The sequence below is a fragment of the Acomys minous genome (assembly GCF_964271855.1).
Source record: "Acomys minous genome assembly, chromosome: 2".
In the NCBI taxonomy this organism is placed as follows: Eukaryota; Metazoa; Chordata; class Mammalia; order Rodentia; family Muridae; genus Acomys; species Acomys minous.
The window spans coordinates 78,485,696-78,612,794 of record NC_140484.1 but is presented as its reverse complement, the minus strand read 5'-3'; the positions used below and the strand labels follow the sequence as shown (position 1 = coordinate 78,612,794).

The 127,099-nt window shown below is 39.0% G+C and overlaps 2 protein-coding genes across 9 annotated transcripts in view; both read left to right on the top strand.

Annotated features, from left to right (window-relative positions):
• The first annotated feature begins 13,945 nt into the window (after positions 1 to 13,945).
• On the top strand, positions 13,946 to 113,579 carry LOC311592594 (phospholipid-transporting ATPase ABCA3-like). Of its 4 annotated transcripts, XM_084773198.1 has the most exons (30): positions 13,946 to 14,058; positions 16,717 to 16,969; positions 19,895 to 20,022; positions 26,039 to 26,180; positions 37,234 to 37,493; positions 39,444 to 39,560; positions 40,627 to 40,744; positions 44,947 to 45,120; positions 49,634 to 49,815; positions 52,577 to 52,711; positions 56,568 to 56,685; positions 62,368 to 62,522; positions 64,836 to 64,991; positions 65,341 to 65,551; positions 67,314 to 67,464; positions 74,038 to 74,136; positions 75,661 to 75,832; positions 76,876 to 77,173; positions 83,154 to 83,400; positions 83,542 to 83,746; positions 88,362 to 88,581; positions 89,046 to 89,210; positions 91,378 to 91,565; positions 92,581 to 92,706; positions 92,924 to 93,118; positions 96,240 to 96,427; positions 96,772 to 96,942; positions 97,308 to 97,498; positions 112,726 to 112,799; positions 113,293 to 113,579. In XM_084773198.1, exons 1-30 carry the CDS (start codon positions 13,999 to 14,001, stop codon positions 113,416 to 113,418), a joined length of 5,025 nt encoding a protein of 1,674 aa, XP_084629324.1. In that variant the 5' UTR covers positions 13,946 to 13,998; the 3' UTR covers positions 113,419 to 113,579. The 4 variants fall into 4 exon arrangements, with proteins under 4 accessions (XP_084629324.1, XP_084629326.1, XP_084629325.1 ...); XM_084773200.1 differs by lacking the exon at positions 112,726 to 112,799 and having other exon boundaries at positions 113,293 to 113,432; XM_084773199.1 differs by lacking the exons at positions 112,726 to 112,799; positions 113,293 to 113,579 and adding an exon at positions 112,317 to 112,692.
• Positions 113,580 to 125,608: 12,029 nt separating this feature from the next.
• LOC311592596 (uncharacterized protein) overlaps positions 125,609 to 127,099 on the top strand; it is an 82,174-nt gene continuing 80,683 nt past the window's right edge. For 3 of the 5 annotated variants that reach the window (XM_084773208.1, XM_084773207.1, XM_084773206.1), the window contains exon 1: positions 125,609 to 125,941. In XM_084773208.1, the coding sequence (XP_084629334.1) occupies positions 125,697 to 125,941 (245 nt within the window). In that variant the 5' untranslated portion in view covers positions 125,609 to 125,696. Of the gene's footprint in view, positions 125,942 to 126,165; positions 126,251 to 127,099 lie in introns of those variants that run through there. The other 2 variants (XM_084773210.1, XM_084773209.1) reach the window with 2 other exon arrangements.

The window sequence follows — 127,099 nt, the reverse complement described above, 5'->3', positions numbered from 1 at the left end:
CCCAGTGAGCTTGTGGGCTCTTTTTAAAGTCTTTTAGGTCCTAAGGTGGGAGGCGGGGTAGGTAATCATTACCATGTTGGGATCACCACTCAGACAGGATGGCAAGCCCTCTTGAGTGTGGTGAACTCAAAGGCTCTTTTTATAAACACTTAAATTCCAAAGGGGGTTAAGTAATCATTTAAACTAGAAAGCCTGGGCAAACTGAGTAAACACAGGAGCTACTCTGGCTGGGTCATGAGTTCATTATGAGGCAGCAGATTTCCAGACTGGCAGTATATCTTTCTTAACCAATTATACCAGCAGTAGAAAAACATTTTTAAATTTTTCTTTCTCTGGCCCGGTCATGGCTGTCTCTGGTTGGATGCTCACTCTTGGCAGCATTTCCAGTGACTGCTGAATCCACCTCTGAAGAATGGAGGCCCAGGCCTGCTCTGAACTACCAGAAACTGAAGCCTGTTGCTAGACTTATTTAACCAGGCCTCTCAGTGCCACCAGATTTGCAGCTGAGTATGGATAAGAAAAGCATAAACCTGGAACAAATCAAATTTGCCACAAACATGAACATAGATACATAGATACACACACATACATACACATATACACACACATACACACACACACACACACCTTATTCCCTGATATGTCTAACTTACATCAATGTCAAAGTTTGATATTACTATTTCCGAAATTCCAAACTATGGTCTTCTACTTCAATGATTAAAAAAAAAAATATGAAGCACATGGACATGTGGGAAGAGTAATGAATAAGAAAGTAAAATATAAATGGAGTGAGACCAAGATTTTCTCCTGATCTTTGTCTAGGAAGTTGGTACCCTGTAGGAGTGCATGTTACATCTTATCGTGTCTCTGCGATTCATGAGCAGATGGCAGGATGATTCTTGGTAGAGCTGCAACTAATCTACAATGCTGTTGTGTATTAGGATAGTGTCTTCAGTTTTCAGGCTTTACTTGGAATTTTTCAGCTATAAAATAATATGCAAGGCCAGTGGGGATCACTCAGTGAGTAAAGGCACATGCTGTCAAGCTTGACAACCTGAGTTTGGTCCAGGAACTAACTCCACATTCATGTGACATGCCCCTACCCCAAATAAATAAAATGTAATTAAAAACGGTTTTAATTATATACAGAAGACACTTTTATATAAAGGAGAATTTGATTTTTATGAAGCTCCAGGACCATGAACATTCTTTGTAGCTTTTCCTTCTGTTACCTAGGTATGTGTACCTTAATACAAGTCAGCAGAAAGGTATGCCTTATTTCCACAACAATGTTCATTGCTGTTCTGTTTATTGAGTAGAAAAAGCTATGCTTCTAATTTGGGCTTACAACAGCATACATACATACATACATACATACATACATACATACATACATACGGTATAGATCGAGCAATAAAAACGCCTTCATGAGGAAATAGAAGGTGTGAACATCACAGCACTCTGATAGGAACTTAGACATACATATGATAGACATTCAACAAATAACAGTAGGATGTACGTGCTTCTCAAGTACACTTGGAACATGGAATTCCTGAATCTTGGGTCTTAAGATAAGCCACAGTAGCAGTGGTTGGTGATTTGTTTCAATGGTAAAGAATTCGTGCAGCAAGCACCTAGGTTTGTTTCCCAGCGCTAAAAAGTAAAGACAAAACAAATCTCAACTTAAAAATACTGAAACTACCCAACATCTACCCCATGTATGACCTGCTGGAACACATGACGGGGCTGGACCTGCAGATTCTAAGATTAAGAATCTCCCTGACACACAGCAGCAACGGGATATCCGATAACAGTCCCAGGGAGAATCCCATAATGATAGTGTAGGCCTCTAACCAGACCTATGACTTGTAGCAATTAACATTTGAAATAAATGTATGTGGACAAAAGGCTATACTGCATGATACACTACAGCTTCTGTGACAAGATTTTTTGTCTGTTTTATTTTACTGGGGGGAAAGTTTGGTGCATGACATGTAAATCATAGACATTCAATAAAAGTAAAAATAAATAAATAAATAAAATACTGGAACTGCGTTGGTGAGATGCCTCAGCAGTTAGGAACACTGGCTGCTCTTCCAGAGTTCCTGAGTTCAATTCCCAGCATCATAGTGGATTTTGACCATCTCTAAAGGGATCTGATGCCCTCTTCTGGCAGGCAGTTGTACATGCAGACATAGCACTCAAAAACAAAAAAAAAACACCTCAAGTCTTACCAAGTGCCTTATCTACCCAAGATGTTTAATAAAACTAGAAATCAATAACAGATGAAATAGTAGAAAATTCACAAGTATTTGGAAGTAAGATGCTACTAATTATGAATATTAAAAAAAGAAAAGAAAACAAGTTACAAAATGTCTTCAGAAATGAAATAAGATCACAACATACCAAACATTAAAAAGCAAAAGAGCCAAGAAAAGTGAACCGCTATCAGGACTTCTAAAACACAGAAATATTTTCAAATCAAGAATAAGCTGCATGCCTAACAAGCCAGGAAGTATAAAAATAGGAGGCGTATACTCTATACAAAAAGAAAAACACAAGAATTAACAACCAAAAAAAATCAGTGAAAATTTAGTTATTTGAAAACAGACACTGACAAATCTATATATAGATTAAGAAAAACTGAAAACCTTACATTGCTTCAGTCAAAATGACAGCGGAGACATTACCACATAATTTTTTTTTAATGTATTATAAAAGACTTAGACCCTCCCACGCCACAAGCACCGTCTTTGGCTTCTCTGGCTCTGCCCCGCCTCCGCACTTCCGGTCAGCCTTGGCTCCTGTCCAGGTGCGGCTGCGCAGAGCGGTTGACACGCTGGTGTGGAGAGGAAGTGTAGCTCAGAGTAGACACGAGCTGCCCCGCCCCTCAGCGGAAGAAGCAGGGCCTTGGAGGCCGTTGTGAGGCTTGGCTGGTGAGTGTCAGGGACAGGGACCTCCCCCCCACACACACACCCCCACACATACACCCCGCTTCCTAAACTCCCTGCCTGCCAACTCAAAACGCGGTTTGAACTCCACTGAGGTCTGGGCTGAAGTTTACTGAGGAAGAGCTCAGGCTTTGGAAGAGCGCTTTGACCTTGGTAGCGCCTGCCATTTCCTAGTTAAGGAGCTTGCAATGGTACCTGAGCCACAGCTCAGAATCTGAGGTTACAGAGGTGAAAGGTAAAAGGCAAAAGGGCAGGATGCTCCACCTCCCCGTGGGTAGGACTACACAGAGACCAGAGTCATTCAACCTTAAGAAATTTGATGAGCATAGCTTAGTTTGGGTCAGTTTTTGAAAAGGAGAAAGAAAATATTCTGTTAGAAAAACAAAAACTACTGGTTCTTTCATAATTTCGCACCTTGTAGTTTTAAAAAAAAAATGCTCCTCCGCATTTTCCACAAGAGCCAGAACACTTTAACTATCCTGTGGCATACGTTGTGCCCTTCGCTCGAATTCTCACCACTGTCTCTTCTCCGCCCTGTGAAATCTGGTTCTGGGTCTTGATTGAATGCTGACAGTTAATGAACTCACCCACAGCTGAAGTCACTAACCAGTTTTTCTTTTTCTGAACTTTTGAGATAACTTTGGTCACCCGTTGTCAGTTTTATTTTGTGTCTTAGATACTGTCTTAGCAGGTGCCATTTTGCTTCAGAAAATTGAATATGAAAAACAGTATTTTTATTAGATTTCTTTTAAACTAATACATAAAAATTATACATGTTAAATATCATGTTATGTTTTGATGTTATATACACACATATATAACCTGCATATATAAACAATATGTAAATAATATATAAAAAAATATAAGTATATAAATATAAAAAATAAATGTATAAATAATATGTGTTTATATACAGGTCTACCTTATTTTTTAAGGTGAGATTTTTCAAAATTCCTTTCTCTAGCCCTTCGAAATATTCAGTGCATTGTAGTTGTCTCTGGTATCCTATTCTGTAATATAATACCAAAAATTCTATCTGATATAGCTCAATACCCACTAGTCAATAATCCCCACCCACCCCCATTCCACAGCTCTGCCTCTATTTTCTGTCTCTGGTAACCACCTCAGCATCATTGAAATACACTTTTTTCTTTTTTACTACATACAAGAGAACCGAAAGTGCTTATCTTTCTATGTGTGCCTTATTTTTCACTTAACACAACATCTAGTTCCATCTATGTTGTTGCAAGTGACATGATTATCTTTTTTGGGTTATGGGCCTGGTATTGTTCAGAGATTCATCAGCTTATTAATACATTTCTAACAAATAAGAGGCTTTTTATTTAGATACTGGAATCAAGACTGTAGCTGAGAGCACTCTGAAGCTGCAGCAGGTAGCCATATCAGCTCCTGGTTTATAAAGACAAAATGATAATATGTATTCTGCCTATGTGTAGGCAGGGCTTATTTTAACATGTCTTGTAGTAGTTAGTCCTACTCATCTTTTGAGCAGACTAAGCAAGCTTAATTGCAAAATCAGCAATAGTTAGCTTTAAGAGTTAGTATCTTGTAAGAACAGCAAGTTTTGTTAGATCATTCAAATTTTCCATTTGTTTGTTTATTTATTTAATCATTTCACAGCCTGATCCCAGGCACCTCCTTCTTTTTCTCCCAGTACCATCCTCATGCCCCACCCCCTATTCCCTCCTCTCCCTCGCAAAGGAGGGGAGGACCCTCATGGGTAATAACCTACCCTGGCATCTCAAATTGCAGCAGGACTAAGTATATCCCTTCCCACTAAGGCCTGACAAAGCAACCCATCTCAGAGAAAGGGATCCCAAGGCAAGCACCAGAGACAGAGACTAGCCCTACTTCAATTGTTAGGGGACCCACATGTTGACCAAGCTGCACTTCTGTTACATATGTGTAGGGGATCTAGGTCCCATCCATGCATGCTCTTTGGTTGGTGTTTCAGTCACTGTGAGCCCCCATGGACCCAGGTTAGTTTACTCTGTAGGTCTTCTTGTGTTATTGTTAACCCCTCTGGCTCCCTCTGTCCTTCCTCCTACTCTTCCACTCCCCAAGTTCAGCCTATTGTTTGGCTGAGGGTCTCTGCATCTGTTTTTATCTGCTGCTGGATGAATCCTCTCAGAAAATAGTTATGCTAGGCTCACGTATGCAAGCATAGTAGAGTATCACTAATAGTGACAAGGGTTGGCTCTTTCCCATGGTATGGATCTCAAGTTGGGCCAGTCGTTGGTTTGCCATTATTTCAGTCTCTGTTCCTTATCCCTATACTACTTGTAGGCAATACAAGTTTTGGGTGGGAGGTTTCATGTACGGATTGGCATCCCCTCCCCTCCACTGGAAGTCCCACCTGGCTACAGCAGGTGACCATTTCAGGCTCCTTAACCCCACTGCTAGGAGTCTCAGCTAGGGTCACCCCCATAGACTCCTGTGAGCCTCCCCTGTCCCAGAGATACCCCCCTTCTGTTTCTGTTCTCTCTCCTGATCCTCCTCACCCCCACCCACGTCTCCCTTCACCTTATCCCCACCTCTGTTACCCTCCCCACCCCTTTTCCCATCCAGTTCCCTTCTTCCATCTACTTCAGATTTTATTTCCTCTTCTGGGTGAGATTCAAGCATCCTCCATTGTACCCTCCTTGGCTTCTTTGGGTCTGTGGATTGTAACACGACTATCCTGTACTTTATGGCTTATAAGTAAGTACATACCGTGTATATCTTTCTGAACCTGAGTTACTTCACTCAGGATGATCTTTTCTAGTTCCATCCATTTGCCTGCAAATCGCATGTCTTTGTTTTTAATAGTTTGGTAGCATTCCATTGTGTAAATGCCCATTGTCTTTATCCATTCTGAGGTTGAGGGACATCTAGGTTGTTTCGAGATTCTGGCTATTATGAATAAAGCTAACTATGAACATATTTAAGCAAGTTTCCTAATGTTATGATAGAGTATCTTTTGCGTATATGGCTAGGAGTGGTATAGCTAGGCTTTGAGGTACATGTATTCCCAATTTTCTGAGAAACCTTCAGATTAATATCCACAGTGGTTATATAAGTTTATACTCCCACCAGCAATGGAGGAGTGTGTCCCCTTGCTTCATATCCTTGCCAACATGTGCTGTCACTTGAGATTTTTCTCTTAGCCCTCTGACTGGTATAAGATGGAATTGCAGAGTCATTTTGATTTGCATTTCCCTAATGACTCAAGATATTGAACATTTCTTTAAGTGCTTCTCAGCCATTTCAGATTCCTCTGTTGAGAATTCTCTGTTTAGCTCTGTACCCCATTTTTTTTTCTGTACCCCATTTTTAATTGGGCTATTTGAGTTGTTGGTGTCTAATTTCTTGAATTCTTTATATATTTTGGAGATTAGCCCTCTATTGGATGTAGGGTTGGTGAAGCTCTTTTCTCATTCTGTAGGCTGCTGTCTTTGCCTTGCAGAAGCTTTTCAGTTTCATGAAGTCCCATATATTAATTGTTGATCTTAGTGCCTGGGCTATTGGTATTCTGTTAAGAAAATTGTCTCCTGTACCAGTGAGTTCAAAGCTATTCCCCACTTTCTCTTCTATTAGATTTAATGTATCCAGTTTTATATTGAGGTCTTTAATCTACTTGGAATTGAGTTTTGTGCAGAGTGTCAAATATGGATCTATTTGTATGCTTCTACATATAGACATCCAGTTAGACCAGCACCATTTGTTAAAGATGCTGTCTTTTTTCCATTGTATGGTTTTGGCTCCTTTGTCAAAAATCAAGTATCCATATCTGTGAGGGCTCATTTCTAGGTGTTCAATTTGATTTCACTGATTGACCTGCCTGTTTTTTATGCCAGTACCACTCTTGTACATAGGAGGGCTACCTGTTTTTTTAGTTAATTTTGTGTCCAGCTACTTTGCTGAAGGTGTTTATCAACTGTAGGAGTTCTCTAGTAGAATTTTGGGGCTCATTTATGTATATTATCATATCACATGCAAATAGTGATACTTTGACTTCTTCCTTTCCAATTTCTATCCTCTTGATCTTCTTTAGTTGTCATATTGCTCCAGCTAGAACTTCAAGAACTATATTGAATAAATACGGAGATACTGGGAAGTCTGTCTTGTCTTTGATTTTGGTGGGATTGCTTTGAGTTTCTCTCCATTTAATTTGATATGGGCTATTGGCTTGCTGAATATTAACTTTATTGTGTTTAGGTATGTGTCTTGTACCCCTGATATCTCTAAGACTTTTAACATGAAAGAGTGTTGGATTTTGTCAAAGGCTTTTTCTAAATCGAATGCGATGATTGTGTGGTTTTTTTTTCTTTCAGTTTGTTTTTATGGTGGATTACATTGATGGATTTTCATATGTTGAACCATCCCTGCATCCCTAGGGGAAGCCTACTTGATCATGGTAGATGATGTTTTTGATGTGTTCTTGGATTTGATATGCGAGTATTTTATTGAGTATTTTTGTATCAGTGTTCATAAGGAAAATTGGTCTGAAGTTCTCTTTTCTTGTTGACTCTTTGTATGGTTAGGTATCAGTGTGTCAGGGTTACTGTGGCATCATAAAATGAGTTTGGCAACATTCTTTCTGTTTCTATTTTGTGGAATAGTTTGAGGAATATTGGTATTAGCTCTTCTTTGAAAGTTTGGTAGAATTCTGCGCTAGAACCATCTGGCCTAGGGCTTTTCTTCCTTCCTTCCTTCCTTCCTTCCTTCCTTTCTTTTTTTTTTCTTTTGGTTGGGAGATTTTTAATGCCTGCTTTTATTTCCTTAGGGGTTATAGGTCTATTTAAATATTTTAAGCATTGGTAACTAGTATCTATTAAAAAAAAAAAAAGTCAGCCATTTCATTTAGATTTTCCAATTTTGTGGAGTACAGGTTTTTGAAGTAATACATAATGATTCTTTGGATTTTCTCAATGTCTATTGTTATGACCCCCTTTTCATTTCTTATTTTATTAATTTGGATACTCCCTCTCTGCCTTTTGGTTAGTTTGGATAAGGGCTTATCTACCTTGTTGATTTTCTCAAAGAATCAGATCTTGGTTTTGTTGATTATTTACATTGTTCTCTTTGTTTCTAATATATTGATTTCAGCTCTGAGTTTGGTTGTTTACTGTCATGTACTCCTCATGGATGTGTTTGTTTCTTTTTGTTCTAGCACTTTCTGGTGTGCTTTTAAATTGCTAGCATGAGATCTCTCCAATTTCTTAATGAAGGTACTTAGTGCTATGAACTTTCCTCTTAGTACTGCTATTGTGTCCCATAAGTTTGGATATGTTGTGCCTTCATTTTCATTGAATTTTACAAAGTCTTTCATTTCTTTTTTTATTTTGTCTCTGACCCAGATGTCACTGAATAGAGAGTTATTCAGTGTCCATGACTTTGTAGCCTTTCTGTTGTTGCTGTTGTTGTTTAAGTCCAGCTTTAATCCATGGTGGTCTGATAAAATAAAAGGTGTTAGTTCAATGTTCTTGTATATATTGAGGCTTGCTGTATGACCAAGTATATGACAAATTTTGGAGAATGTTCCATGAGATTCTGAGAAAAAGCTATATTATTTTATGCTTGGATGGAATGTTCTATCCCTTTGATTCATAACATTGGTTAATTTCATTATTTCTCTGTTTAGTTTCTGTCTTGATGACCTGGCCATTGGTGAGAAAAGGGTGTTGAAGTCTCCTACTATTAATGTGTGTGTGTATATACACACACACACATACATACATACACACACACACTCATTTTATCACCTAATGGGAAAAACTTACAGATGTTAAAATTTTGTTTTATTATTTAGTGATAGTACAGAGAGGCCATAATATAATTTAAACAGTAATAACATTTTAAGCCACGCATGGATGTTCATACTTTTAATCCCAGTAGAATGGGCAAATCTTTGAGTTCAGGGCCACCCTGGTTTGCACAGTGATTTCCAGGATAGCAAGGCTTATGTAGAAAGGCCCTGTCTCAGGGCGGAGAAAAAGCACTGTAGTTATATCACCTGGGGTTGGGCAATCCATGGTCACTTGTATTTTGACTAGTTATGGATGTCTGTAACAGTGTCAGTTGTTGAACACACAGATACAAGGAGAAGATCTCCAACCATAAACTCAGGCCAGGTCGAAGCATGCTTTATTGTGCTCACAGGAGTGAGTCCAGTATCTGTTATTCCCAAGGCAGGGTTTAGGAGAGCAACCCTAATATAGTTTCTAAAACTCTTTTTATAGCTCAAAGGAGCAAAAGGTGTGATGGGTGGAAGGACTTTACACACAAGTATTGTTATAGAAGGAGAACCAGGCAGTGAAGAAAATCTTCTGGAACATGTGTTACAAGACCTTTTTTTTTTTTTGGCCATGGGGTGGGCGCAACCCAATTCCAAGTAAACAGAAACTTAAATAGTAGACTATAGTATCCAAATGACTTCTGATTACAAAAATGGAGTTGGGCTGATTTCTCATCTATGTGCTCTAAAAAGAAGTCTCTTTGATAAGGTATGAGAGCTATACTTAATCTGTTAGTAAAAATATCTAGAATAGTTAGAAATTATATGACTTAGGAAAATGGCCATAGTAGCTTCTCTACCAGGGTCTGTGTCTGCCCAGCTATAGGTAGCTGGCTAGATTTGCAGTATTACATATGAATTACATACAGCTCAGGAAAAATTATAGAAGAAAGGGCAAAAGTCAGAGTTTCAGTGTTGCAGGATGTTTGATCCCATTGTAAACCCTGAGATTGTGAACTAAAATCCTGTCTTTTGTTTGGTGTGGTTTAGCCCTAAACACACCCAATCCAAGAACTTTCTGTTTACTGTAAACATGTGATTGTGGTGTGGCTCAGCCCTAGCACACACCTTTAATCCAAGATCTTTCTGTACACAGGATTTAATAAAGATAACTCTAGGTCAAAGAGAAACAAGAAACCAGCTGACAGGGATTAAGTAGAAGGGAGGGACTTTGAGAGAGGGTATTTAAGACAGCTGGAGAAGAAGAAAGAGCTCTTGAGCTCTTTGGCTCTGAGGATTTTGCCTTTTCTCTTCCTGGGCTAGCAAGCTTTTGGCCTTGGGCTTTTGCTTTTAGTTTTTGGGCCTTTTTCTTCTGGGGCATGAGCTGAGTAAGGTGGTCAACTCGGTGTTTCTCTGCCTCTCTGAGCTAACAGGCTTTTACCCCAGCATCTGGTTCCTTAGTCTTCATTGATAAAATTGAAGAGTTGGGGTTTTCATTGTTTATAACAACAGGATTCCTGTACTTAGATAATATCTTCTCTACATGACAGGAAAGCTGCACCCATAAAACATGAACAATATGGTTGCCCAAAGAAGACCTGCACAACACCACCAATTGACATAGGAGATATTTCCCAAGACCACAACAATAGATCAAGAGCTACATGCAATCAGTGGCTACTGAGAGAGAGAATTTGTTTTCTTCTAGGATGAGCATCCTGAAAAGTTAACTAATTCTAAGTGGTCAGCTCTAAACACAGATACATATGAGCAATACTAAGTAGACTCAGTAAGTTATATATAAGTGTAGCTATCAGTGGCATACAGAGAAAATACTGAACTAGACCACTCCATGGGTAGAAAGAAAAATTTATTGGGGATTAAGTTCCCAAAGCTATCTCTCAGGGCAAAGAGAAGAGCAAAACTGGCCAGAAAGCAAGCAGATTTTATGACAGGCAGCAGGACAGGAATCTGAGCTGATATAGGCTGTCCATATTGACCTGGAACAGATGCCCTTGCCTGAGCCAATTGGCTTCTGCGGGAAGGCTAAGGGGTGGGAGGGGGGATTCCTGAAGGATTAATATCTCCACTTTAGGAGATCTGCTTTTATTATAAAAAGAAATGGGACAATCTTTCTGTTTACCTGTCCAAAGTTCTATTTAGGACAATGTTGTTGAAATACCATTGTGTTGTTTCCTTTAGATCTTTGAGTCTATTTGAGAAAGTTGATAAGAAGCCTTTTCTCAAGTTTAGTATCCATGTCCTTGTAGTCCCAGGCCCATTGTAACCAAATAGCACAATCTGAGTGATGACAACAAAAGCCAACTCTTTACACTGCTGGAGACTGGAAGCTTCTTTGGGGATTGGTCACTTTCCTACAATCAAGTGTATGTGTGATGTTTAACCCATAGATCGTGGGATAGGCTTCCCACCTATGAGTGGGGCCTGGATAAAAAATAATTTCAAGGCCTCTTATTTATCTTTTAAAATAATAATTCTTGAGAACTTATACATGTGTAAAATGAAATACCATACTTACTCCCTATTTTCCCTTTCCAACTCCTGTATCCTCCAACATAATTCCACTAAGTCAGGTTGCTCATATATTCATGGATATGAAGCCACCCACCAAAGCATGAGACACTACCAGTGGCCACATTCTCAAAAACAAAGATTCTCCACCCAACCCGCCAGCAGCTATCGACTGTCAGCACCTCCTTAGTAAAGGGTAGGTCCTGAGAGCACCTCCCCAGTCTGCCAAAATTTTAGCTGGCTTGCTCTTATACAGGTAACCACAGCTGCTGTGAATTCATGATGGGCTAGCGATGTCATGTCCAGAAGACAGTATGTCACAGTCCTGCTTGCCAAGCTCTGGTTCCTACAGCCTTTCCCCTTCCTCTTTTTCAGTGTTCCCTAAGTCTTGTCAGGAAGCTATTACCATTGCTTGTGGTTACGCACTGACTACATGGTAAAACCCTATGAAGACACCACATACTTTGGATGCAGAACACAATAAAAATTAATATCAAATTGATCAGGAAACTTCCTTCCTACTGGCTAGTTTTCATATTGCCAGAAGGTGCTATGCAGACTGCTGGGGAGAAAAGACAGTCTGTGATCTAACCCATTGCTAAACCCTGTATGCTACAATGCCAGCCTTCCAGGCAAAATGTGCAGTAGTGGCATAATGTTGGGGGTTACTCCTCTTTCTTTTGATTAGATCTGAAGCCTTGAGAAGGAATTTCATGCCTGGAACTATAATTCTTGTAAGGGTCTGAAAATTGCTGAAGGAAGACCTCAGACTCAAATAGTATATAAAAACAAAAAGTGTTTATTCTCTAGAAACAGCCTGCATGCAGGGGTCAACCATCCATACAAAATGGCAGTGGCCCCTGGAGGGAGCTTATGGGTTCTTTCTTTTAAAGGCTTCTAGTGGAATTCTATCTGTGGCTCCATGACTCTACCTGGGATTGGCCGGTGCCTTTGGAGGGTACTCCAGGAGGCTACACGACTGGAAATGTCCTTTTAGCCATGTCCATATCTTACATTCCCCACTTTGAGTATTTTTCCATCTCAAATCCTTGAGTGGGTTTAAGGACTGATATTGAGATTTTAACACCATGATTTGAACAGCGATCCAATGGAGCTCACTCTGGCCCTTCACCTGGAAAGCTGGGGGGTTATAGGTTCTAGCATAGAACCTGTCATTGTTAATCTTCCTGAATGGTCCTGCCGTCAATTTTCCTTCTAAGTATTTATATCTATGCTTATATGCATAGACCTGAGCAGCTCTCAACCTTAAAGGAGCTTCTTTTCACAGTGGTAGCAGTGTAGCAGAGAGATGCATAATGGGTCAAAGCACTAAGAAGAAAAACTGAGAACTCATCATGAATAGAATGTATTCAGTACTCTGCCTCTCATGGGCACAATCATACTGTTATATTCAGAGACCTGGAGAGGCCTTCATTTCAATCACATTTTCCCAGAACAGAACTAGCATGGAGTCAGATGGGGAAGAAGATGGGGAACCAGGAGGGAGAATGTGTGAGAGACAGTTCAAATGCAGTGACCCAATATTCTTTCCAAGATTTAATCTATTATCTTGAATAAATGTTTCTCCATTTTCTTATGGTCCTAAGTCAATAGTTAGAGACTTTTAATGGGTGTGTTTTTATTTTTATTTTTTTAGACAGGGTGTTATTATGTAGACCTCACTGGCCTAGAACAGATGATGTAGACCAGTCTAGCCTTCCTTCTGCTTGAGTGCTGGGATTAAGTGTGTGCCACTCCTAATGGTGTGTCTTTAAGTTTTCCACAGTTAAATATCTGCTTTGCTGTTAGATGCTGACATTCTCACACAGCCATGCTAAAAGGTTCACCCTAGAGTCAGTTTTTAAGTTGATGTTCCTTAAAATTGACACCATCTGAACTTGAGTGGAGTCTGACTTTATACTCAGTAGCATGATTTATAGTAAATGTGCAATAAATACTATATGGCATTTAAATATGTTTACACATCAATACTTGGTATAGAGTGAACATAATGATTGATACTTTCCATTAATTTGATTTTTTATTGTAGTGATAATTTAATTGTTAAGTTTAATATAGTAAGAGCAGAATGTTTTTAAAAATGTAGATCTTATTAGTGATAGGTTATTTCTGCCAATAAAATAAGTCATTTCAAGTCAGATTAAAAGAAAAAAAGAGGCAGGTTTACTTGGGAACAGGGGAGCAGGGGCTCCTGGGTGAGTTCACTAGCCTCTGGGCACAAGGTGAAGGGAAATGATTTATTCACAGTACACTGGACTTGTACACTAAGGTAGCTGGCACCTTCAGGTCATGGGGGTTGGGACTGCCTGCAGGTATGCCAGGAATGTTAGAAATGTACAGCTGGGCCTTGGAGGCTTTCCTATCTGGGTTGAAGATGGATAAAGGGTTTTACTGGACCATGTAGGGGAAGGAGGCTCCCCGGGAAACTCCAGCTGAACAATTAGTATTATGTCATTTTTACCTAGAAAAGTGAAACAACATCTTACATTTTTCTACTTCTCAGTTTCTTCATTAAATATTAAGAATCTTTATTATATATTAGGAAAATTAATAGAAAAAGTTAAGAACAATACAACTTGCTTTATTTCATATATGTACTCTTATCAGTTTTTGAGGCTGATTAAAGAGAAAGTAGTAAGAGTAAATAATCCATTGTGTATTTCACATTTTAGGTAACTTACATTGTAAGGAAGGAAGGAAGGAAGGAAGGAAGAATACCTTTCATCCCTAGAGTTGAGCACACAGTTTTGTAACAGGATGAATCAGTTGATAGTCAATCAACTAACAGTTCTCCTCTGGAAAAATTTTACATTAAAGGTACGTAAGGGCATCCATAGGAATGTCCATACGAGCTTATGTTAGATTTCAGTCTGTGTATACCTGTACATGCACTTTTTTCCTGTTTTGTTCTGGTTTTTGTGGGGGCGGTGTTTTTTGTTTTTTCAAGACAGGGTTTCTCTGTGTAGCCTTGGCTGTCCTAGACTCACTTTGTAGACCAGGCTGGCCCTCGAACTCACAGCAATCCGCCTGCCTCAGCCTCCTGAGTGCTGGGATTAAAGGCATGCGCCACCACGCCTGGCGCACTTTTGAAAAACACAAAATGATGCATAGATCTTCCATATATATAAAAGCCAATGAACCAATACAAGAGTGGGGAGAAGAGAAGAGGTAGTTAAGATAGTTCAGAAGAATTTCAGAACCTAGACCCCTAGTTTAATAATTAAAAAATAAGGTGTGAGGCAACAGATATTATATGGAGAAGTTTATTAAATGAGCATGGGGAGAGAAGGAAAGGGAGAGGGGTACCCCAGACAAAGACAGAGACAGAGACAGAGACAGAGACAGAAGAAGAGAGAGGAGGAGGGAGAGAAGAGGTGAGAGAGAGAGAGAGAGAGAGAGAGAGAGAGAGAGAGAGAGAGAGAGAGAGAGAGACTGAGAGCTCTCCATGAGGAGGGTTTGGCTTTTTATAATCTTGGGCAGGGCCACGCCCAGGGCAGGTAGGCAGTGACATCACAGGTAGGCAGACTGTGGCAGAATCCTAACACCTAGCACTTAAAAGAAAGCTAAAGAAAAATCCCAGATAAGGCTTTTACTAAGGGCTTCCAGTACAAAGACAAAGGAAGGCAGCACAGGAGTGTCTGCAGTTACTACCTTTAGGTTTTTGTGGAGACTGCTTTTAAGAAAATTAAAATAGAAAAGGCATGTTTATTAAAGTGACAGAAGCTAACCAAGCGGGGAACATTCTTTTCTGGGAATACATGGAGCACTTCTTGGAACTCAAGTACTCTCTCTTTTCCTTCCTTTTATAGTCTGGTGTTTTTACTCATGGTAACTGAGGGAGAGCAATTAGACAGACTTAGATTAAATTAGCCTTGAGTTATCGTTTTGGGCACAACATTTCTCAGTGATTGCCATGTCTACACTCAGTACTGAATAACTCTGACCAAAGATTAAAGTAGCAGAGGAACAAGACATGGTTGTAAAGCAGAGATGCTGAAATGTTTCAGGTCACATCAGATATGTGCAAGGCCAAAAAGTCTGTTTTACCAAAGCAGCCTTCAAGTTATTGCAAATAGCCTAAGCAATTTAATTGTAATCCACATATCAGAAATGTTATCTACAGAAAATCCGGTAGAAAAGAAATGATATGCTCTCCAACTAGGGACCTCTAAAATTAGTGATTTTAAACTCAACCAAGCATAAATTAATCAAGGTAACCTTGTTTAGATTTTCTCTGGTAAGAATTCTATTCCCTTATTTATTCTTAAAATTTGAGGGATTTGGATTTACTAGTGGTCATTCAAGTGGCTGTGTAAAATGCCAGCAGTTGTAGTTGGTCTGATCACAAAAACCTTCTGATCTATAAACATCCTGACCTTGTGTCATAATCTGGTCTTTAATGACAAAACTAGTTAAAAAAAAAAAAAAGAACACATATTGCACTTTTGATGTGTAACAGGCGAAGGGCCCAGGCCTTTTATCATTGCCCTATGGCTTCATTTTCTAAATGAGTGAACCATCACTTAGATTAATTTAGGAGACCTTGAAACAAAAGCTTTATGAATTTAATGATTGCTCTGCCCAGAAAACAATGTATAAACCTTAGTTTCAGTGTTCAAATGAGTAAGTTTATTAAGCATGTAGCAAGCAAAAGTAAAAGAACAAATGGAAAGCAGCAGATAGATAGCAAAATCTCATCAAATTGGATGCTTACAAATTCAGTAGAAATTGGCTGGAGGAAGTTCCATTGAGACAGCCTGCTAGATTATGTAACTGGGAATCCCAGACTAAGCAGTGCTCCCTTGGGTCAGGACTTTAAATAAAAGAACAACTATAAAGCAGCAGACAGACAGTGATGCATCAAATATGGTCCTTACAGCATCTGGCAGACATGACTAGGGAAGCACTGTTTAAGCAGTCATGCTGGAGTGCCGGACAGAGTGCCAGACAGAGTCCATCTCTGCCTGGAGGAGCTCCTGGCTTCTCATTCCCAGCACAGATATATTTATAACATGAGATAAGCAATAGCAACCACAGTTTACTTTCTACTTGTTCTGAAGGCCATGTCTTTAATACTGTTTTGCTATTCTCTTTCTTTTCCATGGCATCAGGGAGTCAACCTTCGTAGGACAAGGAGTGTGGGAGGACATGAGATAAATTCGCTCAAGTATGAAGAAGGGGATCTTCACTCCCATAGTCCACTCTCAACATGTAGAGGCAGCACATAACAGTTTACCAATATAATTTATAATGATGATGCACATTTTTCTATTTATCTATAAGATTATCTGTGAGACTTGAATGCATAGAATACATACCATACTTTTAATGGCTGACAGGTCTTAAGTTCAGGGCCTGAACATACATCTGTCCTTTATCCCATGGAGGTCTAGAGATAAAAATATAAAACTCATTTGCATTGAATGTGTGTGTACTCTTAAGCTAATCAATAATATGTCTCTTTTCCTCTTTTAGAGGAGGCAGATATTTAGTTCAGTATCGGAAGTCTTGGCAGCATTGTTGTTTGTAATAATGATGTTGGTTTTCCGTGCACTTACTGACGTTAATGTTGTTGGACCGTATCGTTTCACTCCTCAACCCGTTGCTTCCATGCCTTCTTTCATCAAAGATGCCAAGGAGTGGGAATTGATTTACATACCTTCTGATATTGATGTGGTAACAAAAATCATTGAGGATGTAAAGAAGAATCTCAACACCACTATAAAAGGTTAGATATTCAAGTTTTTGATAAAATACTGCTACATATATAGAAAATGCTAAATATTAAGGTTAAGGGGGATTCTGTGTCTTACTATTAATATTTGTGATATGATGATGATAAGTAGGTCAATGTGGAATTGGTAGAGAGAGAGAGACAAACAAGTGAGAAAAATAGAGAAGCCAAAAGTAAATCTATTACACTAAGACACTAGAATGACTTTGACAGTGATGCACCAGAGTGGAAGGAAAGAAAAACCTACCCAACAAACAGTACTCTAACAACTGGACACCACTGGACACCACTGGACAAAACAACAAAAATCCATATCCTCTGCAAAATTAACTGAAAATGGGCTGTGTACCTAAATGTGAAATGATGAAGCCTTTAGGAGAGAACATGTGATAAAATCTTTGTAACTTAAAGCTAGTTGAAACATTAGACATGATTCAAAATTCATGATTAATGAGGAAGATGTGAGTTATTTGGACTCTTGTTACATAATGCAGAAAGAAGTGCCTGCTCTTGAAGTTAAAATGGTCGCATTCTGTTTCTTGCAGGTGACTCATTTTCCTACCTTACTGCAATTGCAAAACAGGTCCCTTAACATTTTCTCTTTAGGTTGTAGTCCTGTGGAAGTTGATTTGGGGGCATGGAGTCAGTTGGTTTGTATGTTCACAGTGCTACAGATTAAACCTAGGAGTATTATACATGCTAGAAAAATCCTTCTGCTAGGCTATGTGCTCAGCCATGGAGCTTTCAACTCTATATAAATTGAAAACTACATCAGCAATATTTTTATTAATTTATTCAGATTACATCTCAATTATTATCCCATCACTTGTATCCTCCCGTTCCTCCCTCCCTCCCTCTTTCACCCTATTCCTCTCCCCTAGGCCTTTGACAGAAGGGATCTCCACCCCCACCATATGGTCTAGGTTAGCAGAAGAGGGCAGTAAGCCTCCCAGACAACAATTGAGCCAGGAGAATCAAAGTTACTTTTATAGTTGGGGTACCTCTCCAGTGAGCTTATCTAAAAGATACCAAAAGTGTATCCATGATTTATATGTCTTTATTTTATCTTATTTTTACATATATATTTATGTTATTACACATATATACAATAGATTACCTATAGCAAGAAGAACCACGACACAATCGGGAATTATATAAATGTTACATTCTTGGCATTTTGGCTATTTTTATTTGATGGCCTTGAAGAAGACATCTTTCCTATCTTGGTGTGTCTACATTTCTGAATGTAAATCAATCTCCATCACATATTGTCATTGTCAACTTAAAACACCTTTCTAGACCTAATGGTTTATATGTCTTAATGCCAGATGTAGGGGTGAAAGGAGGTCCTTGACTGGCTACTGGAAAGACTTGAGGGAGAAGTAAAGGCAAGAATTATTAATATTACAAGCCTTAGAATGGGAGGAAGCCACAGGAGGCCAGAAGAGAGGTATTTTAAATGTCCAAATCAGAGTCTGTTAGAGTATCTTGGTGGCCTCACAGAGCACGCATCCTCTGTTCCCCCTCTTAATTTTACTTTGACCAAGGTTGGACCAAAGAGTGATGAACCCAACACCTGTTTTGGAGCATTTGGATCACTGTTGGAGTGGCTTGAATCACAGTGTGATTTCTACTAGATAGGGAAAAAAACTTTAACCATTACTCGATTTTTAGGTTAAAACAATAGTGAGGGTGTTTTCTCAGCTGCTAATCGGCACCACAGCATTGAGTGAAACCAAGTCAGGATGTCCTGACTGGACACCACTTTTTCTTATGGAGAAGAAAATCATTCGTGGTACATAGTTGTCTAAATAACATCTCATAGAGATTTGACTCTAATAACTAGAGAGAGTGATCCCTCAAACTGTTTAAGAAACATACCAAGCTGGGTGTGGCGCTACATGCCTTTAATCACAGCACTTGGGAGGTAGAAGCAGGTGGATTGCTGTGAGTTCAAGGCCAGCTTGGCCTACAAAGTGAGTCCAGGACAGCCAAGGCTACACAGAGAAACCCTGCCTTGGAAAAAAAGAAAGAAAGAAACATGCCAATCATTTCCATTTGGGGTTATACATTTCTGGTGGGTGTTTCAGACTATGCAGGCTGCTAGATTTGACTGGGTTTTTTTTGTTAGCATCAGGCCCAGATGGGGAACATGTCCTTTTGAGCCTTCTAATGTCTGTATTTCTTAAGTTAAGGTAATTTTTAAAAAGAATTCTTGAATTCATTTTCAACATTTCTTTTTCCCTGGTACTAACACAACATGTACATTGGGTGTCTTGTCTGTGAGGCTCTATTCAGCTTTCTTCTGATCTATCACTCTGCAGCTGAGGCTGGACAATTTGCACTGATCCGTCTTTACTAATTGCTTCCTCTGTTACTATCAAACTATTATCCAAAGAGTTTTACTTTCTAAGGTGTAATGTGAAGTGCTATCCACTCCCTATCTTTACTGTCCTTTGAAACAGCTTTATATATTATCAAGAAATATAATGTGCCTCCCAAATATACTATTTGTCTATTTTATGTGTATGAGTCAATGGATTTCCGTGTTCTTGTAGCAGTACAAGCACAGTGGCAATCAACTAAAGTATTATTATCACCTCCAAGAGACTGTACACAGTTTCGGAGTTCCAGGGAATTAGGAAACACTAGAATGCTCTCTGTCCCTGCAGACTGCCTTGTTGGATGTTTATTGTGCTACTACTGGCGCATCTAACGTCAAATAACCTTTTCATAGTTTTATAAAACACCTAAAATATTTTGTATCTGAAGTATCCATTAGTTATTCATGTCAATACTTAAGGAAAGGGCCATAAAATTCATAATATTTTAAATTGATTTCATCTGTACGAAGTATCTCACCTCTCAAACAGAATTATTGGTTGTTTTTACGTAAGCCGAAAGTTTTGTCTCCCATAGTCCGAGGGTTTCCCTCAGAAGCTGAGTTTGAGAAGTATATCCTGTTTGAACATACGTCTCAGAAAGTGCTGGCTGCCATTGTTTTTGACTGTGGCTTTAAAAGCAAAAATGATCCTCTGCCACTTGAGGTAAGAAAAGTTTATTTAGGGTTTTCAAATAAGTACTGCTTCTAGGATTTTTAATGAATATGTTATTATTAGCCCAGTTTTGCAAATGAAGGAAATATCATTCCTGAGAATAAGATAGTAATGTGTAATAAAGCAAGAATATTAATCCACTGGTGAGTGATGTAATGTCTGTGTACCTATACTGACTATGAGGGAGTGTGGTCATAAGGCTTTAATATCAGCTTGACTAGATTTAGAATCACCTAAGCAATCTATGAGGATTTTTCAGAAATGCTCAACTAAGGGAAGAAGAACCTCTCTAAATGTGAGGAACAGTGTCTCCTGGGCTGTGTGATAAAATAAAAGGGGGAGGAGAACTCTAGCAGAGTCCTAGCATTTCCTCTTTGCTGTTTCTTGGCTACAGTGTGAACTACTGTGCTCTGCCATGCCTTTCTTAAGCTTTGGAAAATGAGTCAAAATAAATCTTTATTCCTTGACATTGTTTCTGTCAGGTATTGTGGTCACAGCCACATAAAAAACACAGGAGAGAAGTGTAGACTAGGAGGGAACTGTAATCAGCCAGTGTTTGCTGTATTCCATACAGGGTGGTAAAGATGGATTTTAAGTGAGAGACATTTTTATCAGCAGACAACTGAACTCAGAAATCCTTTCTTTGAATGAAAGGCACACTGTAATTCTTTTCATGAATCTCCTGAAAACTTGAAGACTTAGCTTATCAATTCAGCCTTAGGGTATCAGGGCTGAAGAGGTTGTAGGTATCTACAGAAAGAGGAAAAAACAGTGCCTTGAATTTGGAGTCTAGCAAGTTTTATAGGCATCCCATCCTGGGGTTGTAGAAATATCATCTAGAGATGGAGCCACATCCACTGTTTGTAAGACAGGTGTAATCTTAATATCTGGTCCATGTTTTCATGGCTCCATTCATCTATGCCAGCTTTCTCTCTGTAGCATAAAGCTATATATCTACTGATGTGAATTTAGGCACATGTGCATCAACATACATTGGCTCAAAATATCTTCAGTGTCATGTCAAGTTTCATTATTACTACCTGCCGACTATTCTCAAATCCTTGAATGTAATTTCCAATACTAAAATCCCTGTAGATTTTCTCTAGTGCTGAGTCTATTTGGATAATTTTCTTTCTAAAGTCTTGGTTGTTTATTATTGTGTATGATGTGTGTGAGAGTACAGCCATGGCCACAGCACACATGTGGAGGTCAGGGGACCAACTTTGGAGAATCAGTTCTTTCCTTCCACTGTGGGCCTTGGGACTCAAACTTGGTTCTTCAGGCTTACACACCAAGTGCTTCTACACCCTGAGCTATCTTGACAGCCTTGCTTTCATGGTTTTCTAAACAAATATTATAGTATCTTTGATGATGTAATTTCTAATATAAACTAACTGATAGATACCAATTCTCTTTAGTTTTTGTTTGTTGGTTGGTTTTTTTTCAAGACAGGGTTTTTTGTTTTGGGGTGTGTGTGTGTGTGTGTGTGTGTGTGTGTGTGTGTGTGTGTGTGTCCATCCGTCCATCCCTGGCTGTCCTGGACTTGCTTTGTAGACTAGGCTGGCCTCAAACTCACAGAGATCCATCCATCTGCCTCTGCCTCTGCCTCCCTGAGTGCTGGGATTACAGGTGTATACCACCACATACAGCTTAATTCCCTTTAGATTATTTTTTGGAGAACATCTTTTGTTTATCCATGTGAATATTGTAGCATACCTGTCCAACCTTGGTTAAAATCATGTCATCCTAAGTAAAAGACTGTAGTTTGGACACTTGACATGGTTCCATAGGTTAAAGAAAGCCTGACAAGTTGAGGTTGATCCTTGGAACCCATGACAGAAGGAGACGGCTGGCTCCTGAAAGTTATCTTCTTACTTCCACATGTAGGCCATGCATGTATATACCTGTGTCCTCCCTCTCTCCCTCTCTCTCCCCATCTTATATATACACACAATATATAATGAAAAACAAAACAAAACATGGCCATGTCATATAACTGGCAGATTTTAACACAAGAATATATATCCTAAGTCTAACAGATAGATATGACTATATCGATATATGAGGTAAAATAGTTGAATAAGGTCTTCAAAAGCCTCAGACACACACAGAATATGGCATTTAAAGTTGTTCTCACAATCCTAAATTTCTTTGACAACAAGACAGGTTAACTACTGACAACAGCCAGCCGACCTCAAAGAAGATGATGAATATCAAAGAGCCTCCTTATGGACATGGCTTCAAAAGTGGCAAAAAAAAAAAAAAAAAAAAAAACCACTGGGCAAAATGCCCTCGTTCCACCACTAACAGAATCTGCTTAAAAATGGGCAACTTAGATGCAGGCAGAGTCAACAGCTGCACTCTGCCAAGTCAGGGTAAGCAAGTCCTCAATAGTTCCTGCCCTGCGAACAAGTCTGGCAGAAATACTAGGCCAGAAAGCTGAAGATGAGGCTCCAACGTTATACAGTGTATTGGGGGACTGGTCAGGAGGTAAACTGTCTTAAGTCAATTTGTACATTTTGGAAACTGCTAACCCACACTGCTGATTCACTCAGGAATTTAAGTTTTATTCCTTTTCAAATCTCTGAGGGGCATTGAAGACAAGATAATATAGTTCTATAACCAAGGTTAGCTGGTTAGGGCACAAGATCATTTTAGATCAAGATAAAGAAGTTAAGCTATTAGAGTTGAGATAAGATAGAAATTGAATCTCATTTGGAAATCTAGACCCAACAAGACAGGAAAAATACTTACTTCAAACGAGACGAATGCAGATGGCCAAGTCACTATGAATGTAACATATATAGTATTCAGTATTCTCATGATTGTCACATGGTTCTCCCTGCTGTATGTAGTTTGTTTTACACATGTGTAATAAAATAAAAGTATATATTAAAAAAGAAAAACAGAACAGATTTTAAACTTATAGTGGCTTACATAGGCTCATGTACATATATCACACAAGATTTATACCCACGCAGAAGTGTCTCCATTCTCACATCTTCAATTTTCTACTATTTACCCTAGAAATTCTGTATAGATACCATTTAGTTCTGCTTCTGGGACTTTGGCCAATTTGACTTGTTTAATATGGGGCTGCTCCTGCAAATTTCTATTCAGCTTGTAGTTGTATCCCAGCCCTTTCTGTTCTTTCATAATAACCTGTGCGTATTTCTAGTAGTCAGACAGCTTTCAGGGAACACAGACAGGTCTGTATGTTTTCAACAGGGATTTTAATATAAGAAAATGCTATTTATAATATTTAATTCTAAATTTGAGTCACTCTTAGCTAACAATGTAGAATGTCTAGCATGCTTTTCCATGGGTAAACCAGACCTCTCTTGAGCCCTCATTTCTTAGGCCATCTATATTATAAGTACTCACTCGCTTGTGCATGGAAAAACAAGTATTAGGTGATGCTCTAAGGAAATGCCTTATTTCATACAAACAGAACTCAGTGTCATTCGCTGTCCTAATAGCAATTTTAGTTCATATTAACCATTATTCATTTTCCCCCTCATAGTAACCCCACTATTTGCTTGGTGCAAAATTGTGAGTGCTTGGTATGACCATGTGGCAATCGTGCAATTCTCATTGGAGAATTATTGATTTCCCTGTACCAGTTATTCTTCTAACCTAGAAAAACAAAAGCTTTTCATTGAACAGAGCTTAGGGTTGTAGGGATGGAAAGTGTAAATTGTTCTCCCAGATATTCACTTATAGAGTGATTTCCCTGAGGGCCAGTTCAGCTTCCATGCCTTTGTTCTCATGCCCTCATGTTCTAGCTCTGAGGCACAAGTCTGGGTGAGGTACTGTTAGCTACATGAGCTATATACTACTCACTAGTGTCCATGATTAATATGGGATTCCTCCTAACCTGAGGGATTGGCTGAGAATTTTGTTTTGTTTTCTCAAGGCAGGGGTTCTATGTGTAACCCTGACTGCCCTTGACCTCTCTAGACCAGGCTAGCCTCCAACTCAGAGATCCACCTGTCTCTGCCAGCTGGGATTAAAGGTGTGTGCCACTGCATCCATTACCTGAGACTGGACAGGTCTTTTCAATTTCTCCTCTCAGACTTGCTCACTGAATGTTGGAACAGGACTCATAGGAGAACCCTGTGTCAATTACCTTCTATGATATAAAACAAGCCCCTGTGCCTTGTTCATGAAATTTAGTAATTAGAACCAGTGATGCATGTATACTAGGGAAATGATTAAGTAACAATAAAACTGCATAAAACTATTTAGATACATTTCCTGGGAATTATGCTGAGGAAAAAAATGCCAGTCCTTCAAAAGTAACAGTTGCCTATTCCATTTAAATAAGTTTCCAATTGAAAAGTTTAGTGTGTGTGTATGTGTGTGTGTGTGTGCACGCGCGCGTGCACGCGCATGCATATGATATATACATTTATGTGACATTATATATATAACCAGGATGAAAATGTTGATAGAATTCAGTGAGTGTATTCAGAATTCCTAAGGCATGTATGTCTCTAGGTGTCTATAGGTATGCATGTCTGCCTTGGGTTGCACACAGAATTTTCTTACACATGGAGCGTTCCATGTCCACCACCACAGTGAAGACGGCAGACAGGCCCCTTATCCTCTTCTTATGGCTATCTGAGCTCAGAACACCAGAAGTTTATATTTTTACTGAACAAGTAATGGAATGTTTTAGGTTCAGAATTTGTCATTACATTAACTCATGTTGAAACGTAATGGCTATTGAAACTGTATTAGGAAGGAACTTTTAAGAGGTCATCAGGTCATGAGGGCTCTCCCCTGATGGGAGAAGAATTCAGCACCATTTTGTTTCTTCTATTCTTTGTCTTTCACTCCTAACCATGTGTAGGCTCTGTTTCTTAACAATTAAACTTTATTATACAACCCAACTAGCTTACACAAGAAGGAAAAAAGGTCAAAGGGAAAAAAGAATGAGCCTTCCAGTATCCGTTCCACGGGACAGGTCCTTAGGTGTCTCTGGCCTGCTTGCTGGTCCAGCCTGTTCACTGATCCAAGTGCGCTCAAGCCTGTTCTGAACCTGCTGCTGCTCTCCTCTCCGCCTGCCTGAGTCACGTGTGAAGGGCGGTCTCCTTCTCCCATTGAGGGTCGATTAGAAAAACCATAGTCCAGGTGGAATCCCCAGGTCTGCTTCCTGAATTCCAGGCCCAGGATGGCTCCACTCAGTCTATCACAAGGTATCCATGGGGTGCCCAAGGGTAAAGCCCGCCAAGACTGCTTTCACCTGTGACAAAGCTTACAGTCTTTCCCACAACCATGTGAATCAAAGGATTTCTTTCCTTCCATGGACCATTCTGTAGTCAGAACCAGCAAACCTACTACTGATCCTTGATATTGCCATCTCAGCCTCTACAGCTGTTACAAACTCATCACATTACAGCAGCGCAGAATGGAGATGATAATGTATGTGCTTCTGTTAGCTTTAGATATTTCCTGGTTCTCCATTGGTGTGCCATTTTTTCATTCATCCTACAAGGACTGGATTCAAGTGCCTGTTGTCTATAGCTTTGCAAACATTTATTGCTTAGCTTTTTATTTTGCCAGTATAAATCTTAAAAAGATAGCTTCTCTCTCTGTGGTATAAATTTACATGGCTATTCTGGACTTGATTTGTAGACCAGACTGGCCTCAAACTCACAGAGATCTGCCTGCCTCTGCCTCTGAAGTGTTGGGATTAAAGGCATGAGCTACTATGCCCACTTTCTAAAGTTACATTTTTCTACTGGGATGTAATTTTATTACTAACATTTGCTTTTAATTTTCTTTTTGGTTTTCAACATATATGACTTTTTTTGTTGTTTTTTGTTTTTTTTTATTGAGACAGGTTTTCTCTGTGTAGCCTTAGCTGTCCTGGACTCACTTTGTAGGCAAGGCTGGCCTTGAACTCACAGAGATCCACCTGCATTGGCCTCCCAAATGCTGGGATTAAAAGCCTGCGCCACCACCACCCTTCTCATATATGACCTTTTATTAATACTTCCAGGTAAAATATCACTTGCGTTTTGTTGGTGTACAAAGGACCATCTTCTGGCCAGATAAGATAGGCTGGAAAACAAGACTTCTTTTCCCTAATCAACCTTCTATAAAACCCAGGAACCCAGATTTTCTTGATGGAGGCAGTCCTGGTAAGCAGATCTTTCAGCATGCTTATTTTATCAAAAATGGTCACAAGCTAGTACATGAGTAAACACATACTTACGTTTATATATTTGTAATCATTTAACAAATGAGAAATGTTTATTCTTTGTGGTAATTAAAATTTATATTATAACAATACTACTTTTCAGTCTTTACTCTTGATCAACTTATATATCATTGTATATCCACCTTTAGTTTTCATATCGGTATAAATATATTTTTAATGTTACTTCTACTCAAAAATATTTACTATATATGTGGATATGGCTGGGGTTCGGTGTGGTATTTCAATACCTACAGTGTGCTTGCATCAGATCTTGCTTCTCTTCTACTTCGCATAAGCATAGTTCAATATTTATGTTAATTTTATTTAGTTAAACACAGTACTTAAAAAAAATTTTAAAAAATTTTAAATAAAATAAAATAAAATAAAAAAACACAGTATTTAGTTTGTGTGTGTGTGTATTATTTAACTTAATATCCTCCTGTTACATCCATGATGCTGCAAAGGACATGATTTTGAAATAGTCATTGCAAGACAGTTATTGACAACCATGCTGTTTAAAACAGCTAAAAATTTTAGATTCTTTTTTATTGATGGCCAGACCAAGCTCCTGCCTTTTAGACATCTGTTGGTCCCTAAGATGGGTATGGCATTCTTAAAGACAAAACCATAATTAAACCAGTGCTCAAGAGGGGGTTACTTTAGCAAGAGATTTGTAGCAGCCTAGTAACATCTGATTTCTGTGCAAGATTCAACATAAATTCCAGACATGGCATAATCTGTTTGGACCACAGTCAAAGTCACGGACAGGCTCTGAAGCATTGCCAAGACAGAGAATGTTGATGGTGGGAAGCCTCCAAAATGAGTTGGCAGAGAGAAGGTTGGGACAGGATGCTATTACCTTTGTCATTTCAGTTTAATACTTCTTTATTGCTTATGTAATAATACTTCTGTTCTCTCATCTACTGATGGGTACCTAGGTAGAGTCCATATCTCAGCTACTATGAAGACTAATAATAAATAATAATAAGCCTGGGCATATATCTAAATTCTTGCTATGCTGATGTGTTTCTTTTGAAACATATGTAGAAGCAAAATAACTATATTTGCCCTTTTATTGAAAATAGATTCTTTTGTCACATAATATATAGTGATTAGTTTCCCCTTCCTGTACTCCTAGTTCCTCCCCACTTCACTCCCATTCAATCCACTTCCTTTCTGTCCCTCATTACAAAAGAACAAGCTTCTAAGAGATAACAACAAAATATAACATAATACAAAAATCTTCACATCAAATTTGGACAAGGCAAACCATCAGAAGGAAAAGAGTCCCAGAAGGCACAAGATATACACTCTTTAGCATACTCAGGAATCCCATAAAAATACTTACCTGGAAGCCATAATATATACACAGAGAACCTGGTGCAGACCGTTGTAGACCCTGTACATGGTGGCTCATTCTCTGTGAGTTCATATGAGCCTGGATCATGTTAATTTGGAGGGCCTTATTATCTTGGTGTCCTCCGTCCCCTCTGACTCTTAACACTCTTTCCACCTCTTCCATGGAGTTCCTTGAACCCCAAGAAGGGTTTGATGGAGACATTCCATTTGGAGTTGAGTAGACAAGGTCTCTCCATATAATGTACGCCTGTTGGTCTCTGTATTTGTTCCCATCTGCTGCAGGTAGAAGGTACTCTGATGATGACTGAACGGGGAACTGATCTGTGAGTATAGCAAAATGTCATAAGGAGTCATTTTATCACTATGCTTTCTTTTTAATTTTAGAACAGTAGTATTTGGTTTCACTCTGGGTCTCTGGACTACCTAGTCTCTGGTTATTGGCAATCCAAGCAGTGTTGGGTATAGATTCCATCTCCTGGAGTGGGCCTTAAGTAAATTGAAATATGTGTTGGTTACTTCCACACACTTTGTGCCACCATTACCCTAGCATATCTTGCAAATAGTTCACCATTATAGATCAAATGGTTTATTGATGGCTTAGTGTTTACATATCTTTTTTGGTAGCATGCAGAGTACCTTCCCAGACCAAAGACTATAAAATATAGGGGTGAAGGATCTGTATAGGCACCATATTGACTTCTCCATGTTCAGTGAGTTGTGTAGGTGTGGTCTTTAGTCAAGGGGCTTTGCTGTCAGATGTAAAAAGTAACCTATAGTCTTGGCAACAGCCTGAGTTTGGCAGTTCTTATGGGATCCTTCTGGCCAACAACTCAAACAGATATGACTCAATCTCTGTACTGGAAGTTTAATTTGGTGAAAGGAGATGTCCAGTTGGAACTCTGTCTCTTTATTATTTGATAGTTTCATTTAGAGTTCCTTTATATGCATATATACTTTAGGAAGTTTCTATGGTGTTAGCTTCCTATATTACCCCTCAAAAGGCCCTTAGCTTTATCTGTCTCTCCCCATATTCCTTCCCTCATCCCCATTTTTCTTCCCCTCCTATGCAAGTACCCCATCCCTCCAGAATATATGTATTCTCTTTCCCTTTCTTAATGAAATCTGTCTGTACTCCCATTTTCTTATTTTATACCCAACTTCTGTTGTTCTATGGATTGTAGCTTGCTTATTAATGACTTAACATCTAATATGTCACTTGTTTTTATTGATTTTAGCCATTCTGACAGGTATAAAATGAAATCTCAAAGTAGTTTTGATTTGCATTTCCCTGATCGCTAAGAATATTTAACATTATTTGAAATGTTTCTCAGCCACTTGAGTTTCCTCTCTTAAGAATTCTCTGTTTAACTTAAAGAAATGCTCGACCTCCTTAGTCATCAGAGAAATGCAAATCAAAACGACACTGAGATTCCATCTTACACCCATCAGAATGGCTAAGATCAATAACTCAACTGACACCTCATGCTGGCGAGGGTGTAGAGAAAGAGGAACACTCCTGCATTGCTGGTGGGAATGCAAACTAGTACAACCACTTTGGAAAGCTATCTGGTGCTTTCTCAGAAAAATGGGAATAGGGCTTCCTCAAGACCCAGCTATTCCACTCCTTGGAATATACCCAGAGGATGTACTACTACACAACAGGGACATATGCTCAACCATGTTCATAGCTGCCTTATTCATAATAGCCAGAACTTGGAAACAACCTACATGTCCCTCTATAGAAGAATGGATAAAGAAACTGTGGTACATTTACATTATGGAATACTACTCAGCTATTAAAAACAAGGAATTTCCAAAATTTGTGGACAAATGGATTGAACTAGAAATTGTCATAATGAGTGAGTTCACACAGAAGCAAAAAGAGCTAAATGGTATATACTCACTTATATCGAGACACTAGTCCAAGGTGTACGTCCCCATGAAAAACTGTACCTACCAGAATAGTGGGTAAGAGGGGAGGACATCCTATTGAAACTTTAGGTGTGAGAAGCCTGGGAGAAAGAGGAAATGGAAGGATCCAGTGGGTCCTGGAAAACTACAGATGAGTCTGGGCCCTGGGGCCCTCCGCAAACTGTGGCAACAGCCAAGGAAAAAATAGGCAGTAAAAACCTTGAACCCCTACCCGGACTAGCCAATGGACATTCTCCACTGTTGAGTGGAGAAGGAGATCTAACTTTCACACAAACTCTGGTGCCCCATATTTGAGCATGTCCCTTGGACGGAGATGCCTGGTGGCACTCAGAGGAAAGATAAGAGGTCACCAAGGAGAGACTTGATACCGTATGAGCATATTCAGGGGGAGGAGGTCCCCCTCAGACACAGACTTAGGGGAGGGGAGGGGAGTAGGGGGGAAGTGGGAGGAAGGGAGGAATGGGAGGATACATGGGATGGGCTAACAACTGAGATGTAATATGTATAAATTAATAAAAATGTATTAAAAAAATAAAAATAAAATAAATAAAAAAAACATTAAACGTTAAAAAAAACAAAAAACAAATAAAGCTACTATGAACATTTAAAAAAAAAAGAATTCTCTGTTTAGATCTGTATTCCATTTTTTCATTGGGTTATTTGTTTTCTGGATAACTAGCTTTTTGAGTTCTTTATATATTTTGGATGTTAACCCCCTATTGGATGTGCATTGGGGAAAGTAATTTCCCCTTTTGTAGGTTGTTGCTTTGTCCAAGTGATGATGTGCTTTGCCATGAAGAAGCTTTTAAGTTTTATGAAGTCCCATTTATTCATTGTGCATGTGTTGTACGTGTTCTGTTCAGAAAGTCGTCTATGCCAGAGCATTCAAGGCTGTTCCTCACTTTCTCTTTTATTGGGTTCAGTGGATCTGGTTTTATGTTGTGGTCTTTAAAATCCACTTGAAGTGGAATCTTGTGCATGATGATATGTATGGCTCTGTTTGCACTCTTATACCTACAGCCTTATACATACAGTTAGACCAGCACCATTTGTTGAAGATGCTTTCTTTTTCCCATGTGTGTTTTCCATCTTCTTTATTTAAAAAAAAAGCAAGTGTCAATAGGCATGTGGATTTATGTCTGGATGTTGAACTTGACTTTGTTGATAAACGTGTCAGTTTTTGTGCCAATACCATGGTGTTTTTGTTACTGTAGCTCTGTAAGACTGTAATACTCTGATATAGTTCTTGAAATTAAGGATGGTTATAACTCTAGCAGATCTTTTATCATTCAGGATTGTTTTAGCTATCTTGGATTTTTATGTGTCCATATGAAGCTGAAAATTGTCCTTACGGGATCTGTGATGAATTGTGTTGGAGTTTTGATGGAGATTGTATTGAATATGTAGATTGAATTTGGTAGGATGGCCATTTTTGCTATATTAATTCTACTGACCCATAAGCATGTGAGATCACTTCATCTTTGATACTGTCTTCAATTTCTTTCTTCAAACACTTGAAGTTTTTATCATACAAGTCTTTGATTGGCTTGGCTTGAGTTACCTTTGTATTATTTGAGGCTATTTTGAAAGATGTTTTTTTCCTAATTTTTTTCTCAGTCCACTTGTCATTTGTATATATGATGCATACTGGTTTGTTGTTGTTGTTGTTGTTGTTGTTAATCTTGTATCCAGCCACTTTCATAAAAGTTACCAGCTGTAGGAGCTCCCCAGTAGAATTTTTAGAGTCGTTTCTGTATGTTATCAAATCATCTACAAGTAATGATACTTTGATTTCTTCCTTTCCAGTTTGTATCCCCTCTATCTCCTGTAGCTGTCTTCTTGCTGTCGCTAAAACTTCAAATACTATTTGAACGTCCTGATTTTAGTTGAATTGTTTTGAGTTTCTCTCTATTTAAGTTGACGTTGACCATTGGCTTGCTGTAAATTGTATTTATTATGTTTAAGTATATTCCTTGCATCCCTAATTTCTCTAGGACTTTTATCATGAAGAGGTGTTGGATTTGTCAAAACATTTTCTTTATCTAATGAGATCATCATATGTGGTTTTTTTCTTCAGTTTCTTTATATGGTGGATTACATTTACTGATTTTCATCTATTAGATCATCCCTGCATCTCTGGAATGAAGTCTCCTTGATGATGGCAAATGATCTTTTTGAAGTGTTCTTGGCTTTGTTTTGTAAGAATTTTATCGAGTATTTTTGCATCTATGTTCATAAGGGAAATTGGTCTCTAATTATCTTTCTTTGGTGAGGCTTTATGTGGTTTGGGTATCAAGGTAATGATGGCCTCATAAAATGAATTAGGAAATGTCCCTTTTGTTTCTATTTTGTGAGATAATTTGAGGAGCACTGGTGTTAATACTTTTTTGAAAGTCTGATAGAATTCTGCATGCAAACTGCCTGTCCCTGGCTATAGGTTTTTGGTGATGGTGGTAGTGGTGGTGGTGATGATGGTGGTGATGGTGGTGGTGGTTGTTTTGGGGTTTTGGTTTTGGTTTGGTTTGGTTGTGATACTTTTAATGACTGATTCTATTTCATTAGGGGTTATAGGTCTATTTAAATTACTTATCTGGATGCTGAGTATAGTGTACATGCCTGTAAACCCAGCATTCAGGAGGCAGATCTCTGTGAGTTCAAGGCCAGCCTACTCTACAAAGCAAGTACAGGACAGCCAAGGCTACACAGAGAGACCTTGTTTTGAAAACAAAACAAAAAACAAAAACAAAAAATTACTTATCTGATTTAACTTTGAAAGTTTTACCTGTTGAGAAAATTATCCATTTCTTTTAGATTTCCTAATGTGCTGGACTACAGGCTTTTAAAGTATGTCTTTAAGATTCTCTAGATTTCCTCAGTATCTGTTTTTATGTCCCCCCTTTTTATTGATTTTGATCATTTGTATATTATCTCTTCATCTTGAAGTTACTTTGGATAAGGGTTTATCTTGTTGACTTTCTCAATGAGCCAACTCTTTGTTTTATTAATTTGTTGTATTTTTCTGTTTGTTTCTGTTTTATTGCTTTCAGCCCTGAATTTGATTTTTTTTTATTTTTTTTTATTTATTTTATTTATTTTTTTTTTTTTTTGCCATTTACTCTAGTGTGCTTCCTTTTCAGGTGTGCTGTTAAGCGGCTGATACAGCTCCAATTTTTTCAATTAGTGCTATGAACTTTTCTCTTAGCACTGCTTTTATTTTGAGTGTGCTGTGTATTCATTTGCATTCATTTCTAAAAATTATTTAATTTCTTTCTTTATGTCTTGAACTATTCTTCACTCATTAGAGGGTTATTCGGTTTCCATAAATTTGTAAGCTTTGTGGTTTTTTGTTATTTGTTTGTTTTTCTCTTGTTGTTGAAGTCCAGCTTTACTCCATAGTAGTCTGACAGGATTCTGAGAGTTATAAAATTGAGAGTTACTTTGTGCCCTAGTACAAGGTCAGTTTTGGAGAAAATACCTTGAGGTGCTAAAAAGAACATATATTCTTTTGTATTTTGATGAAATGTTCTGAAAATATGTTAGGTCCATTTGATTTACAATGTTTTTAGCTCCAGTATTTCTTTGTTTAGGTTTTATCTGGATGACCTGTCCATTGATTAGAATAGGGCATTGGAGTTTCTCAGCAGTTTGTGGGGGTCAGCATGTGATTTAAGCCATAGTAATGTTTCTTTTACTGTGTTTGGACCATGGATGTTAAGAATTAAAATGTCATCTTGTGGATTTTTTCCTTTGATGAGCATATAATGTTTTTCTGATCTCTTTTTATTAGTTTTTGGCTTAACGTCTAACTTGTTAGGTATCAAAATGGTAACACAGGCTTGCTTTTTAGGTCCATTTTCTATGAAATATCTTTTTTCAAATTTTTACTCTGAAGCAATGTCTATCCTTATGTTGAGATATGTTTCTGGCATGTAGAGAAGGATGGATCTTGTTTTTACACACATTGTGTTATTCTATGTCTTTTTATTGGGGAATTGAGACCATTGATATTGAAAGATGTCAGCTGAAGAGACTCTAGCCAACCCAAACATGGCAAATATGGCTCTGGCAGACTTTTCCCTTCCCCTTAATTCCCTCTGCCTTGCTAAAAACCATTAGATTGCATTCCTGAAGCTAGACCCCAAGATCTTTTCCCTTATTTGGCCACTTCCTCCTCCTGAGACTGACTACCAATGTCCGACTATCAAAGTATTGAGTCTAGCATTCAAAAGTTCCCTTTGGCTCACCTAATTAACATGCCAAAGTAAAATTAAACACCTCATCCTAACATAGGGTTTCCCTTTTACCTTTATAAACTGCTGTTTGCCTGTGAGCCGCATCTATCTCCTCTATCCAAGGCTGTCCACTGTTCCGCTTGGAACAAATACCCCTTCCCCCTCTCCGTTGCTCCTTCCCCCCCCTCTTTTGTTCTCTTCCCCATCTCCCTCTTTCTGTATCTCCTGTCTTTGTTCCTTGTCTCTTCCCTCTGTCCCTCTGGAGCAAATAAGTTTCCTTTGTGCTGAAATTTTGGTGCGGGCATTCTGAGCCTACTTTGAGGTGCCCTACATCAATGGCCAATAATTATTAATTCTGTTATTTTGGTGGGGGGAGGTGGAGGGGGTTGGAGAGAGAGAGGGAAGGAGGGAGGAGAGACGTGTGTTTGTGTGCAAGCACGCACATGCACATGTACATTTCCCTTCTTTTTGTTTTGCTGACGTGAGATTATTTCCTGTGTTTCCATGGGTGTAGTTCATCTCCTTGGATTGGAGTTTTTCTTCTAGCACCTTCTTTAGAGCTGGGCTTGTAGATAGATATTGTTTAAATTTGACTTTATCATGAATTATCTTATTTTTCTCCATTTATGGTGAATGAAAGTTTTTCTGGGTATAATAGTATGGCCTGGCATCTGTGGTATCTTAAAGTCTGCAACACATCTGTGCAGGCTCTTCTAGATTTTAGGCCCTCCATTGAAAAGTGAGGTGTAATTATAATAGGTCTGCCTTTATATGTTGCTTGTTCTTTTTCCCACTCAGCTTTTAATAGTTTTTCTTTATTCTGTATGTTTACTGTTTAATATTATTATTTGTCAGGGAGACTTTCTTTTCTAGTCCAATCATCTATCTGGTGTTCTGTACATTTCTTGTACTTTTATAGGTATCTTTTTCTTTTTTTATCATTAAATAATCTTTTTTTTCTCCTTTATTAATTTATTCTTGTCACATCTCAATGGTTATCCCATCCCTTTATCCTCCCATTCTTCTCTCCCTCCCATTTCCCCCTTATTCCCCTCCCCTATGACTGTTCCTGAGGGGGATTACCTCCAGCACACAACAAGAAAATTTGCTCAACCATGTTCATAGCAGCCTTATTCATAATAGCCAGAACATGGAAACAGCCTAAGTGTCCATCAGTAGAAGAATGGATAAAGAAACTGTGGTACATATACACTATGGAATACTATTCAGCTATTAAAAACAAGGAATTCCCGAAATTTGTGGATAAATGGATTGAGCTAGAAATGATCATAATGAGTGAGTTAACCCAGAAGCAGAAAGACTCAAATGGTATATACTCACTTATATCTGCATATTAGCCCAAGGGGCATGTCCCACGAAGGCCTTCACTTACCAGGAAACTGAGACAGAGGAGAGGACATTCTAGTGGGACTATAGATGAGAGAATCATGGGAGAATGACAAAGTAGAAGGATCCAGAGGGTCCTAGAAGCCTACAAGTAGAACATTATGATAGGCAGATTTGGGCACAGGGGTCCCGCTCAAACTAAGGCACCAGACAAGGACAATACAGGCAGTAAACCTTAAACCCCTACCCAGATCTAGCCAATGGACAGAACATTCTCCACAGTAGAGTGGGATATTACTTTCTCACATACTCTGGTGCCTCACCTTTGACCATGTCCCCTGGAGGGGGAGACCTGGTGGCACTCAGAGGAAGGACAGCAGGTTACCAAGAAGAGACTTCATACCCTTTTTAAGGACCTGTGTCATCTTTATACAGCTAGTATTCAGGTCTTTTTCTCATGATTCAGCTATGCTGAAATATTCAGGGCCAGCTGTGGTAAGATAGCTGGGCTCTAGTAAATTCTTATTGTCCTAGCCGATTTTGATTGTGTTCTTATGCTGGCATCCAGGCATCTGGATTTAGAGTGTTATAAGTTCAGATGATGATTTTGGGGTTTGTCTTTGTTGTGTAGATGTTTAATTTCTTGGTTTCTTTCTCCTCTCTGGATTTGCAGAGGGTGTGATGGCTGTGTGTTGCCTGTTTTACTAGCCTTCTCAGCTGGTGTGTTTATAGTGAATGCTTGCTGGTGTTGGAGACTAAGATGCAATACTAGATGGGGGTAGGGAGGCCAGGAGTGGATAGTCTGTGGGATCAACAGCAGTTGTGGCCAGTGGTGAAGGGAGGTAGAGTAGTGCAGTGTGTGTAGGGTAGTGCAGTTGTTACTGCGACAGTCTTACAGAGACAGGTAGTGGAGAGAACAATCTAGACACAAGGATCATACCTGGAAAATATTGACTCTCCAGCCCTGAGCAGCTATTGGCCTGTCTATAGCTCTTATATAGGAACGGGTTCCTATGGTATTCCCCATCCACATTGTCATTTCATCTGTATGGTCATCATGCAGGTCTTGTTTAGGCAACTGTATTGTTGAACTGTATTGTTGAAATGTCATGGGTACATCTTCCTGTCATGTCCAGAAGACAAACATCACACTAGGTGTCCAGGTCCTTTGGCTCTTGCCATCTTTCCATACCTTCTCCATTGTTTCCAAAGCCTTGGGAGCGCTCTCTGCACTTTTATCACTGCACTTTTATCTGCACTATTGTGGATCTCTGTAATAGTCTCTATCTACTGCAAAATAAGCCTCTTTGATGAGAGCTATACTAAACAGTGGTTAGATATTATTAGAAATTATATTGGTTTAGGAAAATGTGGTAGTGGGCTCTCCTTTTGGCTCTATAAACTCTCTGGTCATGGATAGTTATTTGCAACTTCTAATTTCTTATTTTTGCATATGCATGTGCAGAATATACCTGCATGTATATATCCACATTCACATGTCTGTGGGTATGGATGTGTGTCCTTGCGGAGCCCTGAGGTTGAATTTTAGTATCTTCCTTGATTGTTCTTTTCCTTATATATTGACATAGGATATCTTGGTGAACTTGTAGCTTGCCAGTTCAATTAGACTAGCTACCAGGGTTAACCATGTCCACCTCCTGGATGCTGGGATTACACGGAAGCTGGCACACCTACCTGTCTTTTTCTTGGGTCCTGGGCATCTCAACTCTGGTCTTCATGCTTGTTAGACAGCACTTTTCTATCATCCTGGTACCCAGTTTCTGAAATCTTTGTTTTGTGGGTTTTGTTTGTTTGTTTGTTTGTTGTCTTTTTGTGGTCTCTGGTTCTGGGATTTCATTTCTTTATATTTTTAAATCATCTTCTCAACATTTAGTTATATTGTCGTTCTTTTTGTAAGTAGAAAATTTAGCAAGCTTGCCAGCTTTACTAATATATTTTAATTTTGAAAATATAAAAATCATATTCAGCCAAAGAAATGTCCTTTTATGTCACATCTAAAGTAGGTTTTGTAGGTTGAAAGCTAAAGATTACTTGCATTTCCTTTTTCATATGTCTGAGTTGCTTCTTAGTCTGTGTTACTTGAATATGAGTTTTCTTACACAGGGTATATCAAGGAAGGATTCCTGGCGGTACAGCATGCCTTGGATAAGAGCATCATGTTGTATCATGAAAGGATTGCTGGGAAGAAGCTGTTTGATAGCACTGACATTCTCATACAGAGATTTCCATATCCAACTCATCCTCAGGATAAATTACTTTGGATTTCCAGTCCTTTCATTCCTTTGATGTTTATCCTCATGTTCTCTTCCATTGTGTTTTCCATCATGCGGTCCATTGTGGTGGAAAAGGAAAAAAGATTAAAGGTAGTATCACTTAGTTTCTGTTAAAAAGTATGTGGATATGTATGTATGTATGTATGCACATATGTATGTATGTATGCACACACACTTGTATGCATGCACATGCACATACAGCCTATGGATATCTTTTGGAAAGTAGGGTACCTCCATGTATGTTTTCAGCATTGCTGAAAATTGTTTAGATTCCAGCAGAGTGCAAGAGACCCAAGTACAGAAGAGTGAGTCCTGATGATACCAACTTCCCAAGCCAGAAAAGCTCCACAGACAAACTAAACAGGAAAGTAACATAGAGGAAAACCTGAAGTCAAGGATGTGGACACAAAAAGATTACTAGATGAACTTGAACTCTTTTATACCTAGAGCAGCAACAAATTTCACATACAACCTAGTTTCAGGATAAATTGACATAAGTCCCAACGCTAGTGGTCCATTAACAACAGTATCCATTTACTTTCACAATGTTCAAGTTTTTAATGACAAAAATCAACAAACAGTAAAAACAATCCAAAGAAACAAATTAACCATCAGTATTAGACATAGGTAAGACACAGGTGTTGGACATAGGGGAAATTTCACAAAGACCCACCCCTAGATGAAAAGTCACATTCAATGAGATGGCTGCTGAGATAGAAAGAATCAGTTTTCCTCCCCAGGAAGAAACCTCCTGCTAGGTCCCATGGGATCTTCCCTAAACACTTTTCATCTGAGCAACAACTGAACAGACACAGTAGGTTGTGTGTGTGTGTGTGTGTGTGTGAGAGAGAGAGAGAGAGAGAGAGAGAGAGAGAGAGAGAGAGGAGGGAGGGAGGGAGGGAGGGGGAGAACAAAGTAGGAGCTGGAGGGGGAAGAAGAAGGGATGAAAATAATGTAAATACAGTACTCATATATGAAATTCTCAAGAAAATTACAAACACCGGTACATAGATGTTGGAAATATCAGACAGAGATTTTAACTGTTAATATTCTAAACATTGTAAACACTGAAATTCTTGGGGTTTTTGCAGGCATTTTTCACATTTATATTTAGTGTATATATCTGCATGTGCCATAGCATATATAGACGTCTACAAGAGTTAGTTCCCTCTACTATGTAGGTTTTAGGGATAAACATTACATAAACATATGTCTGCACACAGATGTGCACACACACACACACACACACACACACACACACACACACACACACGCACACACTGACTCCTTAGAGTCAATTTGCTAAAAAATGAAAAAAAAATCTTGAAAGCAGATATCAGTACGGGAAAAAGTTACACAGATGCTTTTCTCTTAATATGGAAGTAAAGCATTTAGTAGGGGTTATATATCTTAGTGCTTGACAGTTCAATTTAAAGGCCAGTGAGATGGTTCATTAGATAAAAGAGCTTGCTGCATAGGCGTAATGATCTGAGTTCAGTCTTCAGATCCCACAGTGGAAGGAGGTTTCCCATGCCAGCTCTCACTTAGGGCTCTTGTGGAGTTTGTTAGTCTACAGCTTTGGGGAGAATTATCACTCCAAGTAGCATAACTTTATTCAAACTATACACATACACATGTACAGATACATAAACACACACACACACACACACACACACACACACACACACACACACACACACGCACTTACAAGGGTAAGAGGCTAAGAGGAATAAATCATGGAGGTTGTATGGAAAAGCCCATAAAATAAATTTTGAAATACTAATTTGAAATGTTTTTTATTCTTTAAATCCCAAATGTAGTATTGAAAAAGATCTCTAAATTCAGGAAGAAAGGTATTTGAAGGGAAGTACTGACCTTACTTACTGCATAATCTTAATAGGCTTCTAAGCATTGGTTTTTCTCATTCTTAAAGTAGAGATAATATTAACCATTTTATAGCCTTTATAGTAAAAATTCAAAAATAGCACATGTCAGCACCATGACATATATAATGCTTGGTTTATGTTGACTGTCCTACAGGAATACCAGCTCATAATGGGGCTTAGAAATTGGATCATCTGGGCTGGCTATTTCCTCACGTTCTTCCCTTTATATGTCATCATTATCCTTTTGATATGTGTATTGCTGTTTGTCAAGGCAAGTATCCTGTTTCATGCTGTCCAATAGACATATGACTAATTGCATATATAATAATACATTTTAACTAGCTACTATAGTTTTTTAAAAAAAAAAAAACTTAGGGAGAAACAAGTAAAACTCTTTTTGTGGTATCTTTAACTTGACTATTTACAAACTATTTTACCATGTAACCATTATTTAAATGTTTTATTCTTATTTTTATTGTTTTCAAAATCTATTATGTTTTGTGTTACTATACATCCCAATTCTGATGTTGTTTTTATAAGAAATACACAATCTATTTTTGGTAATGCTTTAGTTTTTATTTAAATTTAAAATGTCTTTTTGAACATAACATTGAGTTCCATAGCCGTCCCAGCTGTATTTCAAGTGTTCAGTAAGTACATGTGACAAATGACTATTCCCACAGGCAGATAAGTTTCAATGGGGTGGGTCTACTACATAGTCCAGTAAAAGGCGAGGTTTACAATAGAATACAATGGTTGTTTGGTTGGTTGGTTGTTTTTGACCCTACTAGAAGACTCAGATGCTACTGAGTCTCTCAGTAAGACTTTAACTTCCTGTCTTTTAGCCTCACCTGTAGCAGTTGGTCTCCACATTTTTCTTCTACCCCCCCCCAATAGCTCCCTGGAAATAATTACTCATGAGACTCAATTATTATTTTATATATACGTAGGCCATATAGATATGCTCTTCTCTGACTAGCTCATAACTTAAAATAACCCATTTATACTAACTTACATTCTGCCCCATAACCTGGCCTTAGGCATCATGTGTCCATCCTCTGTCCTCGTCACATCTTGGTGGCAACTCCTGCATGCCTGGTTCTCTCCCAGAATCCCTTCTGCCTGCCAGATGCCCCACCTATTTCCTGCCTCAGCCGTAGGTTTTTTTAAATTGCCAGTTGTTGCACCCATACAATACACAAGAGGTTGCTTCTACATTCACCAGCTGAGTGTGGTGATCTGTTTCACTAGGGACCATACTTTTGTCTCTTTCCTTGTGTTTATGTGACACTAGTTATGGTGTACCTTACCTGATGTCATGATTTATTTTATTGTAGATTGTACAGGAGCCAATCTTGCGCTACAGTGACTGTAGTTTCATCTTTGTCTTTCTTACATGTTATGCCATTGCGTCCATATGCTTTGCCTTCATGCTTAGCACACTCTTCAGTAAAAGTAAGTCTGTGTCTGCAGTTCTTTCTAGGTACCTAGAAGCCCTGCCTTGCATTCTAACACATAAGGTGAATTATACTTGACACAACTTGACAGGAGGTAGAGAGAACATTAAAAAATGAGTGTGATCCAGTGTACATATAAAGAAGATGTAAAGTTGTGACATTAGAATCACACAATGCTTCCTGGAGAAGTTAATTTTTATTGCTACTAAAATCAAATACTTAACATATGACAAGACTCTAATTACTGGTTCTTTGTGAAAACTCACATAATAATTGATGTCATCAACTTACACTAAAATGGTCCAATTAGACATTCTATAAAGATGAACTTAAATGACTCAACAGAAAAGTACAAGAAACAGGTATTAGAAACAGAGAAATCAAACTCCTTATCTTCGTTGGCAAGCTTCAGCTCAGTCTGTCAATAATACGTGGTGTTAATCATCTGAATACAAAATCCTAAGACAGAGTTGGTGGGGTATTACTGTGCCCAAGCTGTTCAGGATGTGATTTTAAAACTCATCATGCCAAGAGCTGGAAAAATCAAAACAAGAGTGAAAAGTTGCATTTGCTGGACACCAACACTGAAGTGAAGAGATCTGATTACTGAAAGTATCCATTTAAGTAGCCATTTTAAATATGTTATCAAGCACTTGTGTATTCTGTGCACACAACTATAGAAAAAGACATTTCAGCCAAGAACAAAAAGTTATGAGAAAGAATCAAAAATATATTATAAATTTGAAAACCACAAAAGCAGAGGAAAACCACTAAAATGGAGATAAAGGGATTAGAGAAGTGAAATTGAGATGGGCAGTAGAATTTACATATTTAAAAATAAAGACAAAATGCAGCAAGGATAAATTGACTATATAAGACCAGAGACAAAATGTGTAATAGAAACACCATTGAAATAGCAGAACAGTGTAACTTTGGAGTCTTCTCAGGAGGAAAACCTAGAGGTACTTGTCAAGATAAGGCCTAGGTGATACCTTCCTGAAGAGGGCTCTAATAACTCAGGAAATAACAAAATTGGATAAACAGGAATTTGTGAAACTAACTAAAATACCTGCACGGCAAAAGCTGCAGAGTAAAGTGAGAATGCAGCCTCAGGGATCGTTTGTCAGGTATTCATCTGAGGAAGGTTAATATCTAGAGTACAGAACTCATAAAAGCAACAAAAAAGGAACTACATTTCTTTTTGCTAGTTTCTGGTTCAATAATTATTCACTGCTTTTCTGAGCCCTCTAAAATGCTCAACTGCTGTTATAATGTTTCAATAGGCTTTTTTTAATTTATTGAAAAAAAACTTTCCTCACATAATATATCCTGATTATGACTTCCCCTCCTGCTCCTCCCATTTCCTCCCCAGTTTCCCTCCCACCTGGATCCACCCCTATCTGGCACTCATTTGAAAACAAACAGGTATCTACGTGGGTGATAATAAAATATGATAAGATAAAAACCTAACTAACACATTGGAATAGGACAAAACAAACAGAAGGGAAAAAACCCAGAGAAGGCAAAAGAAATAAAGACCCACTCCTTTGCTCACTCAGGAAGTCCATAAAAGCACTAAACTGGAAGCCATAATATACATGCAAAGAAACTTTGGGGTAAAAGGATATATATATTCATAAGATAACTTTTTTAAAAAAGGAAGAGACCTGACATGACATGAAAAAAAAAAAAGAACCTCAAAAGATGCCATTGAGTTTGTTTTCTGTTGACCACATACTGTTTGGCATACAACCTACCCGTAAGAATAGTTTGTTTCCCCAATAGACCCCTTTGGAGAAACTAAATCTTCGTTTACAAATGGTTATCAATTGGAGATAGCTTATGGGTTGGGGGTGGAAGCAAGTGTCCACTTCACTTCTCAGCTCTAGAGCTTCATCTGGTGCAGACCTGTGTAGGCCCTGTGCATACTGCCTCAGTCTGTGAGTTTATATGTGTGTCAATCACATTGATTTAGAGGGTCTTGTTTTCTTGGTGTTCTTCATCCCCTATATCTCTCTTACACTCTTTCTGACTCTTCTTATATAGAGTTTCCTGAGCCGTGGTAGGAAGGGGGGGTTGATAGATACATCCTATTTAAGATTGAGTGTTTCAAGGTTTCTCATTCCTTGCAAAATGTCTGGCTGGGGGTCTCTGTATTTGTTCCCATATGCTGCAAGAGAATACTTCTCTGATGACGGCAGAGTTAGACACTGATCTATGAGTATAGCAGAGTGTCATTAATACTCGCTGTTTTGCTACCTTTTTTTTTTAAGAGCAGTAGTATTAGGTTTTACCCAGATCCCTGGGCTATCTAACCTCAGATTCTTGGTCACCCAAACAGTGTCAAGTATGGGTTCCATATCATTGAATGAGTCAAATCAGATAGTGGTTGGTTACTCTCACAAGCTTTGAGGCACTATTGCACTAGCGTATCTTGCAGGCAGGACACTATTGTAGTTCAGAGAGTTCGTAGCTGGGTTATTGTTTATGCTTCTCCTTTGGTAGCCTGCAAAGTACCTTCCTGTACCAAAGACACTAGAATGTAGGTGTGAAGGCTCTATATAGGCACCAGCTTGACTTCTCTTGTTCAATGAGTTGTATAGGTATTGTCTTCAGCCATGGGGCTTTTTTGTGGAGAACAACCTATAGTCCTGGCAACAGCCTGGTTTGTTTGAGGGTTCTCATGGGATCCCTTTGACTAACAACTCAATTAGATGTACCCAATCCTGGTACTAGAAGCTTCATTTGGTGACAAGAGATGTCCAGTTGGGGCTCTGTCTTTCCATTATTTGGTGATTTCATTTAAATCACCTTCACATATGCATATATTTTAGAAAGCATCCACTGAATTACTATCTTTCCTTATATTCCCTCCCTTGTCCCCCTCTTCCTTCTACCTTTCCATCTGATCCTCCCATTCTAGCCCCCCCCATTCATAACTCTCTATTCCATTTCTCTTTCTTAATGACATCTACCTGTACTCCTTACTCCCTTACTCTATAACTAACCTCTGTTCTATTGATTGTAGCTTTCTTATTAATGACTTAACAGCTAACATCCACGTATAAGCAAATACATACTCTTTTGATCTTTTGGGGTCTGAGTTTCTTCACTCAAGATGGTGATGTCTAGTTCCATCCATTTACCTGCAAATTTTTTCTTCTTATTTTTAATGGCTGGGAATACTACTCCATTGTGTAAATTACCACATTTTCTTTATACATTCATCTGTTGAGGGGCATCTAGGTTGTTTCCAATTCCTGCCTATTGTGAATAGAGCAGCAATGAACATGGTTGAGCCAAGTGTCCTTGTGGTAGGATGAAGTGTCCTCTGGGTGTATACCTGGATCTTGAGGCAGATAGATTCCCCTCTTCCTGAGGAGCAGCCACATTGATTTCCATACTGACTCTACAAGTTTCCATTCCCACCAGCAAAGGATGAGTGTTCACCTTACTCCACATCCTCACTAGCATAAGCTCTCACTTGTTTTATTGATCTTGGCCATTTTGACAGGTTTAAGATGTAATCTCAATATAATTTTGATTTGCATTTCCCTGATGACTAAGTATTTGGAACATTAACTTAAGTGTTTCTCAGCCATTTGAGGTTCCTCTTTTGAGAATTCTGTCTAGATCTGTACCCTGATTTTTCATTGGGTTGTTTTCTTGATGCCTGGTTTTTGAGTTCTTTATATATTTCAGAGATTAGCAATTGATTGGCTTGTGAAATTTGTTTTCCATTGTTTAGGCTCCTGCCTTGTCTGATTGATGGTGATGTTAGGAAGATCCTGCACTTTTATTGGGTATTTTTTTACTTTCTTGACTAACACTGGTTTAGTGTTCTAGAAATATTTTGGTGAGAATTTATTTTTCTTTCTTTTTAAATTGTTCTCTCCTATAATACATCTTGAACACAGTTTTCCTTCCTTCCACTCCTCCAGGTTTCCCTACACCTCTCTTTTCCAGATCCACTCCCCTCCACTTCTATTCAGAAAATAGCAGATTTACCATCATAAAACCCCATGCTTGTGGGCTTAACAACATCCAGTATTTAACAATTATATACATGTTCATTTATTCTGTCTTGTTTGATAGATAAGACTGCAAACAGTAATTTTTTGAAAACATAATCTAAGTATTTGCAACTTTGTTAGTTCTCTGTTGTAGTATAAGAAGTCAATTGTGATTTCTTATTTGAAGGTCATGTGGCTGCTTCTGCTGGAAACCTCCTGTTTTTCGCCAGTTTCTTTCCCTATAACTTCATCTCTGAACACTATGAAGGGCTGGCCCTTACTACCAAGGTGGCTTCCTGTCTGAGTGCAAATATTGCATTGGCTCTAGGGATCAATATTTTAATCAAGATGGAACTAGAAGGTGAGTATTGGCATTGCTGAATCAGCTCTTAGCAAACTGGGTATGCAGGAGATGAGAAGGTAATTAAGTGTTATATTTCCCACATTTTGCTTATTATGTAAGTGATTATGTAAAATATGAAAAATATAATGCTCCCACCCCTAGCTGGGAAGCTATTGGCAGCTAATAGGCAGGGGCTGGAAGTCCGTTTTCTTTAGCACTGTGGCCCATGGTAAGTTGCCCATGTTCCAGCTGATGGTGCCCTGCACACATGTATGTGTAGACAACACTAATTGGATTCAAGGGTTATAAAAGGAAAAACAGATATGAAGTTAATAGAGGGATGAGGAAGAAGTCAGGATGACAGCGATGGGAAGAAGCAGTGGATGTGTCCTAAGTGCATGTATGTGTGTGTGAAATTACTGAAGAATGAACAAAAAGTTAAAAGGAAAATCAAAAGCTCAAATTGTTCCATCTTTCCTTCTGTGAAATTACACTGTCAAATAAAATCATTTTAGAGCTTATTATTTTTATTCTCTTATTAAAAAAACTTGAACTTATCCTTATGCAAGGATATGCTTTTATTCTTTTTGTAATTGTTTAGTAATAAATAAAAAATGGGCCACTTCTTTGCCCATGTTTAGATGGCTTGTGGTTCTTGCTGTTATCCATAACAGTTGATCTGTATGTGGTCATATGTGCATATTAATCTGAAAATAATTTCCTATTTGCAAAAGTACTAACAACCTATAACAGGCAAGGAGACAATGCCTCTATCCCAGTTACTTAGATGCTGCAGGATATTTTATCCTATTGTGAATCCCAAGATAGTGAACTGTAAAAACCTGTTTCTAATTGTGGTATGGCTCAGTCTTTGATCCTTGTTTACTGTAAGCAAATGCATGTGGTGTGGCTGAGCCCTAACACACACCCTTAATCCAAGTCCTTTCTGTAAATAGGATGAAATAAAGTTAATCCTAGGTCAAGAGAAGGAACAAACAACCAGATTGTCAGGAAGTGAACATGCGGAAAAAACAGAGAGAGTGAGAGGAAGTCTGGGGATGGATAGAGACACACACAGGAAGTAGAAAGGAGGGACATTGGGTTTAAGGGTATTTAAGACAGTGTGGAGGAGAAGGGGCTTTTTACTTCTGGTACGTGAGCAGAATAGGAAGCTCAGCTGGATGCTTTCTCTGCCTCTCTGAGCTAGTAGGCTTTCACCCCAGCATCTGGCTTCTGAGTTTTCATTGATAAAATTGAACAATTGCAATTTTATATTTAAAACAACACTTAGGGAGTAAAGATGGAACTTGAGCCCAAGAGTTTGAGACCATCCTGAACACAGCAAAACTATAGATTATTTTTTAAATGGCTAAACTATAAAAGTACTGTCTCATAAAGTGTTTATATGGCTTAAATTTGAATTATATTATAACAGCCATCAAACAGATGATCCCACTTATAATATACTGATTTGTAAAAGTCATTTAATATCAATGTCACAAGATTTTTATGATTTGATGCTAGTTTGGGGGGTTGGGTTTTTGTTTGTTTGTTTGTTTGTCGTTTTGGGATTTGATTTTTCTGAGATAAGATTTTACTATTTATCCCTGGCTGGCCTAGAACTTACTATGTAAACCAGACTGGTCTCAAACTCACAAAGATCTTCCTGCCTCTGCCTCCAGTGTTGGGATTAAAGGCTGGAGCCACACACCAGCCACATACTAATTCTTAATGTTTGGTATTGCCCTGTCTTGCTGTTGTTTAGTCATTCAGGTTACGTCGGAATTTCAGGGTCACTTCCATTAAATTCTACAAAAACCATTGTCAGAATTAAGTAAAATTCGTGTTCTAGTCTTCAATTACTGTGAAGAATTAAGAATACTTAATTTCCTCAACTGTGAATAAAAACCTTTTAATTAGTAGCCAATTAGAGGAATGTTATTTACTTATACTTTCATAATTCTTATTTTGCAGGACACATTAAGCCCACATTGTTTTTTCTACATCTCATATTTCCATTGGTTTCTTATGGAAAAGCACAACCTTTTAGTTTTCTAATAACTTATTTTTATCAGGTTTATCAAATTTATGTTGGTTATTGTCTCTTCTCTGTTATAAACTTTATCTTTCAGGAACTCAATTTTATGTGGGACAGGAAGACATCAGCTTACAGAAAGTCTCCTGAGATGTCTGTTTAGACTCCTAGTTTTTTTTTAATTAATTTATTCATATTACATCTTGATTGTTAGCCCTTCCCCTGTTTCCTCCCATTCCTCCCTCCCTCCCACTTCCCCCCTTCTCCCCTCCCCTATGTCTGTGATTGAGGGAGACTTCTTCCCCCTATGTATGCTCTAAGATACGTCCCATGAAAAACCTTACTTACCGAGAAAGTGGGTCAGAGGAGAGGACATCCTATTGAGACTTTAGGCGAGAGTAGCATGGAAGAATGGGGAAATAATAGGACCCACAGGGTCCTGGAAACCTACAAGAAGAACTTTATGACAGGCAGATCTGGGTCCTGGGGTCCTCCTCAAACTAAGGCACCAGCCAAGGAGAAATAGGCAGTAAACTTCGAACCCCTACCAAGACCTAGCCGACGAACACGATATTCTCCACTGTTGAGTGGAGAGTGAGATCTGATTCTCACGTGAACTCTGGTGCCCCTTTTCTGACCATGTCCCCTGGATGGGGAGGCCTGGTGGCACTCAGAAGAAGGATAGCAAGTTACCAAGTAGACTCCTAGTTTTTCTGTGATTTTTGACTTAGGATTTACCTCTCAAAATGAATAAAATTTTGATAATTTTTTGATTCCACAGAATATTTTCTTGTATTGTTTCCTTTTTTGTTTTTGTTTGATTGGGTTTTTTTTAATAACACATTTTTATTGAAAAATAAAATAATTCATATTACATCTCATTTTCTATTCCATCCCATGCATCCTCCCATTCCTTCCTCCCTCCCACTTTCACCTCAATCCCCCTTCCCTATGACTGTGGCTGAGGGGGACCTCCTCCCCCTGAATATGGTGCTAGGGTATCAAGTCTCTTCTTGGTAGTCCGCTATCCTTCCTCCGAGTGCCATTGGGCCTCCCCAACAAAGGGACATGGCCAAATATGGGGCACCAGAGATCCTGTGAGAGTCAGTGCCCAGTCTCCACTTAACTGTGGAGAATGTTCTGTCCCTTGGCTAGATCTGGGTAGGGGTTTGATGATGACTGCACGTCTTGTCCTTGGTTGGTACCTTAGATCAAGCAGAACCCCTGGGCTCAGATCTACCCATCATAATGTTCCTCTTGTAGGTTTCTAGGACCCTCTGGATCCACCTACTTGCCTATCCCCTATATTTTTCTCAACTAGAGTCTCAATAGGATGTCCTCACCTCTATCCCAGTTTCCTGGTAGGTGCAGACTTTCATGGGACATGTCCCTTGGGCTAGTGTCCAGTTATAAGTGAGTATATACCACTTGAGTCTTTCTGCTTCTGGGTTAACTCACTCATTATGATCATTTCTAGTTCAATCCATTTGTCCACAAATTTTGGGAATTTTTTGTTTTTAATAGCTGAGTCGTATTCCATAGTGTAAATGTACCACAGTTTCTTTATCCATTCTTCTACTGAGGGGCACTTAGGCTGTTTCCATGTTCTGGCGATTATGAATAAGGCTGCTATGAACATGGTTGAGCAAATTTTCTTGTTGTGTGCTGGAGCATCTTCTGGGTATATTCCTAGGAGTGGAATACCTGGGTCTTGAGGAAGCCCTATTCCCAGTTTTCTGAGATAGCACCAGATAGATTTCCAAAGTGGCTGTACTAGTTTGCATTCCCACCATCAATGAAGGAGTGTTCCTCTCTCTCCACATCCTCGCCAGCATGTGTTGTCACTTGAATGTTTGATTTTAGCCATTCTGATGGGTGTAAGATGGAATCTCAGAGTTGTCTTGATTTGCATTTCTCTGATGACTAGAGATGTTGTTTCCTTTTCTTTTAAAAGATATAGTGTTCCTGGGTGTTTTCAAGGGGAAAGGGCAAAGTTGAAGAACCAATGAGCCTCCTGAGCTGCTGTTCTTTCTGGATCCTGCCTCCTGAAGCATTCCTTCCCGTTCTGGAGGAGAAAGAGAAAAGCATTTCTTTTCTTCCTTTGGTGACTTTCTTTTGTCCTTCCAGCAGTGCTGTCACTAAGCCAAACTCCCTGTATTCTTCTCCTGGTTGGTAGTCAGGTGCTGTATTTTACACCTGTGGGCATCCTGGTGCTTGTTTCTGTGGGAGGTTAGCTTCAAGGGAAAGTAACAAGATGGATTCGATTAAATCTACTCTTCCCTTGCCCCTGTGCTGTTTTTTGCTTGTTTGTTTTTCAGTTTATCATTCCATTTTAATCATTCCTAATTATTTTTAAAGGTTTTGAAGAAATGGGAGAGAAATGTAACCACATTTTCTGTAGTAATATAGTTAATTGCTAAGGGCTACAGCAGACTCACAGTGCAGAGTGCGGAGTCACAGGTTTCACCCATGCCCAATGTTTCCCTTTTATTTCAGAGGTTGGTGTTAAATGGCATAACCTTTGGACACCAGCCAGTCTTCAGGATAACCTCATCTTTGGCTACATGTTTGGAATGCTTTTGTTTGATGCTTTCTTATACAGCATTGTTACCTGGTATATAGAAATTGTTTTTCCTGGACAGTGTGGTACTCCTCAACCATGGTACTTTTTCCTTATGGTGAGTTTGTTCTTTCTTTCTTTTTTAACTGAAAAATAGAATTTTTTTCATATAACTCATTCGGATTATGGTTTCTCCTCCTTCATCTCTTTGAGTTCTTCCCACCTCCCTTTATGGTAAATTTTAATGCTGCTGTTACTCCAAATGGTCATAGTCCTTGTAAATCTATTTCATAAATGTAATCAAATTAAAAAGCCAAATGTAGATCATCCTACCTATATGCCACCAGTACTGAGACACTATTCATTTCTTGATATGCCATAAAATCTCCTTCATATTAGTTGCATAACCTCGATGGATAAAACACTGAAGCTTTTAAAACTGTAAGCACTATGACTTCTCTGCAGCCAGGTGATATAAACAAACCCTTAGATTAGAGGGTGGGATGGGGAAACAAAGAGAGAGCGCACACCAGGTTAATGTGTGGTGCTTTCTTAAGTTCTAGCCAAAGGAGAACTAAATAACTCCTGTGTCTAAGACTCGCCACTCGGTCTCTTTCAGGTGGCATAGAGAGGGAAAGCACCTGCTTCTTGTCCTTCAGATTTCCTTGTCACAGCCGGGCGGTTGTAGGGAAGACACTGTGACGTGTGTGATGAGCCAGGGCTCCAAGCTCATTTGCCAAAAATTCAGTTCTGTTTTTCTGCCTTGAAAACTACTCTTTAGCAGTTTTTGTTTACATACTGGAGATGAAAATTATTGATAATTTGGCTGTAAAATGTTATACCTGAAAGTATATGACAGATTTGTTTCTCATGTAAACTGAGCCAAGCTGTTTCCTAGCTCTTAGAAATCTTAACATTTTTAGTGTAATACATATGACATTAAATTAACAACTTTAAAATGAAGCCACTAATACTAGCTATACTCTGTACTAATGTACAGTCACAGTGCACATCCTTGACCTCTCTCCTCATAGCTTTTTACTCCAAATAACTAAAACTATGATCAGAGAAGTCATCTCTTTTTTTTTTCTTTTTTGTATTCTAAGCACCTCTAATTTGCTTACTTTTTCTATGAATTTACCCATTCAGGATGTATCATTAAAATACAGTCATAATAACTATTTGTGGATGCTTCTTTAAGTCATTTTTCAGGTTTATGAATGGTGTAGTATGAACTGATATTTACTCAGCCTGTTATATGGCTGTGTAATATTGCATATCTCACTAGAGGACATATTGTTTATGTATCTTGTCTGTTGTAAATAGGGCTTTTTTAAAAGTTCTTTGGAGTATATATTTAGGGGTGGAACTACTAGATCTTATGGCACTTCTGTGTTTAAGGATTTGTAATCTATCAGATCATATTTTTTTTGTCATCTCTCCCAGTAAAGTACTAAGGTTCCATTCCTTCATGCATATGTTTCTTTTATAGAAGTTACCCTCATAGCTTTTATGTGACATTAATTGAATTTCCTAATAACTAAGGTATAATATTAATATGCTTATTGGCCTTTAGATATCTTGGTTATAGAAACATATATCCAGGCCTTATGCCCATTTGGTATTTGTTGTCTACCTTTTTTTATTATCTGATGTACTAAACCCTTCTTTCATATATGATTTGCAAATATTCTCTCCCATTCTCCAAAGTGCCCTTTTGCTGTTCATTATATTCTTTTTTTTAACTTTTTATTAATTCTTTGTAAATCTCACATCATGCTCCCCAATCCTGCTCGTCTCCCGGACCCTCCAGACCAGCCCTCCACCCATGCAACCTCCTCACCGCAAAAGAAAACAAAAATAAAATAAAAACAAAAAACAAAGCACTATAGGAAGAAACTCAGCATGGTGGGACTGGCCAGGAGGCCAGAGACTGCGTGGGCTCCTCCTCCTCCTCCTCCTGCTGCCTGATCTGAGGACCCTCTGCTTTAGGCAGCTGCAGAGAGCCTGCCATCTTGGCTCTGCTTCTCTGGTTCCCTCCCAGCCAGCCTCAGTTGTGCCCCGCGTGCAGGCCTACATTGCAGGCTTGCTCGTGAGATAGGAGACCAAGTTTTCAGTCTTTCCTCATTGAGTATCATTATGTATAGGTTTGGAGGTGTTTCTTTTTTTCATAAAAATTTTTGTTTCTAGATTCTAAGTACTTTTAACATGCATGAATTGAAATGATCCTACAATTAATGTAATACTACATTGATTGATTATAGTATCTGGAACTATCCCTGCAGTACATTTCACCTTGTAGTAGTTGCAGCCAGCAAGCATTGTAGTGAAGATTTTTACGTCTATATGATAAGACCTATAGTACTCTCACTTGTCTTTGTCAGCTTTGGGTGTCAGGATGATACTGATCTCACAGTGAATTAGGAAGTATTCCCTTATGGTTTGGGGGAGAGTTAAATAAAAACTGTTATTGTTTTTCTTACATTCTCATAGGAAAATGTTATTGATCACTGGTTCACTTTGTGATAGATCTATTCAGAAGCCAGTTCTTTTTTTTTTTTACTTGAATGTTTTATTCTATATGTTTGGATCATGCTTTCCTCCTCTTCTGAGACATTGCCCATCCGCCTACCCAGCCGCCCTTTATCACCCTTTCAAAAAATGTTTGTTGTTGTTACTAATATTTTCTGTATATTCATTAATGAAAAAACACACAGTAAAAACTCTTTATCCTGATCCAAGTACTCAATAAAAGATGAACAGCAAAGCCTGGGTAGCGCAGACTTATTTGTTTGGCATGATTTAAACATTTAGAAACAGCAAATTAGAACCAAGTTCTTAGTACTCTTTTGGTAGTGGTCTCTTATCTTATCTGGCAGCGCTCATACTGGCTCGGCAAACCAACAGTTAGAAAGACTACAGACGAGGCCAGGAGCCCCCCCACACTGCATCACTGTTTTGAGACTGAACCTACCAACTTGGTTGCAGGTGTCCAGATCCAGCGTTTGTACAAGGTACTGTTGCAAATCTTCCTACAGGAACCAAAAACTATTTGCTGTCCACTGAGATTGTTTATAATTGGATAACCCGGGGGGGGGGGGAGGAGATGCTTTTAATGGCTTTATTTGCATCATGAGTAGTATGGCTAGATTTTGGTGGGAATTGATATATTTTTGCAAATGTTGTTATTCACTTAACACATTAATTTCATTCTTCTTTGATAGATTTGGCAACATGTGATTGCGATTTTGTAAAACTTGATGTTAATAAATAAAACTGGATGCAATGCTTCATTTAGATGCTGTGAGCAGTGTAACATTACTGGCAGCCTACTTTCCACTTTTCTTAAATCTGAAATAGTCTTTATTTCATCTTCATCTAAAACTGGTTTTTGTCTCTTTTTTTTTTTTTTTTTTGGTTGGTTGGTTGGTTGGTTTTTGGTTTTGGTGTTTGTTTGTTTGTTTGTTTGTTTGTTTTGCGTGTGTGTGTTTTGAGACAGAGTCTCTGTGTATGGCCCTGGCTGTCCAGGAACTCAGTCTATAGACCAGGCAGGCTTTGAACTTACAGAATCCCTCTGCCTTCCTAGTGCTGGGATTAAAGGTGTGTATCCCTCACCCAGAAGAATATTTTCATTGGATATAGAACCTTAGATTAAAGATGTTGCTGTGCTATTGTTCTGAAATTCAGTTTTCCAGATTTAATGTTATAATTAGCACATAAAATCTTTATATCTATTTAGGTGTGCAGTGTGATTGGTGTACATGTGGACTGTGGAAGGGCTTACCACAGTCAGAGATTCAATATCCATACCATCCATGGGTTTTGAGAGTTCATATTAGTGAAAAAATTTTAAATATGCTCTCATCAAATTTCAGATAAAAATGCTATGTTAATAATTCTCATTGTCATGTTGTAACTAGGTCCCCAGATTTATTTATTTTATAACTGAAAGTTGATGCCCTTTAACCAATATATCTCTATTTCCCTCAGTCTTGGTAACCACTGTTCTATTCTCTCCTAATGTAGCATTTTTGGATATTTACATGGAAATGAAACCATTTTATGCTTCTGTGCCTGGCTTTTGTCCATTATAATGTTCTCTGGGGCTCATTCATGAGTTATAAATGGCAGGATTCCTTCTTTTGTGACCAAATATTATTTCAGGCTTTGCCTCACATTGTTATCCTTTTATCTGTTAATACACAGGTATACATACAAATATATATATAATTTATTTTATTTATTATGTATCTGCATGTATGCCTGAATTCCAGAAGAGGGCAACCATGTGGTTGCTGGGAACTGAACTCAGGACCTTTGGAAGAGTAGCTAGTGCTCTTAACCTCTGAGCCATCTCTCCAGTCCAATGGACAGGTCTTTAAATGTCTTGGTCATTGTGAGTGCAGCTTCACTGAACATGGAAGTGTCTTTTCTTAGTCTCAGGAAGAGAGAATCTTAGCATCACATCATCAGCTGTGAGGCTTACTATAGATTTGTGTTATTAGACTAAAAAGATTGTATTCTTGTGTTATTTTGTTATAGGATTAAAAATAATGATAAAATGTAAGTACTTTTTCCACATTTTTAATATGAGAAGTTTTTCTTAATTCTATTTTTCTCTTCTTTTACATGTGTTTGTGCATGGATGTGTGCATGTGCACCTGTGTATAGGTACAGTTTTCATGGAAGCATGTCTCTCAGTCTAAACTGTGGGTCCCCTGTTTTCCTTTTCCAGGCTAGAATTCCAAGCAGGCCACCACACCTACCAGGCATTTCTGTGTATCTAGAATCAGACTCAGGTTTTCTGGCTTATGCAGGAAGTATTTAAGTACTGAGCCATTGCTTTAGCCTTCTATTTTTGTTTTGTTTTTATTTTTGAGACATGATGTTATGTAGCTAGGTTGGCTTTGAACTCAGTATCTTTCTGCCTCCATCTCCTAAATACTGGTATTATTGATGTTGTATCTTTTCATAAACATTATTTTCAGTGAAAAATTCTTCAGTTCTTATTTTGACTCCTACAATATTCTTTTGTTTTGTTTTTTGTTGTTGCTATTTGGTATCTTGTAAGAAATTTGTCACTGATTTTGTACAATTTGATGATTTTTATTAAGTTCAGTTTTCCTTTGTATCTCTTTCTAGGTTTATTAACTCAAAAAAATTATATTTGCAGAAAAGAAAATCCGGATATTTTTGTTTCTGTTAAATATTATTCTTTTGCTTTGGAAGCAATTTAACTTCTGGATAACAGTTTGATTCTTTCATATTTGTTTTCCTTAATCTATAGTTAAGTATTTGTCTTTTTTTATAGTCTATTCAATGCCTGAGAACTTAGTTCTCAGTAAATAGACAGTATTTAAATTATCCATGTAGGGTTTGGGAACATCTCGAGGCTGGCTTTGTCTTTGCTCTCTGGAATGACTATCCTTTGCTCCCTGACACACCTGGCCAAGCTTTTGTTTCATGTGTAAGATTGAAACAGTCCATGAGAAAAAGTTACAGCTATCCACACTTTATTACACCAATTAAGAGTTCAGTAAGCCACCCAGATGACCAAGAACAAGCTCCTGCTTGGGAAAGACTCTTGATGCCACAAAGGAAGACAGGGATTGTAAAATCAGAAAGCTGCAGTCATATCTCACCTGATGCAGGCTTACAAATTTTGATCTTGCAAAATAATAATTAATAATAATCATCATCATTTTCTCCTCCTGCAGAACCAGTCTGTTTTTGTTTTTTGTTCTGTTTTGTTTTTTACCTATCAGGAGTCTTTCTCATCAGGGAAGGAGGATACTATTGATCTTATAAAATGCTTTTCAAGGGAGGAAGTTGGGGGGGTCAAAGGATAAGAACCTTTCTTAAGCTATTTAAACACTACCACATGTATAATTTTCTGTCCATTCTTTTGTTCATAATGTTGATCATAACTGCAATGATTTTTATATGCCTTTATCTTTTGTCTCACAATGACTTGTGAAGGCTTCAGTAAAGCAAGGATTGTGTGTGACTTATGTTAAGGTGTAGGGTTAAATTAAAGTTTCTTTTGTTTGTATATCGATTGAGGTGAAATGGAGGGGGCAGTCACTGAGTTAGAAGGGACAGTTGAATATAGTTTCCAAGGATATATACTGATTTTAAATTTATTGAAGTATAGGTTAATAATATAGATATAATTCCAGTGTTTAGACATGCCAATTTTGAGGTATTTATGAAATGTTTAAATATATTTCTGGTAAATATGTAGAGGTAGATAGATAGGTTTTATTGTAGATAGGAGAATGGGAGGACGAACAGAGGCATCTAGAAGAATCCAAAACAGAGAGAGAATGTAAAGTGAATGTGGCCAACAGACTGGACCTGGCCATGAGAGAATCAGGAGCAGAGCAGAGCAGAGCAGAGAGTGAGAGAAATATAGCGGGGTTATAAGGAGAGTGAATAGCTGGAGGGACACAAGCCTGTGAACTGGAGGAGTTTGGGGTAGGGGGAAGAGGTAAGGAGAACTATTCTAGCATGGACTTTGAAATGTATAACTTGTGCTTGTGATACCAAGGGAGCCTGAAGGCTAGCACGCTCTCTTGTATGCCAACAAGTAGCCATTTGTCCCTTCTGCTTTCTTGGTAGAGGGAAATCAGCTCCACAAGTTCCTGAGAAATGCTGGCGTTTTCTAACTGCCAGCAAGCTTCCTATAGTCCAGGCTGAGTCTGTTTCTGGATATCTGGACTGCCTTTTGGAGTTTGGGGAACTAGAGTTTCCCATGGACCTAGCAACAGCGGCCTCCATTATTGATAGCATGAGTTGGCTGGTATAAGTGTAGAGGATAATGTTTGTCTTTCTAACTGGCATATAACAGACTACTTTTTCATCCCACAGGAATTTAAAAACAAACCTGCAGTACACAACTTGTCATTGAATGCGTATGAGGGGCAGGTCACTGTTCTTCTTGGACACAATGGAGCAGGAAAGACCACAGTCTTGTCTGTTCTTTCAGGTGTGTATTCATTCCATCCAAGGTGAAAGTATTTTCCCAAAACTAAAAAGCAATACACAACAGAATATCATGCTATTTGGACCAAAGTACCCTTACAAGAAATTGAGAATTCAGTAAAAAAAAAGTCACTCCGAACAAACAAAAGGATGAAAAATGTTGTAACAACCCAGAGTGGGGGGTGCAAATGTGCTGTGTCCTGTAAACCCTTCACTGAAGGCAATTTGCTTTTTTTTTTCTGTCCTAATCAGGCTGGCCTCGGACTTACAGTGGTCCACCTGCCTCTGCCTCCCAAATGCTGGGATTAAAGGTGTGTGCCACCGTGCCTGGCTCGCTCAAGGCAATTTAGCTCATAGATTAGAAGATGTAGTAAATTATGGGGAGAGATCTCCCAAGAGGCCATCCAGGACAAACAAAACCTCCATCTCAATTCCTGGACCACCTTACAAAGGCCCTCCTACAATCAAGACCCCAAGACTCTAAATAAGAGACAACTAATTCCTTTTGACCTACTTATCCCAGAGGTTCCCTTACATTAGGGCCAAACTTCAGTATCTAAAGAGGGGACCCTGACTCCACAGGCAGAAGTCTTAGCAGTGGCTTTTAAGGTATACCATGAGAGAGATGACAAAACCCCAGAACAGGTCCAGGCCCCTGCTTCAAATGCAGTCAAGAGGGACATTGGACTGCTGACTGCCCTCTCTCCTTCATGGCATGAGGACATCAAGTCCAGGTTGCCCTCCAGCTGACCTCCTAGGTCTGGCCATGGATGACTGTGGGTACCCAGACTCCCTTGGCCTGACCACTGCCATCTCCAACAAAGAGTCTCATGTAGTCAACACAGTATCAGGGCCACCTATCTTTCTTCTGGGTACCAAAGCCACTTTTTCTGTCCTGATGAAGTTTTGGGGACCCTCATCTCCTGCTCATTCCTCTATTGACAGAGTAGGGGGAGAGCCTTACCAGCCTCAGCAAACCCCACCACTTAGCTGTAATTTTAGGGGTGTTCCACTTACTTCTTCCTAGTGGTACCAACCTGTCTTTCCCATTTGCTGGGAAAGGACCTGGTAGGTATAGTAGGAGCCTTTATTTCTTCTCCCCACATCTTGAACCCCAGGCTCAGCAGCTGTTCCCCTCTTTCTCCTCCAAACCACACAATCTGATACACCTTTTCTTTGACTGGTTTCCCAGTAAAAGTATTGGATACCCAAAACCTGTTTTTAGCCAAACACTGTTTTCCCTTCTTGTCATCTAATCGCAAAGCCATACCAATTCCATCGCACAGGCTCAACACCCACTCTCTCTCCAAAGCGTCAGGGGACTTAAGCCTCTTATCTTTAACATCTTAAGAAAAGACCTTCTGTGCCCCACATCATCTCCCTTTAATTTTCTTTTATTTGTGGTTAAAAAAACAAAACAAAATGATAGAACTTAATGCCTGGTTCAGGATCTCTGGCTTATCAATTCATCAGTGATTCCACTTTGCCCTATAATACTCAACTATCATCATCCCCTTGGAGACCTCTTATTTCCCTGTCCTAGACCTCAAGGATACCTTTGTTTCAATTTCTCTTGACCCTCAGTCACAAAATATCCTTACTTGGACCAACCTAGACACTCACCTTTCTCCCCCACTCACTTGGACCATCCTATCCCAGGGTTCTAGGACAGCTTACACCTATTTGGCCATGCTTTGGTCTCTGAATTACTTTCTTAATCTCTCCTTCAAGCCAAACTTATATAATATATAGATTATCTTCTCCTTTGCAGTCTACCCCTGACAATTTGCCAAGCCAACACTTATACTTTATTAAACTTTATAACTGTCTGGGGATATAGCATCTCACCCTCTAAAGGCCAGCTGTCCACCTCTCAGGTTACTTCAATGGAACTAGCTGTCACTCTAACTCAAAAAACTGTTACCCTTGACAGAAAACACTATTCCTTCTCTCACAGTACCCACCATCAAGAATGAAGCCCATCCTAGGGATAGCTAGGTTTCTGCACTCATGTATCCCTTCTTTGTCTCCTTGTCCCCACCTTATATGAGGCGGCCCTTGGCCCCTCACATGAGCCCCTCCTTGCATCTATTGCTAAGCTTTCTCATAAGCTGCAACAGGCTACCCTCCAGACCCCAGCCCTACGTCTTCCAGACTTAACTTGCCCCTCTCTCCCCATGTCACAGAAAAGGAAGGATGTGCCCATAGGCTCCTGGGTCACCAACCAGGACCTTCTTTTGTGCCCATTACATACTTACCAAAAAAAATTAGACCATACTATCAAAAGATAGGCACCTTGTCTGCATGCTCTGGCCTAAGCCAAACTTCTTGTATGGGAATAAAAAAGTTTAACCTTCATGTCACCTGCTACTTTCTACTCGTTCCACTACCTATCACATCTCCTAAAATGCCAGAGTCTCCAAACACTACTTTCTTCCCAAGTTCTCTCTCTCTCTCCAGGTAGCACTGGTAAAGGATGCCACACTTCCCTTCTAGCCATGCCTACGTCTCAACATTTCAAACTGACTCAAGTTGCTAATGTGAATGTCTTAAGATGTGTATGGATCATTTGTTCCTGGTGGCTTCTGCCAGGCATCATATTTGATTCCAAATTCTAGAGTCCACATCTTTAGCCACTTCTTCCTTACACCTGCTCTAACAATCCATCTCCCCTTGCCTAGTTGCTAAGTGTCTTCTCTCTGGCTCCTGGAGCCTCCTACACTCCCTAAGACCCCAGCACATGGGCAGCTCTTTAGTTACAAAGACACTCGCTCCTCTTTCTCTATTGGAACCTTCCCCTAGGTGCTTCTGTTCAGTGCTCCAGTGTCCATAAGCCCTCTGGAGCCTCTGCAATCCCAGTGTCTGTAAGCCCTCTGGAGCCTCTGCAATCCCAGTGTCTGTAAGCCCTCTGGAGCCTCTGCAATCCCAGCATCCATAAGCCCTTTGGAGCCTCTGCAATCTTGTCCCTTGTGTCTCTCACCTCAATCCTAGAAGTCTCGCAGCCCCTCCATATTCTCTTGGGCTTCTCTCTTGTCTCTCTGCTCCCACTTGGAACTTACAGAAACTCCCTCCTGTAGAATTAATTTTAAGACCCTTTTTCTCTTCCTCCATGGACTCAGTTTTATTAAAGCTTCACTCTGCTACTACAAACAGCTTGGCCTCAGTATAGATGGATGGCTTAAATTGGGTATGCTCGGGTTTTCAGTAGTGGCAACTTCTGTCAGTGCACAAATAGAAAACCCAAATGACTACTTCCCTAGCTATTTAACATCAGTATTCATCAGCGTTCATCCTGGGTCTCCAGCAGGTGGCTCAGACTATTCTGACCCTCATACAGACTTTCTGGCTACCATAGTGCTACAAAATTGGCAAGGATTAGATTAACTGAAAGCAGAGAGAAGTGGTCTTTGTCTTTTTCTCGGGAGAAGTATTGCTTGTATGTTAATCAATAGGTTATAGTAAAAGGCAAGGTCCAACAATCCCAGATGGTTCTCTAAAAATGTAAGAAACTGCTCGCTCTGGCAGTCCCGTGTGGAACTAGACACTGCCCTTCTTAAACCCTCTTCTCCTTTTCTTAATCCTACTAGTCACATGCTGTCATATACGCTTCTTGTTTAGATTTCTTTAACAACGAATCTAAAAGATCTCTAATCAAACTTTTAATCAGTTGTAGTTATGGGATTACCAGCCCCTAGCTATGGAGCCAGAGGCCTGTAACTCCTCCTTATATGCTAACAGTAAAGATCAAGCTTGCCCCAATGACCTTGACACCCCCCATTTAGCCAGAAGTAGTCTCATGATAATGTTGCCCATTTCCCAACTTCTGATTGTTTATCAGGAGTAAACAAAAGGGGAGGGGAATGCAAGCCCCTCAGGCCTTCAGACCTGGACATAGCCTAGATTCCTCTAACAGCTAGCTCAGCTCCATGAGATTTAGGTGGCCAAGCTCTACCCTACAGGAAAAAAAAAGCCCAAGATCAGGCCACAGAATCATACCAGTCCCTGAGCTTGAAATTCCACCTATCCCTGAGCTTGCCCCAAGATCAGGCCACAAAATTTTACCAATCTCAGGCCACCCTGGAAAGTTCTGCCCCCAAAGAAACCCTATATAAAGCCTGTCTCCTGCTCAGTTCTTTACTGCTTCTCACCCAAGTTTAGGCATACACCTAATAAGATTATTTTTATATAACTGTTTGTTCATCAGTTTCTCTCTTTTTTTATTTAAATAATTTATTCAGATTACATCTCAGTTGTTATCTCTACACTTGTTTCTTTCTGTTCCCCCCTCCCTCCCTCTTTCACCCTATTTGCCTCCCCTAGGCTTATGACAGAAGGGGACCTCCTCCCCCGCCATATGATCATAGCGTATCAGGTCTCATACTGGTAACCTGCTTATCCTTCCTCTGAATGCCACTGGGCCTCCCCACCAAGGGGAAATGGTCAAATAGGGGGTACCAGCGTTCATGTCAGAGGCAGTTCCCACTCTCCACACAGCTGTGGAGAATGTGCTGTCCATTTGCTTGATGTGAATAGGGGTTCCAGGTTTACTGCATGCATTGTCCTTGGTTGGTACAGTAGTTTGAGGAGACCCTCCTGGCTCCAGATCCAGCCTTGATGGTCTTCTTGTAGCATTCCAGAACCCTCTGGGTCCTTCTATTTCCCCGTTCTCCCATACTTCTCTCAGCTGGAATCCCAATAGGAAGTCCCAGCATCTGTCCCAATACCCCGCTGAATGAAGACTTTCAGAGGACATCCCTGTTTGACTCAGTTTCTCTCTTAACATAGCTATCACACAAATAATTGAGACTTTATTATTTTTGTTTAATAATAAGCTTCATAATACAATAACTGAGCAGCTATTCTATTCTTAACTCTCTAAGTTAATTAGGCTTCTTCCCAGTGATACTTACACTTTTTAGCTTTCCTGCTCCAGTTCTCTCTCTAACATCTCTTGAGCCTCTCCCATGGCTGAATCCGCTTCCTCCACCCCTAGATGGCAGGAAGTCCAGCCCTAGTCTACCCCCTACTCAGTGATTGGCTGTAAGATACTTTATTGGCATATCAGATGACAGTTGGGTAGCACTGTTCACACAACATTGAGACAGGTTCTCAGAACAAGGATTGCACCCAGATATGGGGGTATAGAAATCAGCATTTGAATTACATAATAAACTTATGCCTGTAACCACCCTCTTGGGTCTTATCCAATAAATCTCTTGTGTGAGATTTGTTGTACTGTGTGATACTGTGTTATTCCTTGGTTCCCATCTACTAGGACAGCTTTCCCTCCAGAGCTGTAACACTTCCACCAAATCTATAACAGTTTCCCTTCAGATCTGTAACACTTGTATTGGGGAAATTTTTTCCCTCAGTATGTAACACTTATAGTATTTTACAAATGCAGTAACTGTCTGATTGCAATGTTATATTAGACTACAACAACTAATCTGAATGTTTTCATAATAAACACCCGTTATAAAAAAGTTAGTATATAAACAAATAATAAAGAAAACTTAAGAATGATTAATTCTGTCACCCTAAAGGTAATTTCTGGTGTTTTCTTTATTTCCCTGTAAGTAATAGTACCAATTCTTTTAATACTCAACAAGTGTAGTAGGTGCTTGTAACTATATTACTTATTATACATGAAAGTTTACCTTATTCCATGTCTTCTACATAATTCTAGGTCGTTTTCTTGCTACCAGAGGAGAGGCCTATATTAATGGATATAATATTTTAGATAACATGATTGAAATTAGAAAGAACTTGGGCTTCTGCCCTCAACATGACATGTTGTTTGATGACTTGACACTGTCCGAACACCTTTTTTTCTACTGTATGGTGAGTCAGAAGCATGTCTTAGAAAATTACGTAGTAAATTTTTCTAAGTAAAATTTTCTTTCTTCTTTAATGTACAGATCTATTAACTGTAATACTTTAAATAATTTATTTAACTGTTGTGAAAAAATTATGCCTATCATATTGCCTGATGTTAATATAGATACACATTAAACAATGCAGAAATCAAGTTAAGCATGCCTAACTCTAATCCAGAATCTCTTCCTGCATTCTAGAGTACTTCTTCTTGCCAGGTGTCAACATAGTGTCCTGCAATACTTGATCCAAGGTCTCCTGACAGTGTAGTTTACCAAAAGTCTGGGGCTGCCAAGCTTCTGGCTCAGCAAGAGTTTGGTTTGGTTTGGTTTGGTTTTTAATGGCTACAGTTATGTCAGTATTCAGAGTTGTTTTATTATCATTTCAGTCTCTCCCATGTATATAGTATCTTCTGGTCTATTATACACTGGGAAGTGGGCTAATCACAGGGTTTTTTAAAAAGTATTTTACAGCCTGCTCACAGCCCCCTCCCTCCTCTCCTCATGGTCCCAGCATCACAGCCCCCTCCCTCCTCTCCTCATGGTCCCAGCATCACAGCCCTCTCCCCTTGCCCCATCCCCTGTCTTCAGAGAAGGGGAGCCGCCCCATGGGTACCAACCCACCCTGGTACAACAAGTGGCAGCAGGACTAGGTACATCCTCTCCCACGGAGGCCAGAAAAAGCAGTCCAGCTATGCGAAAAGGATCCAAAGGCAGGCAACAGAGTCAGAGATAGCCCCAGCTCTAACTGTAAGTGGGTTGGTGTCCCCCACCCTCCACTGGCAGTCCTGCCTGGCTACAGGAGGTGGCTTCTTCAGACGCCATATTCTCCTTTTGGTAGAAGTCTCAGCTAGACTCACCCCCATAGACTCCCAGAAGCCTCTGCTACCCTAGAAATGCCCCCCAATAATTTTCATTCTCTCTCCCAGCCTTCCCCCTCCCCATTCCTGATCCCTATCCTTGTTCCCCTCCCCACCTCGCTTCCACCCAAATCCCTCCATCCAGCCACTTCAGATATCTCTCTTATTTCCCCTTCTGAGTGAGATTCAAGCGTTCTTCCTTGAGTGCCCTCCTTGTTACTTGGCATCTTTGGGTCTGTGGGCTGTAGCCTGGTTATCCTGTACTTTATGGCTAATATCCACTTACAAGTGAGTATAGATCCTATCTTCCCCCAAACCCCCGTCTCCCACGCCTACCCCACCCCATCTCTGTTTTTTTTTTTCAAGACAGGGTTTCTCTGTGTAGCCCTGGCTGTCCTGGACCCACTTTGTAGACCAGGCTGCCCTCAAACTCACAGTGATCTGCCTGCCTCTGCCTCCCGAGTGCTGGGATTAAAGGCTCCATGTGTGTCTCTAATCACAGTTTTTAATGCTGCTTTCCTGTGTTAGGATTAGATCCACATACAAAAATGATGGAATGAATACACAACTTATTAAACATCCTGTACAACATCATTTTCCTGCTTCTGTTCTCTCTCTGTGCTACTTCCTGCATTTCCCAGATTCTTTCCTCATTTGTTCAGAAGAATTATCACCTTCCATGGCTATGCTACATCTAGCCTGCAGACAGACAAAGAGTAGGGTGTGAGCCTTCCCTCTGGAGCCCACAGTGCTAGAGAGCTCTGGGAAAGTTCCCCTCTCAAGAGTTTGGCTCCGGCAGATTTCTTATTTATTCCTGCCACTGTCCTCACCAGGAGAATTCCATGATTAGTGTGCAAAAGAAATAGAAAAACACTTGGTCCCTTGGCTCTCTGGTTTTCTTTTCCATTCAAATCAAACTGAAAAGTTTCTCTTGACTGTCAGTCTGGATTAGGGAGCTCTCTTCCAAGCTTTGGACTGCTCGGAGCTCATGCTAAAGGATGTGTAAGTGGTCAATGCACATTGTCTCAGTGACACTCCAGATCCTGGAACCCTTCAGTTCAGCTGCTGACTTTACTTTCCCAGTGTATATATTTCCACGTATGTGGGTTTTTCATCTGCTTGTTAATGGGCCACAGATATCTTTATAAAGTCTAAGTATAAAAGAAAACAAAGTTCTGGTGATTAAATCCAGAGCCTTGCACATACTCTGCTACCAACTTATATCACTTGTCTCTGAATTGTTTAACTATCTCTTACATGTAAGGGAAAATATACAAGAAAGAAGACACTTTTATTGATGTAACATGTCTCTCGGGCTACATCTGCAGTACACTTTTGCATATGTATAATGTCTAATGGTCCTTGATTCTCTCTGACAATAAAATTGAATGCATAATATAAATTCTGGCTTCTCTTTCCAGGTAAAAGGAATACCTCAAAACATAAACTGTGTGGAAATTGAGCGCATGCTGTCTATGTTTAATCTGCAAGAAAATTACCATACATTATCAAGCTCAGTGAGTGGAGGAGTGAGGCGTAAACTCTCCATCATTATAGCACTTATAGGGGACTCCAAGGTATTCAAACAGCAAAGAAAGGGCAACAGTGTGGACACAGAATGGGAGGTGAGGCAGGGGTTCCGTATGAGTTCTGCCCGCTGTCTGGAAAACTCAGCTCTCTAAAACCTGCACATTGATATGAATCTGAAAGGAACGTGACAGTGTAAACAGAAGAGAGTCATTTGCATTTTTATCACATCTGGTGTAAAATAATGTTTGGGGCTATTACTATTTTCTTAGGTTCACATCTACTTTGTCATTCTGTGCCTTACCTCCAGTGTTCTCCTTTCAAACGGTAAATAAGCCCATGAGTAGCCAGCCTAGTATTAATTATCAGTGATTATAGAATTGTTCTTCTGGCTCTTAGGTGGTGATACTTGACGAACCAACATCTGGCATGGACCCAATGTCAAGAAGGACCACCTGGGATATACTTCAGCATTATAAACACAATCGGACCATTTTACTAACAACCCACTACATGGATGAAGCTGACATCCTGGGTGACCGCATTGCCATCATGGTCAGGGGGACCTTGCACTGCTGTGGCACTTCAGTATTCCTGAAACAAATATATGGTCTCGGTCCATTTGATCAATTCCTAGGATACTGATAACTTAATAATATTCTTCTAACATTATCTTTATTATATTTTGGTGATATGCCCAAAAGTTTCTCTATTCTACAATTTTGGCTTCAATTATTATAATTTTAATTTTTTTTAGTTCTGAGATTTTCATACGTGTTTTAATCATGGTTCTTTGCATTCTTAAACAAAGTGGCTGCCCCAGTTTGTACTTACTGACAGTCTTTGTCTCTAGAATATAATTCTGCATCCAGATGATTATTTGGTTGATTGAAATGACTGACTTGTTCGTTCATTCATTCATTCATTCATTCATTCAGAGAAGAGGAATGAGGTGTCCCTTACTTTAGTTTCTTTGTTACCAGCCAGTGTCAAATTCCCATCCAGACGAATCTGAAATGTGACCGGCGATAAAAATGTAATGCAGAATAAGTGAGTCAGATAAGTGAAGGCTGGAGACGTGGCTTGGTTGTTAGGAACATATGGTACTCTTACAGAGGACCTACGTTCAATTTGCATCACTACATGGTAGCTCATAATCATCTGTAATTCCAGTTCTAAGGAATCATTTGCCCTCTAGTAGCTTCCACAGGAACTAGGCGTGCATGTGGTACATAGACATACATGTGGGCAAAATGCTCATATGCATAAAATTAGGTTATGTAGGTAAAATAAAACAATTCTTTGATAATTATATCTATCTGTAATAAGTGATAAAATTGGTATCTTAAGCAGTGAATTATTGTGGGTTAAAATTATAGCAGAAATTTTAATTAGAGGCCATGTAATGTAATACGTGGTAGTAGGATTCTAAAATTAGAGTATAGAAAAATAAGTAGAAATAATTAAAGGTTAACTAACATACATTTACTCAGGATTTGAGTCCACTCGACTCAGTTGCTCATCTCCTTTGTACTGGTTACCATGTTCTGTCCCTTATGTGTTAGATTCAAAACAGTAGCCCCACTTCATAGAACATAATCTTTTTAGAATTTTAAATATTATATTGTTATCATGTTCTCATACATATAATTAGATTATTTTATTTTGTGTGTAAAGGTGTATTTGCCTGCATGTGTGTATGTGACCACATGCATCCCTGGTACTGACAGAGGTCAGGGCATTGGATTCCCTGGAGCTCATTATGGGTGGATGTGAACCACCATATGTGTGTGAAGAACTAAACCTAGGTCCTCTGCAAGAGCAACAAATGATGGTAACTGCTGAGCCATCCCTTAAGTTGCCTGCAACCCCAGATATATATTTTAAATAATCTAATGTCAATTTTGATACCAATTTCATTTTTCAAAGTTTATGATTACCTTACAGATTGAAACACCCCACAGAAAATACATTTTTATCTGTAGTATTCACTAGTGTATCCTTGGGGCTTAGATTAGTATGTGGTGCATAATGTATAACAACAGTGAATAAATTATTAGTAAGATTTCTATTTCAAAAATAAGTAGCCCAGTAATGGGGCCCTTGCTTTGTATATCAGCTATGTTTTGGTTATATACTCTAAATAATTATAGTTCACTAGGGACTGTATTGAAATTCTAAAAGTAGCTCATATTTATTGAGAATCTTATAATGGCATTTGAAAGCTTTTTCATTACTAAAAGTCTTATGGTATACCATATCTTCTTCCTCATGGGAGTAGATAACCTGAGCCATGAAGAGCAAAATTGGTCTTAAGGGTATTTTAAAAAGACGTAGAAAGATTCTTCAGCTGTTCATCTGGTTTATTTCAGGTGCTGGATATCACATAGTCCTGGAGAAGGAACCATATTGTGATATTGACAATATCTTTGCAATCATTCAGCATCATGTTCCAGGTGCTATGTTGGAAAATGATATGGGAAATGAATTATCATTTATCCTACCCAAGACATATGTATCGAGGTATGGATTGCCATAATTCTAGATGGTTTATTTGGAGGTTACCAGAAACATGTTTTCATTTTCTATGCTTAGTAACTTTAGTGAGTAATGCATTTGTAGTAAGTAAACCAAGTTTCTTTTTATAGCTTCCATTTGCAAAGTAGACTTAGGAAGCTCAAAGCTCAGTATTTCTGTTACTAAACAGAGGATTGCCTAGTAATTTCAAGTTCACTCAAGGCTTATTTGATCCTTTATCTTTCAAGTTTTCCAACCTAATGGTCATAGCTTTTTAATGTTAGTGATGGGCAGGAATGGCGCTGTGTTTTCAGTATACAAACAGATGAAGAGAAGTGGGGCCAAGAGAAATATTAAGATGGTAAGAGTAAAACACAGATTGAGTGGCAATTCTTAGAGAAGCTACAATACATCTGTCTGACCTATCCAAATAAATTATTGAAGGGAGACACCAAGATATTTCAGTGTAATTTCCATCCCAGCTAAGAGAAATGGATACTAAGTGTGTCCATTATTCATGTTCAGGGACTGTACAAGATTTGTGTTCCTGCCAAAGTTACTGCAGCTCAGATATCCATCTGTGATTAATAATGACCCCCATAAACTCATGTATTTGAACACTTCATCCCAAGTTTGTAGAACTGTTTGGAAGGGTTTGTCCCTGGGAATACGCTTTAAGGTTTCAAAAGCCCTTGCCATTCCTAGTTCTCTCTCCCTCTCTCTCCCTCTCTCTCCCTCTCTGTCCCTCTTTCCCTTCCTCATTCCCTCCCTCTCTCCATTTCTCCCTATTCCTCCCTCCCTCCTGCTTGTGAATCAAATATAAGCTCTCAGCTCTAGCACCCTGCTCACGTGCCTGCTACCGTGTTCCCTACTGTGGTGATCATGGACTCATCTTCTAAAACTACAAGCAAACCTCCAATAGACGGTTTCTTCTAAAAGCTGCTTTGGCCATGTATTTCTTCATAGCAACAGGAAAGCAGATAATACAGAAGTTGGTACCAAGACATAAACTATAGTTGTAACAGGCCTCATCATACTGTGTGTTTGTGTTATATACTATATATATATTGTGTGTATGTATAATATATGTGTATGCACTATATAGTGTATCTATGTATGTGTGTATGTATATATGTGTATATATGTATATATATGTTTATATGTGTGTGTGTATATATACATATGTGTGTGTGTGAGGAATGTGGAAAAATTGGTACTGTGAACCAGAAAAGCAGTTTGCACAGTAATTGGGCCATAGCGGGCCATACTAGTAAGAAACTGGAAGACAGTAGTGCTGAGAGCAATGTGGACTAGGGAGGCCCAGCTCCAGCCCAAAGGGCTTCAAAGGGAAACAGTAATAACAATTGGGTTAGAGGCAGTCTTGTGATATTTTTGCAAAGAATGTGGCTTCTTTCTACCCTTGTCCTGGGAATATGCTGAGGCTAAATTGAAGCATTTGGTACTAATTTCATTGGCAGAGGAAATTTCATAACTGCCTAATATTGACTCTGTTATATGATTATTAGTTACCACTCTTGTACCTATCTACAATGAAAAAGAACAAGCAGGGCAATGGAAATTACAAAATATACAGTTTGAGGAGAAAATATTACCAGAAAATTTAATGTTCAGCCTTGGTTTATGCTGGAAGCAATGAGGAAAAATGGAATAAATGGAGTGGTACCTCAGACTGAAACCACACCTACCTAATCCTGCAGCTTGTGAAAAGGCCTAAGGAATTAAATATACAATAGTAAAAAGCAACAAGAAATCAAAGTCTATGCAAATGTAATTCAAGGAAGGTCCAAGTTCTAGCCCAAGCAGGCAACAGAACTTGGCAGCATTGGCCATGTGGTTCTGGCTTTAGAGCCATGCAGGATATAGCAGTAAAGGGGTTGTAAGATCTTCCTCCATGGTTAAGGAAAACCACTGATGCCCTGTATGTGGCAGGAGAGTCCTACATGGAGTCCATAGAGGCCATTGTCTGATGCTATGAAAGTGACGCCTGGATTGCATTGAACAACCCAATATGTTGGAGATGCCAGAACCATGTGACATATGCCAAGGAGAGCTGCAGACAGAGAGTGGAGTTAGCCCAAAAGATAGTTAGTATCTAAGATATATATATAGAGAGAGAAGTGTCCAGCATCTTTAGCCACCAAGGAAATATAAATTAAAACTACTTTGAGATTTCATCTTACACCAGTCAATATGGACAAGATCAATAAAACAAATCCTGTCAGGAATGGGAGGAAAGGGAGCACTCATCTATTGCTGGTGCAAATGCCAACTTATACAGGCACTGTGGAAATCATTGTGGTAGTTCTTTAGAAAGTTGTGACTGGATCTACCTCCGGATCCAGCTGTACCACTCTTAGGCATATACTCAAAGGTCTCTCCATTCTACTAAACTTGCTTGTTTATGTTCATTGCTGCTGTATTCATAATAGCCAGAATTGGAAACTGATGAATGGATAATTAAAATATAGCACAATTTCACAATGTAATGTTATTTAGCTGTTAAAAAAAAAATCTGAAATTTTCAGGTAAACGGGAAGAGCTCCAGAAAAAATCATGCTGAGTCAGAAAACCTAGACAGTCCCTAAAAGACAAATATTGCACATTTTCCTTATATGTCATGTTAAAAGCACACACACATACACACACACACACACACACACACACACACACACACACACACACGATGATACTTTTTTCAAAGAGAAACAGGTGGAATGGATCTGCAAGAAGGTGCGGTTGGGAGGAGTGGAGGGAGGGAAAGTGCAGTTGGGATGTATTGAATGAGAGACACATTTAAAATATTAAAATAAATAATTAAGTCTCGCAACCAAAAAAGCTCAGGATCAGATGGTTATAGAGCAGGATTCTACTAGACTTTCAAAGAAGAATTAATGCCAAAACTCCTCAAATTATTTCACAAAATAGAAACAGAAGGAACATTGCCCAATTTGTTGCCAAGGCCACAGTTATCCTAATAGATACCCAAACCACATAAAAACCTAACAAAGAAAAATAATTACAGACATTTCCCTTATGAACATAGATGCAAAATTCTTCAACAAAATAATTGCAAAAATAATCCTAGAATGAACTAGAAAGATCAACCAATGTCAAGTAACTTCCATCCTCAGAGACTCAGGGATGGTTCAAGATAGGTAAATCAATAAAAGTAACCCAACATATAAACAGACTGAAAGGCAAAAAGTACATGATCATTTTTTCAGAAGCTGAAAATACCTATGGCAAAATTCAACATGATAAAAGTATGTGATAAAAGAGCAAATAGGAACATGAGGAACAGACCTCAACAAATGAAAACTTACAGCAAGTTCACAACCAATATTAACCCAAATGGAGAAAAACCCAAAGCATATCCACTAAACTCAGGAACAAGACCAGAATATCTCCTCTTTTCCATCTATTGAATATAAGACTTAAAGACTTAGATAGAACAATAAAGAACTGATAGAAAAAATAGAAATAAGAAGGGAAGCAATCAAAGTATCCTAATTTGCAGATGATAAATTTCTACAGCTGATAAATAATTTAAGCTAAGTATCAGGATATAAAATTAATATACAAAAGCCAGTAGCCATTCTTTATGCAAATGAGAGGCTGAAAAAGAAATAAGGGAAATAGCACAATCGCTTTAAAAGATATATTAGAATAACTTCAAGCAAGTGATATAGGTTTGTATAATAAAAAAAAAAAACTTTAAGAAACTAAAGAAAGGAATTGAAGAAGACACTAAAAGATGGAAAGATCTCTCATTCTCATGGACCAGTAGAATTAATAAATGTGAAAATGGCCATTCTACTAAAAGCAATCTCCAGAAAAAAACATATCAATATTATTCATAAAAGCTGAAAAATAATCTTAAACTTCATATGGAAACACAAAAAAAAAACAGATTAGCTAACATAATCTTGATTAATTCAAGTATCAACACTCCAATTTTCAGTTGTACTATATAGCTGTAATAATTAAAAACAGCATGACATTGACATAAAAACAGACAAATTGACTAATGGAATAGAACTGAAGATATTGGCATAATGCCTCAAACCTATGGACATCTGATGCCTTGCAAAGCAGCAGAAATACATACTGGAGAAAAGATAACATCTTCAACAAATGATTCTGGTCAAAGTGGATAGATGCATGTAAAAGAATGAAAATGAATCCATATCTAAAACCCTGAACAAAACCCTACTCCACATGGATCAGAGCCCTCAAAACAAGACATCCTGAATCTGGCAGAAAAAAATGCAGAATACATTTTAATTCATCAACACAGGAAAGGGCTTTCTGATCAGAAACCCCAGTGGTGTAGGCAGTAAGAACAACAATTAATAAATGGAACTTTGTGAAGCTAAAGGGCATCTGTACAGCAAATGACACCATCAGAGGAAGCCTATAGAATGGTTATATATATATACCAGTCACTATCTAGTATATACAAAACAATAGCAAAATAGTCCTGATTATGGCTATTAAAAATAAGGTATAGAACTAAACAGAGTTCTCAAAAGATGAAACACAAATAGAAATGCTCAAAATTCTTAGCCATAGCGAAATGAAAACTAGAACTACTTTGAAATTTCATCACCACAGTCAGAAAGGTCAATGTGAATAAGCCAAATGACTGCATATACTAGCACGGTTATGGGGAAAGGGGAACACATACCCATTGCTTGCAAGAGTGAAAATGGCTACAGCCACTATGGAAATTAGTGTGGAGGATTCTCAAAAATCTGAAAATAGATCTACCACAAGATCCAACTGTGCCACTCTTTGACATATAACCAAAGGACTCTACATATTACTGCAGAGACATTTGCTCATCTATGTTCATTGCTACTTTATTCTTAATAGCCAGAAATTGGGAACAACCTAGATGTCCATCAGCTAATGAATAGATAGTGAAAAATGTGGTACGTTTACACAATGGAATTATTCAGCTGTTAATAAACTTATGAAATTCTGTGTAAATGGGTGGAGTTAGAAACAATCATCCCAAAAGACATAACTCAGTCCCAGAAATACAAGCATTGCATGTTTGCTCTTATTAGTGGATGTTAACTTTTAAGCTTTTGATACGTAGGTTTTATTTAGAATACCCATGGAAGCTAGGTAGCTAGTAAGGGGCCAGAGGAGAGGAGGGCATCTTTCAAGGAAGTGGAAATACAATATAGAATAGCAAAGGGATGAAGGGGAAACCAGAATAGGATTAAATGGGGAAGGACATGGGAAGACAGAATAAAGAGGGATTATAGAAAAGGGAAAACAACACTAAAAGTCTTTAGAAAACCTCTGTGGAAACCATCTACCACAGACACCTGAAATTTACATGTGTATTAAAGAAATTTAAATGGAATTACCATGTGATAGGGGAGACAATGTTCCAATAGTGGTGCAAATGTTACAGGAGCGACCAACCACTTTTTTATTGGTTTAAGGTCCGTTGTATGAAATGGAACCAATACCTGATACTCCTGAAGTGGCCAAAAACATATGACTAGATAGGTCATAGGCCCCAAGGGGAAGCCTACTACTATTATTTTGCTAAGTAAAAATAGTAGTAAAAATGCTTCCTAAAAACATATGGGGGCTATACCAATATATCAGTGCCTCACTCAGCCTTCAACAGAAGAACTTCTTGCAGTAGATGGTAAGTAACCCAGAGCCACAACTGGACAAGACAGAGAGTGAGAGACTTGAAGTACTCAACCCTAAATGAGATGTCTTCACCAAAGCTTCCCCTCAAGGATCAGGGATCTATTCAGAAGAGGGAGTGGAAAGATCTTAAGAACCAGAGGTGTTGGATGATCCCAAGGAAACATACACAAAAGGGCTGATTTACATATGAACTCACAGAGACTATGGCAGCATGCATAAGACCTGCCCAAGTTCAAGCCAGACAAAATCCCAAATAAAATGGGCACAAAAATCCTACTCCTAACCAAGAAGCTATTTGCAATTGGTAGCTGTTGGGAGAGGGAACTCAGCTTTCTACAATGATGTTACATTGAGTATATCAACTACACTTCAGGACAAGCCCCATGTTCAGTAGTTGGCCAACACAAGACTGACTCCATGTTTTTGTGTGTTTTCTGTTTTATTTGCTTGCTTGTTTGGCTTGGCATTTTTTTCTTGGAGGGGGTTCTTTTTTTGCTTTTAAAAAATATACATTTATGTAAAAAAGAGTGTGAAATTGGGTATGTGGGCAGGTGGGAGGATCTAGGAAGAGTTGAAGAAGAAAAAAATATGATCAAAAATACTGTAAGAAAAAACTAAGTAAATAAAAAAGGATTTCTTTGTTTGCAATGCTAAAGCCTTGTGCATGCTAGGAAAGCACTTTTCCATTGAGCTCCATTCCCAGTCCTAAGAATTTTAAAAAGGGAAAAAAATAATAGGAAAGAATACAGTTAAAAACACTCAATGGAGAACATTGAAGTGCTTACAATTTTTAATCATTTACTGAAAAATAAAATGAACAAAAATATATCATTTAACTAGACCCACCATCAACTCTTTCTTCTTCATTCTCCTTTGTAGATTTGAAGCTTTGTTTACTGAATTAGAATTAAAACAGAAAGCACTGGGCATTGCCAACTTTGGAGCATCAATCACTACAATGGAAGAGGTTTTCCTTAAGTGAGTTATAATCACCTGAAAAAACTTTCTACCCCAAAACTCTTATGTTAATTTAAAAACAAATCTCATTCTTTTGCAGCTGAAATAAAGTGTCATTAAGTTTGCAGATATGCTATTTCATAGTAATATATTTCCATGAATATTCAGCTGAGATGTAAAGATGTTGAACTTCAGCCTTAATGCACGTCTTTTCTTTTTTTTACTTTTTTTTTTCTGAATTTCATGAGTGAGTACATTACTTACATCATTTTCAACCACATTGTCTCTCCCTAAACTCCTTCCATATCCCCTTTCATTAATTGTTACACAAGTAATATATATCTGTGAACATATATATATATAAATACATCCTACTGAGTCCACTTAGTATTAGAGATGACTACTCAGGATTGGATAATCTATCAGGCCTCATCCCTGGAGAAGACTGATTCTCCCTCTTAGCAGCCATTGATTAAATGTAGCACTTTATCTAAGAGTGGGCTTTGTGAAAGACTGTCAACTGGTATAGGCATTATACAGGACTTGTTTAGGGAGCCATAAATGTTAAGGTTTCATGGCTACCACTCCCTGTCATATATAGAAGACACTGTCTCACAGCAGATATCTGACCCTCTGTCTTTTACAGTTTTCCACCCCATCTTCTGTGCATTCCCTGAACCTTAGATGTAGCAGTTGTGTTGTAGTTGTGTCAACTGGGGTTGGCCATCCCACAGTCAGTTTACGCTCTGCATTTTAACCAACTCTATATGTCTGTAATGGTCTTTATCTGCTGGGGGGAAAACTTCATTGATGAAGGTTGAGAGCTACAGTTATCTGTGTTATAAGAATGGGTATATAATGTAACAAATATACCATTTTTTCATTAATGAGGTGAATCTAAGCAGACAAAATAATTCTAATGATATATGTATATTTACTTCTGCCTTAACAAAATGTTATAAAATAAATTCTTTGGTTTTTCAAGAGTATGAAAATCATTTAAAAAAAAAAAGAGTGGGTATATAGAATGCAATTGGGAATTATACTGGTTTGGGAAAATGGCTGTAGTGAGTTCTCCTCAAGTAATTGACTAGGCTTTCGGCACTAGGCATGATTTCCCACCAATTGAACAGACCTTAAGTCCAATTGGAAAGTTCTTGGTTGACCCCGACATATAAATGCCACTGTTGGACCCTTGAGGACATCTTTGCGCTGATCTTTGTGCTTTGTAGGCTTTTACAGCTGGGTAGGACTAGTGAATCCTTTCTCCCTTGGCAACTTGCACAGCTCTTCCTATTACTGTGAGAGCTAGTCCTTGGGAGGAGATTTCCAAGTCAGTTCCAGCTCTGTTTTCCAAATCCTGTGTTCAAGTTGTGTGGTATCTTTAGCTATAGGGCATACTTCCAAGTTCTGGAAGGCAACCCAAGGCAATGTCAATAGTCTATATTATTTTATTGACTTGTTTCATATTCTTGGTGCAAAGTAATATAAAGCTATGATTGAAAGGAAATATTTTGTGCTTTTTGTGTATCTCTGTATGTTTAGGGTCAATAAGCTGGCATCTACCCAAAGGACTACTGAGGCTGGCAAACCTTTTTACATGGCATATAGAAAGATGAGACCAAATCAACATCATAATGTGAATATCCCCCAAAATTATTATTCATCTCAGTTGCCCTATGTGGGTGAAATTGCTACCATTAAATTTAACACTGGGGTAAGCATATTATATTTTTTAATGTTTGTATATTTTATTTAAAATAAAATTATATCACTTTCTCCTTATCTTTCATCTTTCTAGCCCCTACCAAGTTTTCTCTCACCAGCTCCTTCCATGCCTCCTCTCACTGTCAAGTTGGTAGCATTTGTTTTAATATCACATATTTTAGTGTCTAAACTTTTCCTACTTTAGTGTCTAAAGTAGATGCCTCCACTTTTTCCAGCTAGAAATTGACTATTCTATGGACTTGCTATGCAATCCCAGCTGATGTTCTCACCATGATTATTTCTCCGAATCCCTTTTCTAAAGCTCTCACTAGAAATTCTCCCTTTGTTCAGTTTTAACAATACCAAATCATTACAACTGCCATGTTTGGAAGATACTGATCAGAGTAAGGGCATTTTCTCTCTGGAACCCAGTTTGTGTGCCTGGGCAAATAAAATCATTTTATGAAGAGTGTTCAAAATGAGGGAGAAAAAGTATATGCAAAATAAAGACACAAATAAAATTTCCAACTTTGTGGTGTTTTGTTTGTTTGTTTTTTAACAGGGTCTCACTGTGTAATTTTGGATGGCCTAGAGCTTATTGTGTAAACCAGGCTGTCCTCAAACTAAGAGACCCACTTTTGCCTCACAAGTACTGGGATTAGAGGCATGAACCACCACACCTGGCCCAATTTTCATTTTTAATCAAAAACTCTTAACATGTTAATAAATAACATCTTGGGATTATGAGTATAACTCAGTGATAAAGCACTTGCCTAGTATGTGTAGAAGTTTGACCTTAGTACTGCCCTTTACCCCACAAAAATATGATCTTACAAGTTTTACTGTAGTTAGAAGACAAGTCTTAATACTTTATTTAAATTAATAGTGCACAAATAAACTATTTGCTTGGGTTTTACTAGGATTATTCATTTATATTATACTTTATGTGCATATTTTGCATCTTAAATTTTAAAGCGTGATGAATGGATTTCATCATGAGTATTCTACTTGAATCTCTAATCATCAAAATACTATTTTTCTTTCTCTTTATAGTTTCCACTTTACCGTCAGCAATTTTATTCCATGTTTATAAAAAGAGCACTGTTCATTTGCCGCAATTGGAAGCTGATGTTGCTACAGATAATAGTAGTTTTTGTTGCCACTACATATCTTTTATTATCTCTGAATTTAGATGATAATAATATTCCTGAAAGGGAATTGAATTTAAGTCACTATGGTAGAACCATTGTTCCTTACTCAATTTCAGAGAATTCTGATTTGACTCTGAATTTCATAAAAAACCTGAAGATTTTTCTAAAGTCAAAGGATCAAAACTTACAAAAAATAAAAGGTAAGATTGGTTTACAAAAAGAAGAGACTAGTGCTCTAGAAAGACCCATTTGTCATTTGCAATGGATATAATTATGCTATTTGGCTACTCATTTCTTTCCCATCCTATATGTTGCCAGTATCACAGAGGCAGCTAAATCAAAATGCAAAATATACACTTGGAGACAACTGTCCAGAAGTTAGTAGTTAGTGGAGCCCTTTTTGGCAGTATGTGTCTCTGCTAATTGCATCATCCTTCATGGGCATGGGAAAGATGAAAATATGGTGCTGCTGTGCAGTTTAGCATTAGGAATTTTGTTCTCACTGAAAGGCTACTGTTGTCTTGCCCAGCTCTCACGGGTGGGTTGTTGATTCCTCTGTATGAAGGCTGTCCTTTCTTACATTAGTCATTCTATAAACCAGTGGCTAAAGAATTAATTTACTTCATACGATTTTTCTTAAAGATTGTGTAGATAATTGTTTTGATTTGTTCAACATGTACCCTTGGCAAGGACCATAACTAAATGTATTCTCTGTGTTATCTTTATTAATTCTAAAAACAATGAGCTTGCTATCTTCTTCAATATATTTGCTCTGTTGCAAATTACAAGACATAGCCTAGGATGAATTTGAACTTTGAGTAAACAATATTTTTAAAGTCGAGCATTAACCAAAAGCACAGAACAAACTAAAGTGGGCCTATTCGAAGACAATGACTAAATAAAAATAAGGCCTATAGCACTATAGCTTAGGGTTTCTCCCTTTACCCATTCTCACTGGCTCAATAGAACTCAACAAAACTTACCAATAGCCTTGAAGCTATCAAAAAGGGCAGCAGACACAGGGTTAATCAGTAGGAGTCAGGCATAAAAAACAATTGCAAGAATTATTTATTAAGTCTAACAGAGAAATCAGTATATATACACTATGCAGAACATGTACACAGTTGAGCCATACAAGTTAGTAAACAAATGAAGAGAAACATTCTTAAGGAAAACAAAAAATACAGAGTATCTAGTGTATACAAATTGCTATACTATACATCATAAATGTCCACTTTTCAGCATAAAAAGGAAAGGAGTTATAGACTGATTTGTGCCTTTCACAATGTTAAAATTCCAACTACGAATATCTTGTTGACTATATTTGTAGGTAAGGTTTTGAAATGGTAATTAAATTTGAAATAAGGTCATTCACATAGGACCCAATTCTGTGACTGTGGCAAAGTGAGAGATGGGAAGATAGCTCAGCTGATAAGAGCTCTTGATGCTCTTACAGAGGACCCAAGTTTTTGTCTAACACCCACTCCAGGCTGTAACTCCAGCTTTTGGGGATCAGATGCCCTCTTCTGCCCACTGGGGCACCCACATGCACCTGGCACATACATATATAATCACACATAAATAATTTCAAATTAGTAAAGAAGAGAAAGGTGGATGTAAACACACACACAGAACAGAAAAACTATGTGAAGACACAGACAAAACTGCTACCCAAAATGTAAGGTAAAGATGTCAAATGGAACCAAACTCCTCCCATCCCTTACCTCAGGCTTCTAGGCTTCAGACTGAAAAAATAAATGGTTGCTTTAATCATCCAATCTGTGGGAGTTCTTATGGAGGCCTTAGAAAATAAAGATATATTTTGTTACCAGTAAGTGGGTATTGTTATAGAATATACCCAAGAGTATGGAATTAGCTCTGAAACAAGGTAACAAGAAGCTTGTATAGTTTGAAGATGTATGTTAGAAAGAATTCTAGTTTTTTAAAAGACTTTTAGGAGGTACTGAGGGTGATTCTGTTGAGTATGAATGAGTATAGGAGAAAGCTTTAAAGAAAAACACTTATCTTTGGATTAGATTATCAGAAAATAATATTGGTTGAAATATGAGCATTAAGGATGTTCTGGTTAGATATCAAATGGTAATGAAGGGCATGTTACTGAAAACTAAAGGAAGAGTGGCCCTTACTATAAAGAGGCAAATAGGTCCTGTCGTTAATAGCACTGGCTGCTCTTTAGATGACCTAGGTTAGGTTCCCAATATGCACAAGGTCGCTCTCAGCCAAATGTAATTTCAGTTCCAGGATATCCAATGCCTTCTTCAAGCCTCTGCAGGCACCATGTGTGCGAGAGGAACATATGCAGTATGCAGGAAAAAAGCAAAACAATAAAAACAACCCCACAAGAGGAGCATAGACAGTCATGCAGGCAAAAAAGCAAAACAACAACAACCACACACACAGAGAGAATATTTAAAAGTAAAATATATTCTAAAAAATAAAAACAAATAACTTGAAGCAAATAACTTGACTGAATTGTACCCTGCTACTTTGTGTAGAGTAGAATGTTAAGTAATGAAGATATTTAACCAAAGAGATATTTCAATGAAGTGTTAAAATTATGTTTAGTTTGTCCTTGCCATCTATAGTAAAATGTAAAAGGAACCAGGCTAATTGAAGAATGAAAAGTTAAGCAAAAAAAAAAGATAGATTAAAAACATAATTCTCATCTTATCCATTCTGCAAAAAAATTGAAAAGATGTTCTATAGAGCTCCTCAATATGTTCTGACAATTTATTTAAAATACATGGTTATGTGACTTATAGTGCAACCTCTTGTCTGAAAATATGGCATCAAGGAATGGCTACTGGGCTGATAGTATGCAATACAATAATTCCAGCTTCAATTATTTATTTATATCAAGAAAAGAAATGAATGACAAAAGTGGTTCTGATGGTTATAGAGCTCTCATGGCCACACAGGCAGAGAGGTTTGAAGCCTAGCAGATAAAGCTGTCTGCTGTTACACCTGGGTTAAGGCTACAATATAGGACCAAGTACATAAAGTCATCACCCATAATAAGAAGTAGATCCACCACCAAGAATAAGGTAGGTAAAGTTAGGACCTTGATTAGCAATGAAGGCAGGGCAACCAAAGTAGATTTCTCATTTTGGAACCAGAATATCTGAGCTATATCAAACAATACATTTCCGTCGTGTCTTTTTTTTTTTTTAAGGATTTACAGTAATTCACCCTTTCTTTTCTTTTTCCAAACTCTCTCAAGTACCCTGCCCCCACTGTCCTTAAAATTCTTGGCCTCTTTCTAAATTAATTGTTATCACATGCATATATGTAGAGGTATGAATATATATTCCTAAATATAATCTACTTAGTCCATATACTATTACTTATGCCTATGTTTTCTGGGCTGACCATTAGCACTGGACAAACTGTTGGTGTGCTCTTCCCTGGAGAGGACCACATCTCCCACTCTGAGCTCTACTCAGCTGCCTGTGGCTCTCTATGTAAGTGCTGAGGCTTTGTGGGCTTTCCCTTATCCACTTTGGCGTATTCATTGGTGTCAGCCTTGTTCAGGTCATGTTTGGGCAATCGTGTTGGTGAGGCTCTATGAGTTTATGAGCTTCTGATGTTTCTAGGACACATAATGTCCCAGCAAACTCTCTGTCCCTCTGGGTCTTACAGTCTTCCCATCTTGTCCTCTACAGTGTTCTCCAAGCCTTATGTGTGGGAGTGTTTTGTAGAAACATCCATTAGGACTCAGCTCCACAACTCTGCAGTTTGATTGGTTGTGGTTTTCTGTAGTGCTCCCCATCTGTTACAAAGAAAAAGTTTCCTTGATGAGGGGTGAAGACTGCACTTAACTGTGGGTATAAGGACAAGTGTTTATAGGTTGTTGTTTGGGGTTATGTTGGTTTTGTTAATAATGGTTGTAGATTGTACTCTAATAACCATGGCATCACTAGCACTGAGCAGTTATGCAAGTGTTCAGCACCATTTGTAGAGCAGATCTTTAGTCCATTCACTTATAAAACTGCTTATTACCTAAAGACATGAACGCCACCACTGTACCCTTAGAGCTATTGTGCCATGCTGGTCATTGATATGGCTCAGGAAGCACAGCTGGGTAGGACTGTTGGTTGCCTTCCTCCTTTGGAAGCTTGTCTGGTCCCTTCTAGTCCCATGAAAGGTAGTCCTTAGAGAGAAGGCATACGGGTCAGTTCCAGCTCAAGGTTCTCTGGCCATGCTTATAAAGTGCATGTATCTTTAGCAATAGGGACTTGCCTTCTACGTCTAGGGCATAACAAAAGGTGACAGCAATAGGAGTCTCTTGGACAGCCCTGGCCAACAACTCAAAGAAGTGGTCTTTGGTCCTTCTTGGAGGGAGAAACTGTCAGCCCCAGATGAGAAATAGGCAAAGAAGAAGTCAAACTGTCACTATTTACATATGAGATGATACTATATATTACAGAGCCCCAAAATTCTACTAGAAAACTTCTAGAAATGAAAAACACATTCAGCAATGTTCAGGATGCAGAATGAACTTGCACAAATCAATAATTTTTCTATATGCCAACCACAAACATACAGATAATGAGGTCCTGGACACACTCCCATTCACAGTAACCTATAAACACTTGTCCTTATATCCACAGTTAAGTGCAGTCTTCACCCCTCATCAAGGAAACTTTTTCTTTGTAACAGATGGGGAGCACTACAGAAAACCACAACCAATCAAACTTCAGAGTTGTGGAGCCGAGTCCTAATGGATGTTTCTACAAAACACTCCCACACATAAGGCTTGGAGAGCATTGTAGAGGACAAGATGGGAAGATTGCAAGACCCAGAGGGACAGAGAGTTTGCTGGGATATTATGTGTCCTAGAAACATCAGAAGTTCATAAACTCATAGAGCCTTACCAACACGATTGCCCAAACATGACCTGAACAAGGCTGACACCAATGAATACGCCAAAGTGGATGAGGGAAAGCCCACAAAGCCTCAGCGCTTACACAGAGAGCCACAGGCAGCTGAGTAGAGCTCAGAGTGGGAGATGTGGTCCTCTCCAGGGAAGAGCACACCAACAGTTTGTCCAGTGCTAATGGTCAGCCCGGAAAACATAGGCATAAGTAATAGTATATGGACTAAGTAGATTATATTTAGGAATATATGTTCATACCTCTACATATATGCATGTGATAACAATTAATTTAGAAAGAGGCCAAGAATTTTAAGGAGAGTGGGGCAGGGTATATGGGAGAGTTTGGAAGGAGGAAAGGAAAAGGAGGGGGAACATTGTCATTAAATTACAATCTCAAAATTAAAAATTCATTAACTATAGAAGACAGAGAAGACTTCCCATAACAGTTTTCCCCAAATATATATTCAGTGCTATTCTCTTGGATACTTTGCAGAAAGTTATAGGCTACTTCTAAAATTTGTACAGAAATTCAAATGAAAAGAAATAGCTAAAGCAACTCTTAAAAATAACAGATCATGCTTGTTATAGAAAATATATTCTTAAATCAGACATAGTGTTGCACACCTTTAATCCCTGCACTTGGGAGAGGCAGGTGGATCTCTGTGAGTTTGAGACTGGCTCCAGGACATCCAGGTATAGTTAGAGCCCATCTCAAAATATAATATATTATTTTTTAAAAGATTTATTTATTTTATGTATGAGTGCTCTATCCGCATGTACACCTGTGTGCCAGAAGAGGGCATCAGATCTCAGTATAGATGGTTTTGAGCCACGTCAAGACCTCTGGAAGAGCAGACATTATTCTTAACCACCAAGCCATCTCTCCAGCTCCAATAATTTATTCTTAATATATGATTTGTCTATGAATTGTACAGTGAGATTATTGTAAGATTAATGATGGAGTAAAAATCTTGAAGAAAAGCATCCATTGTCATTGTCATAATTTAGAAAACAAAAACCCACAACTTTTCATTGTTGTTGTTATTGTTGTTGTTTGAGACAGGGTTTCTCTGTGTATCCTTGGCTGCCCTGGCCTCTCTTTGTAGACCAGGCTGGCCTTGAACTCACAACGATCCACCTGCCTCTGCCTCCCTAGTGCTGGGATTAAAGGCATGCACCACCACTGCCCGGCTCCAACAACATTTCAAATCCCTTCCTTTTTAATATAGGTTCTATGTAATATGCTACATGTTGGCTCACTGAGATTTTCTTTTTCATTCTAGGTGATATTAATGATTACATATTGGAAAATAAAAAGTGTCGTAGCTTCTGCATTATTGCACTGTCTATTAAGATTGAGAAAAACAAAACACTACTCACTGCTTTCTTCAATAATGAGGCATACCACTCATCTGCAACATCCCTGGCAGTACTAGACAACGTTCTTTTTAAGACACTTTCTGGCCCTAATGCTTCCATTACTGTCTTCAATAAACCTCAACCTCACCCTCATTTTGGTTCAAACATGGTGTATGTATGATTTTCCTTTTTCTGCAATTGAGTCTTAACATACCTTTGCTGTTTGGCCATATACGTTTGAAAAATGGTCAATGTCAATATTTCCTACCTATATTTCATAGTGTATTTAATATTTTATTTCTTCTTCTGTAGGCCTTTAAATGGATTACAAATAGTACAGTGTTTGGCTTTTGGCATTTCTGTGGTGGTTGGGACCTTTAGTCTTCAGACAGTGACTGAGAGAATCAGTCAAGCCAAGCACATCCAGTTTCTGAGTGGAGTCTGTGTGCTTACTTACTGGCTCTCGGCTTTGTTGTGTGACCTCATCTTCTTCCTCATTCCCTGCTGTGTACTCCTGGTGAGTATCAGCTGCAAGTGCATGTGGTCTATACTAATTTCTGCAAGAATGATGATATCCTAAAATGAAAGTTATGTAATTTGAAACAGCATTGGCTTACCATGCCAGAGCTTTACTGTAGACCCTCAGCAAGGAAATGTACTGCCTCAGATTCTTTCACTGAGGAGAATCATTTTCTTTGAAAAACCTCCCTTGAATTTGCTGTCATGTATTTGCTCACTACTATGCCCTAGCCAAAATCTACTGTAAAATCTTTAAACTTGCACTGACAAGTTAATTACAGCTAGGACAATGCCTACTCAGTCCTAGTGTGGCCCTCGGTAAGATGGACTGAGCTGTTACCGTTCATCTTCCACACTTACACTCTGTGTTCAGCATGGCTAATTGCCAAAGCAGAACTAGCTTTGACGTGATACTCATTTTGAAACACTGAGAAAGTGATCTAGAGAATATGTACATAAGAAGATACACCGGTGACCCAGCCTTAAGGTCAAAGGTCAGTAATATAAAATCAGCGACATTCAAACCCAGGTTTCATTTAGAAGACAGTAACTCTGCTGAATTGACCCCTGGAATACAGCCACAAGAAGTAAAACCCCTAGGGTCATGCCCAGGAGCACAAACTCAAGATGTGACATCTTGAGTGTTGAAACCAGAATCACAGTCATCACAAGTGAAATGTGGGGTGTTTAGCCAAGGGCCACAATCGCAAAACAATAAAAACACAGAGTTGAAAAGTGAAGAAAAAAAAAAAAGAACATACACTGTCTGTTAGTATGTAAGTTCTCCTCCATGATCCATGACTTCACTAACCCTGGGTAGCTGGCTAGGTTCCCAGTGTGAGGTATGATCTCCTTCTTGCTGAGTGCAATCAGGGAGCTGTTGTTTACCGTCACATTACGCATGCTTGTCTAGCCTTGTTGTGGTTCTGTGAGAACTAGGTAGGACTGTTGGTTACTTCCCACCTCTGGCAGCTCACACGATACCTTCTGGTATGATAAAGCTAGTCCACAGGGAGGCGGCACTGGGGTCAGTTCCCTTTCAAGGGCCTATACCTCAAGTGCATGATGTCTTCAGGAATAAAAATTCAACTTCCATATATAGAGCAATAGCAATGTGCTTTATAATGTTTCAGTACTCTCTTGGCAGCCCTGACCAACAACTCACAAGGGGCCTTTCATGCCTGGTGTTATGTACTTTTATAGATGGTTTATGGCTGAATGAGGGAACATTGTTAGTCCAGATGGGAAATGTTTTATTTACACATGTATGTATTTACATATTAACAAGACATCCTTACTTTTATCTCACCCCTTCTATATTTGTCCTCCTCCTCTTTTCTAATTAGAGGCCCTTATTTTCCCATTTAACCATTTAGATCACATGTAACCTGCTTTTCCCTTCTATTCCACCCTACACTGCACAATTGTCCCATTTTATTTTTCTGGTTTCTGTAGTTATTCCAAGTTATATATTCACATGTTAGTATTTGGAGCTAGGATCCTCAGATGAGAGAGAACATGTAATCTTTGTCTTTCTATGTCTGGATCACTTCATACAATATAATATTTTCTAGTTCCATCAATTTAACCTGTAAATTTCCTTTTTCCTTATACTGGTATAGTATTTTATAGTATATATGTAACACATTTTCATTATATATTCAGGAGATGTGGGGCATATAGGTTGTTTCCATTTCCTGGATGCTGTGAATAGAACAGTATTGAACGTGGGTAAGCAAGTACCTGTGCACTAGGATATCAAGCCCTTTGAGCATTGCTATAGCTGGGCCATAGGTAGATTTATTTCTTTAATTTTTAAGTATTTTGCAAATTGATTTATCAATCAGATTGCAATCCCACCAATAGCGAATGAGGATTTCCTTTTCCTGTATCCCTCTCCAATATTTGCTGCCAGTTGTTCCATTGATCTTTGCCATTCTGACTGAAGATGAAATCTCAAAGTCGTTTTGATTTGCATTTCCCTAATTACTAGGGATGATGAAAATTCTTTGAGATGTTTCTTAGCCACTTTTTAATTGTTTTGAAGGATTTTTTTTTCTTTTTATCGTTGTTGCTATTGTTTTTCTGTGTTTTGATGGTTGAGTTGGGTTGGGTTTTTGTTTTCTTTTGTTTTGTTTTGTTTTTTGAGCTATTTATGTGTTCTTGATATTAATCCTTTGCTGGATGCTTAACTGACAAAGATTCTCTCCCACTCTCTGGGATTCCTCTTCACCTGAATGTTTCTTCAGCTGTGTAAATGCCTTTTAGTTTTATTAAGTCTCATTTGCCAATATTCCAAGGCAAGTGGAGTCCTATTCAGAAAGTGCTTTTTTTATTGATGCAACTCAACATTAAAAAATAAGGACAAAACAAATCCAAACCTAGTTAGTAGCAAATAATAATAAAAATCAGAGCAGAAATCAATGAAATAGAAATAATACAAAGAATTCATAAATAGAAGAGCTGCTTCTTTGAGAAAATAAACAAGATGGCATGCCTTTGGTTCAACTCTCTGAGAGGGAGGGAGGGAGACAGGAAGGGAGGGAAAGAGAGAGCACCCACATAATGGGAATGAACAGGGAAACATTATGCCAGACACCAAAAAATTCAGAGCATTATAAGAGAATACTTTAAAAGTCTGTACTCCATTAGGCTGGAAGACCTAAAAGAAATGCATAAATTTCTAGATTCAGCCAAACCACCAATATTGAACTGTAAACAACAACCTGAACATGCACATAACAAGTGAGAAGGCTAAAATAATAATAAAAAGCTTTCCAACTACAAAAAGTCCAGGCCCATGTGGAGTGATAGCAGAATTCTACCAGACTTTCTGAGAATGTCTACAGCCAATCTTTCCTAAACTATTAAACAACAGAAGCTGAAGAAGAAAGAAAGAAAGAGAAGCACTCGCAAACTCCTTCTATGAAGCCAGTGTCACTCTACTACTAAACTATATAAAGACACAACAAAAAAAGAAAACTACAAGCCAGTATCTCTGATGAACATAGAGTCAAAATACACAAAATATTTGCAGCCTGAATACAGACATACATAAAAAAGATTGTATACCATGACCAAGTTGCCTTTATCCCTGAAACACAGAGATGGCTCAACGTATGCAAATCAGCACATAAAATAAACCATGTTAATGGACTTAAAGATGAAAAATCACATGTTCATCTCAATAGATGCAGAAAAGGCCTTTGATAAAATCATTATAGTACTGATTAGTACTATAATGAATAAAAATATGCATTTAAGTATATTTTTATTGTATAATTCTATTGTTGGTGTGTACATAATGGACCACTTTATGATGGTAGTAGAGGCTGAACCCATAGTCTTGTGCATAAAAGCAAGAAGTCTGGCACCTCTGCCATGTGCTGCTTATAACAGTCTCTCTTAATTGTGGTATTTGAAAATACATTTAATTATTTTATGCACTGGGACTCCCCACTCCCTCTATTAATCTTCTTTGGCAGAATGTCCTCTTTGATGTGAATATCTTTTGTTTTCACATAAACGTTCAAAGCAACTTATTTCAATAAAATTCTAATTTCATATACTTTAGATTATTTTTTAATTTCATAATTTTACTATGTTGACTCAAATCTTGTGTAACAACAGAGTTGTTCATTAACTTTCAGAATTTCAAAAAAAGAGTTGGTTCTCGAAGACATTACTTACTATCTTGCATTTTATTGCTTCACTTATCTGGGTAAATTTAGATGAACTTTGAAACTAGTTCTAATTGGGGCTTTTCCCACACTTGTAAGACTTTGAACAAGGGTGCCTCCAGGTTGCTCCATAGTTTCTTCCTGACGATACAGTCCTCTTTGTTGCTAGGGGAGGATCCAAACACAGTTATGGCCATTAGATTCTTTAATCTATGATCACTAATTCCTTTCATGTGCTTCCTTTAGACACTAGTACGTGAATAGAAAACATTTCCAAGAACTGCACAAGAATTCTAATAGGGCACATTTTAATTTAGTCTTTCCTTCCATGAATTAGTGATCTTGCTAAATAATCATGTCACTGATCAGAAGGTATAACCGTTTACCTTTAAAGATTTGAAATTACAAGCTAGTATGAGGATTTTTAGAAATTTAGTAGCACTAATAACTATTTCTAAACCTATATCACTCTAAATTTATGTGTCCTTCAGTTCATTTCTCAATTGTAATTCAGAATGATTGAAAAGAAGCTCTGAAGTTCAGGATAGCCACCAGGAGGCACTCTGAGCAAAGCAACCACAAGGAAAATCCTAAAAAAATGGCCTATATCTTAGGTCTTTTTCCCTCTAAAGAAAATTCTGTTTGGCTTAATACAAATATAATTACTTTGTCTTTGATCATGGCTGGGGGAAGACGGGACTGTTTCAAAGAGGAGAAAAACAGAAAGAGAAAGTTAGTGTGTTCATTGTAATGTTCTCAGTTGAGGAAATTGTTCATTCAAGGCTTGGACTCTAGAGCTTTAAAAATGACCAAAATTGGTGCCTAATAATTATGGCCTAGTAGAAAGAGCAGCACCTCTTTTCTAAGTGATTTGTCTTAACTTATTGCACAGTATCTGCCTCCTTGATTTGACCTCTAAACTCTATTTCCCAGGGCATATTCAGATTCTGCCAAGTGGATGCATTTATTGTGCGCTTCAACTTTCTGGACACAATAATGATTTTTATGCTGTATGGGTGGTGTGTTGTTCCTCTCACATATCTTGGAAGCTTCCTGTTCAGTAGTACCACTATTGCCTACATGAAAACCATGCTCTTTAACTACTTTTCAATGATGTTAAGTATCATCATTTACACTATATTGCAATTTTACGGTAAGAACACCATGCAATTTTTCCTTTCTCTGGGAAATACATGAAATAAATGGGGATAAAATAACATGAGAATTAAAAATTAACTGATGAATACTTTCTAATAATCCGAAAACCTGTGATTTTGTAAATCAGCAAATATTTATTGAGTGAGTATGTGGAAGTTAGAGGTGGATGAGAAGAAGGAGGAAAGATAAAAAGTAGAACCAAGAATAAAAAGGAAGGAAAAAAGATTCTAGGAAGTCACTGTTACCAAAGCTACTCTTCAATTGTGAGATTAATGCTGTTATTTTCCCATAAGCTATTTAGGTGGGTACATGTAGCAACCAGTGGTGCTTTCTCAAGCATTGTCTGATAGTTTGATAGTTGTCTGAGAATGGCTTAACCATTTGGGGAAGTTTGTTTTTATGAAGAGGTTTACTACTTTTCTTATAATTGAAGCTAATCTACTAATTTTTAAATTACAGGTGATGACTTTCCTAAACTCATTCATAAACTCATAAGTACAGTTTTAATGATGATTCCTAGTTACAACTTGGCAATGAGTATCAGCAAGTATTTTGATGACTATGAAGTGAAAAGACTGTGTAGTAGGGAATTCAGAAGCATTTACATGGACTGCAGTGAGCCCTGTGAGTATGAGGAACTCATCAGGCCCATAAGTAAACAATATTCCTTTCCATTTTCTACACTTTACTAAGATTATGCCAAGTAAGAAAAGCCTGGTTTTCTTCCAGTTGGGTAGAATGAGTTGAGAAGCAAATTGGAAGCACATTAAACCTATTCAAAGAAATACTTGCAGAAAGGTTTTGGGTTGTTTTTTTTTTTTTTTAATTTAAGGGCGTGTATACATATTGAAGAAGAGGCAATTAGAACACCAAATTGGCAGACTAGAAAATACCTCTCCACATCACATTATAGTTACACTATTAAGAATACAGAATAAAGAATATTGAAAACTGCATGAGAGGAATTCCAAGTTACTTACAATAACTAACCCATCAGAATATATCAACCATCTCAGTAGAAGCCCTAAAAGCCATGAAAGCATGGAATGGTATATTTGAAACCCTGAGAGTAAATTAACTACTAACAAAATGTACTATATCTATCAAAGTTAACCTTTACAATCAATAGAAACTTAAGACTTTCTAGGATAAACCTAAACTAAAATAATTCATGGCCCAGTAAAACAGCACTATAGAAAATACTTAAAGAAAACCCTATATGTAGGTAAATAAGAAAATCAGTCATAATCATGAGAACTCAGGAATTCATTTCATCAAATTAATTTTATAAATGAGAACTAAGAAAGAAATAAAAATTTTCAACTCAGTAAGCCATTAAACTCTAGGATAAATAAGGAGGAAGAAGAGAAGAAACAATCTTCATACCAACCAGAAAAACAGCAACAAAATTATGTGAATCAGCAAATACTTCCCAGTAATAAGCCTAAATGCTAATAGTATCAGCTTTCCAATTAATAGATTCAATTTAGCTGATTGAATTTGAAAAAATATTAAATTTGTGTTATCAGCAATAGGCACATCTTACTGGAAAAGACTCATGCAGACTAAAAGTTTTTGTATGTGGGGAAAACATCCTATGGAAAGTACAAGTCAATGGCTTATAGATGATATGGACTGTGTTCCCAAAACTGTTTGAGCTGGTGAACAAATTTAGCACACTTGCATAATATAAGATCAGTACACACAAAAGCAATCTGAGTACTAAAAATGAGCAGTCTAAAAAGGAGATAAAACAATTTACATTAACATCAAAAATACCCTAATTGGGAATAAATATAGCCAAAGATTCTACATTGAAAACTATAAAAAACCATTGCTGAAAAACATTAAAAATGGGCCATTTCTTACTGCATTATCATTTCCTGGTTTTCATAGACTACAAAAGATCCTGGGGGTAGGAGTTTGGATAAAGTGATTCAGAGAATAGGAGAGTCCACAAGTTAAAAATATGAGTGTGTGGTCATTTCAATTTTCAAGAAAAAACAAAATAGAAGAGTCTGTTAACAAAGGGTGCTGGAAAACTAAGTATCTATATGCAAAAAAAAGTGAATTTGGATCTTCACTGCATACCACACACAAAATTTAACTCATTGTGTAGGAGTCATCTAAATATACAAACTAAATATAACGATAAAATCTTTACGTGAGGTTGAGTTTAGTGAATGTGACACAAAAAGCACAAAAAAGTAAAGAAATTATCTCATAAAAATAGAAGACTTTTAGCTTCAAAGGGCTCTGGGGTTTTTTGTTTTGTTTTGTTTTGTTTTTAGTGAAAAGATGCATAGAGAATAAGGTCAAATGTATGGTAAGATCATCTACCTAATGATCTTGAAAGGGTCAGGGGCAGTTTGGTGGCAGAGCACTGGCTATATCTGAGTGCAAAAAAGGAAAACAGAAAAGCTAGAGGGAAAATAAATAAAAGATCAACTTCTGTAACAACTATAAATAACCATATCAAGAAGATCAAATAACAAGACAGCTACTTATTTTCCGACTCCTATACTTCTTAAACCTAATTTAAAATCCATTTTGAGCAGGTTCATGCCTTTGAGCCCAGGACTTGGGGAGGGGGAGGGGCGGGTAGAATGAAGGTCAAGGATTTCAGCTCATCCCCAAGCACACAGCATGGCGGAGGCCAGTCTTAGTCACATCAGGTGTCTCAAAAACCAAAACCAGAAGATAATTTTTCTCATATGTCTTACTCTGCGACACCTTTTTAGACGGTGTGCCAGTTCGTAAAGTCCGGCAACTGTGTCTCTTGTCTCCGCAGATACTCAGAACAATGTGTATGGCTTTGGGGAGCGTGGGATTGGAAAGTTCCTGATCACACTGGCTACCATGGGCTTGGTTTTTCTCGTCTTGCTTTTCACCTTGGAGACTGTTTCCTGGAGCCTAAAGAACTTTGTCTTTCGTAACATTATTTTTTATTTCTACAATAAACTCAAAAAAGGCCGGAAAGTAAGTAACTAATTGAACTTTAAATGTAACTTAAAGAAAGCAACTACATTTTGGGCAGAAAATACAAATTTACATTTTCTCACTTCCATTACACACACACACACACACACACACACACACACACACACACACACATTATTTGATTACACTAAAATAGATTTTGACTCATTGAGGTATGCTTATACTTGGTTTAAGTTTAGTACAAACTTTTAAATCCTCTGTCTTCTAAGAAATAAGTCATTTTTCCTGTGTTAACTACAACTGAAATAATTGTCTTTATGCTAGTAAGAGTATGTTGTTCTCTATAACGATACAAATAATCTTTTATTCTTTGAGAATTTCATGATTATATTTTGCCCATATTCCCTCCTTGCCCCACCTCCTTACAGATCCAGCCCCTATTCCATGCACACCCAATTTTATGTCCTCTTTTTATTTTTAAACCCACTGGGTCCAATTTGTATTGCCCAAATATTCTTGGCTGTGTAGCCTTCCACTGGAGTGCAGTCAGCCTACTCTTTAAAGGTAGTTCACATCCTTAAAGAAAGTTAATTCTCCTTCCCCCCAGCAGCTATCAGTGACCAATAGCTCTTCTGCTAGAGTGGGATTTTGTGCCCACCTCCCGTGCTGGGGCTTTGTCAGGCTTGAGCTTGTGCAGGCCTCCTGCATGCTATCCCAACTGCGCTGAGTGTGTGCACCTTCCCTGCTGATCCAGAAGTGACTGTTTGCCTGTAGTCCTCTCCTGCCCCCGGCTCTTACAAAATTCCTATAGTAGGCATTTCATAGACTAGTGTCTTTGACTCTCACAGCTGCCACACACTTCTAAAGTAGAGCCAGCCAGAAGTATGTCTGTGTGTGAGAGTTCAGGAAACAGCTAGAAAAGGTCTTAGAACCTGTTCAAGTATTTGCTCATATCCTGTAGATTTTACGCACAGGTTAGCTTTCTTAAAGCTGCTGGTTTAATCCAGTTCTCTATAGCATGCCCACATGTGGGCTCCTTGCTTTGAAAATACAGGCAATAGTATCTCACCAGAGAACCACAGAAGACGAGGATGAAGACATAAGAAAAGAAAGAAGCAAGGTCTTCACACTGCTGCTTGGATTACAGAATACCCCACTGGTCCTTAATGAAGTTACAAAGGTAATGTCACTTACTGCCTAGCTGCCTTGGGGTTTTAAGTATTTTCCCTGCCTGGAATTTACCAGTGGCTATACTAGTTCACTGAAGTTCTGCAGAGAGCTGGAAGGGAAAGTGCTCGCATATCACAGTAGGTTAGCTTTAGGAGTCTGAGATAATAGCTGTGGTTGACCCATGACCAGTGTCTCAGTACATTGTGAGTTTTTTTTAACTTTCTCAGATTTATTTTAAGTTTCCTGTTGTCAAGGCTGTGAGAAATATCTCCCTTGTAGTCAATAAGTCGCAGTGCTTTGGATTGCTTGGATTAAATGGAGCTGGAAAAACTACTACATTCAAGATGCTGGCCGGAGTCGAGACTATCACCTCTGGAACTGCGTATATTGATGGCAACAGTGTCACTAAGAACCCAAGAAAGGTATTGAACTTCTTACCAATGACCTAGTGTCTTGACGAAGCAGACAGCCAAGCGAATTGCTAAGGAACAGGGCAGGGAAGTGAAGACCCTGGTACATCAGTCCTCACTCCTCAGAACTGACAGGCTCCATGCCACTGCCATGCGTAGTTTGAGAGAAGGAACATATCCCTTCCCGTGAAAGGGAGAAAATGTCTACAAATAACCTGAACTGAAATCACAGAGAACAGCTATCGCATTTAACCTGCTCTGACATAGAATTTGAGATATAACTGATTAGAAAAAAGTATTATAAGAAGAAACAGAAAAGACTGAAAGTACTCAACTATATTTGGATGTAGGTTTTAAAGAAATAAAGAAATGAAAATGGTGCCCTCTGTTGAACTTCTGAAAGTGAAGGTGTCAGTCACCAAGATAGTAAACGTCTTGAAAGACTGTGTTTGGAGGGCATGTGGATCTTGAGACATCTGTAATACATCTTAATGGGAACATACAATGGATAGTACAAACCCATGATAGGAAGGTGGTATGAATCTGGGATTTACCAAAGTACAGGTGAAATTTAAACTGCGAAAGTAGATGAGCTTACTTTAGTGGGTTACCAACACTGAAATACTGAATAAAGGCACTGGAGAAGAAATCATGAAAACTGGAGAGTTAAAGGGAAAAGGTAGATAAAATTTTATCAAGCCAGATAAGAAATAAACTTTCAGTCCCTGTGAGCCCCAAGTTAGTTGATTCTGTAGGTTCTCTTGTGGTGTCCTTGACCTATCTGGCTCTTTCAGTCCTTCCTCTGGAAAGCAAGCACGGGACGGACATAGACCCCCTACACATACGTAGCAGAGGTACAGCTTGGTCCCCGTGTAGGACCTCTAACAATAGGAGCAGGGGCTGTCTCTGACTCTGTTGCCTGCCTTTGGATCCGTTTCCCTTAACTGGATGGCCAGTGCCTACCCTCAGTAGAAGATGCCCCAGTCCTACTACAACTTGATATGCCTAGGCAGGAAGCGCGCGCGCGCGCGCGCGCGCGCGCGCGCACACACACACACACACACACACACACACACACACACACCACAAACACTCAACTACCACCAACATCAAAATAACAGGAATTAACAATCACTGGGCCATGCATGTACTGGACCTAGGCCCCCTAGAGATATGTGCCTGATGGGCAGCTTGATCTTCACGTGGGTCCCATAGTAAGGGAAGTAGGGGCTGTCTCTGACAAGGGTTTCATTGAATGTTCTCGATCTCTTCCCCCGGGTGGGGCTGCCTTGCCAGGCCACAGGAGAAGAGGATGTGCTCACCTTGATGTGATTTGAGGTGTTGGGGTAGATTGGGCAGGGGCACTACTTTTCTGAGAGGTAGGGAAGGGGGATAGAGGGAAGAGGGAGGGTGGGACTGAGGAGAGGAGGAGGAGGCTCTGATTAAGATGTAAAGTTAGTTAATTAATTAAGAATAAATGGAGTAGCTAACAGAGAAAAGAAAAGAAAGAACCTTCAAAAAAGAAATTGACTGGTAATCTTGGGTATTTTCAACCTGTAAAGTGTCCAGTGGATTTCTCTGAAGCCTGGTACAGTGGAGTGACACACAGACAAGCCAGGTTGTACAGATAACCAAGCCAGGGCCATAACCATTAGCAACTAGAGCATACTTACCTCAGGGCAGCACAGGGAGTCTAAAAAGTATATAGCAATACAAACTGAACAAAGAAGGTATTCATCACCTAAGACATAAATGAAAATAATTTAAGTGTGTACACTAGCAAGGGGTAAGTTCCTCTTGTGCCTAACTTTGCTCCTTTCTTTTCTGGGTGCATAAAATAGGAACCACTTTATCGTTATACAAACACCTTTTATATACAGTCAGCTGCACTGTTTCATTTTCCATAGATATGGTTGTGTACTGTACACTGTCTTTTCAAGCTTACCAAATTGCTTTTCCTGGGCATCTAGATGAATATGCACAATGGCAGTGTATGACAGTGTCTATTTCCCTGATTATTTGGCCCATCTTTTTCAATTTTTTAGTGTGGTCTATTCTTAAAAATGTCATTTGAGAAATTTTTTCTGTTCTTATGAATGAAATTATATAACTCCAGGAAATACTTTAAAGATACCAGCTTCCTTTCCTGTAAACAATCTATTCTTAAGTAATGTGTATTCCTATAAACAATATATCCTTTATACGTGTCTTTATTGTTAGCATTTCCCTTATTAGTTTCTTAGAATTATTCACTTTAGAGACACTCAAAAAAGTACACATTTCCTGGTTTTGCTGCTTCCTTCCTGGGTCTGTTTCTCTGTGTTCACCCCTTTTATCTAGCACCCCAGATCTGGGTCCTGTGGCCTCTTCATTTTTCTATATTTTTTCTGTTTGAGTGACTGAATCCCAGCACTTGTGAGGCAAAGGCAGGTGATCTCTGTGAGTTTGAGGCCAGCTGGGTCTGCAAAGCGAGGCCAGGACAGTCAAAGTTACACAGAGAAACCCTGTCTTAAAACAACAAAACAGAATGAGTGTACACATACACATGCTGACTAGTTTATTCTTTCATCTTCAAAATACATTCTATCTCATGTTAATTCTACTTAGATGAAGAAGATTCAGGTGGATCAAAGAAAGAACTAAAAAGCAAGTAACTTGGGGATTTTGGCAAAGATGGAGTCAGGATAACACAGAGAGTTAAGAAGAAACTCAAACTGCTCAAGATGTGTGGCAAAGCTTGATAAACAAAATACATTTCTATAAAAAATACTTTAATTAGGGTATTAACATAGCTAGCTCTCTCTTAAACACTCAAACAAGGCTTTGATTGGGCAATTTCATCTAACAATAGCCTATTTGGGGCACATAGTAGTAATGTGCAATATATGTATATAACATATGTTGAATTTCCAGCTAGTGATATTGATGTCTTAATTTACATCATTGAATCTGATCTATAAAGATGCTGAAGACAGAAGAATAAACCATTCCTAGTGGGAGTTGTAGGGGCATCAAACTTTCTTAGTAGCGAGAGTTCAACAGCTTCACATCTCATACCTCATCCTTATGAGATTTATACTCCATGGAAGAGGTGACGTGAATCTACTTCTCATAATTACCCTTTTGGATTCAGATTAGGTCAAGAATTGGTTACTGTCCGCAGTCTGAATCTGTGCTGAACCACATGACGGGCCGGGAATTGCTAATCATGTACGCTAGTCTGTGGGGGGTCCCAGAGCCAGACATTAACGAGTATGCGGAAGCCTTTCTACATTCAGTGCACGTGGAACACATTGCTGACCAGTTTATCCACACATACAGGTGAGACCTTGTGTAGTTGCTATTAAGTGACCTGTCTTGTGCCCCTACTGTTTGGAATGAATGCCTATAAAGTCCACTTCTACCTCTCTGGCACATGGCAGCAGTGACTATGAAATAACCTAGCACTCTGCCAAGGCATGGACTTCAGGAAAACAACATGTCCCACTTAGCCTTTTACATATCTGAACAATATTTGCACTAAAAAGAGTTCCTATATCTCCATAGAGGTGCACACACACACTTGAACCATCAATTTTGAGTCTTAACACAACATCCTGAATATACAAACGATCCTACGAATTAATAACATATATTAATTACTCTTTCTTCTTCATATTATGGAGTGGCGTAAACAAACGTAGGCTAAGCATGGCTATTGCCCTAATGGGAAAGTCTTCAGTTGTCTTCCTGGATGAGCCATCCACTGGCATGGACCCAGTAGCTCAGCATCTGCTCTGGGACACAGTTACATGGGTCTGCAAGACTGGTAAAGCTATCATCATAACTTCTCACAGGTAAGAGCCATCGGAGGCTTTGTTGGAAACTAGAAGGAGCCACAATGGGTATAGGATGCAATTAATTTTGGCCAGGACTGTGAGTCAGTAAACTTACCTAAACATAGGAACTACAGAGAAGCAACTATAGAGGCACATGCTAAGTGAGAGAGCTCAGTTGACTGATGGAATCAACTGAGAGAAGATACTAGCTGGGTAACTTAATGAGGATTTAGGTGTGTGTGTACTGCTTTAAATTTCCAAGTGTCCTCCCAGATATAGCCTTAGTAGTGATCCTCTGTAATGCCAAGGCTTCTAAGATGTCCAATGCTAGCTGTCTGAATTTATTCTGAGTCTCCTCAGACATATCATCTTTTTCCTCCTAGAATGGAAGAATGTGAGGCCCTGTGTTCTAGGCTGGCCATCATGGTGAAAGGGAAGTTTACATGCCTGGGCAGCCCTCAGCATGTCAGAAAGAGGTTTGGTCATGTATACACTCTAACAGTAAAGATCAGTACTGCTACGGATGAAGATAAAGTAAGAGAGTTCAAAAACTTCATTAAAACAACTTTCCCAGGTAACATAGGTGTGATGGGTTTATGACTATTAAGTCATGTTCACTGTTCTGTTACATGTTTTCAACTATAATTTTCACTGAATTGCTCATATTTATTGAACCCTTATACTGAGCTCACTTTAATAACGTCTATGAATTTATCCCTGATGCTAAGAACTTTTCACCAAATAGCAGAGGTTCTCACTAGCTCCTTGAAAGAATCAATAAGCTAAAGTTGTTCATATGCGTTAATATGTAGAATTTATTTTTATTTCTTTTTTAGTTTCCCTTTTATAGAAAATAGATTCGTTTCTCATATAATACATTCTGATTGCAGTCTTCCCCCCCTTACTCTCTAAGTCCTCCCCCCCCCCCCGCCTCCTCTCCCATCCAAATCTACTCCTTTCTGTCTCTCATGAGGAAAGAAATGGACTTTAAGAGATAACAACAAAACATAACAAAATAAAAGATAAAACAATACCCATCACATCAAAGTTGGACTTGACAAATCATCAGAGATAAAAGAGACCCAAGAGAAAGAAAAAAAAATTAGAGACCCACTCTTTAAAATATTCAGAAGTCCCATAAAAATATTTAACTGGAAGCCATAATATATAAACACAGAGAACCTGGTGCAGACCACTGCAGGCCCTGTGCATGCTGCCTCAGTCTCTGTGAATTCATATGAGCCTTGTTCGCTTGATTCAGAGGGCCTTGTTCTCCTGGTGTCCTCACTCCCCTTTGGCTACCACAGTCTTTCCACCTCCTTTTCTGCAGAGTTTCCTGAGTGCTGGGTGGGGGGATGGATTTGATGAAGACATCCCATTTAGGGCTGAGTGTTCCAAGGTCTCTCACTCTCTGCATAATGTCTGACTGAGGGTCTCTGTATTAGTCTCATCTGCTGCAGGAGGAAGCTTCTATGATGATGTCTGAGCCAGGCACTGATCTATGACTGTTCCAAAATGTCATTACAAGTCATTTTATCTTAATATCTTAATTTTTTAAAAAAGACAATAGTATTTGCTTTTACTCTAGGTCTCAGGGCTATCTATCTAGTCTCTGGTTCTTGATCACCCAAGCAGTGCTGAGTATGGGTTCTGCCTTAGTTTGGGTTTCTATTCCTGTGATGGAACACAATGACAAATGAAAGTTAGGGAAGGGGCGGGGTGGGAGTTATTTGGCTTACACTTCCATAGTGCTGTTCATTATTGAAGGAAGTCAGGACAGGAACTCAAACAGGGCAGGAACCTAGAGGCAGGAGCCAATGCAGAAGCCATGGAGGGGTGCTGCCTACTGTCTTCCTCCCTATGGCTTGCTCAGCCTGCTTCCTTATTGAACCCAGGGCCACCAGCCCAGGGATAGCACCATCCACAGAGAGCTGGGCCCTACCCCCATCAGTCACTAATTAAGAAAATGCCTACTGCTGGATCTTATGGAGGCATTTACTCAATTAAGTTTCTCTCCTTTCAGATAATTCTAGTTTGTGTGTGACATTGACATAAGACAAGCCAGCACAGGTTCCATCTGATGGAGCGGTCCTTAAATCAAATCCGATACTGGTCAGATAGTCCCACAAGCTTTGTGCCACCATTGCCCTAGCATATTTTCAGGCAGGACAGCAGTGTAGACCAAAGGTTTTGTGGCTGGGTTAGTGTTTATGTTCCTATTTTGGTTGTGAAATGAGTTGTATAAAGTTCCTCTTCAGCAATGGGGCCTTGCTGTCAGTTTGTGGAGAGCAACCTGTTGTCTTGGCAACAGTCAGGGTTGTTTGGGAATTTCCATGGGTTCCCTTTGGCCAAGAACTTAATAGGCTATAACCCAGACCAGGTACTAGAAGCTTTGTTTGGTGACAAGAAATGGACAGTTGGGACTCAGTCTCCCTCACTATTTGGAACCTTGAGTAGAATTGCCTTCATGTATTTTAGGAAGTTTTCACTAGTTCCCATACCAGCTGCCAGCTGCCCTCAATTCTAGCTGTCTCTCCCCTCATTCTTTCCGTCAACTCCATCTTCCATTCCCCCACCCACCTCCTCCTCCCATTCTCCACCCCAGCACCCAGTCCGTCTATAAAGTCTATTCTCTTTCCTTCTTCCAGGGAGAAACATGTACCAGCCTCTTCCTCTATACCTAACCTCTCTGGATCTACAAACTATAGCTGAGTTATCATTTATTTAATGGCCAGTATTTACACATAAGTAAATACATACTTTTTTATCTTTCTGAGTCTGGGATACCTCACTGAAGATGATGTTTCCTAGTTCCATCCATTTGTCTGCAAATTTCATGATGTTATTTTTTAAACATTTTCTTTACCATTTTTCTGTTGAGGGTCATCTAGGTTGTTTCCCATTACTAGCTATTATAAATAAAGTAGCAATGAATGTGGTTGAGCAAGTGTCCTTGTGTAGAACAGAGCATCCTTTGGGTATATACCCAAGAGTGGTATAGCTGGATCTTGAGGTAGATCAATTGCTAATTTTCTGAGGAACTGCCATCCTGATTTCTGTAATGGCAGTACAAGTTTGTACTCCCACTAGCAATGGGTGAGTGTACCCTTTATGCCACATCCTCACCAACATGAACTGATACTTGTGTTATTGATCATAGCCATTCTAACAGGTATAAAATGGAATCTCAAAGTAGTTTTGATTTGCATTTCCCTGATAGATAAGGATGTTGAACATTTCTTTAAATGTTTCTTAGCCATGTGAACTTCCTTTATTGAGAATTCTGTTTAGATATATACCCCCATTTTTAATTGGGTTATTTGCTTTCTTGATATCTAGCTTTTTAAATTCTTTATATACTTTTGAATATTAGCCCTCTATCTAATGTATACTTGATTAAAAAAATTTTTTTTGAACTTTTTCCGTTTTGTAGACTGCTGCTTTGTTTGGACAGTGTCCTTTGCCTTACAGAAACTTTTCAGTTTCATGAGGTCTCATTTAACAATTGTTTAATCTTAGTGCCTGCATTAATGGTGTTCTGTTCAAAATCTTATGCTGTGCCAATGAGTTCAAGGCTATTCCCCCACTTTCTCTTCTATTAGATTCAATGTATTTAGTTTTATGTTGAGATATTTGGTCCACCTGGACTTGAGTTTTGTGCAGAATGATAAGTATGGGTCTATTTGCACTCTTCTATATAAGGAGACATCCAATTTGAACAACATTTACTGGAAACGCTGACTTTTTCCCAGTGTTTCTGGATTCTTTATCAAAAAGTGGGTATCCATGGGTATGTAAATTTATGTATGGGACTTCTGTTCAATTCCATTGATCAACATGTCTGGTTTTATACCAGTACCATGCTGTTTTCTTACCACTAAAGTTTCATAGTACGACTTGAAATCGGACTAGTAAGATCTCCAAGAGTTCTTTGTTGTTCAGGATTGCTTTAGTTATCTTGGTGGAGTGTTTTGGGGGCTTGTTTTTTTGTTTTGTTTTGTGTTGTTGTTGTTGTTGTTGTTGTTGTTGTTTTTCCATATGAAGCTCAGAAGTCTTTAAAGATCTGTGAAAATTGGAGTTTTAAGGGGTTGCATTTAATCTGTAGATTGCTTTGGTAGAATGGCTGTTTTTACATATGAATCTTAATGATCCACAAGCATGGGAGATCTTTCCATCTTCTGATATCTTCTTCAATTTCTTTCTTCAAAGACTTGAAGTTTTTATCATACAAGTCTTTCATTTGCTTGGTTAGCTACCCCAAGATATTTTATATTATTTGAGGCTTTATTTTATCACTACTTGAGGATATTGTAAAATGTGTTTTTCCTTGATTTCTATCTCAAGCCATTTGTCATTTGTATATAGGAGAGCTACTGATTTTTTTTTTTAGTTAACTTTTGTATCCAGTTACTTTGCTGACAGTGTGTATTATCTGTAAGAGTTCCCCAGTGGAATGTATGTGTAGTGTCATATCATCTGCAAATAAACATACTTTAATTTCTTTCTATCCAGTTGTATTCCCCCGATCTCCTTCAGTTGTCTTATTGTTCTAGATAAGATTTCAAATACTATATTGAATAGGTTTGGAGAGAGTAGACAACTTTGTCTTGTTTCTTATTTTAGTGGAATCGTTTTGATTTAATCGTTTTGTTTAATTTGGCATTGGCCAGAGGCTTGCTGTGTTTAAGTATGTCCCTTGTAACTCTAGTTTCTCTAGGATGTATCTATTGTGAAGAAGTGTTAGTTTTTGTCAATAGCCTTTTCTGCATCTAAGGAAATGATAGTGTGGGTATTTTTCTTTACGTTTGTTTATATGGTGGATTACATTGATTTATTTTCACATATTAAAGTGTCCCTGCATCTCTGGATGAAGCCTACTTGATCATCTTTTTGATGTGTTCTTGGATGCTGTTTGGGTTTTATTGGGTATTTTTCACCTAAGTTATTAATAAGGGAAATTGGCCTGTAATTCTCTTTCTTTGTTGGGCCTTTATGTGCTTTGGTTATCAGGGTAACTGTGACCTCATAAAATGAATTATGAAATATTTCTTTTACATCTATTTCGTAAAATAATTTGAGGACTATTGACAATAAATCTTCTTTGAAACTCTGGTAGAATTCTGTGTTAAAACCACATGGCCCTAGAAAAAATTTTAATCATTGCTTTGCTTAGATGGCCTTTCTACTCTTGAATTAGCTTTGGTAAATGGTACCTAGTGAGAAATTTTCTTTTAGATTTTCTAATTTGGTAGAGTACATGTTTTTAAGTATGTTCTCATGATTCTCTGGATTTCCTTGCTGTCTGTTGTTATTGCCCCCCGCCTTCATTTCTGATCTTCTTAATTTAGGTATTCTTTCACTTCCTTTTAGTTAATTTGGATAAGCATTGATCACTGATTTTCTCAAAGAACCAACTCTTTGTTTCATTGATTCTTTGTATTGTTCTCTTTGTTTCTATTTTATTGACTTCAACCCTGAGTTTGATTATTTCCTGAAATCTACTCTTTAGGGGTGTGATTTCTTTTGTTTTGTAATAGAGCTTTATGGAGTTCTGTCAAATTCCTCATATAAGATCTGTCAATTTTTTTCTTATGTAGGCTCTTAGTGCTATAAACTTTCCTCTTAGAACCATTTCCATTGTGTCTCATAAGTTTGGGTATATTATATATTCATTTTCTTTCAATTATTCACTTGTTTATTAAATGTATTTATTTATTCACTTTACATCCTTATTGTAGCCACCACCCTCCTCTCCTTCCAGTCCCACCATCCCACCCCTTTCTCTCTTACCCCCTCCCCTTCTCCTCAGAAAAGAGGACCCCAACAACAATAACCTGCCCCACCACATCAAGACTAATCAGGACTAATCACATCCTCTTCCCCTGAGTTAAGGGAAAGTGATCCAAAAGCAGGCAACAGAGTCAATGTCAGAGACAGCCCTTGCTCTAATTGCTAGGGGACCCTCATGAGGACCAAGCTGCCCATCATCTACATGTGTGTAGAGGACCTAGGTCTAGTCCATGCATGCTCTTTGGTTGGTGGTTCAGTCTCTGTGAGAGCCCATGGTCCTCGCTTAGTTGACTGTTGGTTTTCTTGTGGATTTCTTGTCCCCTCCAAGTCCCCAACTCTTCCACAAGACTCCCCAAGCTCTGCCTAATGTTTGGCTATGGGTCTCAGCATTTGTTTCAATCTGCTGCTGATTGGAGCCTCTCAGAGGACAGTTATGCTAGTCTCCTGTGTGCAAGCATAGCAGACTATTGTTAATAGTGTCAGGGGTCGGCTCTCTCCCATGGGGTGGGTCTCAAGTTGGGCCAGCCATTATTTCACCCTTCCCTCAATCTCTACTCCATCTTTATCTCTGCACAAATTATAAGCAGGGTAAATTTTGGGTCTAAGAGTTTGTGGGTAGGTTGGTGTCTCCCTCCTTCTACTGGAAGTCCTGCTTGGCTATGGAAGGTGGCCACTTCAGTCTCTGTATCCCCTGAGGCTAGAAGTCTCAGCTAGAGTCACACCATATCCTCCCCAGGAGCCTACCCTGTCTTGGGCCTCCAGCTTGTTCCAAATATGCCCCTCCTTGGTTTCCCTTTTCTCTCCCTTCCCTCTTGCCTCTCACCTTCATTCTCTTTTCCAACATGATCACCACTCTCCTTTCCCTTCCTCCCACCACATTCTCTCTCTTCATCCACTTCCAATGTCTATTCTATTTCCCCTTCTGAGGGAGATTCAAGCATCCTCCCTTGTGTCCTCCTTGTTACTTAGCTTCTTTTGGTCTGTGGGTGGTAAAATAGTTATCCTGTACTATATTGTTGATGCTAGTTTTTAAACTCTATTTTATTTGGGGTGTTACTGCCTCTACCTCCCTTCACACCAATCTCTTACAACACTCCAGCAATAGGTATGAGAGAAAGGTTAGTGGGGAAAGGGAATATAGACCACTTTACTTCTTTAATTCTCTTGTCTGTGTAGGGTTGATTGAAGTGTGTTTGGGAGCATCATCTCTTCCACCTTCTCTCTCTCTCTCTCTCTCTCTCTCTCTCTCTCTCTCTCTCTCTCTCTCTCTCTCTCTCTCTCCTCTCATATTTCTACCCCTCAGAGTCCTCAGAATTAAACTAATTGCTGCTGGCAAAGACTGCACCCTGCACAAGGCAATTATCAGCTGTGGACAAACTAAAGCCCAAGCTAAAATCCCAAACTTGGGATTAAAACAAAAACGGGTTTACATAACAGAACTGAGTTTTTAGAGAAACCACATTATGTGGCTCATATACACTTATAAGTACATACCACCTGTGTCTTTCTGGGTTCAAGTTACCTCATTCAAATGATATTTTCTAGTTCCATCCATTTGCCTGCAAATTGCATGATTTCCTTGTTTATAATAGCTGAGTAGTATTCCATTGTGTAAATGTACCACAGTTTCTTTATCCATTCTTCGATTGAGGGACATCTAGATTTTTCCCAGTTTCTGGCTATTATGAATAAAGCTTCTATGAACATAGTTGAGTGGGTATCTTTGTGGTATCATGGAGCATCTTTTGGGTGTATGCCCAGGAGTTGTATAGCAGGGTATTGAGGTAGAACTATGTCCAATTTTTATGAGAAGGTGCCAGATTTATTTCCAAAGTGGTTGTACAAGTTTGCACCCCACACAGCAATGGAGGAGTGTTCCTCTGCTCTACATCCTTGCCAGCATGTGCTGTCACTTGAGCTTTTGATCTTAGCCATTCTGATGAGTGTAAAATGGAATCTCAGAGTCCTTTTGATTTGCATTTTCCTGATGTCTAGGAAAGGTAAGAATTTCTTTAAGTGCTTCTCAGCCAATAGAGATTCCTCAGTTGAGAGTTTTTGGTTTAGCTCGGTACCCCATTTTTTAATTGGATTATTTGGTTTGCTGGTGTTTGATTCCTTGAGTTCTTTATATATTTTGGATATTAGCCCTCTGTTGGATGTAGAGTTGGTGAAGATATTTTTCCAATCTATAGACTGCCGTTTTGTTCTGTTGACAGTGTCCTTTGCCTTACAGAAGCTTTTTCACTTTCATGAGTTCCCATTTATTAATTTTTGATCATGGTGCCAGAGCTGTTGGTGTTCTATTCAGGATATCTGCCCGGTTCCTTTTGGCTTTTAAAGCTCTGTTGAGAAGTCTTGTATAATACTCATAGGTCTGCCTTTATATGTTACTTGGCCCTTATCCCTTGCAGCTTTTAATATTCTTTCTTTGTTCTGTACATTCAGTGTTTTGATTATTATACGGCATGAGGATTTTCTTTTTGGTCCAATCTGTTTGGTGTTCTATACGTTTCTTATATGTTTATAAGCATCTCTTTCTCTTTTTTCAAGATTTATTATTTATATAGTATTCTGCCTGCATGTGTGCTTACATGCCAGAAGAGGGCACCAGATCTCATTATAGATGGTTATAAGCCAGCCTGTAGTTTCTGGGAGTTGAACTCAGGACCTTTGGAAGAACAGCCAATGCTCTTAACCTCTAAGCCATCTCTCCAGCCCCAGCATCTCTTTCTTTAGGTTAGGAAATTTTTCTTCTATGATTTAGTTGAAGATATCCTCTAGGCTTTTGAGCTAGGAATCTTCTCCTTCTATTCCTATTATTCTTAGGTTTGATCTTTTTATGGTGTCCCAAAACTCCTGCATGTTTTGTGTTAGAAACTTTTTAGATTTAGCATTTTCTTTGACCACTGTATCAATGTCTTCTATCATATCTTCTTCACCTGAGATTCTCTCGATCACTCGTACTCTGTTGGTGATGCTTGTATCTGTAGTACCTGTTCTTTTTCCTGGGTTTTCCAGGATTGTCACAGGTTTTAGTTTTGATTTGATTTGCTTTGATTTTATTTGCTCTATTTCCATTTTCAGGTCTTGAACAGGTTTTTTTTTTTCATTTCCTACTCCTTTTTGTTTATATTTTCCTGTATTTCTTTGAGGGATTTATTGATTTCCTTTACCAATTTGATTGTATTTTCCTGTATTTCTTTGAAAGACTTTTTCGTTTCCTCTTTAAAGGACTTTATCATCTTCATTAGATTAATTTTAAGGTCATTTTCTTGCTCTCTAGGTGTGTTAGGATATCCAGGGCTTGCTGTAGAAGGATAACTGGGTTCTAGTGGTAGCATATTGACTTGGGTTTTCTTGAGTGTGTTTTTATGCTGGACTTTAGCCATCTGGTTGTCCCTGGTGTTAGCAGACTTGGTGGGACCTGGTGGCAGTAGGCCTCTGGGATACAGGTAAAGCTGATAAGCCCTGATGTCTGCAAGTCTCTGGTGATCCCTGATAGCTGCTACCTCTGGGGTTTTAGCTAGAGCTCGGGCCCAGAAAATATCAGTTGGAGGGCATGGGGTAGTCCTCACCATTTCTGGGTTTGCCGAGAGGAACACAGCAGCCAAGCAATTGGGAGGGGGTCTCACCTGGTATTCCCTATGGCTGCCAGCCTCTGGGGCTTGGGTAATGGTGCACAGAAGGCACTGATGCTGAGTTTGCCCAGAGGAACACAGCTAGCAAGGAATTAGGGGAGGAGGTCTCACCTGGTAGACCCTAATGGCTGCCAACCTCTTGCCTTGCAGGTAAAGCTGGGTCCTAGAAAATGGCATGTGGAGGGCATGGCACAGACCTCAGGGCTACTGGGTTTGCCTTGAGGAACCCAGCAAGCCTTCATTTATTTCTTAATTTCTGTCTTGACCCATTTTTTATTCAGTTTCCATGAGTTTGTTAGCTTTCTGTTGTTTCTGCTGTTTTTGTTTGTTTGTTTGTTTTTTAGAATAACAATGGCCAGCTTTATCCTTGGTGGTCTGATAAAATACAGAGAGTTATTTCAATCTTCTTTTATCTGTTGAGATTTGCATTGTGTTTGAGTATGTTGTCAGTTTTGGAGAAGTGCAGGGGACAAGGTATATTATTTTGAGTTTGGGTAAAGTGTTGTGTAAATATCTATTAGGTCCATTTGGTTTATAATGTCTCTTAGTTCCAGTATTTCTCTGTTTAATTTTTTTCTGGATGACCTGTCTACTAGTAAGAGTGAGTACTGAAGTCTCCCAATACCAGTATGTGGGGATCAATGTGTGATTAAAGCTGTAGTAGTATTGCTTTTCTAAACATGGATGCCCTGTATTTGGGGCCTAGATGGTAATAATTGAAGTGTCATCTTGATGGATTTTTCTGATGAGTATACAGTATCTTCCCTGTTTCTCATGATTAGTTTTGTTTTGAAGTCTATCTTGCTAGACATTAAAATGGCTACACCAGCTGGCTTCTTATGTTTGTTTGCCTGTAATATTTTTCCCATCCTTTACCCTGAGGTAATATCTATCCTTGATGTTGATTTGTGTTTCTTGGATGCAACAGAAGGATGGGTCCTTTTATTGTATCTAGTCTCTTAGTCTGTGTGTTTTAATGGAGTGTTTGTGTGTGTGCTTGCTTGTCTGAGATTTATTTCCTGTATTTTCATGGTTGTAGTTAAACTCCTTAGGTTGTAATTTTCCTTCTAGCATATTCTGTAGAGATATATTGGTAGATTAAATATTGCTTAAATTTCATTTTATTGTGGGATGCCTTATTTTCTCCATCTATGGTGATTGAAAGTTTTGCTGAATATAGACGTCTGGGCTGGCTTCTGTGGTTTGTTAGATGTCGCACCTCCCCATTAAGAAGTCAGGCATGATTCTAAAAGGTCTGCCTTTGTATGTTACCTGGTCTTTTCTCCTTGCAGCTTTTAATAGCCTTTTTTTGCTTAGTGTTTTGATTATTATGTGGTAATATAATAACCTTGTCTGGTCCAATTTATTTGGTGTTCTGTATCCTTCTTGTACCTTTGTCAGCATCTCCTCTTTAGGTTAGGAAATTTTCTCCTATAATTTCGTTCAAAATATTTTTTGGGCCTTTGACCTGGGTTTCTTCTTCTTCAGTTATTCATAATTTGGTCTTTTCATGGTGTTCCCAGTTTCCTGAATGTTTTGTGTCAGGAGTTTACAGGAGGGAGGAAAGCAGAGTGTTCCACAGGATCTGCTTATTTAGTCTCCTTGGAATTGGGGAAGAGAGTGAAATGAGGACATCCTAGAAGATCTCAGCAGAGCTGAGGATAAGTCCAGGGGAGTGGATCTGGAGGAATGGAAGAAGAAAACATCTACAGTCGGGTTACCTGCTTTCTTGGCAAGAATGGCCTGTGTGTTAGTAGGGAGTGCCTGCTGAGGTTGGGGCCTGGAATAAAGCAAGGAGTAAGGAAAGGGCAGTTAGGAGGGGAAGGTCTATGGGATCTGGTAGAGATGTGGACAGAGGGATGAGGAAGGCTGAAGCAAGTGTTCCATTACACAGCTTTGATGAGACCAAGGGCTGGATTTGGAAGAGCGGAGGGAGTGGTGAAGCCTTCAGTCAGCTTACCTGTCACCCTGGCCTGCTCCTAGGGAATACCTGCTGGTGTTGGAGGCTGGGATAATGGGATGAGTTGTGGGGAAGATTTGAAGGAGATGATCTTCCTAAGGTTTTGGGGATGGGGTAAGAGAGGAAAACCATCCTTCATTTTTTGAGGTTATAATTTTAGTTAAAATATATCACTTTCACTCAGTTCCCCCTTTCATCCCTCCAACCCTTCCAACGGCTCTTCACTTCCTCTCTAATTGATGGCCCTTATCATTATTATTATCATTATTGTTGTTGTTGTCACTGTTACTTTACATATATGCATAGACAAACAAATTCATGAATTCAGTCTACTTAGTCTGTTTTTGTGGCTTGTATGTATATGAACTGAGGTCTGACGCAATTAGAGGGCTCATCCCTAAGGAAAACTAAATCTCCCACTCTCAGCCATCATCAGCTGCCTAGAGTTCTTCTCTAGGAGTAGGACTCCTTGAGACTTCCTGCTTCTGCATTATCATCTCTACTCATATTGTCATAATTCACCATACTGTTGAGGTATCATGGATATAGCCTCCTTGTCATTTCTAAGACTCCCAATCTCACTGCAGATGTCCTGGTCCTCTGACTCTTACAGTCTTCCCTCTCCCTTCCTTAGTGTTCCTTGAGCCTTTAGTGAAGGTGCTGTTTTGTAGATGTACTCAGTTTTATGTGCTAACTTCAGCACATCTCTGGACACATGGCACACTAACCCTGTCATTTATTACTGGGTTTTGTCTCCCTGGTTCCACTACTGTATGCTGATCACTAAGAAGAAATGTACACTCAGGATTGCAAGAAGGCCTTTTCCTATGACATAACATGGCATAAGGGGTCACATGAGGAGACAGACCATGCCTGACTGATATAACACTCACATTATTTCCCTCTTCTCATAAAGCCATGATGCCATCCTAGGGAACCTATACTCAGAGCTCATCTAATGACCTCCCAAAGGCTCCAAATCTTCATACTGTTAAAATGGCAACTAAACTTCAGCGTGAGTTTCAGGGGACAAACAAACTATAGCAAAAGGTCTCCAATTTGAGTAGTCACTGCCATCAGTGTGGTAAAAGGATCAATTCTGCAAGAATGCCTATCAGCTCTTAAAGTGTATACATTGCAGCATTTAAATATGTGAGACAAAAATGGATAGGTCTTATGCCCTGTTGCTATAACTGAAGATAAAGACATTGAAGACGATTAAAAGTATATAAGGAAGCTAAGTCTGGTAATTTAAGCGTGTAATCAGCTACTCAGGGGTCTATGGCAGGAGAATCATAAGTTCAAGACAAGCTTCAGGAACTTAGTGAATGAGACCCTGCCTCAAAAAAAAAAGGTGAAAACTCAACCAGCACTGTAGGTTGATGGTTCAGTGCTTGTGTAATGTGTGAGGCACTAGGTTCAGCCCCCAGGACCGCAGCCAGGAAAAGTGGGAAAGATGGATTGTTGAAATGCTCTTCTTTTCCTAAGTTACCATGAATGTTAATTATTTATGAGTGTTGAATTTTATAATTATTTCATACATGTGTCAAAATACTTATATATTTTTCTTTTCTTATTATGGACAGTTACATTGTCTGATTTTTAATGTTGATCAACTTTTTATTCCTAGAATATATCTCACTTGCTTGTGATGTGTTCTCCTTTTAAATATTTATAGACTCAAATTGCTAGTATTTGATTAGTGTGCATGCATCTGTGCTTAGAAGTGTATTGCTCATATTTTCCTTTCTTGTCACTAGCATTGCATAATTTTGGGATCAAGGTTATCTCGTCACATAAGGTGAATTGTAAAATGTGACCTCTCCTTTTACTCCCAAAATATCTAGTAGGAATGTCTACAAAGGTCCACTAAAATCATGTACAAGACTTTAAAACCATAATTTGTGGCCTGGGTGTGGTAGCACATGCCTTTAATCCCAGCAGTCAGGATGTAGAGGCAGGCAGATTTCTATGAGTGTGTTGTCAGCCTTGTATGCATAGAGAGCATCAGGCTTATATACAGAGACTTTGTCTCAAAAAATTGCATATGTGATAAAGATTGCACACACACACGCACACACACAGAGACACACACACTAGAACGTATGGAACAGAAAGAGTGAAAACACACAGACAATGTCGTGACAAAACTTGAGTGGCAGTGTCTTTGAGGAAGCTTGAAATATAAGGAGGTAGACTAAAACCAGCAACAGGACGAGGCATTATCAGAAGCCAACCTGAGCCTAGCCATGGCTCATCCTGATAAGTTCAGAAGTCTGGAAGTTGGGGGCTTTAGAGGGAGTGATTTTTATACCATAAAAAGTAACTAAAGCAGTCAGTTCACATATAATGTGATAAGCATTTGTCATTTAGGAAATACAAACTAAACTTTTCCATGAAATGTAAGTATATATCAGCAAGATAGTTAAGATATAGATGACTGAACACACCAAGGGCTAGCACAGTGGGAATAAATGGGACACACTTATCTATGACTAACTGGATGGAAAATACTTGAAATTATTTTGTGATATCTAGCACTGTCAAAGACACTAAACTTCTGCCCCAGAAATAAACTCTTAGAAACTAATTTCATACAAATACCACATGGTGTATAGAGAATGTTCAAAACAAAAGTATATGTAACGGGTCCAAACTAGAATGTATATTTATTGTTGTAAGAAATTACCAAAAAATTAGTAGTCTAAAGCAAGAGTTAACATCTAATCATTATTTCCATGGCTTAGCTTGAGTGTTTCTGGTCCTGGGTATCTTATGGTGTCCAATCATTTGATGTCTCAGGCCTTGCGGCTCTACTGAGAAAGAGTCTCGCCCACATGGCTATTGATAGTTCCCTGCCACATGGAAATTTTATCACCAGATGTGGTAGGTAACTCCCCTCACATAAAATGTCACTAAAGATACTGAGATGGAGAACACAGTCCTTCATGGACTAGGCTAACAATCTCATTCTGTTGTTTCATCAGTTGCCTATTGACACAAGTTTGTTGTGCGGTAGCATCATTTGGAGCAGTCTGCAGGTCTGGATACCCTTCTATATGCCCACGATAGGAAAAATAATGATAAACTAGAGATTTGGAGTAATTAAAATTAGTAATCTATAGCTGCAAATGACAACATATTTTAAAAGATACAAATAAAAAGAATGTTTTGTATGTGTGTCTTTGTGTGAAGCACAGAGAATTCAAAACAAAGCAATTATATTTAGGAGTCCATTCTTAAGTAATAATACAATAAAGAAAGCTAAGAAATGCTTAACCATACAACCATAGGTGTTTAGCCATGAGAACGGTTGCATTTAAGGAAGAGAAAACTAGGTGTTCACAACACAGATGACGTCTAGAGGGTTGGGTGTCTGTTACATTTAACCTTACTGTGAGTCACTGAGCTGTAGAAGCTACTTACTTTCTGTCACTCTTATAAATTACCATGACTAAGGCAACTTCTAGGTGAAAGCTTATTTTGGCTTATGGCTCCAGAGGGTTAAAGTCTATAATGATTGGGACAGCATGGCAGAGGACATCCACCACAGGAAACTGAGAGATCACATCATCAGCTGCAAATACAAAGCAACGAGGGCAAAATGAAAGTAGGGCAAGGCTATGAACTCTCAAAGCCTGTGCTCAATGACATACTTGCTCAAAACAAGCAAACAAACATAGATTCTTTACAGCAGAAGTCCACTCTGATGCCCTTCATAAGTGTGCTTAATAGAGTTCACACTGAAAAACCTTAAAACTATTCTTGATTCTGTGTATGGATTCATTACCAAAAAAAGCCATCCTTATTGACATTTATTTTAGCATGCCTTTAAAACATTTTAATCCAAGTTAATTCTTTTGCAATGACTCCCAAGTATATAATAATAAACATGAATGCATCCTTCTAATTAGAAGTGGCTACAGTATTTCTACCAAACACTACTAGAATTCATATAAACCTCTGGTTTTGCCATTGATGGTGTGGTCTATGAATTTTTCCAGATTTAATTAGACAGCCCTCTACAACTTTCAAACTATGGTAAAAGCAGCATTTTACAAGTAAGTAACTCTATTGATATAATTAAGGTCATCCCTGTTCTAGTTACAATATTGAGGAGCATGTCACCTTTTATATTAACTATTTGTATTCTAGAGAGAATTGTGTGAACAGTTGCAATAGAAATTACATAGGCGTTTTTTCAAAACAACCAGATAGTGGGATCCCAAGCACACTGTAATCCTGGAACTTGAAAAGCAGAGACATTTGAAATGCCATAAAGTCAAGATCAGCCTGGGCTACATAGCAGGCCAGCCAACACTTATAAAACAATGCTGTACCTTTTTCTAAAATTAAATAGAAACACTATGATCCTCTCCATTACTTACTTGTCAAAAATCTTTCTCTTCTTAGGTAACATCAAAAACCAGGAATTTCAAGGAATTATTGGCTACTATATTCCAAGCAAGGAAATCCGCTGGGGAAAGGTGGTTGTGAAATTCATGCAAGTCTAATGTGTTAATAGAGGACAAATAGAAAACAAAACATTGGGACTTATGCTTTTAGAATGAGAATCTGATTAGAAGATAATTAGAAACTGTTGCCTTTCCAAGGCCTCCTGAATTTGATTGATTGGATACTCTGACCCCTAAATTATATTATTATGTCATGCAGAGCAAGAGAACGTCAGTGGTTAGGTAGGAGTGGATGGGCAGGCCTGAAACTCCAGAGCTCGAGAGGCTGAGATAGGAGAATCTCCAATCTGAGTCCAGCCTGGGCCATGTGTAGCGATTCTGTCTGAAAAGCGTGTGAAACAGAATGGTGTGGAGGCAGGATAGCAGCTTCCTACCTGCTTCTCAGCCATCTTTCCCTTCTGCTTTCTGGCTTCTTGTACCTTTTTGTTCTGCTTGGGGAAGGTTGAGTGGGGAAAGGGCTACCAGGAAATGGTATGTGATAACTTTGCCTTTGTTTGCTTCTAAGGTATTTGAAATTTTGGAAGAAGCTAAAGTGCTGTTCAACTTGGAAGACTATTCTGTCAAACAAATAACCCTGGAACAAATCTTTCTGACCTTTGCTAATATTGGTAAAGCGAGAACTTTTCAGTAAACAAAGCTGCTGTGAGGTTTCAATCCAACCAGTGACCCTCTTTCTCAGACTGCTGTCTGCTCTAAATACATAGAAGTCTTTTTATACATGCCACAAATAAAAACTCTAAGAGAGATTCTTTGCAGTCTTTGAAAGTTAAGTGGGCCCTCTAGTAAGGGAGAGGGGGCTGTCTCCGACATGGACCCTGCTACCAGCTTCTTGATTTCTTCCCCCAGGCAGCACTCCTTTGCCAGGCCACCGAGGAAGAGGACACGCTCAGTCCTGATGAGACTTGATGAGCTGGGGTGGATGGGAAGGGGGAGACTCCTCTTTTCTGAGGACTAGGGGAGGGGACCGGGAGAAAGGGAGGGAAGGTGGCACTGGGAGATGAGGAGGGATGGGGCTATGACCAGGATATAAAATGAATAATACATAAATAAACAAACAAACAAGTAAGTAATACAGTTGGAGTGAATGACAGGTTATCTGAACTGTGAAGATTCAATTTGCCCTATTTCAGAATTTAAAAGTTAGCACTTTATTCTCCTTCTGTCTCCCAAACACAGCTCTGAAAGTCATTTCAAGTCATAGCTGTGACCTGAACCAAACTCTTAGCTTTGACGATGACCAGCTTTTTTTTTTAATCTCAGGTCTGTCCTTATTTTCTTTTAACCTCAGATTTCCTGTCTGTTAACCAGGATTGACAGTTTCTGCCTTCATGAGTTCAGAAGTTGGAGTAGGGTGATTTATAAAAGGCACATTGACCAGTAGAAAGTAAGCTGTTATTTTTGTTTAAGCCTCATTTTTAAAATTAAATTTATTTGGTTTATTTTTTAATTTTTATACAGGCATACATTTTATGTTGAGCATACTCCCCCTTCTTCAACCCTTTTTTACTCATCCCTTTACACTCCTGTTTATATATATTTACCAAATTTTCCTGGTCTCCCTCTCTGTTGTTAAACACCTATGCTAGTTTCTTTACTTAGCAATTGTGAAAAATGCTGCAATAAACACTGATGTGCAAATAATAATAATAATAATAATAATAATAATAATAGTAATAATAATAATAACAATAATAATAATGCTAGAGTGATGGCCCAGTGGTAAAGACTATTTGCTGTACAGACAGAAGAAACAGAGTTCCAATCCCAGAACACACATAACAAAGTTTGGCATCCCATAAATGCCTGTATCCCTATATCTAAGGGGAGCAGAAACAAAATCATTGGGGCTTACTGACTTTCAACCTTGCCAAGAAAATGTAAGCTCCAGGTTCAAGGAGAGGCAGTGCCTCAAAACAAATAAGCAGAAAGCACTTGTGTATGTTAACACACTCATGCAGACATACACAAAGAGAACCTTGTAAAGTTAGCTTTTCATTCTGATGGATGGGACCCTGAGTCAAAGTCAGAGGATTTCACGCTAGCAGCAGCAAGGGAGTGTTGAGTTATGTCTGTTCTTTAATACTTAACCCTCACAAACAAGCACAGCCACATGATGTTTGCGTTATGGAAAAAGACCTCTGAGTTTCTGACCATCTATCTGGAATGAAATATTAGTATTATACTGAAATGTTAGGCCATTTGCTCTAAAATCATCCAAAAATAGTCTGCAACAAAAAGTCACAATTAAGTAGGGGCCTGGCCCCAGACTTTTAATCTATAAACCAACTGCCTGTTAAGTAACTTCTTCCCTCTCCCGTCTACCCCACTGCCATGGTGTTATCTCCACACTCTCGGGACTCTAGGCCCGTTGTTCTGACTACCCGTGACTCTCTCCACTGGCTCCCATCTGCTCCCCACTATCTCTACACCTATAGTTGTAGCTCCAGACCAAGGCTCAGATACTTGCTGTGCCTGGCCTATATCCAAACAAACAGGTCCTATACCAGCTTTTCATGGCCTCGTGCTATTCACACAGGCCTGCACAGGTCCAATCTAAGACAGACTGGAATCTCACATCAGACATACAACGAAAGGAAAAAAGTCCACGTACCCAAGTCTCATCACAAAGATAAAAAGCAATATGAATGGCCAAAGCAGAATGTCTATGTTCAAGCACACTAGTCTCAAATTACCTAAATGAAGCCAAAACACAAAATTAAAAATTATCCAAGAATTCAAGAAATTTAAAGAAAAAAGAAACCAACACCTCACTGAACTTCAGGAGGATAACAATGAATACCTGAGTGATGTCCAAGAAGCTACAAATATACTGCTGAGCAAAATGATGATGAGAGTTCAGGATTTTAAGTCAGAATTTAAAGAAGAGATAGAAATATTGATGAGACCTCAAACTGAAATGAAGAGTGAAAAGTCAATAACCCAATTAGAAAATTCAAAGGAAAGCCTCCAAGGTAAATGGTTCAAGTAGAAGACTGAATATCAGGACTCATAGAGGAATCAGACCACACAAGCAAAAAATAGATGTTTTAAAAATTAACGACGGGGGTGGGGGGTGGGGGAGTGGGGAGGATCCAATATGGCGGCTAGCAGTGTGGACCGTGTTTGGAGGATCCAGTGAACAATTCAGGGAATTGCACAGATTTCTGAGCCAGGAACACCAAGGTCCCCACACCACAGCAGCAGGAGTGCTCCACAGTTCAGAGGGACCAGGGTGCAGAGGACATGCATGCCCCTGCACATGGGAGGAGCATGGATTTTCTCAGATCAGAGCAGCAGCGGCACCAGCGGCAGTGGCGGAGGTTTACAGCTCAGAGCCTTCTGGTGGAGGTGATTGGTGCGGTGGCCGGTGGGAGTTGCTGCGGGAGAGGGGACTCTGGACAGGATTTGGGTCGCGTGGTGCCTTAAGACCCAAACTGGACTCGGTGGACAGTTCAGCCCCAGAGTCCCGGGTTCAGCACAGTGCGCATTGCCGTGGAGATGCTGGATCAGCTCAGCAAACAATTCTGCTCGAAGTACTAGCTCAGCGCAGCCACAGCTCCCCTGCTGTGATGCAGGCTGGGCAGAGTGTTCAGTTCCACCCTAGGCACCAGCTCAGTGCAGCCGCAGTTCTCCTGCTGTGACGCAGGCGGGGTGGAGCACTCAGTTCCACCAGAGGCACTGGCTCAGTACAGCGAGCAGTTCTGCCCTAGACACTAGCTCAGCTCAGTGGGCAGTTCTGGGGCGCTGATGCAGGCTGAGGTCAGCACGCAGATTCAGCCCAGAGGCCCTAGCTAGACTTGCCGGGCAGATTGGGCCAAAAGACTCTAGGTGAGCTGTGCGCACAGGCTCAGCAGCCCTAGGACTCTGGCTGTACTATCCATGCAGTTTAGGCCCAGAGTCCCAGGCTGAACTCAGCGCACAGTGTAAGTCCAGAGTCCCTAGCTGAGCTCGGTGCACAATTCCACCCCGGAGACTTGGGTGGAGCTCGGCATGCAGTTTGGGGCCAGATTCCCTAACTGTGCTTGGCAGACAGATTGGGCCCAGAGACTCTAGTTGAGCTCTTGGCACAGTCTCGGCTCTAAGACTCTGGTTGGACACAGAGTGCAGTTTGAATCCAGAAATCCTGGCTGAGCTTGGCGGACGGTTCGGGCCCTGAGTCAATGACTGAACACAGCACGCACTTTGGGCCAAAAGCCCCTAGCTGAGCTTAGTGCACAGTCCCAGCCCAAAAATTCTGGCTGGACCCTGGGTGCATTTTGGGCCTAGAATCCCTAGCTGAGCTCGGCAGACGGTTCAGGCCCTGAGAATCTAGCTGAGCTTGATGCTTGGTTCAGGCCCAATATCCCTGGCTGGACGTGGCATGGGACCCAGAAGGCTGTGGATACCTTGGCCTGACCCAACGCTCATTCAGAGACCAAGAACGATTGCAGGACCCACAGCACAGAGGAGATGAGGTTAACTGGCTGTGAGAGCCCAAAATGACAGGGCTAACCTCCTGACATCCACACCAGTGAAGCATCAGAGATTCCAGCCTATGGAAATCATGAGAAAACAAGTGAATCTATCATCAGACTCCCTCCATCCAACTCTGGAAGCTACCCAACAAAAATAAAGATGGCAAGATGTCTAAAGGTCAGCGTAAAAGCATACACAAAAAAAACCCAAAACAACATGGCATCTCCAGTTTCCAGCTATCCAAAAGAAAACAACCCAGAGAACTCAAATACAATGGAAATACAAGAAAATGACCTCAAATCCTCAGTAATGAGGATGATAATGGAGGAAACAAATAAAATTTGTAATCAAATGCAGGAAGACGCAGCCAAACAGGTGAGAGACATGAAAGAAGCACATAGAGTGGAACTGGAAAAATTTCAGGAAAATGCAAACAACCAGATGAAAGAAAGAAATAAAACAGTTCAAGCTCTGAAGACCTATAACGTGGCAATGGAAGAAACTCAGGAATATACAAAAAATCAGATGAAAGAAATCAAAAAATCAGTTCAAGATCTGAAGATGAAAATGGATTCAATGATAAACACGCAGACAGAAGAAAAACGAGAATGTGAGACCTCAGAAAAGAAGGCGAGCAACACAGAGGTGAGCTTTTCTAACCGAATCCAAGAGATGGAAAAACAAATCTCAGGTCTAGAAGATACAATCACAGATCTTGAAGCAACCATTAAAGAAAATGCCAAATCTGGAAAACTCCTGACACAAAACATGCAAGAAATTAAGGACACCATGAAAAGAAGAAATCTGAGGATAATAGACATTGAAGAAGGAGAAGATATCAGACTCCAAGGCCCAGAAACTATTCTCAACAAAGTCATAGAAGAAAATTTCCCCAATCTAAAGAAAGAGATGCCTATAAACATACAAGAGGCCTACAGAACACCAAATAGAATTGACCAGAAAAGAAAAACTGCCCGTCACATAATAAGCAAAACACAAAACATACAGAACAAAGAAAAAAATATTAAAAGCTGCAAGGGAAAAGGTCCAAACCTATCAGAATTACACCCGACTTCTCAGCAGAGACTATCAAAGCCAGAAGGGCCTGGACAGAGATCCTGCAAACCCTAAGAGACCACAGATGCCAGGCCAGACTACTTTACCCAGCAAAACTATCAATAGCCATTAATGGAGAAAACAAAATATTCCATGACAAAAACAAATCCAAACAGTACCTATCCACAAATCCAGCTTTACAGAAGGTACTAGAAGGAAAACTCCATCCCAAAGGGTCAAGCTACAACCAAAACTACTCAGGAAATAAATAACTATGCCATGGCAAAAACACAACTACACAAACGCTTGACTGGAACCAAAATCAAAATTAAGACTCTTAACAGTCACTGGTCATTAATATTTTTCAATATCAATGGTCTCAATTCTACAATAAAAAGACACAGACTAACTGAATGGGTGCGTAAATATGATCCAACATTCTTCTGCATTCAAGAAACACATCTCACCCATAATGATAGGCATTACCTCAGGGTAAAAGGTTGGAAAAATATTCTAAGCAAATGGTCACAAGAAGCAAGCAGGCTTAGCCATTTTAATATCGAACAAAATAGACTTTCAACCAAAATTAATCAAAAGAGATGAGGAAGGACACTTCATACTCATCAAAGGTAAAGTCAATCAAGATGTCATCACAATTCTGAACATCTATGCTCCCAATACAAGGGCACCTACATTTGTAAAAGATCATAGGAGAATAGTAAAGTAGAAGGATCTAGGGGGTCCTAGAAACCTACAAGTAAAACATTATGATAGGCAGACTTGGGCCCAGGGGTCCCGCTCAAACTAAGGCACCAGCCAAGGACAATACAGGCCGTAAAACTTTAAACCCCTACCCAGATCTAGCCAATGGTCAGAACATTCTCCACACTTGAGTGGAGAGTGGGATATGACTTTCTCATGTACTCTGGTGCCTCACATTTGACCATGTCCTCTGGAGGGAGAGACCTGGTGGCACTCAGAGGAAGGACAGCAGGTTACCAAGAAGAGACTTGATACCCTATGAGCATATACAGGGGGAGGTAATCCCCCTCAGGAACAGTCATAGGGAAAGGGAATAAGGGAAAAATGGGAGGAGGGAAGAATGGGAGGATACAAGGGATGGGATAACCATTGAGATGTAACAAGAATAAATTAATTAAAAATGGGAAAAAATTAACGACAGGAAAGGAGCATGCAGGAACCAGGGGACACCATGAAAAGGATCAAATCTTCTAATTATAGACACAGATGAGGGAGAAGAACTCTAGGTCAATGGCAAGGACTAGATCTTTGACATGAGCATAAAAGTGAACTGCCCCAAACATATACAAGCAGCACACAGACCACATATACAAGAACCAAATAGGATCACAAAAGAAACTCCTCACAGCATATCATAGCTTAAACACAAAATAGTACAGAACAAAGTATTGATAGATGCAAGAGGAAAAAAACAAAAACAAAATACATCATATATAAAGGAAAACTTATAATGATAATGGATGATTTCTCAGTGGAAAATTTGAAACTAGGAGAGTTCTAAAAAAATAAACTGACAAACTAAAATATTGAATTCAGCAAAACTATCATAGTTGAAAGAGAAAGCAAAATCTTCCATGAATTAAACAGGCTAAAAGAATTAATATCCAGGACAGAAATCCTACACAGAACACAGGAAGCAATATTTCAGACTGAAGAAGGAATAAGCATAGCCAAGAGACTATAGAAAGTAAACAAATGAAGCTATAATTGCTGAAACATAAAATACAACTGGGAACACAAGCAGCAGAAAGAAAGAAACACACATACCTTTCAAACATAACTTTGAATATTCATGCCTTTAGTTCTCCAGTTGAAAGACACAGGCTTGCTGATCTGATTAAGAAACAAAAATCTGGGGGTTCCAAGATGGCTGTACCCATTATTCATTGTATCTGATCTACCACACAGAGCCCAGGGACCTGACTGGGAGCCACAGACTACTAGAACTAGGGAATAGTAGCTGAGGGGGGTTCCCTGCACAGTGTAGACCACCAGCGATCCTGGCCCCAGGCCAACCAACAGCCCACGGAGGTTCTAAACCCACTCCCAAGACTTTGGAATGGAACCCACTTGCTGTCTGCAGCCAGCCCCTATAGCCCAAACTTATTGTGTGGCATAGTAGAACATTGGAGCTCCTGGCCTGAGGAAGTTGCAGGGAGACAGGTGGAACTGTCCTCAGACTCCCCCCTACCCCACTCACTGCACACCAGTCTGTGGAGGGCCCCAGGGCTGTAGGGAAGCCCAGGTGGGGCTGGGACCACCTTGCCCAGGCACAGCACACAGGCTGCGCGGTCTGAACAGGTACAGACCAGAGCCAGGCTACTGGCCGATGTGACTGAGCCTGAAGATTTGGACAGTTAGAACCCAGCTTTACCAGTTCCCATGACCTGGCAGGATCTCCCACACTCTTGGAAAAGGCTGGACAGCCTTGAGGAGTCTAGACGCTGGTCTGAACGGCAGCCACAACTCTGTGGAACTGGTCTGGGCAGGGACTTGTCCACAGGGCCGCAGGGAAGCCCAAGCAGCTGTGACCACATTGTCCAGCCATAGCGCATGCAGTGTGAGCAGGTCCAGACCGGAGCCAGGCTGCAGACAGATCCCAGCCTGACCAGTGCCAATGGCTCAAAAAGGTCTCCCATGCTCTTGGGAGAGACTGGACAGCCCTAAATGGTTGGGTCAGAAAATTAAACAGTGGCCCCAATACAGCTGGTCTGAATCACAGCAGTTGCATGAACAGGACCAGGCAGAAGCCTACGTCTGCTGGCCCAGTCAGGAGCCTAAGGTATAGATCAAAGTCTTCTGGAATGGAAAACAGGTCACCTGCCTGTCCCAGAGAAAAAAATCCCTGATCCCCGCAGGCAAGGGCAGGCGACCTATAATCATTCACCAACAATACACTCTCAACAGCCAATGAACGACAACAGAAGCTCCCTCCCAACATCAGAGACAGCAAGATGACTAAAGGACAGTGTAAGAACACAAACAACAAAAGCCAAAACAATTGACATCTCCAGATCCCAACTATCCCAAAGAAAGCAACCCAGAGAACGCAAACACAACCGAAATACAATAAAACTGCTTCAATAGTAATGAAGATGATAATGGAAGAAACAAAATTCATAAGCAAATGCAGGAAGATGCAACCAAACAGGTTGAAGACATAAAAGAGGCCTATAGATAGTCACTGGAAGAAATTCAGGTAAATAAAAACAAGCAGCTAAGAGAAATCAATAAAACAGTTCAAGATCTGAAGATGAAATGTAAATTATGATAAAGGAACAGACAGAAGAAAAATGAGAGGCCTTGGAGAAGAAAGTAAGCAACACAGAGGTGACCTTCTCTAATAGAATCCAAGAAATGGAGGAAAGAATCTCCGAACTAGAAGACACAATTGTTGAACTCGAAGCAACCATCAAAGAAAATGCTAAATCTGAAAAATTCCTGACACAAAACATGCAAGAAATCAAGGGCACCATGAAAAAAACAAAACCTGAGAATAACAGGGATTGAGGAAAGAGAATATGCCCAACTCCTAGGCCCAGAAAATATCTTCAAAAAAATCATAGAAGAAAATTTCCCCAGTTTGAAGAAGGAAGTGCATATAAGCATACAAGAGCCCTGCAGGACACCAAATAGAATAGACCAGAAAAGAAAATCTTCCCACCATATAATAATAAAAACACAAAATATACAGAACAAAGAAAAAATATTAAAAGTGGCAAGAGATAAAGGTCAGGTGACATACAATGGCAAACTTAACAGAATTACACCTGACTTCTCAGCACAGACCATAAAAGCCAGAGGGCCTGGTCAGAGGTCTGCAAAACCCTAAGAGACCACAGATGCCAAGCCAGATTGCTATACCTAGAAAAAGTATCAATAACCACTGATGGAGGAAAAAAATGTTACATGACAAAAAACAAATTTAAAAAGTACTTATCCACAAATCTGGCTTTACAGAAGTTACTAGAAGGAAAACTCCACCCCAAAGTGACAAACTACAACCAAAATTATGCAAGAAATCAATAACTACACCACCACAAAAACACAAACACACAAACTCTCTACTGTAACCAATATCAAAAATTGAGGCACTTAACAGTCACTTCTCATTAATATCTCTCAACATCAATGGTCTCAATTCTCCAGTAAAAAAGACACAGACTAACTGAATGGATGCATAAACAAGACCCAACATTCTTCTGCACTCAAGAAACACATCTCACCTACAAGGACAGACATTTCCTCAGGGTAAAAGGCTGGAAAAAAATATTCCAAGCAAATGGTCACAAGAAGAAAGCTGGTGTAGCCATTTTAATATCTAATAAAATAGACTTTCAACCAAAATTAATCAAAAGGGACGAGGAAGGACACTTCATACACATCAAAGGTAAAGTCAACCAAGATGACATCACAATTCTGAACATCTATGCTCCCAATACAAGGGCGCCCACATTTGTAAATGAACTATTAACAAAGCGTAAACCACACATTGATACCCACACATTAATAGTGGGAGACTTCAACACCCCACTTTCACTGAAGGATAGGTCATCGAAACAGAAACTAAGCTGAGAAATAACGTCATTAACCAATGTTATCAATCACATAGATCTAACAGATATTTACAGAACTTTTCACCCAAACACAATGGATTATAGCTTCTTCTCAGCAACCCATGGAACGTTCTTCAAAACTGATCACCTAGTAGGTCACAAAACAAGCCTCAACAGATAAAAGAAGATTGAAATAATACCCTGTATCCTATCATATCACCATGGTCTAAGGCTGAACTTCAACAACAACAGAAATAACAAAAAGCCTACACACACATAGAAGCTAAACATCTCTCTACTTAATGACACCTGGGTCAGGGAAGAAATAAAGAAAGAAATTAAGGACTTCCTGAAATTAAATTAAAATGAAGAAACAACCTGCCCAAATTTGTGGGACACATTGAAAGTGGTGCTAAGAAGAAAATTCATAAAACTAAGTGCCTTCATAAAGAAATTGGAAACATCCCACATAAGCAACTTAATGACACATCTCGAAGCCATAGGGAAAAAAGAAGCAAAAACACTCAAGAGGAGTAGATGTCTGGAAATAATCAAACTCAGGGCTGAAATCAATAAATTAGAAACAAATAAAACAATTCAAAGAATCAACAAAACCAGGAGCTGGTTCTTTGAGAAAATCAACAAGATAGACAAACCATTATCCAAACTAATTAAAAGACAAAGAGTCACTATCCAAATCAACAAAATCAGAAATGAAAACATAAACATAACAACAGACACTGAAGAAATACAAAGAATCATAAGACTCAACTTCAAAGGCACATATGCCACAAGCTTTGAAAATGTAAGGGAAATGGACAATTTTCTTGATCAATTCCACTTACCAAAAGTGAATCAAGAACAAATAAACAAACTAAATAGTCCCATTTCCCCTACAGAAATAGAAACAATCATTGATAATTTCCCAATCGAAAGAAGAAGGAGGAGGAGGAGGAAAGAAAGAAAGAAAGAAAGAAAGAAAAGCTCAGGGCCAGATGGTTTCAGCACAGAATTCTACCAGACCTTCAAAGAAGAGCTAATATCAATACTCTTCAATCTACTCCAAAAGATAGAAATGGATAGAACATTACCAAATTCACTCTATGAGGCCACAGTCACTTTGATACCTAAACCTCACAAAGACCCAACAATGAAAGAGAATTTCAGACCAATTTCTCTTATAAAGGTTCACATCCCCTTGATGTGGAGGCCCAGTGGCACTTAGGGGAAGGATAGCAGGCTACCAAGAAGAGACTTTATACCCTATGAGCATATACAGGGGGAAGAGGTCCCCCTCAGTCACAGTCATAGGGAAGGAGAATAGGGTGAAAGTGAGAGGGAGGGAGGAATGGAAGGATAGAAGGAATGGGATAACAATTGAGATGTAATATGAATGAATTAATAAATAAATAATTTTTTAAAAAATACCAGGTTCAGACAGAAAGGAGATATTTGAAAGTCACATAGACAACAAAATGTTGGTTTTCAAAACATACAAAGAATTGTCAAAACAATTTTAAAAATAAGAATAGGCAGACACTTGAATAGACACACCCCTGAAAACAATATATGGAAGCAAATCAAAACATTTCATCACCCATGGTCATTGGAAAATGCTCATGCGATCCTCAGTGAGCTAAAATAAAATCATTGTGCCAAATTTTGATGCGGCCATGGAATTGGCATTCTAATGTCTTGCTAGTAAACAGGCAAAAATATACAGCCTCCTTGGAGAACAATTCAGTAGATGTGTTAATATAAATATCAGCATGTACTTAATTTCAATAATTCTATGCTTATGGCTTAACCCCAGAGAAGCAAATTGAGGTTCACATATATGCAAATATTTAATGGGGTTGTACTGCAAATTGCCCAGGCATTCCAACTTAATCAGGCCTGGCTGAGACACAACTTGAGTCAAGCTGCTAGCCCTCTCTCCACAACAATATTCCAAAACTTCCATCTACATGGCAGTGAGCCCTGCTCTGGGCTATGTGGAGGCACAGCCTAGTGTGAGGTGGCCTCCTCCAGACCAGGGCTGCAGTCCCAGCAGCCCACCTTGTCGCCCTTGTCTGCGCAGATTCTGACCAGTGCTCCTGGCCATGTGCAGCAGTATCCAGCATACTGTTCGACCCATGCCTGGTGGTCACCGACAACCGTGGCTTGGATAACAGAAGTGGATCGTCTTCTTCGTAGACTGTTTTCCTGTAGAGCGCATTGTCAGATTCATCGTTTCCTAAAGCCTGTGTCTCTTAATCGACAGATCTGATCACATCTGATTTACTGGCATGCAATCCATGTCACACACACACACACACACACACACACACACACACACACACACCTGCTAGTGACAGTTTTTCCAGAACATTGTCATCTGCAGATGGCAGGGGTCTCCTGAAGGATTCTCTGGGTAATAAGGATTTAGGAGTGATTAAGCTCCGTGGGTTTTTCGACTTTCAGTTTGACTACCCAGTGATAATATGGAGAGCTGGTTTTGTAATTTAAATTCATTTGTTTAAAGAAGTCAAATAATCTGAAGCCAAAACAGGGCTTTGACAGGCCTTGTACTACACAAGCTCCTGAGGACCATTTGTTGAGACAACTGAGTTTAAGAGGTGTGTTTAGGAAGTTGCTAGGCAACCTTCCATCTTTAGCCAATCCCAAACCACCAAGTTTCTGAGTTAGGATTCCATGGCTGCAGCACGCTCCGTGGCTGTTAGCTTCTTCAGAAGTGTCCGGTCAGGGATGAGACACTGAGGAGAGAGTGAACGGGCCTCTGTGTCCAGCAGCCTCTGCGATGTCCAAAGTGGCTGGCTTGTCTTGGAAGAAGAGCCGGCGCCTCTTGGAATCCTTGCACGACCCGCAGCAGCACTCGTTGGCCGTTGGGTTTGAGAGCGCCAATATCCTTCTCTCTCCCAAGTACCACCTCAGAGACAAGGATTTAAGAAAGATCCACAAGGCCGCGCGTGTTGGGGATGCAGCCAGAGTGAAGCAGCTCCTGCTTGAGAAACATGGTGTGAACGACAGAGACAAGAAGAAGAGGTGGCAGGGCCCAGGGGAGGGGAGGCTACGGAGGAGGTGGGGTATGTGTGAAAGAAAACCTCCAGCCACAAAACATTTACTTCTTGTGTCCTAAATGGAAAAATATATCTTCCATTTATAGAGAATTTTTCAAGTCAAGGAAAACAATGAATTCTTAATTAATCATACTTAGGTATGCCGTGAATGGCACCCAGGGCCTTGCTGTGCTAGCACAAGCACTCTACTCCAAGCCCTCGATTGATAGAGTGGAGTACAGTTTTGGAAGTCTACAATTCTAAATGGACATAGGAAAAATAATTAGTGACCCTGGTAAGCCAAGGGATCTTTATGGTACTCTACCATATTTGAAATATCTTTAGAAAATAATGGAGTATACATACAACTTTTTACTCATCACTATTCAAAATATCATGTGCTTAAAAATAAGCCACAGAACGCATTTTACAAGTAAACCTCAGTGCATGCATAGGCTAGAGAAAGATTGGAGCTTCAGCACAGCATAGAAATGGGTGGAGGCTGCTGTGAAATGTGTATTTTGGGTACAGAGTGAGAAGAATGTCACTTTGGAAGGTCACACATAAAACACACAACAAAATGCAAACACTTGCTCCTGTACCAGCCAAAGCAACGGCAGGTTGCTATAAAAATTATTTTCATGCATTTAAAACATACATGCAACTTTTAGTTTTCATTACTTAGTTATAGTTCCAGTGGTCAGAGAAATCAGCTCTCTTCCTTTGCCCATAGCTTCGTTTCATAAAGCAGAAGATAAGCCTATGTTAATTCTATATTTTAGCCTTTACAGCGTCTTCTTCTAGGAACTAGTGTACAGCTTGTTCGAAAAGAAGTTACCCACACACTGTTCTTTCCTACTTACCTTGGCTTCTGCAGTGAACATGCATTAAACTGTAGTAAACACTTATCATTACAACAGTCCTTGGGAAGAAGAAGAATATGAACCATGCTCGGGCAAGATTTCTCACTTCTATTAGAGTTTTTGTATAGTGCACTTGAATTGGTATTTCTGCTAACGCATAATGTCTTTCAAAGCAAGGAGAATGTATTTGTGGGCTTTATTGAGATCACATCGCATGATATGCATGTATCTTTTATGTATTCATACAACTCCATGCTAATAATTCCACTTTTATTTCATCC

What these genes read in the sequence shown, in the direction of transcription:
- LOC311592594 (XM_084773198.1), top strand. Translation starts at nt 13,999, where the DNA reads ATGAATCAGTTGATAGTCAATCAACTAACAGTTCTCCTCTGGAAAAAT. An exon ending in ATTCCTGAAACAAATATATG is followed by an intron (nt 65,552 to 67,313) that starts GTCTCGGTCCAT and finishes GGTTTATTTCAG; the next exon opens with GTGCTGGATATCACATAGTC. An exon ending in AGGAAATCCGCTGGGGAAAG is followed by an intron (nt 112,800 to 113,292) that starts GTGGTTGTGAAA and finishes TTTGCTTCTAAG; the next exon opens with GTATTTGAAATTTTGGAAGA.